A 144,179-nucleotide genomic window follows, 5' to 3' on the forward strand; every position below is an offset into this window, starting at 1 on the left:
CGTACCATGTCTGTGTCACTATCTCCCCTATTTCGCGATAATGCAAAACGAGCTGCCCTTCTTTGTACTTTTTCGATGTCATCCGTTAATCCTATCTCAAGCGCTTCCCACATCGCACAGCAATATTCCAGAATAGGGCGGACAAACGTGATATAACAGTCTCTTTAGTAGACCTGTTGCATCCTCTAAGTCATCTGCCAATGAATCGCAGTCTTTCGTTTGCTCTACCCACAACATTATCTAGGTGATCGATCCAATTTAGGTTACTTGTAATTGTAATCCCTAAGTATTTAGTAGAATTTACAGCCTTCAGGTCTGTGTGACTTATCGCGTAATCGAAATTTAGTGGATTTCTTTTAGTACTCGTGTGAATAACTTCACACTTTATTCAGGGTTAATTGCCACTTTTCGCACCATACAGATATTTTATCTAAATCATTTTGCAATTCGTTTTGGTCATCTGACGACTTTACAAGACGGTAAATGATAGCATCATCTGCAAATAATCTAAGACGGCTACTAAGATTGTCCCCTATATCGTTAATATAGACCAGAAACAATAGAGAGCCTATTACACTTCCTTGGGGAACGCCGGATATTACTTTTGTTTTACTCGATGACTTTCCTTCTATTACTACGAACTGTGACCTTTCTGACAGGAAATCACGAATACAAGTACACAACTGAGGAGATATACCATAGACGCGCAGTTGGATTAGAAGACGCTTGTGAGGAACGGTGTCGAAAGCCTTCAGGAAATAAAAAAAATATGGAATCAAATTGACATCCCCTGTCGATAGTACTTACTACCTCATGAGTATAAAGAGCTAGTTGTGTATCACAAGAACGATATTTTCTGAATCCGTGCTGACTATATGTCAATAAATCGTTTTCTTCGAGGTACTTCATAATGTTCGAATAGAGTATATGTTCTGAAACCCTACTGCAAATCGACGTTAGTGATCTAGGCCTGTAATTCAGCGGATTACTCATTCTTCCCTTTTTGGGTATTGGTGTGACTTGAACAATTTTCCAGTCTTTAGGTACGGATCTTCCTGTGAGCGAGTGGTTGTATATAATGGCTAAATATGGTGCTATTGTATCAGTATAATCTGAAATTTACATGACTGGTATACAACCTGACTGGTATACAATTATGTGATTTAAGCTGATTTGTAAAAATCAAGGATATCTACTTCTATGTTTCTCATCTTGGCAGTTGTTCTTGATTGGAATCCAGGAATATTTACTTCGTCTTCTTTGGTGAAGGAGTTTCGGAAAACCGTGTTTAATAACTCTGCTTTAGTGGCGCTGTCATTAGTGACTTCACCATTGTTATCGTGCAGTAAAAGTATTGACTGCGTCTTGCACTTGTGTGCTTTATGTATGACCAGAATATCTTTGATTTTCCTGTCAGATTCGAGACAGAGTTTCTTTATGGAAATGATCAAAAGCATTTCGCATTGAAGTACGCGATATATTTCGAACTTCTGTAAGATTTTGCCAGTCTTGGGGATTTTGGGTTCTTTTAAATTTGGCATGCGTTTTTCGCTGCTTCTGCAACAGCAATCTGACCCGTTTTGTGTACCATGGGGTATCAGTACCATCACTTATTAATTTATGTGGTATATATCTCTCAATTGCTGTCGATACTATCTCTTTGAAATCATTCCACAACTTTTCTACGCTTACATGATAAGATCGTAAGAAGTGAAGATTGTCTCTTAATACGGCGTAGAGAGCATTTTTATCAGCTTTTATAAAGACATATCCTTTTTGGTGGTTGTAGGGGTTACGGCATTCAGCCTAGCAGCAATTACCTTGTGGTCGCTAATCCCTGTATTCTTCACGATACTCCCTGTTTGTCCAGGATTATTTGTTGCTAAGAGGTCAAGTAAGCTTTCACAACCATTAGGCATCGAGTGGGCTCCATTAGGCAGGGAGTGGGCTCGTGTACTAATTGTTCAAAATTATTTTCTAAGAAGCATTCAGTACAGTTCCGAACGACGTTTTATGCCGGCCAGCGTCTTTAAACATATGATTTTTCCAGCATATCGAGGATAGATTGAAGTCATCACCAACTATACCTGTATGAGTGGGGTACCTACTTGAAACGAGACTCGAGTTTCTTTGAAATGTTCAGCAACTACATCTTCTGAGTCGGGGGGCTGGTAGAACGATCCAGTTAATAGTTTAGTCCGATTGTAATGTATAACCTCTACGCATACTATTTTGCAGGAACTATCTACTTAAATTTCACTACAAGGCAAACTACCTCTGACAGCAATAAATACTTCTCCACCAACCGTGTTTAATCTATCCTTCTGAACACTGTTAGATCGTTTGAAAAAATTTCGGCTGAACTTATTTCCGGCTTCAGGCAGCTTTCTGTAACTATTTGAGCTTCAGTGCTTTCTGTCAGGGCTTGGAGCTCTGGTTCTTTCTCAACACAGCTGCGACAATTGACAACTACAATAGCGATCGTTTCTACAACTAGCTTACTGTGTTTTACCTGTCCTCTTTTAGACAGACGCCCTTTCTGTGGTTCTCTGGGACCCTCCAACATAAAAAACCGCCCAGTCTCTTCCTCAGAGCCTCCGCTACCCGTGTAGCCGCTTCCTGTGTGTAGTAGACTCCTGACCTACTAAGCGGAACCCGGAGACCCACCACCCGATGGTGCAAGTCAAGGAATCTGCAGCTTACACGGTCACAGAACCGTCTGAGCCTCTGATTCAGACCCTCCACTCGGCTCTGCACCAAAGAACCACAGTCGGTTCTGTCGACGATGCTGCAGATGGTGAGCTCCGTCTTGATCTTGCAACCAAGACTGGTAGTCTCTAACATTTCCGCTAGCCGCCCGAAACCAGAGAGAATCTCCTCCGATCCAAAACGACACACATTATTGGTACCGACATGAGCCACCACCTGCAGTTGGCTGTATCTTGTACTCTTCATGGCATCTGCAAGCACCCTTTCCACATCCGGAATGACTCCCCCTGGTATGCACACGGAGTGCACACTGGCTTTCTTCCACTCCTTGGCAGCCATGTTCCTAAGGGGCCCCATTACGAGCCTAACGTTGGAGCTCCCTAGTACCAGCAAACCCACTTTCTGTGAATGTCAAGACCTTGCGGGCTGTCAAACGAACTGGGGAGGCCCTACGATCGGCCTCTCGGAAGGTTTTTCGCTGCCTGCCAGACTTTGGAATGATATCCCACTCGACCACGGGTATTGGTCAACCTCAGTGCAGGCAGTACCCGGGGCGGCCACAGCAGTAGATCGATCGGGTGACGTATGGGACGTGCTCGTCGTCCCTCGCATCCCTGTGTCCGACGCCCCACAGTCATGCCCCTTGGCAGCAGCCTCAAGCTGTGTGACGAAAGCCAACGCAGCCTGGAGCTGTGAGCAAAGGGTCGTCAACTCAGCTTGCATCTGTACACAACAATCACAGTTCCTATCCATTTGTGCAGTCGCCCCTGTTTGGAACTTGTAAAAATATGTAACAAACGAACAGAGTACTTGGCTTATTAGCAGCAGGAATTCGAAGTGCTCTCTCTCTAACGGTCTAAACGACACTGAGCTACCATAACCAAGACAAACAAAAGCCTATACGATACGAGGGTCGATAACAACGGCGGTACTGTACGCTACACTGATATTAAAATAAAAGCTTGTGCCTAGTAAACACTCGAACGAGTAAGAAATTACAAAAATAATATTGTAACTACACAGGTATCCGTAAATAAGTCACTCCTGTTGGAAGATCGTAAAAATATACAGCAAACTAACGGTGTACTCGCCTTATTAGCAGCAGGAATACGAGGTGCCCTGTCTCTGACGGTCTATCCGATACTGAGCTATACTAACCATTCTTGGGTTAACTACCTGCATTTACGGCAGATCTTAGATATTTACGCGAAAACCATTACATATTTGCCAAATTTCTTTAAAATAGAAGCTGGTGCATTGATATAATACATAAAATTTGTGTGGCCGCCTGTACGCCCAAGCCAAAGTTCACTAACGTTTACCTGGCCAAATGGTCTGAAATAAAGACGCGAATGTATTTTAAAACCTTATGCAAAAGAATGATAATCCAGGTTATGTCCTCTGATGTAAGTTCTTTCGTGTGGGGGCTAAGTGTTTCAATATTTGTCACTTGAGAAAAAGCCTCATTAAAAGCGACAGAGGTGCTCACGCTAATAGACAGGTTTCAGGATAGTGTATAAATGTGAGAAAGTGAAAGTACTAACCTAAATTGTTAAATATTTGGTGTTAGTGCTTCAGTTTTTCAAATTATAGTCAATGGACTCTCCTTTGAGTACAAATACGTTCCTTCGATACAGATATATATGTAGATACAAGCGCAAGAAACTAATCAGTTACTTACGTATTCGTGGTGGTGACAATCGGAAGTGCGAGTGTAATATCCACAGGAAATGCAAAAAATGGCTCTGAGCACTATGGGACTTAATATCTGAGGTCATCAGTCCCCTAGAACTTAGAAGTACTTAAACCTAACTAACCTAAGGACATCACACACATCCATGCCCGAGGTAGGATTCGAACCTGCGACCGTAGCGGTCGCGCGGTTCCAGACTGAAGAGCTAGAGCCGCTCGGCCACACCGGCCGGCCATGAAATGCAAAGAACCATCGATCATCTCAGCAAGCAATAGACGACGTAAAGTCTGTTGCGAGTAAAGAAGTTGGCAACATGCAAGGAATTCGGCTGCTGAAACTACGGCCGCGCAACGAAAACTGCGTCGGACTGCTGCTCAGGAATGCAGCAAGCATTACTCAACTGATGGAAACCAAATTACGTCATTCATGAAAGTTACAGGGCCGCTTAAAAAGTGCATGCTACCCGTGACTGATAGTGAGAGTGAATGGACTTGCAGACCAAGCATGAAAAGAGAATAACAGACTAAAGAACTAGACTAATGATAAATGAATTTGTTAACCAAAAGAAACACGATAACGTAAGATTAAACCTCTTTTTCACAGGGATATAAGACAAACCCTGTTTACAGAACTGATAATTGCCATGTAATATGTGATTTTACAGGAGGAGAAAATTTTGTTAGTGGAAATTATCAGTAAGAAAATTCCGATCCGATTTTTCATGTTTATCGAATGGTACGAGCTGATGCCTACCCTGGTGCTGGCCTCCGACTACGCCAGGTACCTTGCCGACGCTTGCAGCAGGCTGCAGCCACGAGATACATCGCGGGCATCGGAAGGCGTGACGTCACGCCTACGGCACTTATTCCTGGCGGCGCACTGCAATCCAGCTTCGCTACACGGTGGACAGTGGCAGACACAAAGTATGTAAACGACGGTCTTTGTAAAACTCTGAGAAATACTTTCTGATTGAGTCGTAATTCAAAACAAATTTTTTTTAATGGATAATGCATGTAAAATTTCACACGAAAACAACATATACGGATCCAAACTTATCAACCAAATACTGTCAGTAAACATGAAGAATAATGCAGTACAGCTCCGTCATGGTCTTTCAGCTCAGATTTTTCAATCAATCTTTGCCGCAATGGTGGAGCTGCATTTTAATGTATTCCTGAGCACAGTTAAAAACATTGTTTTTGACAGTATCTTTCAAGCAAAACTAATGTATAATTAGCAGCTCAATGACGTGTGCTACAAGAGGCATTTACTAATTATAATTTAAATAATATTATTATATCACGGAATACCTATGAGTATAATACTGACAAAAAACTTTAACAATGACTATAACTGTAATAGACTCTCGTGAAAATGATGATGCAGAAGGACAAGCGTAAGCAGTGTTGAGTGATTAATCCATAATTTTACGTAAATTCCATAAATAATAATCTGAAATGATCATATCGTTTGTAATGCGAATGAAAACCTAATGAATGAATTATGACTTTACTAACAAGTAGTGAGATATGAAATGACTGTGCCAATGCCACAGGAAATAATGAAAAGAGTAAATCCAAGATAATATTTTGAAAATAATCCTTTTACGAAAGAGTGAAATTAACATTTTTTTCAAAGATAATAGTAAGTATTGAATGCTGGAAGCAAAGTACCACAGGACACCTACTTTCACCGTTCGAGGGGCTTTGCGGCACCTCCTTAAGAACCACTTAGTATTTTGAGTGAGACTTTCCACTTTTTAAGGTAATATTAGGTATGCATAACAATCAGGCAAGTGTCTTACAGTGATATGATTTATGTACAGTTCCATGTTCGTCTTAGAGTATCACCACAGTAAAAAGCCAGCAGCCTTACATTTTTTATCATTTTTTGTATTACGTTGCCATGTACTACAATGAACCGTATTTGTTCGGAGTGAGATTGTGTCTGAAAGCACTTCTGTAACAAGGAATTTAGGTTTCTTTGTAGTAACTGCAGTATAGATAATATTAAAATTGGGTCAGCCATAGCTGAAACAGTTATACATGATTAATTCACAATTCATACAGCAGACAGTTATTTAAATACATGTGTTAAAACTATTAAATATGATACTGAATGAGGGTCCCAATAGTCTGCTGTAGTTGTATGTATTCAAGTCGATTATAGAACCACACAAGCAGTTTCGCAACTTTGAGGCTGCACCTTCTGGTGTTTATCTGTAAATACGAGTTATTCTGCACAGATATACACCAGAAGATGAAACTTAAAAGGTGCTAAACCGGTTGTGTGGCTCTATAATCGTCTTGAGTAGATATAGCTATAGGTGACTATTGCAATTTTCGTTCAATTTCATATTTAGTATTTACGCAACTGTCTTATTGCAGTAGTAATAGTTGAAAAGAGTTATTTAACTTGCTTTAAGTAATTTTCCATCTTTTTGTAATTCTCAAGAATTAATGTTAAATGTGGTCATTGCAGTTGTAGTAGTGGAAGCTAGTGTAGAGCTGCGTAATGCAGTTAAGTTATTTTCATTTTTAATAGCAGTTTCTTGTATGTACCGTTTATCAGAATCTGCGCATAGTTTACTTAGTTTGAAGTTAGTTGCTTTTATTAGGTCACAGAGTCTAGTCTAATTTTCAGTAAATAGATATTTCAAACGCAACCACGCCGACCGATGTTACTCACTAACTTTGGCTTGAGCATAAAATCAGTTTGTTTTAAGAAAAACGGAATTAAATAAAAATAAGAGTTAAAAAGAATTTCCTACATGCAGTCATTGCTAACAATTCAGCCCTTGATTCAGAGGTACTATTTGACTCGATAATCGTTTTCTCAGTTACAACGAATTTATAACTGACCATCACGAAGTATTACTGCAGTCTCACAAAATAAATATTTGACTACCCTCTTGTGGCAAGATAATGTCGAATATTAATAGAGGTCAGTTATGGCTTCCAGTACTGACAACTCACGGGCTCGTGCAACTCTTTCTGATCAACTGCTCTGGAATAAATTTCAAACGGAAGTAACACAGATTCTTGAATTCACTTTACAGAGACAGTCATCGTCAAATGTGGTACATATTTATAGCAAAGAATATGAGAATTAGTTAACGCGTTTGTGATACAACACAATGAGTAGAAGAAAAATGACATTAAAACATTTAGTAAACATTTGTGATCGTGTCTCATATTGCACAATGCATTTAAATATAGGTACAATTAGTATTATTAATCAATTAATCACCCGTTCACACAGACAACTCAACAGCGTTTCCTCAGGTAAATACACACAGTTTCAGGGCTGCTGAAGGCAGCAGCAATTTAAAACAGAACAGTCGACACAAAGTGTTCCGAACAGTAACGTCTTTTGACGATTAGCACTTAAGCGGTCGGCGGCCAACTTATCTGTGACTACTTGCTGTAGCTACTCTGTTGTCGGGGGAGGGGGGGGGGCATATCTACTAATTTGTTCAAACAATGGCTCTAAGCACTATGGGACTTAATATCTGTGGTCATCAGTCCCCTAGACGTAGAACTACTTAAACCTAACTAACCTAAGGACATCACACACATCAATGCCCGAGGCAGGATTCGAACCTGCGACCATAGCAGCAGCGCGGTTCCGGACTGAAGCGCCTAGAACCGATCGGCCACAGCGGCCGGCCACTAATTTGGGTAGATTGCCAATTAATAATATCGGTACATGTGAAGCTCGAGGTACCGCTACACAATGTCAGTATTGGCTCTCGAGCACAAATATTTCACGAACGCTGATCGATATCAACAGAATATTAAAAAGTATTTCATAATCTGAGACCTGCCATAAGCAGCAATACCTTTCAGCAGGACATTAATTGAAATTTCTTTCGGTAGCGAAGAACACGGGATGTTATTGGGCCCAAACGTCTTTTCAGCTGAAAGTTTGTATGTCTAGGTGACTGGAGCTAGTACAGTAGTAACGTGTATGAGATTTTTTACCAGTACTCAGAAGACAACACAAGTATGAAGATAGCGCGATTGCTGAGGAGATGTTTCACATTTGTAACACGGCTATTCTGGTTTCTAACGCTAGTCAACGTAAGCGTTTATTTTTTGTTTTGGACGTATTAAAACAAACCATGATGTTGTCCATGACACACTTATTACAGCGGAGAATAATTGTTATTAAATATGTAACAATTAATATTATACGCTTGATGAAAATATATCCGTCATGACTCTATGAACAAATTTTGTGCCAACAGTCGTGACTTTCCTTAGTTACGGCAGTTGTTACTGAAAAGAATCGTTTTCGTTCTGTTATTGTGATCAAAACGAATATCTGCTGTAGCATACAATATTTTATACGTCAATCGATGAGTGAAAAAAACTGCAACCTGCTCTCCAGTCAGTTTCTGAGAAAACCAGTGGGTCCCAAGCGCAGACTCAGATTCCTCGAAGAAATTCTCTACTCTCGGCACGTTCACAGCGCGGCAGAGAGAAACAAAGTGTTCCGGACAGCCACTTCCGTGCTTTCTCTGCAATTTCTTAAAATGGGGCAGCGGAAAAGAGGCGCCCATCATCTTTACCGGCGCAGAAGGAAACGTGGCTACTCGGCTTCGTTCTGTCCCGAAAGTAGCGTCGGAGAGCTGTCACGGCATTTTAAGTCTGAAGCAGTGTTACGATGATTACGTAGCAAAAAGATGGCAGATATTTCTTTTGCTAGTCTTCCTCCCAATTATTTACAATTTACTCCTTACCGCATGTTTTCCAAAAAAATTCTAACATTAGTTGCTAACAATAGGAATTTAAGTCTCAAATGAAAACTTGTAAAATCATTCACCTCCGCTGTCAGAATAAAAGTAAGCATTATTTCAGAATACCCTTTTAGTAGAAATACCAATCAGTTTGCATGTTATGAACATTAACGTTTCTGAAATTTGCATTGTAGAAGTGTACGTGTTTTTATCTCACGACAATCACTGTAAGACAGTTTTTCGAAAACTCATTGCTGTGGAAATTTCAGCACAGGACACTTTTTCACTGTGGTGCTAAAAACCCTTCCTAACATTTGATTCTGTAAGAATAACATGTAGGATTAGAGCTCAGCTTGGTTTTTTTTCTGATAATTCTGTCCTTTCTGTGAAGAACAACACACACTCAGAAAGTACAGACCTTCAGTATCGTTGTAGGTAATCAGACTCTCCGAGGAAAGAAAATTCAAGTATTGTGACCATTGAATGCTATTAGCGCTGTGTAAATGTATGACCCAAATGGCAAAGAACGCATGCAAGTGCTCGCATTGTGTGCACACTCACATACAGGCACAAAAAAACACTCTCACGCACATACAAAAACACAAAAAAGTCATTGATACTACATCCCGCATCTGTACTCCAGCTTTTCATCATCATATTCGCACGTATGCATGCAAGCACGTATGCACGCACGCACATTCACACACATGCACATACACACACACACACACACACACACACACACACACACACACACACAGACACACACGCACACTCTGTCTCTCAATGAGGTCACTTATGATTTTAAACTGCTGGGTCAAATGATGTCTGCAAGCTCATTAAGCACGTTATGGTACTCGGGAGGTAACGTGTTTGTGGTTAGTCCCATGTGGTTGCATAAAGGATGATTCAGTTGCCCCTACCTACGAATTTTATGCAACCTACAACGCCTTCAAAAACCACACGCCAAATTTTCATACACTCTCACTCGCTATGCGCGAACTGTTAGTCCAACAGAAAAATAATGAAGAAAATCTTTTTGCAGGAAATTTAATGTAGTTAACATTTGTATTGGGATATGCTTCCGATAGTAACCCTTGTCTTACGAATTACTCAAGAAAAACTTACAGAAGTAACAATCAAACACGTTTTTCTTGAATAACTCGAAAACTACGGCCTCCAGCGAATGCATATCCTAGTACATAATTTTACTACATTGAATTACCTACAGAAAGGTCCTCTTAACTGTTTTTCTGTTAGTAATATCTCGCATGTAGTCAACAAGAGAATATAAACATTTGACAAGTAGTTTTTGAAGGTGTCATGGGTTGCATAAAAATCATAGATAGGGGCAGCTGAATCACCATGTATGTGCTTTCTTAGCTACGTATGTATCATGTCTTCTAGTCAGATTTCCACTGACTGTATTGAGAGTGTAGTGATCTGTAACAAATCATTTCTATACCGGCATGAACCTATGTCGTCTGTAAAATTTCTGACTATTGAAAGTACAGCTTGCTTTTCAGCAAGACTGACTTTTGTCTTTTTTTATACTATAAGTTCCAAATGATTGTCGCTGATTGTAACAGGTCACATAATATATTTTGAGAGCAGCTTACAATGATAAAGATTTTTCGGTCATTCATGGTCACCAGATTCAGGACACTCTTACTTCCATCCAGTCCCCATTTTTAAAGATATCTTTGCCTGGAAAAAGTTTTGTGTCTGTCGAAGAGGTCATGACATCTCTTGGGTGATGTTTCCATAATTTTCAGAGGTCAACTTCAGAGTTGGAATGTTCTCACTGGAAAACTTTATATGACGTTGACTACATCTAAAAATCCAATACTTTACATAAGTAACATAAGTACTTTACATAAGTAACTGTAAAACAAACAGCGCTAGTTGGCATTTTAGTGGCTGGGGTCATAACTTTCGTCTGTTAAAATTCTTATTTGCAGTAACTATGACGTGGAATCACTATTTATTTATATTTAGTTACTGACTCATCATTTCGTTTGTTCTTGACGTGGTAGAGATTGTTGTCCCTTCCCTATTTTATGGGGTCCCGGAAATTGGAAATGATGGCAAAAGAATCAACTAAAGTCAATGGAATTGGGCTACGAGAGGTAATGAGAAAAAAACAAGGTACTAAAAATACACAGAGTAATCACAGCACAATCAGCCCTCTTTTCCTCTCGGAGACTGGATAAATCGAACAATTACACAGGGAATGCAATCATTAAAATAGATCAACGGACAGAGGAAACTTTTACGAGTATTATGAAGAAAGCTGGAGTACAGACGCGGGATGTTGTATCATTGACTGTTTTGGGGAAAACGGATCAGCTGAAGGGATACGTAGATGGACTAGTTGAGTGAAAGTATTTAATTTACCTAAAATCCATCTTTTCAACTACTAAGGAAACGTGTATTTTTATTACGATATCTGTTCGTTCCTTTTATAAAAAAATATCGTCAGTGGTCTGAAATGAAACGTATGTACGGTTTCAGTTTGCTTTCTAGATATAAAAACAGTTCTTTACAAAATATATTTATATGTAGATAGCGAACAAAAGTTCTAAATATGATTAATAGCAGACCACAGCCGATGTTTTAACACAGTAGGACGAAATCCGTTTGATAGTGTAAATAGGCATTTTTAGTTGTTGCAAAGACAGATATTAAATACCTTTAGTAACTGCAAAGCAACTCGGACGCTAAGGTCACACAAATCAAGAAATTAAATGAAATAGGGATTAGACGAGGGAAAAAATAACAAAGCTGAAGCTGTAACTGAGAGTATAAACGTTTTGAAGACTAGAGTGAGACATACTAGCCAAAATGATACGAAATCGAGGCAAAATAAGATGATCTGGAAAGAAACACACGTTTGAGAAGCAGAAGATAATACCTTAATTAGGTTGAAATGTTGATACACAAATACTATTCATATGCTGCGCTAGAACTTGAAACGGACTGTCATGTTTTCTTACAAGTGGTAAAGAATCGAAAAGCAATGATTTATGGAATTCTGCAACAAATGTGATTTTCAAATATCATTAGACCTAGTGAGAAAGAGATGGAGGTATTCATTAGTGTATACCATGGTAGGATAAGTCCTTTGGATTGGGAAAGAAACCCATTTGAATGAAGACATAATGGTGATGATAAGGAATAACAAAGTGAAGACGAGAGTGTGAGAACCGAATGTATTGTAGCGATGAAGGAAGATACTGAGCCTGCAGAACAACTACACGTGTAAGAAATCGAAATGATGAAAGCGGAAAAAACAAGAATATACAAGGTGTGAAATGAAGTAACCAGTTAATCTAGTTCAGAAACAAAAGATCAAAGAAGGGACGAATGCATAAAAAGAAAGCAAAATTGTCTGAGTGAAGTTAAATTTGGAAACATATTTTTATAGACAATAAAACGAAAATAATACTATGACATAGTAATATTGTATGACGATGGACTTTTGTTGGACAAGGAGAGAAACTACATTTTTACGGATTGCCTCAGACATATAACAAATTATTTTTTAATGTTAAAAACGCGAGTTCTTACTGAAGTTTGGGTGGGATTTTATCCACTTTCTACTTTGAATGGTTGGAGCTCACATTGCCAAGTTTGGTGTGCGAGTGAAAAGACGGGATGGCGCGGTGAGGAAGTGAAGTTAGCAGGTGTTGAGCAAGTTGGCTGATGGACGCCCATTTAGCCGGCACAAACTCCGGACTTGGGCGTACATTTCTCATATCCCACAGGAGGCGCTGTTTCCTGAGCGCTCGCGCCGCTTCTTGTGTCCCAAGTGTTGCGTTCTCAAAGGAGCCGCCGAGAGTTCCCGCCGCTGCAGCCAGGGAGACCGGCTGCAAGTTTCATGTTACACGTACAAGGCTGAGGCCGACTTTTAAGATTCGTGTAATATAACAGCCTCGGAGTTTAAGGGAAAAAAAAGACGCCCTCGGAATAGGAAACTCATTACTCTCTGTAAAATTGGGTATTTCCACTCTCTGGATTTCTGAAACTATCAGGGATAAAGTGCAGGGAACGGAAAATAATCAGCAACCTGTATTGACACCCGAATGCAATCGACGGACTGCAATGGAAACGGAAGAAGGGTTGCGGCATATCCCAACAGCTGTATGGTCAGTAAGCAGTAAAACAAAGTAAGTAGAAATTTGGAAGGGAAAATGTACTTCGGAGGAGAAGACAAAAAACCTTAAGATTTGTCAGTGATTTTGCCATTCTGTCAGATACGACAAAAAACGTAGAAGATGAGCTGAACGAAGAAAACAAATTCTTGATGACCATTAATAAACGTAAACCAAAGGTAATGACACATGGTCGATGCTGAGAAAACTGGACTAAGAACCAGAAACTACAAGTGTAAGAGAATTTTGATATTTTGCTGTTGCACAGAAAACTGACTATAGAACTAACCAGAGTATAAAATGAAATTGGCAGTCGCAAGGAAAGCGTTCCTTGAAAACATAAATTCAGTAAATCTTTTCTGAAAATGTGTGTCTCTAGAGTTGTACGCAAGTGACCCGCCAGGTTAGCTTCCTGGACTCGGAGCCCCAGATAGAATCCGCCTGGCAGATTCACGACGAGGACCGGTGTGCCAGCCAGCCTCGATGTGGTGTTTAGGCGGTTTTCCACATCCCCTTAGGTGAATACTGGGCTACTCCCAACGTTCCGCCTCAGTTACACGACTTGCAGACATCTGAAACACGTTTACCCTATTTCATGATTTCCACTACACTCAGACAGCTGGTGTACACAGATTCTGTCCCGGGGGGTAAGGGGTGGCCGCAGAAAGGGCATCCGGCCACCTCTTCAAATTAACCTTGCCCACTCCGTTGTAACCACGCCGACCGTGCGCTAACTGCACGATAAAGGTGTAAGCAAAAGAAGAAGAAGAAGTTATATGCAAGTGAATCGTGGACGATAATTACTACAAACAAGAAGGGGATAGAAGCTTTTGAAATGTGATACCACAGAAGAATGCAGAAGGTAATGTGTGAGATGGAAAGCGAAGTGGTTAGCCATTTCAGACCTATAGCAAATTATAGTATACTTAAATTTAAAACCAAATATATTGGATCCAAATTGAGAACAATTAGCGTACTCTGCAGATATTTTCTTGGCGAAATAATGGTATTTTTCTCTGTGTTATGAATTTTTTAGGCCGAATTATTGAATTTCAAGCCCAAAAACCAACTAAAATTTTGAATTCACAAACCTCCAAAAATAGATTACTGAGATTTCATATTTTATAGTGCCCAAAGGATTTGACTTTCTATTTCTAAAATACTTGTGTTTGGATGGGTGCAAGATTGTTCACAAATAGCTTTTTCTCCTGTTTTCTTCTTTGGTTCTGGAATAACTTGCTGATCAAGTTTTTCCTCAGGACCGCCATTGTCACTGAATTCAGTTTCTGGTTCTACTTCAGGACGTAGTATATTTTTCTATTCCTCATTGCAATAGGCGCTGAGGTTTTCGAAAGACAATCTTTTTGCTGTATTCTCATCCCTGCTGTTTTACCACGTCTGAAAACTCAATAGATCCATTTTCTTTGGGAAAGATGTGGTGCACAAATTCATTTCCATCAATGTTCATTACGGAATGTTGCATGGGGGCTTAATTATTTTATAAATGCAAATAATTTTAGTTTTCAGTAGCTGTATGTCCGGCTACGGAGTGTCGTAAACGGTTGACCCTGACTGGTATTAGTACGCAGTCTGACTGCTTAAAACAACAACAAAGAATGAAACGAAATTTCCGTTAACACAATTAATTAATTAAGTCCCCAGCAACTATGAAAGCTACGAAACAACAAGGCACAAGTGCCGCTGTTCTGTGTGTGGAAGTGTGATTCAACGGACACATCGGGCACGGTTCTTCCTCAATAAGACCAGATATTTTAAACACCATTTATACTGAAGCAATTAAAAAAAACCAGAAATACTATAATTGCACATAGAAACCAGAAATACAGTCTAACACGACAATAACACGAGCCAGATGCTTTGTTGACTGAACCTGTGACCAAGAGGCATTATTGTTTAAGACATTGAAATAATACAAAAAATGGATTTTTTACCTTCATATATATTGACGAAAAGCACACTCTGATCATTACAGCATCCCCAATCCAACAACATCTGGAGTCTAGCCCACCAAAACAATACTACAAGTTCTGAACAAGCACTCACTACCGCAACTTCTCAACTACGACTCACCACTGCTACATCTCAACAAGCACTCTCCACCACATCTTCTCGATAAGCACTGCCAGTGGAGGCGGCTGAATAATACTCTTTAGCGCAATCTCTGGCGCTGTGACTCAGTGTAGCCACCTTTCATATGCCCCTCCTCCACGGGCCAGAATTTGATGGTATTTTTGCCAGCATTGGTGGTGAAAATACCACCGAATTCGTCCAAAAAAAAAAAAAAAATACAGACAAAAATAAAAGATAATATTAATAGGTAAACATCACTTCACTAAATAAATTTTGGCTTTGCACTGACCATTCCATAACCTAATATATAAAATACAGTAAGGAATACAAATGCTTTCATACATGTGATTTTACATAATAGTTTACACAAGAACCATTCAATCAATGGCACCAGCAATGTCAAATAGGTGTAGGTAAGAGTCTCATAACATTTCACAAACAGTAAATACACAAAAAATCAGTTTATACAAATATTCACATAAAATGCTTTCCATAGTTCAATAAACAAGTAGTTGACAGTTCCAGCAATGGTCAAAAGGTGCAGACACCAACGAGTGACATTATTTCAGTAGAAACAATTCCATCAGTGGCGCCCAGCAATGTTAAACAGGTGCAGACAGCAAGAAGTAACATCATTTCAGTAGAAACAGTTCTAACAGTGGCACCCAGTAATGTTGAACAGGTGCAGACACCAACAAGTGACATCATTTCAGTGGAAGCAGTCCATCAGTGGCACCCAGTAATGTTGAGCAGGTGCAGACACCAACAAGTCAACAAGTGACATTATTTCAATAGATGCAGTCCATCAGTGGCACCCAGTAATGTTGAACAGGTGCAGACACCAACAAGTGACATCATTTCAGTAGAAGCAGTCCATCAGTGGCACCCAGTAATGTTGAGCAGGTGCAGACACCAACAAGTGACATCATTTCAGTAGAAGCAGTTCCATTAGTGACACCCAGTAATGTCGACAGGTGCAGACAGCAACAAGTGACATCTCATCACTGGTTGAGCAGTTCCAACAATGGCACCCAGCAATGTTGAGTAGGTGCAGCAGCAACAAGTGACATCATTTCAGTAGAAGCAGTCCATCAGTGGCACCCAGCAATGTTGAACAGGTGCAGACACCAACAAGTGACATCATTTCAGTAGAAGCAGTCCATCGGTGGCACTCAGTAACGTTGAACAGGTGCAAGCACGAACGACAGTTTGAAGGCACATACAATTGCTTTTACAAAATTATTATCAATGCTCTTACACTAAACATACAAATTATAATAAACACACAAATGATATCAGATAATTGTCATATTAAATATTACAATACACAAATATCAGAAAACCTATAATATTTATGGGTGTCAGTGCAAGCCACAACAAACAAGTAAAATAATATTTAGGAGATAGGTCGGTACCAATTATTTAGGATTAGGAAAGGAAAACACACAAAACAAACTCACTCATCTTTCATCCACATTAAGTACTACTGTGTAATTGAATAGTGTTAACTGTGTAAATGCAATTCTGTCAAAGAATTGATGTTCGACATGTGTATCAAGTAGTACTGGCAGCAGTGTATAACAGTCAATAATAGTTAGTCAACGTCGTAGTCATCATGTCAAGACCAATGTTTGCCAAGCCAAATCAAAATGTACGGTCTCTGAACGATTGTCAGTGTGCCAAGATATGCCCTCTCTCTAAAAAAAAAAGTATATACTGCTTAGTGATTTAACAAAGTGTGTGTGTAGACAATCTTCCTTCTACTTGAGTGTTCTAGTCTGCCATCTTCATCCTCCTTGTTCCATATAAACCAACAAAAAAAATATGCTCCTCACTTACTTTACCTCTTATCCACCAAAACTCCAATGATCATCTGCATCACATAAACTTGATACGTCAATAATACCTCTTACGTCTAAACATATAAACCTTATCATCAATATCATTTACCTTACCTCTTGTCCACCAAAACTCCGATAATCATCAACTTCACATAATCTCAATATCTCAATAATACCTCTTCAATACGTCGATACATATAAACCTTATTACCAAAATCATTTCACTTCCATAACAACTCTTTCCTCTAGTCAGTCTCCTCGAACAAGTACAGACAAAATCCTAGTGCAAACTTCAAGTCATCATCCCACGCAATCCGAAGACACAATGTCCACACACAACCTCTGTGTAATCCATCTGACCCAAATCTTCTACTCATTATGAATTATAAAATACATTTTGGTTACCTTGTCCATCATTAAACAAAAGAAATGCATACATGACCTCGAGCAGCCTTTAGCTCGAATAACTCTCAGTAAGTAAGTACGAGTATGGAGTGTGAATGGTCGTAATATTTCACAGTGTGTACACCACTTCAAGAATCATGGCAAAACAGAAGCAAACATGTGGAGTATTTCTTGTGTCAAGTGTCACTTGCTATTTCAATTGCTTACGAAGAATGCAGTGTAATAACTGTCAATGGTCTAAACCTAGTGTTGGTATGTCATGTCGTTAGCTTCCTTCCTATTAGCATAAACTTATATAGCTTTCATAAAACCTCCAGCTCATGTGACTTCAATGAAGTTTCTTGTACTAATGTCGTTCGTAGCATTATAGTAGTTCATTTTCTTATCTTAAAATATAAGGCACTGAGCGTAAGCAAAACATGCAATAGCGAGTAAATATACCAGTAGAGAACAGAATGTCAACAAGTGGATGCAGCACTATTCCTACAACGAGGCTCTGCCAAGCGAACAATCTATAATTAATACCACAATGTGACCTAAACTCTATGATCGCACACAGTATATCAGCATTTCTACATACCAAATTAAAGAGTAGTTATGAAAACAAACAGAAATGTGTAAATATGCAATCCATACGTAAAGCAGCAAATATGTATCTTACATAATAAACAGGTCATTAGCATCATTTCAGCATAAGCAAATAAATGTTCATATGTAATCTTAATAAGTAAACACGAAGGCGCAAGCAGATAAATCACAAAGTGTAACCTACATACATAACCACATCAGCACAATTAATCAGGTGACAATTATAATTTAAATAAATAAGCACAGCAGGCACATAATAAAAAAATATGACATCAGTGAAAAAGCAGTGCAGCCAAGCGATGCATAATATACATAAGTAACAACCCTGTTCATTAATCAATCATTGTCAAAATCAGTTAATGTACGCAAGCACGTCGCTTCCCAAGTAAATTCATAGAACATAAAATTTAGCACAAAGTATAAATCACGTAATCGCTAGCAGCAAATTACGTCTAAAGTACATACCTAAGTGGAAATATGTTACCTGAAAAATAAACTCAATTAATAGTTACCTTTTTAGTTTATTACTTTCTTCTTCGTAATTACATTCTTCCTGAAATTTTCTCGATAGCAAGTCCTCTTAACGTCGGACACACACAGAATTTACCTGAAGTTCTTAAATATTTTATACAACTGTATCCTGAAAAATACTGAACGTTAATAACATAATTTATCAAGTCACTATAGCTTTATACTGAATTTATTCGGAGAAATTACACTGTGTATTTGTTTACGGCTGTCAGTGCATTCGCACTGAGCGCTCGATCAGCTGTAGGTACGCGTGACGTAGGAAGTAATTGTTTGCGGCCAACGACTGCCTTGTGCGGCGCGCAGACTTGACTGTTGCTTTGAGTATGTGCCGCCGCCGGAACACTGCGCGGTATCCTTGTACTCTCCGTGTGTTTACGTATAACTGTTAGTCATAAAGTGGTAGTGGCAGCAGAAGACAACACAGCTGATGGACAGAAGCATTAGTTCGCGCAGACTTGACTGTTGCTTTGAGTATGTGCCGCCGCCGGAACACGGCGCGGTATCCTTGCATTCTCCGTGTGTTTACGTATAACTGTTAGTTTCTCAAAAGTATGTCACTCCACAAAAATTTTAACGTTAGATATATGATGTATTCCCTTAGAGCGTCGAGATTTAAGAGTTTCTACTTCAACAGTGTTATCATGAATAATTTTGCGAATTCTATATGGACCGTTATAAAGCAGAAAAAATTTGCGACACAAGCGCTTTCCTTTGTGAGACAAACGGTGAGACTTAATTAACACCTGACAAGGTTTTTAAACGACCAGGACGTGTAGCTGATTTCTCTCTTCTAGCAGCCACAGACGCAATATTTTGTAGAGCCAGGTTGACAACTTCAGAATGCCGCAGTTTCCATGTAGGCGGAAAAGGAACAATTTCAGAAATGCGATTTGTCGGTGCTTTATTTTTTAATATCAATATAGGCGGTAAAGAAGTTGAATCATTAGGGAGTTCATTCAGAATGTTTTGAAAAATATGAAGATACTGATCCCACGTTCTGTGATTCTGATGACAGTAAAGACGACACAATTTATTGATTTCCTTCATCCATCTCTCTGAAGCGCTAGACTGAGAGTGAAAAAGTGAAATGGAAATTGGTTTAATCTTACGACGCCGTAAAGTACGAAGTCAAATTTTAGAACGAAACTGTGATCCATTATCTGATATAACTTTATCAACATGACCCACTTCTTTAAGAAAATGTTTGATGAAAGCGTTAGATACTGAACGAGCTGTTGCTTTGCGTAAAGGTGTAAAACACACATATTTTGATGTCAATTCCACTGCTACCAAAACGTACGCAAAACCATTAGTAGAACGAACCACAGGACCGAACAAATCGACTGCAGCCATCTCCTTTAATTTCGCTGGAATGATAGGAAACAACGGTGCTCTGTGAGAAATAGTTGGCAGCTTAGCCTTTTGACATAATTTGCAGTGGAGCAGCAACTAAAGCATCACGAAGTTGTTCAAATTCTGATTGAGCTTCCTCATCCCAATACCAATTAGATTTCTTTCCAGACAGTTCACATAAACGAGGTGTGGCCAAATTGTCCAATTTAACAAAGCGTCTAAGAAAATTACAGACACCAAGGAAACTACGAACATCACGTTTTGTAGTAGGAACAGCATAATTACGAACAGCGTCTAGTTTCTCTGGATCAGGAAGAATACCTTTTGTAGAAATAATATGACCAAGAAATTTCACCTGAGAACGACCAAATTCAGATTTTTCCAAGTTCACTGTAATGCCAACTCTTCCAAAAATACGTAATAATGAATGCAAAATTTTGTTATGCTCACTCCAAGAACGTTTAGCAATAAGAATATCGTCAACATATAAAGTAATATTGTCACGAAGATAAACAGGTAAAATTTCGTTTTAACTACGAATGAATGCTGTAGAAAATATAGTAAGTCCAAACGGTAATTTCCGAAATCACTTTTCGGTAAAATAGTCATATCTGGTTATTCTTTACCGATTCTCTAGATAGATTGATAGTCGAAGAGTTGTTTTGATAGATACAAAGAATAGTAGAAGAGTAGGCAGCGGTGCAGAAAACTAAAAGGGAAATAGCACCATACAGCTCGGGGCCCTGTGCACGCTACGGCACATATTCACTTAGTGTAGTGAATCCCCTGAGGACCTTAATAGCCGCACATAAATTCCAGTTTGTGACTTAGTGGCAACTTTGGCGGAAGTGCGTACATAAATTGATCTAACCATGAACATGGATGTATGTCATTCTTAGAATTGCGAAAGATCTTAAATTTCCGAACAGTTAAAAAGTGTTTATAATCAAAGTTTTCGCCTCGTGGCAACAAAGACCTACTCCGTCTGTCCCAGTCCAAATGTCGATTATTGTCAAGTTCGCGCGCCTGGCGCTCTCTTGTTGTTCTCGTAAATGAAATAAATTACTTTCTTCAAACCCCTCTGCTATCTGTGATTCTAAACTTCTTCTACTGTCTTTTCCTACGATTTCACCTTCAATTTGTTTGACTTGCTTTCGTAATGCCTCAATTTCCCTTTTGACGTGTTCATTAAATTTTCCCTGATTTTCAACATGTTTATTAATGTTCTGGTACTCTTCAGTTTCTGCAAATGGCAATGGTGCTGCATCATCTGAATCTCTGTCCCCATTTAAACTAAGACTTGTCAGTTTATCTTAAATCTCCCCAACTCTTTCCGATGAGTCACCTATTTTTTCTTTCTGTTTATTTACGTCTTCCGTAAGTGTCGCGACTCGGGTTTCGATGTTGTCACATTTAGTAGTTAACTGTTCATACTGTTGCGTTAAGTTATTTATCCTGTCATTTGGTACGGATTCCTCGATTCTTTCAAGTATTTCTTCCTTATCGTGTGCACGTTGTATATTTAACTCTGAAAATATTTGTACTATCGCGCGATCTCTTTCTTCCTGTTCTCTATCCTGTTCCTTTTGTCTGATTACTGTTGAAATTAATCTATTATTGTGAGAATTCAAAATCAGTTGTACTTCTTCTCTAATTTCTTTCTTTGATTCATCATGCATGTTTTTGAAACATGTCCTTATTCGTGAGCTTAACTGTGTTGCCATTGCTTCCATCTCGGTTTTGATTGTTCCTATTTGTGATCCCACTGTTTTTAATTCAGATCTTAACTGTGTTTTCATTGTTCCCATATCAGTTTTAATTGTTCCTGTTTGTGAGTCTAACCGTGATCCCAAATTTAATATTGCACCCATCAACTGCTCCATATTAACTGGTTCGAAATTCTTTTCGCCCCTAACATTTCCCGCAAAACCAGCTTCCTTCGTCATAGCTGTAAAGCTATCTGTGTTCGATACTATTCCAGAATCTTCTGTCATTAATCTCGTATTCTGAAAATTTTTTGATTGTGAAAAATTTTGAACTGTTTCCGGACTATTTTCCCGACTTATTAAATTGTTTTCCACTTCATTATTCATCATCCTGTTCTTCTGTGTTGGCGAGTTCGCCATGTCAACAATTTCGTTATTCTGACTATCCATCATTTTTGCCTTTTTCATCGATCGCGTAATCATTTACAAAACATACAAAACTCGTCACTATACGAAAATTACACACAATGACACTTTATCACCAACAATATCATTCACACGAAATGCTTCCCTCAAACACGATTAACGAACAATTGAAATCTTCATAATTGCACAAAATTGTCAAACCCATGTACAAGACATCAAAAACTAAATTCTGCCAAAATACCATTAAAAGAATGACAAGACAACTACCAATGTTCTGTTACCAAATCTACACATGCAATATAGACTACAACTACTAAAATACAAATTACTTCAACAATACTACTGTCTGCTATTTTTACTATCAGAGGAATTCCAAGGGATGATCTGAAGCAGCGGTCGCCACGTGCATGGGGGCTTAATTATTTTATAAATGCAAATAATTTTAGTTTTCAGTAGCTGTATGTCCGGCTACGAAGTCTCGTAAACGGTTGGCCCTGACTGGTATTAGTACGCAATCTGACTGCTTAGAACAACAACAAAGAATGAAACGAAATTACCGTTAACACAATTAATTAATTAAGTCCCCAGCAACTATGAAAGCTACGAAACAACAAGGCACAAGTGTCGCTGTTCTGTGTGTGGAAGTGTGATTCAATCTGGCACGGTTCTTCCTCAGTAAGACCAGATATTTTAAACATCATTTATACTGAAGTAATTAAAAAAAACCAGAAATACTATAATTGCACATAGAAACCAGAAATACAGTCTAATACAATAACACGAGCCAGATGCTTTGTTGACTGAACCTGCGACCAAGAGGCATTATTGTTTTAGACATTGAAATAATACAAAAAAAGGAATTTTTTACCTTCATATATATTGACGAAAAGCACACTCTGATCATTACAGCATCCCCAATCCAACAACATCTGGAGTCTAGCCCATCAAAACAACACTACAAGTTCTGAACAAGCACTCACTACCGCAACTTCTCAACTATGACTCACCACTGCTACATCTCAACAAGCACTCTCCACCACGACTTCTCGATATGCACTGCCAGTGGAGGCGGCTGACTAATACTCTTTGGCGCAATCTCTGGCGCTGTGACTCGGTGTAGCCACCTTTCAATGTACACAACGTTATGTGAGGTACTTTCTTAGCATTCTTGTGCATCAAGACATTTAGCCAGTCATGCATATTCTCAGTAACTTCACCCCTTTTTCATTTTAAGAGCAACAGCAGAGTCAACATATGTTGCAGGTAAAGGGTTTTGTTGCTACAGTATCGTCAGCTGTCAGGTGGCATTTTGAGGGTGTCAACTGCAAACTGGTAACATATGTAGACATTTATAACCCTCATCTGTGTTGTTTGGCAATACTGCATTCAGCAAAAGGTTTTCTTTTACGCAAAGGTATTCTGAGCTCCTTAAAATGCCTGTAAAATTTGGGAGACTCTATTGTGTGAAGCATTGCATGCGCAGCTGGAGATTTAGAAAAGGGGCCTCTTGTGACACCATTGTTCAAAATGGCTCTGAGCACTATGGGACATAACATCTGAGGTCATCAGTCCTCTAGAACTTAGAACTACTTAAACCTGACTAACCTAAGGACATCACACACATCCATGCCCGAGGCAGGATTCGAACCTGCGACCACAGCGGTCGCGCGGTTCCAGACTGAAGCGCCTAGAACCGCTCGGCCACACCGGCCGGCGGACTCCATTGTTATTCCCTCATAACAACAAGAAGTTTCAGAAGACTGACCTGATTGATTTTAATGATGTTACTGGCTGCTGTTGGATTCAAACAATGCATGAAGTAAATTACTGCAATAAAGAAAAAAACCGAAAATAGATGTTTTAAACATTATTGATCATTTTTGCTTGTTCTGAAAATTTTACTTTTACTTTGTGTGTGCCATATTTGTATATTAGCCAGCTAATAACAGACAATGAATCAAATTTTGGAGAAAAGATTTTACTGTCACAACGTCACTAAAAGAAGAGATCGTTTGACAGGACACATCACGAAGCATCAAGGAATATTTAAGTTGATGACGGAGGAATCTGTTGGAGGACAAAGTGTACAGAGAGACCAAGGACTGAACGCAGTACGAGGTTTAAATGTTCTAGCTTGCAGGCGTTATGAATATATGAAAATACTTGCACAAGAAAGTGTAACGTGGGCAGCTACAGCCTGAGGAAGAATTACTGCAAAAGCAACAGCTACACTGGAAACTAAACAATTGGTCCTTCACATAATCGATTATAATGGATCGGTAATTAGAGAACGGTACACCCATCAACATAATCGCAAACAGAAATACTGCTGAAAATTATCTATGATGTAAGTCATCGTGTTTAGAAATGCGTGCGACTCAATATGATAGTATCACCGTTCGTGTGTAGTATTCCTCGTCGTTGTACTCCTGCTATAGGTGTTATTTCAGCCATTGACGCTCGGTTTAAAAGTGACTCAGTGTAAGCCGCAACCGTGGAAAGAAATGCTAAGCTGCCCGTCAGAGTGTAGACGAGTGCGTTTTCTTCCCAGGTGACTGGACTCCTTTTCAGGACGATCAAATCCCTTGCCGGCGCCTAGGTTTATATTTTCCGTGGTTTACTTGAATATCTTAAGATAAATATCGGGATGAATCCCTTGATAGTGCATGAACAATTTCTTTTTCGAACCTTTTCAATTACGAATTTGTTTTAGATAATGTTTTAACAAGAATGTGGATAGTGTCATGATTGTGTCGAAGTCGATTTAATCAGTCTTTTCCTTTTTCGAGGTGACATGCAGGGTGAACAGAATAACCGTAAATTAATTTATTCCTAGATACTGTTTTGTATGGAAATTCATACTTGAAAATATTTTGTAAGGACCTTGTAGATACGCTTGTGTACAGCCCTTCCGGAAATTCAGAACAGTCAATAACTGCAGCCTCAAAAATGTTCCTAATTGAAATGAGAAAACTTCCTAGGCCATCTTTACTCTTCTATTTGCTGCTGAGTATTCTATTGTTTTCAATTGTCATAAATACGAAATTTAGGCAAATTTTGTATTCTTGGTATGTGATTATTATATCTAGTATCCCGCATTGTAAAATATTTGGAAGAAATGTTTCAATATGTATAGACATTCATAGACAGTTTTTCGAGAAAGATAAGTAGCTGCTATAATAAAGATGTGCAGCTTCTGTTTACAAGCTGCGATTTTGAATGTTTAGCAAACAATATTGGATATAGCCACCAATTAATAGTTACGTGGTAATTTTGGTCTCACAGATTGAACTTAACTTTAGAAATCACAAACATTCGTCTAGTTTTATTTTTATTTTATTTAAAGGGAAAGAGATATCTTCTTTCCTTCTTTGGAGAACAAAAGATTTTCAATAAAAACTTGAAGCAGATGCAACATTTTCATTAAATAAAACTAGCAAACAGTAAAGATGTACTGTTATTCATTACTGCCCAAAAATTAAATGTATAAGACATCCTATGTTATGGAGGTCTTAGCAAATAATATCCCATCATGTTTACTGCTTTCACCTCCTTGAGAATGTTGTGACCAACCCATGGGTGGTACGCTTGACAGTACCTTGAAGTGTGGCAAATGAAGGGATTAATAGTAGCAAATCCAGCATTTCCATGACTTCTGTAAGCGGATGCCACTGGGTGGGCGTACAGACCAGTTCTAACTGTGACAGTGTTGATGTTCCTCTGTCTGTCTTAGTTACATTTACTTCACAAAATTCCCAGTCTGTTTATTACAATCATTATCGGGAAACGTAATAAATGGCTCTGAGCACTATGGGACTCAACTGCTGAGGTCATTAGTCCCCTAGAACTTAGAACTAGTTAAACCTAACTAACCTAAGGACATCACAAACATCCATGCCCGAGGCAGGATTCGAACCTGCGACCGTAGCGGTCTTGCGGTTCCAAACTGCAGCGCCTTTAAGCGCACGGCCACTTCGGCCGGCACGTAATAAATCATAAGTGTCCAACATTATATTAGCTGATATGTTTCTGTTGTTTTGTATCTTTAATCTCGGGTATGGTATTCATCGTTTCCTGCAGCCTTTGTACTGACAAGGTGCCTCGTTTACATGTATTTCGGCCGGACAGAATTTCTGTAAATGTTTTTGGTTATTCTCCTTTAATTTTTCAGCCGAGGTTCTACATTAACTTTTAGGCGTGTGTGTGTGTGTGTGTGTGTGTGTGTGTGCGCTAGGAATCAGCTAAAAATTAAAGTAGAATCTCCAAAAACACCTAAACACCTATAAAAATTCTATGAAGGCAAGATAATAAATTACATGACCGCTGAAGATGTACATGTAGTCCTGTACCAGTCTGACCAAAATAAAAGCAAATAAGCAACCTTGTATGACGTCATTCAGCGATTTGTTCTCAGGATCTGATTTCCTTCTAGTTGTGAAACACCGTGGAAAGGAAGATCCTGATGACTTGTAACAATACTTTAGTTAAAAGTCAATAAGACTCTCATCATCGTAACTCTAAGAAGCCAGCTACAGACACTTATGTGAGCCCAGTAGGCAGCTTTGTAGTAAAATATTTCTTTTTTCTGTTGTTTGTGCTACCACATGGTTTTATTTTATTTATTTTTTAATTTTTTATGCATCTCTAAAGTAATTTCTTATCAATATCCGGTGCAAGCAGTGCTTCATGGTTTTGAAGAAATTAAAAAAAATGGTATTGAGACAACCACAAGTTGCTAAAAAATAATCCATTTACCACTACGTTTTCATCTGTACTAATTAATTACCTTAATGAATGAAGAGAGAATGCCTTTTTGGAAGCACGCAGATCGTTGATTTATTTTAACACCCAAACACGTGTCACCACAGTTGTGGTTTGTGGCATCCTCAGAGCTTTTTCTTCTTTTATTTTGCTGAAATATGTACATACAGATTACGTTTCGGTTAGGAAATATGTTGCATTTGTATTTGTTGTTATTTAAATTGTATGCGGACTTCACGATTTATTTTACATTGTATGTGTCCTGTAGCTGCCAACCGACATCGGTCACATATATAAGAAAAGGTACACAGCCACAGGTCTAAATTAACAGTAATTTATTATCTTCTGATGAAGTTCAGTAAAATACCATCTGACTGAATTACGTCTAGATTCTGGTCACGTTACAACACTAAAATATGAACCCAGAACTCTGTTTCATGTTTTATTATGTTTTGTATTTGTAATCTTAATATCAGGTGATTAATCTCGTAGACAAACGGTGTCATAAAGTTCTTTTCGACCGACTGGTAATTAGTGCAGATCAACTGTCACAGTAGAAACATTTTTACATTGAAGGTGACAGTATTGAGAAATTCACACAGTTCCATTAATTACACGAAAGTTTCGGATGTTCTACGCTCACCGTCAATATCCTTTGCTCTTCATATCCAACACCAAAAAGACGCGCGAGTGAGAGGAGAATACTCGGGGGATCTGTTAATATTCTACCGACGACAATAGACGAGATTAATCTCTGCTGCTGTCGCAAGCGCTCAAGTGGAAACTTACTTGATATATGGTCCGGAAAATGTGAAGTGTGTTAGAACAAAGGTCTGCTTTGTTCATATTCACGTAACCATAATATTAGATGTTCCGCGCTGGTGAATCCGACTCTCATTACTTTCAAGTTATTATTTCATTTTACGCATTCACTGCGTATCTTTCAATGACGATCGCCGACATTCCTGCATTAGATTGTTTGGCATCCTGTACACACACATAATACCTGTTTAATTTTGATTTACAACATATTCTATTTTTACAGTATTATATGGCAACAGGAAGAAAAATGGAAGTTTAATTTTTAGGGCTGAGGAGGAGGTATAGAGTCAGGAGAAAATGTTATTTGGACCTCTTTTGTCATATATGCACTAAAACCTGAAAAGCCTGTCTCCTTTCCTACTTGGATAAAATGAGCCCAGACGCTAGTGACACAACTTACCAGTGACACCCTAGGCTTGCTGAGATGAAAGATTAGTAGTTAAGTATTTGGAACTTTAATTTACCAGTCTGCATTTTCTAAGGGCGTAATCCATCCGGCTGTTGAGCATGTCAGCAGCCCGCTCTTAGCCACTATGTAAATCGTGTCCCTTCCTGTCCCTCTATTTCCTCTTCCTCTTATCCCCCTCTCTCTCCTACTTCTACGTATCTCTTTCTCATCTACTCTCACTTTGCTCTCTTTTGACCGTACGTTCTCTCTCTGTGAGCCCTTTTTCTTTCTCATTTTCTGTTTGCAACTGTAAATTTCACAATTGTACCTCTGCACATCGTGGGTTGCTCGATCTCCCTCCTTCCATCTCTCTCTGTTTTGTGATTATTTCTTTCTTTCGATCTCCGTCTCTCTCTTGGTCCTCCTCTTTCTGTGTTTTGTTGCCGCTACTGATTCTTTTTCCTCGCCCTCTCTATATCCATTCTCACTGTCTCGCTTCTATCCCCCTCCCCGCCCTTTCTTTCTCATGTTCTTACGAGAACCCTCATTTTTTATCAGTTTATAAAATAAATAGCCCCCGGAATGTCATGCGAAAGTTCTCAATTTCTACCTATTGAACATACCAGTATAGTACCGGTACCTTAAATAATTTTCTCATCAGGGAATGATTATTAATGAACTGTTGAACTTCGCAGTCTCACTAAGACGATCGCGAATAAGTCTTCCAGAGTATCTTCTTTGATCTAGCAGCAGTCTGTTAAATTATGTATGTCGAGTTCTTATGACTTTCGTATCGCTAAAATTCAGCCTACTGCTACTTGATTTTTTATTTTATTTATATTTATTTATTACTGTTTTGTGTGGCGATGGTCCAAAGCGAAAAGAAGAAATGGGATACAGTTTTACCGAAAGAAATACTTTTCTATTTTGATTATATCTAAAAAGTGGTGCCGAAACCCATGAGTGCATAACGAGAAGAGGTCCACATGCTAACAGAGAGAGACATGGATCTAAGATTTCGCTGTGAAATGGTCACACTTTGTTACTGTTACCATTACTTCACCAAAAATGTAAAGTGTCATCGTGCCACCTCTGTTGTCGTCTTCCGTTCCATGACTGCTTTGATGCAGTTCTCCCTGCTAGTCTATACTGACGCAACTATCTTCACCTCTGCATGAGTGCACAACCTTCAACCATTAAAGCTTTGGTCTTTAAAATTTTTATTCTCCACACTTCCCCGTACTACAACTTAACAATTAGTTGATGACTCAGTACGTGTCCCATCAACAAATATCTTTTCTAGTCAAGTTGTGCCATAAAATTTTTTCTTTCTCGACTCAGTACCTCTTCATATGATATTTGATCTACCCATCTAATCTTCAGTGTTCTCCTGCAGCACCACATTTCAGAACCTTCTGTTCTCTGTTTGAGCTACTCATCGTCCACTTTTCACTTCCGTGCAAGACTACGCTGCAGACTGGTACCTCCAGAAAAGATTTCCTTCCACTTAAATGATGGCAACGAATTCCACCTTTTCAGAAATGGTTCCTTTGCTTTCGCCATTCCACGTTTTACCTTTTATTTATTTCGACCATAATCATTTGACTGCAGAAATGGCAAAATTCGTCTATTACTCTCAGTGCCTCATTTTCTAATCTAATTCCCTCAGAATCCTCTGATTTAATTCGTACCACATTCCAATAACCTTGGTTTTACTTTTGTTGTTGTTCACTTATCTCTCTACAAGACACTATCTACTTCATTCTTCCCAGTCGTTTGTCACTTGTGATAGAATTACAATCTCATCAGCAAACAAAGAATTTATATCTTCGTCCATAGCTTAAATTCCCTATCCATATTTCTTCTTGATTTCCTTCACAGCTTTCTCAGTATACAGGTTGTGTAACATCAGGGATAGGATACTATTCTGTCTTACTGTGTTCTCAACTACAGCTTCCCTTTCACGTCCGTTGACTCATGTGACTGCAATCTGATTTCTGTACCACTTGTAAATAACCTTTCTCTTCCTGTATTTAATCCCTGACATCTTCAAAATTTCAAAGTCCAGTCAACTCTGCCACAAGTTATCTCAAAATCGACAAATGCCATACACGTAGGTTTGCCCTGCTTTAATCGGTCTTCCAGGATAAGTTGTAGGGTCAGCATTGACTCACGTGTTCCGGTATTTCTCCAGAACCTTAAATGAATGTTCCTGACGTTTTCCATTCTCCTGTAATAATTGTTGCCAATATTTTGCAGAAATGTCATTAAAATGATGGTTCGGTAGTATTCTCATCTGCCACCACATTCCTTCTCTGGAAGTGGAATTATTACTTGTCTTATATATCTTGCTGAACAGATTGAACAATTTTGTCATGGCTGACTCTCATTTTCCTTCTTTGCTTTGAATTAGCTCGCCTTCTGTGTTCTTGATATTTATTCAACTACTACTCCTTTCCCCAAAATTTTCTTTAGCTTTCCATAGGTGGATTCTACGTTTCCTTACTTACGCAGGAGTCTACGGCCTTGCGTTTCTCATGTAGCCATTCCTGCTTAGCCATTTTGCACTGTCAGTCAGATTCATTGTTTAAACGATTATATTCCCTTTCGTCTACTCCATTTGCTACATTTTTATATTTACTCCGTTTTTCAATTAACTTCAATTCATTCTGTGTTATCCAGGGATTTCTACTAGGTATTTGTACCTATTGCGATTCTCTGTTGCTTTCCCCATTTTAGTTATGAAAGCTAGCCATCTTCCTCCGTTGTCTTCCTTTGCCTTGTTTCTCTAACGTTGCCTAATGCTCTTTTTGAACCTCTGAACAACCTCTGGTTTCTTCAATTCATTCAAGTCCCAGCATCTTAATTTCCCACCATTTATGTGACGCTGTACATGGTACGGAAACAACTGGTTCTCCTGTAGCACTCTCTATACAGTGACGTCGTCAACGTTACCTTGTAGGGCAGCAACTTCTCTGACGCTGACATTAGGGTTATCGTCAACTGCACGAAGAATTGCCTCGTCCATTGCAGGTGTACTCGTCGTTCTAGGTCTTCCCCAGTCGCGAGTCATAGGCTGGAATGTTCCGTGCTCCCTAAGACCCCGATCAATTGCTTCGAACGTCTTCCTGTCGGGACACCTTCGTTTTGGAAATCTGTCTCGATACAAACGTACCGCGCCACGGCTATTGCCCCGTGCTAATCCATACATCAAATGGGCATCTGCCAACTCCGCATTTGTAAACATTGCACTGACTGCAAAACCACGTTCGTGATGAACACTAACCTGTTGATGCTACGTACTGATGTGCTTAATGCTAGTACTGTAGAGCAATGAGTCGCATGTCAACACAAGCACCGAAGTCAACATTACCTTCCTTCAATTGGGCCAACTGGCGGTGAATCGAGGAAGTACAGTACATACTAACGAAACTCAAATGAGCTCTAACATGGAAATTAAGCGTTTTCGCACACATGTCCACATAACATCTTTTCTTTATTTGTGTGTGAGGAATGTTTCCCGAAAGTTTGGCTGTACCTTTTTGTAACACCCTATATATATATATATATATATATATATATATATATATATATATATATATATATATGTGTGTGTGTGTGTGTGTGTGTGTGTGTGTGTGCTCCTCAAGTTTTAAATGTTGTATTTCTTTGAGTTACAATTTCTCGGAAGCTGTACAAAACTATACATGTGTACACACACACACACACGCACACACACACACACACACACACACACATATATATATATATATATATATATATATATATATATATATATATATGTGTGTGTGTGTGTGTGTGTGTGTGTGCATGCGTGTTTTGTAATATAATAATAATCGTTGTTTTTGTGTTAGTGTTTGGTTGTATCAGTGTTTAGTACATGTATAGTTTTGTACAGCTTCCGAGAAATTGTAACTCAAAGCAATACAACATTTAAAATTTGAGGAGCACACTCTGACAATTATGTCAATGGAAGAATGGACTTAGCAATACTTCGGTTAGCACTACGATTGTGAGCACAGGTCTCCAGAGTACGGCTGTGTGAGCGTGTAAATGAAGGGTATGATGTTTGTTACCATTAAAGTGTTCTTAGAGGATGGCAGATGGCGGGGGGGGAGGGGGGGGGGGAGGGCGAGAGAGGGGGATTCTCACTTGGGCTCCATACCTGGACGTAGACGTAGACACTATGAGCGATCTAAATCTTGTAATACCGCCACGCCTAAGTCGCACGCAATAAGTTGCCGCGACGCTAGACTTGCTGGCTGCTTATTGATATTGTGAGAAGTGCGCCAGAGATAACTGCTCGTAACTTAGTAGTACATGCAGAGTTCCTGTTGGTGCGGAATACTGTCGAACCAGCGTAGTAGCACGGAAGCTAAACTTTTCTCACAGATCGCAAACATGAACTCAGCATGGTGACGTTTGCTAGATGGAACATCGCGCATTCTGCAGGTGAAATTAATGACTGCAGAACACACTGGTTTGTATACTCTACAAAGAAGCTAGCAGCTGGAACGCTCCCGCTGTAAGTGGCACATCGCTGATTCTTCCAAGATTAAAACGCTGACGAACCACACTACACTCGCATGCGACCCTGTTTTTCACCAAGTAAGTGTATTAGATATCACCTCGCCAAATTATTCAAGTAAATTTTCAAGATTTCTTACTAAATTTAAATACCTTCGGCGATCAAACACAGGGCAGGACTTGCTTGATAATACTTGTAAGTCTGTTAATTCCCTCTTAGCGAGAGCAGAGTCAGGTGATGTTTACGACACAGTTATACACATCTGGACACCAAAACCAAACCAAATTACGCATATAGCAGAAGTAAATTTGCAGACCATCGTATTGCAGCCATTTTATGGACTTAGTGATTCGCAGTCCAGATTTTATGCATAGTTTGCAGTTTCTGTCGTTAGCAGTAAAGAGTGTCAACGAGCTATAAACACCGTTCTGCGTGGTAATTTAGACGAGCAATATGAGAACTTACAGTATTGTGATCGTTGAATATACGTATGAACAGCCCAAATAAATTTTTATTATTTTTTTTTACTGAGAACAGAATAAAAGAGGCCCCATAAAAATAAACACGAAATTTTAAATAGGAATAAGGAAAAATAATAGATAATAGTATATTTCTCTTTATGGAAGAAGAAAAGTTTAAACTTAAAGTAATGAAGCCATGCTCGCAAAGAAGAGGAAAGCTCTATTCTTCCTGTTGCCCAAATTTTAATAGTAGATTGAAGATGGCCTATACATAACGCCGATATTTCAATATTAAGAACAATTGCGAATTTGAGGAAATTAAACGTATATTAATACCTCAAGGTGTACCACTAGCGTCATTGCATGTCACCAATTTCTGTGCATGTATTACGGTGAAAGAACGACAAAATCATCAAAAACAATCTCCTCAGATACAAAGTAGTATTAGAAGAAGCGATTGAACTAGTGGAAACGTTGCAACTGGTGTTATCATTCAGTTACTTCCCACTCAACAACAACCTTTATCAACAGAAAGATGGGTTGGCAGAAAGATGGGTTGTCAATGGGTAACATTTTAGCTGAAATCTTAGCCAACATTTTTATAAGTGACGAAAACCCTTATTTTATACAGAAAATAATATCTTACAGGAGATATGCAGGTGATTCGATTTGATTGTACGAGTATAAATCAGACGAAAAGAGCACTGAAAACATAGCACATAAAATGACTTCTCAGCCCCCGGATATTAAATTCACTATGGACTTTGACAAGGATAACAGCATAAACTACTTGGATTTAAGAATAATAAAAAACGACAAAGTAAATGAGTGTATTATATAAGAAAACACACATGAACAGATGCTGTAATTAATAAGCGTTCATGCCATCCAATACGATACAAGAGGACATAATGTAGTATTGTGAAGATTTACCCTAAGCCAACAGGACGTAGAAAAAGAACTGAGTGTTTTAAAGCAAGTGGCCTGGCGAATGGGTGCAGCAGTGAGGAGGTGATGAAGGTTAATACCAGTGCGTGCTGAAATTTTTTTATTCTGCTCTCAAGTAACTAACGTGCTGGTCCACCTCTTGCCCTCATGCTAGCAGTTATTCGACTTGGCATTAACTAGCAGAATTCTTGGATGTCTTCCTGATGAATATCGCACCGAATTCTGTCCAATTGAGACGTTAAATCGTCAAAATCCCAAGCTCGTTAGAGGGCCCTGCCCATAATGCTCCAAACGTTATCAATTGGGCAGAGATCCGGCGACCTTTCTGGCCTACGTAGGGTTTGGGAAGCACGAAAACATGCAGTAAAAGCTCTCGTCGTGTGCGGGTGGGCATTATCTGCTGAAATGTAGCTCCTGGGTGGCTTGCCGCGAAGGGAAACACATCAGGGCGTAGAATGCCGTCGACATGTCGCTGTGCTTTAGGTGTGGCGTGGATTACAACCAGAGGGGTCCTGCCATGAAAAGGAATGGCATCCCAGGATAACACCTGGCTGTCGGGCCGTATGGTGGGCAACAGTCAAATTGGTATGCCACTGCTGCTCGGGACGTCTCAGACACTTCCTCGCTGGTCATCGGAGCCCATTTCGAAGCGGGATTCATCACTGAAAGTAATTCCACTCCAGTCATTGACATTCCATACCGACGATGTGTCCAGAGACGCCTTCGACAGCGGTTGGATACCAACATGGGTGTCGTCCGCCTTATGGACAGACAACCAGGAGTAATCGTCTGGTGTGCCATTTCTTTTCATAGCAGGACCTCTTCGGTTGTCATCCGCAGCACTCTTACAGCACAGCGGTACGTCGACGATACTCTACACCTCGTCTTGTTACCCCTCATGACGAGCCGTTCTGGGTATACATGACAGCAAACGTATACATGTCAAATCCGCGCATGGTGAGTTACTGCTTGTCTTGGTGCTTGCCAAACGCTGCCTTGGCCAGCAAGGTCGCCGGATCTCTCCCCAATTGAGAACGTTTGTAACATAATGGACAGGACCTTCCAGCCAGCTAAGGATTTTGACGTTATAACACGGTAGTTGGACAGAGTGTGGCGCGATATCCCTCAGGAAGACATACAACGACTCTGTCAATCAGTTCCAAGCCGAATAACTGCTTGCACTTTTTTTTCTCTTAGAGTGTAGATTCCTGATTTAATTGCCCAGTTTTGTGATTCTTTCTTTGTGTGACTGACTAAATAGGTTGTAAAAGACCGAGCATGTCGGGAAGGCCCAAGGGGTATTTACCAGCCGTCAAGTCATTCTCTGCTGTATGGAGTGACATATGGTCAGCACACCGCTCTCCCGGCCGTTTCGCAGACTTTCCAGACCGTAGAGCCGCTACTATTCGATCAAGTAGCTCCTCAATTGGCATAACGAGCTGAGTGCACCCCGTACCAGTCCTCCACCAAGAGAGAAAGGTCATCATGTCCTCCGCGTGGCAGCTTTCTACGCTGACTACTCAGCTAAAGAGGCGGACGTAGATATGCTGTATGTACTACAAGCTAAATACATACTTTCATAGATCGTCATTTTCTTTAAAACACTACTGGAGTGTTGCTTTTAGTATTTTCATATAGAATGCTTATTTAATTGCCCAATTTTTTATGATACTTCCTTTACCTGGTGGACCACGTAGCTTTCGGGAAAGTTAAATGTGCAACACGCCAAACGGTGGTTTCCACAGCGTATCCTTCTCTCTTTTAATGCTACAGATGTGTTTTGCTTCCTATCCTGATGTAGTCTAGTGAATTATATGTTCAACACTTTCCTTGTGTGACGTGCAGCATGGGTTGTCGGTGGGTACGTTCTTAGTGTTTCCTTTTCCTTATAAAATGCTACCGCAACGGTTTGTTTGTCATTTTAATATAGCCTGGTAAATTCATTGTTCGATTTCGGAATGATTTTATGTATGATGAACGATGTGTCTGGAGTCAGTCAGAAGCGATTCACATTGAACGAATATTTCCATAACGTCTCTTTCTCCTCTCTGAATGTCACGTAAGGAGTTTTACCTGTTATTCTAGTGAAAATTTTGGGATTGATTGATCAATGTCGTGGTTAGGTTTTGTCTGAAAATCCACATGGATCGTACCGCCTGGTAGTTCAGGGATGATACTAAGGTCAACGATAGGCTACCTTGGCTCATATTGGATCGTCACTACCACTGCGTGATCAGCACCTCTCTTTGTACGTTTTACTTCCTTTATGTTAATGTTACGCATCATCTATCAACGTCGCGTAATTGAAAAGCTCTGCACTCTGCTCTGTACCCAACGTTTCCCAGCGCTTCTGGAACGTGTATCTTTACCGTATCTCCCTCTCCTCTCCTCACTGATTACGACTTGTAGGGCATGACTCTTTACACGACTGTGCCGCTATTTGAATTTATGGTGACAGTACCTTGTATCATTCAGAAAAGTGCGGAATGTTAGATTCCCGTACACTAAATACCACGTGTGAGGTCACGGTTGCTGCATCTCGACCATTTCGAGAACAAATACAATCTTGCGACGTACGACAACGTACGGTTAAGGATCTATGATCTCAACAAAGACATTTACGTTTACTTGTTTATGAGCGTGCATCACCAGCGAGGACTTGTTAAAGTCGTGTCTGCAGACATGTTCAGTCATGAACACTCGGTCGGACGAAGAATTCGAAAGAAAGCTAAGTAGTTAACCAAGTAGTTAATGAAATTTGACGGTAGCGTGTGGGAATAATATTGAACAGTAATTCGCAGTTAAGGAGTGTTGTCCAAGGCTGAAACATTCAAGAAAATTGAAGTTTTATTCGAATCTTATGGCATTAAATAACTGACAGTGATATCTCAATTCACTGTTGTTGTTGTGGTCTTCAGTCCTCAGACTGGTTTGATGCAGCTCTCCATGCTGCTCCATCCTGTGCAAGCTTCTTCATCTCCCAGTACCTACTGCAACCTACATCCTTCTGAACCTGTTTAGCGTATTCATCTCTTGCTCTACGATTTTTACTCTCCACGCTGCCCTCTAATACGAAATTGGTGATCCCTTCATGCCTCAGAACATGTCCTACCAACCTATCCCTTCTTCTAGTTAAGTTGTGCCACAAACTTCTCTTCTCCCCAGTCCTATTCAGTACCTCCTCATTAGTTATATGATCTACCCATCTAATCATCAGTATTCTTCTGTAGCACCACATTTCGAAAGCTTCTATTCTCTTCTTGTCCAAACTAGTTATCGATCATGTTTTGTAAGTAGGCTGTTTATGTTTTCTCTATGTAAGTAGGCTGTTTATGTTTTCTCTATGTAAGTAGGCTGTTTATGTGTTCTTATTGGCAACGTTACGTAGCGCTCAATATGAAAATCACTGGCTGTGCTGTGTGCAGTCTGTGGCTGCTTTGCATTGTTGTAATACTCGCCATTGTAGTGTTAGGCAGCTGGCTGTGAACAGCGCGTAGCGTTGCGCAGTTGGAGGTGAGCCGCCAGCAGTGGTGGATGTGGGGAGAGAGATGGCGGAGATTTGTAATTTGTCATGAACTGATATATATGTTATGACTTGTGATGATATCAAGGTAAATACATTGTTCGTTCTCTATTAATATCTTTCATTTGCTAACTATCCCTATCAGTAGTTAGTGCCTTCCATAGTTTGAATCTTTTATTTAGCTGGCAGTAGTGGCGCTCGCTGTATTGCAGTAGCTTGAGCAGCGAAGATTTTTGTGAGGTAAGTGATTTGTGAAAGGTATAGTTTAATGTTAGTCAGGGCCATTCTTTTGTAGGGAATTTTGAAAGTCAGATTGCGTTGCGCTAAAAATATTGTATGTCAGTTTAAGGACAGTCTTGTAAGAATTGTTCAAAGGGGACGTTTCATATGTCGACCCTGCCAGGATACCTCACTGGAATCTTCTGATCTTTTGTTGTAGTTTGTGTAATTAGTGTAGATTTTGTTTATTTCTAGCGTGTAATTGTAGAGAAAATCTCCTTTGTAGTTGCAGTCTTTCATTGTTGTACAGTAAAACAGTTGTGGCATGCATGTAGATTTGCACCAAGTATTTCGCAGCTGTGCTTGCAATTAACTAGATATTATTTTCAGTGTTATGTTAATGTGTTCTCTTATTTTTGCTCTTCAAATTGTGCTTTTCTGTGTTGTCGTGTGAAATACTGTGACAATAATGGCGCGTGAAAAACGTAATACTAGGCTCCAAAGTAAACTGAGAAATGACAGTGAAAATGAAAGCAGTGTGTTAGCGCCACCGAGTAATGAATTAACTGATGTTCAAAGTAGTAATTTGATAATTATGCATAGGGAAATGGAGCGGGCGGCAAACAATGGCGTGGACAGTGAAACAATTAGTGAAGAGGGAAGCGAAGCATTATCGATCGATCGGTCGGCAACAGCTCGCCTCAGGAATCCGAAATGACAGGACACAATTTCGCAAATACTGTAGATTCAGGTTTTGGGTCATCACCGTTTTCTCAAATAAGTCAAGACACATTTTCTGCTTGTCAAAATGTGAATGTTGTCGGTGCAAATGCACTGCCGAAAAGCATAGAGAAACAGATTCCAGACACTAATACATTATTATTGCAATTAATGCAACAAATGGAACAAAATCAGAGACAAACACAGCAAAAGCTTGAAAAGTTAGACACAATGGAACAACACCAGAGACAAACACAGCAACAGTTAGACACAGTGGAACAAAATCTCAAAAAGTTAGACACAGTGGAACAAAATCTCAAAAAGTTAGACACAATGGAACAAAATCTTCAAAAGTTAGACACCACACTTGAACAAACACGTGAAGATTTAACTAGTGAGTTACATAACATTGAATCGAAATGTCAAAAAGTCTGTAATGACGTAAAATCACAAATTTGTGAGCATTTCCAACCTATTTTTTCGCGGCATGAAAATGCATTACAGAATCATGAAGCAGCCATAAAAGAACTGCAAACTATTTTTCATGAAAATCACAACACCTTGCAAGCTAAAATTGACTCAGTTGCATCTACCGATTCGGTTACGCAACTTGCAAAAACTCAGGAAAACTTAAAGGTCACAGTAGACACGATTGCAACACAAATGGACACTCTGAAACTTGGTTCAGAAAAACATACAGAGGAAATGATTTCACTATCGGATAAAGTAGCCGAACTTTCAGATCAGTTCACTAACTTATCTACAAAGGTAGATGATGATCTGAATGACACAACACCTGTAGCCTTCACTGACACAGAAGAGTATGAACAAATTAGAAAATTCAAACAAAATCAAAATCAAATCAATACACAGTACAAAAGAGAAATCCGGGAAGTGCAAGATCAGTTGGCACAAGTAGTACAAGAATTACGTATTTCAGAGGACACTCGCGCCCCAATACGGGAAGAGGGACATACAAATACGGAACAGACACAAAATAACAACACAGGGCACTTCGGATATTGTGAAAGAAGTTGGCAAGGTACGCCGAATTTTGAGATGGAACCGCCGAAACGACGTAACTATGACCGAGATGCTACTCGCCGACACGATGATTTTGACTATAAGCTGTTCATTACTACACGTAAATTCAAAACGTTTAAGAATTCTGCCAACGACATTCATCCACAAGCATGGCTCCATCAATTCTCTCATTGTTTTCCTCCCAACTGGTCGTTGGAACACAGATTAGAATTTATGTGTGGCTACTTAGAGAATGAACCAGCTGTAAGAATGCGATCGGTAATTCACGAGTGCCACAGTGAAGGAGAGTTTTACCATGCCTTCCTCTCAGCATATTGGTCTCAAGCCACACAAGACCGTGTAAAACATAGCATCATAATGATGAAACGTTTCGAACAATCTGAATTTTCCAGTCTTATGAAATATTTTGAAGACATGTTGCATAAGAATCAGTATCTTTCAAACCCATACAGCCCCTCAGAACTCATCCGCATTTGCTTAATCAAACTGCCTGAACATTTACGACATATTATTTTGGCAGGACGTTGCAAAGACGACATTGAAGCTTTTCAGGGACTGTTACAAGAATTAGAAATCGACACAGACAGTCGCGGGATGCGAAAACAGGAAAACAATCACTACAGGTCACTACAGGTCACATTCCGTGACGACAGAAACAATAACTGGACACGACAAGTCTATTCTTACAACGCAAATCGTGACCAAAACAGACACCACCCATATGACAACCACTGGCAAGGTAATAATAGTTACAGAGAAAGATCGCATTTCCGTAGTAATGACTATCACAGAGACAATCAGAGAAACAGACAATATGGGAACCAAAACAATTATTATCAAGGGAGGCAGAATAACTTCAGACGCAACAGTTCGGCGCACAGTCACGTGTCAGGGAGAAATTCTCCACCACGTGACGGACAAGGAAGAAACTACGGAATCTACCGACATGACGACAGACGATATATTCGTAACGACAGACCTGAATTGCATCAGAACTGGCGGGATTCTAACAGAGCTGGGCCCTCTCGGCAAGGCGAATTTGTAGAAGTTAGGTCTCCTAATCCCAATAACGACGCGCGCCAACAAAGGAAGAGACAATGCCTCGCACCGCAGGCATCCGCGTGCGCCGGCTGGCTCAGAGAAAAATAACATAGACGCTAACCTTGAGAAAAATTTTAGCGCTCCTCACCGACGTATACCACATGATAATTGCGTTGAAGTTGAAACTCTGCGTACTAGGAAGAGTAAAGGTTTACACCACATTTCACATGTAAAACCGTTTATTGAAAGATAATCTGCTTTTTAACTTAGTCTTTGTCATAAAATTTTTCGCTTCACATTACTAATATGCATTGTCAGACTTAGAATCTGTTAACATACAACAATGTTTGAAGTTAAATATCCAATCAAGAACCAAGAGAACTTACTTAAACAGAAATGACGAATGCATTGTTATAGTGAACAGACGTCACAGTGTTATTGTGTGTGTACATTCTTGCTTGTTAGTTGCACGATTATGGAACGACTATAAGGCTTACATACTTAGAACATTTACCAGTACTGCTAATGAGATTTTAATGCAACATTTTGGTTTACTTGAAAATATATTCTGGATTTAAAGTACTTTCAGTGAGATACCAGATGGCACAGTGGTTAGTTTATGTGACAGCTACACGTTTTTATCACGACGCTACTAATGAGTGACAATTTACAATGTTGCTTTTGCAGTGTTTCTGTTTTATATCTGCACAGTTTTTCTGAATTCTTCTAGGAAGAAAAACATGTTTTAGTAGTAACTTTTGTGGTATAGCAACAATGAGACAGCCTTTTTCGTGGCATAACAATACGTTACTGTACAGTACGTTCATCATCACGCCAATAAGCATAATAACTACGATATCTATACGCAAAGCATTTCACTTTTGTTTATCATGAGGTAAGTACATTGACTTCTGCAGAACTTAGCTTTCGGAGGACGATAACTACGACACTTCCACAGAGATTATGTTACAAGACGCACAGTTTAGCGCTACAGTACACGTATTTGAGTGATCAATTTTATACTTAAAACATTTATTTTTAAAGATTTTTGAATTACAAAGAAAGTTTTCCGTGATATATTTCATTCCATTGGTGTAATCTGTAACACCTGAGGGTATAATTACATTAATCCTCAGGGGGGTACACGCCTACTTTGTGTACCATGTGTTTGGCAAGCACAAGGAACCCTAGCTAATATGGTATTTGCTTATACAACTTTACACATCGGTACCATATTTCTCTAACACACAAATTACACAGCTATCTGATCATTTAACTGAGAGATAAACATTTTTTTACACTACATCAGTGACACATGTTTACGCAATACACAGTTGGGTAACTTCACACTTATGAAACTGTATTTTGTCTGTACTTTGTAAACTGTTCATATTTTTCGGAATCATTGTGATACTATGAGAGCTTTGAATGATGTATTTGATATGGATTCATGATTTTTAAAGTACGTTTGAGGCAGATGACACTTTTGACATGAGCAGAGAATTTTTTAATTCTTGGAGGAAGCTACGACGATTTGAGATTTGACTGAGGTGTTATGATGTTATTTTTACGACGACGATGTGTATTATGCTGCTGAGGTATGTTTATGATTAATAGGCTGAGGCTATATGAGTTATTTGATTATAATGACGAAATATTGACGAGTGTCGATGGATACGTATATGTGTAATAAGGTAAGGAATAATGAGTAGTGTTTAGGGACTCTGATTTATGAAAAGGATGTTGGAAACCAAGAAACGTACTTTTAGAGTTATGAAATGTGTGACTGTATCACAATGCTGACGAATATTTTTTTTGGACACTGTTATATTTATAGGGTTTTGTTTCTACAGATTTGCAACGCTAATTCTTGACCTGTGAAATATTTTTATATGAGACTACCACGGTAGCAGAATCTCCTGTCGTAAATATTTCCGTACGAAAGTTAAGTGACCACCTGCACGTAATGCGTCGCAGGCACCCAGCTGTGTCAGACGCCTGGAGAAAAAGCCATTATTTCGAGCCCTTTTCAGGGGCACAGGTAGCACAAAAAAAAAAGGGGAGGCCATTATCCTTGGAAATATTCTTACATCTGCAAACCTGATAATGACAAGTGTCTTTCTACGAGAATTGAGAGCTACTGACTTACGAAATGCCACATAGCTATTGAATGATGTTTTTATGCTTTGGTTTGCGTAATTGCTTATTTCATTTGACATCTGTTTTCCAGCTGTGTTGCAGCATTGGTTTCATAAAATAAAATTAAATGCATTTGCTAATGTGAACACTTTCTGTCAACAGATCTATTAAATAATTATTTTATGATCCACATTCTTTAAAAAAGGAGCACTTGGAAAGGAAAGAACAATAAGAAGGAACTAGTAACTGCATTCATAATTTTCTTTTCAAGTAATTGGTAACTTTTTGGTAGAATAACTTCTTGTGGTGCACCACTTTAATTACATAGACATTAAGATGTGATTATACATTTCCCTTATCTGCACTGTTATCTTTAGTGTACTATTTTTTCTGCTTGAGCTATGTCATGTTTTGATATAAGTTATTACATTTGCTGCTGCTAGCTTTGCCAATCTGTATTTTTTGTCATTGCTGCTTGTGTTAATTGTTTTGTGCTGCTGCATTGCCTCGTTCCTTAATTTAGCATCTGAGCTCAGTAGATTTAAGTTAGCTTAAGAGGGGGTAGCCTCTAAGAGAATGAGTTGCGATGAATTGGAAGAAATGCATTGAGAAAACAGGTTTAGGTAGGATTTTCTTGGAAATAAATGATGAGGTAAGATAATGGAAAATAAAAATGAGGTAAGAAATGTGTGAACATATAAACACAGAAAGCATGCTTAGTTAGAATTTTTTTTGGTGGAAACAAAGGATGAAATAAGAGGAAAGATATATGAAGTTTTGGGTTGGACTGCAGTACCAAATGTTACACTGAAAACGAACCCTGTCCTTTCCTATTGGTGTTATCCCACTATGTGTTTGTGTACCCTTGTGTATTTGTTTTCTTCCTGTCTCTGTGTAGTTTCATAGAACTTTTTTCTCTTTTAATATTAAGCTACATTCACTATGATGAGGAATACTGTTATCCTCAAATATAATTGGCATTAATAATATGTTATTTACTTTGTAAAGATATTAGACATTATTCATTCTGTTTAAATGCTCATGTGTGAAGTTGATGTTTCAAAAGTTATTGTGATCTTTTATGTATGTACTCATGTCATAATTCCACTGATGTATATGTTATTTCGATTCTTTTGTAAAATTTGTTACTACAAATGTTATCTGTATTGTTATGTTTTTAATGACGTATTTTGTACCTTTGTAATTTCTATTCTTACGTCATAAAATTGTAATTGTCACCAGTTCATGATATTATTAACTTGTAAGTTACATTTCACTGCACACGTTTCTGTTGGTCATAGTATATGGACAATATGTGAGAAGTAGGGACTGATAGTGTTGGCACGTGTGTTAATAACTCAGCAAGGGACTGGATAACAGCATTGCTGGTTCTAAGGACAATTCCAAAAACGTTGTGAGTGCACAAGTGGTGGTTTATGGACTTGCTATATTCTCTGCAAGACTCTTCGATGGTGATTGTGCACCTGCACATTTGCAACAGATGGCTGCTGGCCGTCTCTACAAGGACTACAGTGGGTCTACATCTTTGATGGCCCACCAATACCGTAATCTCTACCAGGACTACAGTGGGTCTGCTCTGTGATGACCTACCTACCAATATTCATCAAAACTTCGACTGACTCTGCTGTGGGTTCGCTCTGTTGTGGACCAATACTTGTCTGCATGTCGAGAGTCAGCACTGTCTTTCCGTTGGAAGGACAACACTACTTCTTCAAGACTGCATGGAAATCCACTACTTCTGTGTGCATTTTCTTTTACTGCTCAGACTTTGAGAAAAACACTGCTATTCTCCTGTTATGTACGATTAGGACTGTCTTTATGGACTGTGAGAAAATTTGAGCTTTTGACCAACATAATATCAATAAGTGTGTGCATCTGATTTCTTTGTTATTGTAATTATGAAAAATTTTATCAAATCATTATTGGCCACTGCCCAAAAAAAAAATTTGTAAAATTTTTTGTGGGGAGCATGGGGGCTATGTAAGTAGGCTGTTTATGTTTTCTCTATGTAAGTAGGCTGTTTATGTTTTCTCTATGTAAGTAGGCTGTTTATGTTTTCTTATTGGCAACGTTACGTAGCGCTCAATATGAAAATCACTGGCTGTGCTGTGTGCAGTCTGTGGCTGCTTTGCATTGTTGTAATACTCGCCATTGTAGTGTTAGGCAGCTGGCTGTGAACAGCGCGTAGCGTTGCGCAGTTGGAGGTGAGCTGCCAGCAGTGGTGGATGTGGGGAGAGAGATGGCGGAGATTTGTAATTTGTCATGAACTGATATATATGTTATGACTTGTGATGATATCAAGGTAAATACATTGTTCGTTCTCTATTAATATCTTTCATTTGCTAACTATCCCTATCAGTAGTTAGTGCCTTCCATAGTTTGAATCTTTTATTTAGCTGGCAGTAGTGGCGCTCGCTGTATTGCAGTAGCTTGAGCAGCAAAGATTTTTGTGGGGTAAGTGATTTGTGAAAGGTATAGTTTAATGTTAGTCAGGGCCATTCTTTTGTAGGGAATTTTGAAAGTCAGATTGCGTTGCGCTAAAAATATTGTATGTCAGTTTAAGGACAGTCTTGTAAGAATTGTTCAAAGGGGACGTTTCAGTTTCACTTCCATACATGGCTACGCTCCATGCAAATACTTTCAGAAACGACTTCCTGACACTTAAATCAATACTCGATGTTAACAAATTTCTCTTCTTCAGAAACGCTTTCCTTGCCGTTACCAGTCTACATTTGATATCCTCTCTACTTCGACCATCATCAGTTATTTTGCTCCCCAAATAGCAAAACTCCTTTACTACTTTAAGTGTCTCATTTCCTAATCTAATTCCCTCAGCATCACCCGACTTAATTCGACTACATTCCATTATCCTTGTTTTGCTTTTGTTGATGTTCATCTTATACCCTCCTTTCATGATAGTGTCCATTCCGTTCAACTGCTCTTCCAAGTCCTTTGCTGTCTCTGACAGAATTACAATGTCCTCGGCGAACCTCAAAGTTTTTATTTCTTCTCCATGGATTTTAATACCTACTCCGAATTTTTCTTTTGTTTCCTTCACTGCTTGCTCAATGTACAGATTGAATAACATTGGGGATAGGCTACAATCTTGTCTCACTCCATTCCCAACCACTGCTTCCCTTTCGTGCCCCTCGACTCTTATAACTGCCATCTGGTTTCTGTATAAATTGTAAATAGCCTTTCGTTCCCTGTATTTTATCCCTGCCACCTTTAGAATTTGAAAGAGAGTATTCCCATCAACATTGTCAAAAGCTTTCTCTAAGTCTACAAATGCTAGAAACGCAGGTTTGCCTTTTCTAAATCTGGCCTCTAAGATAAGTAGTAGGGTCAGTATTGCCTCACGTGTTCCAATATTTCTACGGAATCCAAACTGATCTTCCCCGAGGTCAGCTTCTATCAGTTTTTCCATTCGTCTGTAAGGAATTCGTGTTAGTATTTTGCAGCTGTGGCTTATTAAACTGATAATTCGGTGATTTGCACATCTGTCAACACCTGCTTTCTTTGGGATTGGAATTATTATATTCTTCTTGAGATATGAGGGTATTTCGCCTGTCTCATGCATCTTGCTCACCAGATGGTAAATCTTTGTCAAGGCTGGCTCTTGCAAGGCTATCAGTAGTTCTAATGGAATGTTGTCTACTCCCGGGGCCTTGTTTCGACTTAGGTCTTTCTGTGCTCTGTCAAACTCTTCGCAGAGTATGATATCTCCTATTTCATTTTCATCTACATTCTCTTCCATTTCTATAATATTGTCCTCAAGAACGTCGCCCTTGTATAGACCCTCTATATACTCCTTCCACCTTTCTGTTTTCCCTTCTTTGCTTAGAACTGGGTTTCCATCTGAGCTCTTGATATTCATACAAGTGGTTCTCTTTCCTCCAAATGTCTCTTTAAATTTTCTGTAGGCAGTATCTATCTTACCCCTAGTGAGATAACTCTCCACATCCTTACATTTGTCCTCTAGGCATCGCTGATTAGCCATTTTACATTTCCTGTCGATCTCGTTTTTGAGACGTTTGTATTCCTTTTTGCCTGCTTCATTTACTGCAGTTTTGTATTTTCTCCTTTCATCAATTAAATTCAGTATTTCTTCTATTACTCAAGGATTTCTATTTGCCCTCTTCTTCTTACCTACTAGGTCCTCTGCTGCCATCACTACTTCATCTCTCAAAGCTACCCATTCTTCTTCTACTGTATTTCTTTCCCCCATTCCTGTCAATTGTTCCCTTATGCTCTCCCTGAAACTCTGTACAATCTCTGGTTTAGTCAGTTTATCCAGGTCCCATTTCCTTGAATTCCCACCTTCTTGCAGTTTCTCCAGTTTTAATCAACAGTTCATAACCAATACAATGTGATGAGAGTCCACATCCGCCCCTGGAAATGTCTTACAATTTAAAACCTGGTTCCTAAATCTCTGTCTTACCATTATGTAATCTATCTGAAACCTGTCAGTATCTCCAGGCTTCTTCCAAGTATACAACCTTCTTTTATGATTCTTGAACCACGTGTTAGCTTTGATTAAGTTGTGCTCTGTGCAAAATTCTATCAGGCGGCTTCATCTTTCATTTCTTATCCCCAATCCATATTCACCTACTACGTTTCCTTCTCTCCCTTTACCGAGCGAGGTGGCGCAGTGGTTAGACACTGGACTCGCATTCGGAAGGACGACGGTTCAATCCCGCGTCCGGCCATCCTGATTTAGGTTTTCCGTGATTTCCCTAAATCAGTCCAGGCAAATGCCGGGATGGTTCCTCTGAAAGGGCACGGCCGACTTCCTTCCCCATCCTTCCCTAATCCGACGAGACCGATGACCACGCTGTCTGGTCTCCTTCCCCAAACCAACCAACCAACCAATCTCTCCCTTTTCCTACTACCGAATTCCAGTCACCCATGAATATTAAATTTTCGTCTCCCTTCACTATCTGAATAATTTCTTTTATTTCATCATACATTTCTTCAATTTCTTCGTCATCTGCAGAGCTAGTTAGCATATAAACTTGTACTACTGTAGTAGGAGTGGGCTTCGTGTCTATCTTGGCCACAATAATGCGTTCACTATGCTGTTTGTAGTAGCTTACCCGCAGTCCTATTTTTCTATTCATTATTAAACCGACTCCTGCATTACCCCTATTTGATTTTGTATTTATAACCCTGTATTCACCTGACCAGAAGTCTTGTTCCTCCTGCCACCGAACTTCACTAATTCCCACTATATCTAACTTTAACCTATCCATTTCCCTTTTTAAATTTTCTAACCTACGTGACCGATTAAGGGATCTGACATTCCACGCTCCCATCCGTAGAACGCCAGTTTTCTTTCTCCTGATAACGACGTCCTCTTGAGTAGTCCCCGCCCGGAGATCCAAATGGGGGACTATTTTACCTCCGGAATATTTTACCCAAGAGGGCGCCATCATCATTTAATCATACAGTAAAGCTGCTTGCCCTCGGGAAAATTACGGCCGTAGTTTCCCCTTGCTTTCAGCCGTTCGGAGTACCAGCACAGCAAGGCTGTTTTGGTTAGTGTTACAAGGCCAGATCAGTCAATCATCCAGACTGTTGCCCCTGCAACTATTGAAAAGGCTGCTGCCCCTCTTCAGGAACCACACGTTTGTCTGGCCTCTCAACAGATACTCCTCCGTTGTGGTTGCACCTACAGTACGGCTATCTGTATCGCTGAGGCACGCAAGCCTCGCCACCAACGGCAAGGTCCATTCAGTGTGCTCAATGAAATCCACCCAACCAGTTATCAGATAATACTAATGATGAAACAACCCATCGCAGAAATGAGAGAAGTAATTATCAATGAAGTGAGGAACTAAGGGGACCCTCACAATTGGCGACGATGAGAGGACAGTAAGGAATGTGATGGGAATATCGTCACAAGTTCCAGAGGAGCAACAATTGTGAAACTTTCAACTGATCGCCAAAACGTACAACAAATTATGACGTGGTTTCACTTTGGAATTTGCAGGAAAACAGACATACGTTTCGATTGAGGCCCTTTCCGTATCTGAATGAATGCACACAGGGTCACCTATAGCAATACAAACTGATGACAGAGGACGCGACATTATGGAAGAATAATTAAGGCTTATTATGCAGTGTAGTAAGGACGCCGTTAAATCTACTGTTACAACAGAAGTAAGCCCTATTGATTTTGATACATTACTGCATTCTGGCGTAGAGGTGAGTAGAATAACACAAATTATTTCAAGAGCTCAATGTTCGCGAGAACATGCCTTCTTTTCCGGTAAAGGATCAAGACTTGTAACTGAAATTGTGAATCGAGGCAAGCCAATCAGACAACAAGTTCTGTTTGAATAGCGAACTATGCGAATATTTTTCGATCAGCTACTTTGTTTTGATAGTTGGGATAATGTTCGGCAGAGACTAAATGACAGAAAGATGTTGCCAGTTAGATTTTGTAGAAGTGCAGTAAGAAGAGATGAAGATTGTGAAGGCGGTGCAGAGGCGGATCCTCATTTTCTTAGCAAGAAACAAGAAACAGGAGCTGTGACTCCGCAGTTTCCAAAGAAAGATAACGACGTGGAGGCGCTGCAGATATTCAAGCAAAACTACGTAAGTTAACAAAACTTGCTGATTATCAAAACTGTATTGCGGTACCACGAAGATGTATCTCCGACCCATCCCGGACTAATGAAGGGGTGTGTTTGCAAATTAAAAGTAAAACCTCCTGAAGAATTTCGTGCGAAATACTATTCTGTGACACCGATCAAGAAGCCTGTCACTGGTCAAGAGATTCAGAGAAAGCGAGGTATGGAAATCATCGAGCGATCAGAGTAAGTGTAACAGTACAGTCCATGGTCCATGCAAAGATGGAGCAAAACGAAACTCTAAGGATTTATTGGATACCACGATCATTCTTCCACGGAGGGATCAACCCGAGGATTCAAGCAGCTATTACAGTGGTTTAAGTGTGTTAAGTGTTTGAGTTTTATTGCACCCTGAAAGTCGAAAATATAAAGCGTTTCTAATCACTTAACTTCTGACAACCACATTTGGCTTTCATGAATCGTCTGCTGCCTGGATGAGGGCACTTGATTAGATATTAGGACCAGAACTACATTAGTCCGTTTCTGCCTTTGTCGATTATACGTTAATTGGTTCATCATTATCGAACGAACATCTCGACAGTTTATAACGTGTCCTAGCGGTATTTAAGAAAGCTGGAGCCAATGTAAACTTGCCAAAGTCGCAGTTTCGAAAGAATCAAGAAACATTTTTCGGACATGTGATTACGCAAAAACAGAATGAATATGAAAATAATCGAATATGAAAATAATTGGGAACTTCTCTGTACCGATATTTTGAAAACAATTGACATTCTTGCTCGACCAACCCAGGATGATGCCTCATGGCCTCTTTCGGCCTAATCCATCTCTTCCTTGTGTAACGCCGCTACCCTTTGGACTGAAAAATGAAAAATATAAATCTAGTCCTCACACCCCAGTACAAGCCCCAAGCCCAGGATCCATATTTCATAAAAAGGAAAACAAAGTCCCTCTGTACTAACATTGCGTGAGTAGTAGCAAGTAGACTAAAAAGAAAGTAATATAAAAAGAAATAGAAAGGAATCTTGGTAGCAAAGTAACTTAATGTTTTGAGAAAGAATAAAAAAAGAAATAGAATCTATTAGTTTCAAGATAAAATAATAGTAAATCGCAAGGTGGTAGACTTGTAGGTCACGGAGTATAACAGGTGACCTCAAAGAATACTCCTTGTGAGTTCTCTTTGAGAACACTGCGAAATACAGAAGCTAAAGTTGTACATTGTTAATGTGCTTCTTGTCCTTGACTTGTCGTGTCGTAATTGAATTTGTGCGCTCGTACGTAATATTGGTAGACGATACGAGATGGTTTGTTACATTTTAAAGATTTGGGATCTGCTAGAAATGATTAAAAACTGAAAGAGGTAAATCAGCAACTATGAAAATATCTTTGAAGTAATTCAAGCCAGGAAAATAACAGAATGTATTGCCAACGAAAGACTGAACTTAGACCCAATGCGATAGACAGTTAATAGTTCAACTGATAGTAAGTGATGAATAGTGTAAACTGTGAAGAATATACCTAAACTGCGTTAAAGTAAATAGCGTGATGTGGATCTTGCTGTAAACTCTTTGGCTAAATTTACGTAACTATTTCCACCCATCTGAAAGATGTGCATACACTAGAATAAGCCAACATAAACTGAATATACAGTGCTTGACATTTTTTTCGACCCACTTAATGTTACGTGCTCATGAAACATTTATCTGTGCGACAACATAGATTATCGACGGAGCGCAGCAGTCATAAATATTCTTTGGCGCTCTAGATTTATCGTACTGATTCAGACTTTCTAGCTCACGCGAATTGTAAACTTTCATAGATAAAATCTAGATGTATATAGACTGCAGTCATGATTAGGGCAATAATCTCAATTTGTATGCATCTACGTGTATCTAGGCTCGTAAACGTCGGGGAGCAAATATTCATCTGAGTAAGCCGATACAACTAACACGCACTCGGATTAAATACAGTGCAGCAAGACAATTCTTTTTTATGAATTTCTTCGCAAACATTCTACCACGAGCTAGCCGGAGCCTGAGCATCATTCCTTAACAATCAATCAATATAAAAGGGGAAGTTACGCTTGGTCTTCCCATACTCTTTCTTCAAAAAGGATTATATTCCATTTATTGTCCAGGGATTCTCTCAAGTGCCATATGCAACACACAGTCTTTCAAATACTGTTTTCATTGGGTTACTTTTTTAGTTAATGGCTGTAACCCAAGTTCTTTCCTTATTTCTTCATTTCTTATGCTGTTTTCTCTTGCGGAGCCTTTCACTGAACTGAGGAACTTCATATACGATGTTTCAAGTTTTCATAGTTCTTTTGATCTTAATGTCCAACTTCTGCTTAGCATATTAATGTGAGTAGGGCCATGACTTAATAAAATTTCATTTGGATTTCTCTTCTCGTTTCACCCTTCAATCTTCTCCTTATTGTGCCACTTATATGCTGATAGGTGTCAATTTTCTTGTTTATGTGTTTCTCTTCTTCAAAAGTTGTGTCACATCCTAGAGACTGGAAATGGAACACCTGCTCTATCATTATATTGTTGATGGTTATGTTTGTCTTTACAAGATATTTTCCTAAAAGGAGACTGTTGTTGTTTTTGTTGTTGATATCTTTAAATTATAATTTTAGTCTTAAATTGTTTAAAATGTGTACCGCAATTAATAGTTTTGTCTTCACTGTCATGTATGATAACATGGTTATCAGCAAAAACTTCATATTTAGAAATTTTCCTGGCCCATTTCTTATACCTTCAGGTATTCCGTCCTTTACTTCATCCATTCCCTGATCAGTTCATCGCCGTAGATGTTGAACAGTGCAGCTGACACACCACAGCCTTGCTTTACTCCATGATTTCTCACTGTTTCTGGTACCACATCGTTGCCAGTGTCTATTCTTATTTCGGTGTTTTTGTATAAACCTTGGCGTACTTTCATCAGGTGTCTGTGGAAACCTCTTTTCTCCATTATTAACCATTCTGTGGATGCTGTCAAATGTCATAGAGTCGATAAACGTTAGGTGTGCCTCCAAACTGAATTCTCGTCTTTTTTGTATAATTTGTTTCAGAGTGGAAACATCGTCAGTAAAGATCATCCTTTACATAAGCCTGCTTATTGTTGTATTAAAATTGAACAAGAGATGTTATAAGCCTCTCATTAATTTCTTTAGTGTAGTTTCTATAAGAAGCATTCAAAAGACTGCTTTCCCCGTAATTACATCTGTTACTTCTATGCCCTTTTTTGAACAGTAAAATAGCTTTAGCGCATCTCCATTTGTCTGCTATTTCATCTGTATGCCAACATCTGTGTTGCAGATCGAGTATTCTGAATTCAAGAAGTGTTCCACCATATATTATCAACTCTGAGTTTGCTTTTTGATGTGTTTTCTTGAACGTCTATTTTAGCACTGAAAAATCTATTAGATCTGCCCCTTCCTCTGATTTCTCTTCCGTGTTATCTGCTGCTCCGGATTATATTATAACTTCATGTAGTGCTTTATCGAGTCTTCTAAAGGAATGATATTTATATTTGTAGTATCGCTGTTTGTTCATTTTAGTTGTCTGACAGAACGTGTCGTACTTAGCAGTAAACTGCTCATCGATATATATCAGTGTGCCATACAGCTTCCCCAACTCTCTTTGAATGAGATTCACCTTTGTACCTCACCGAACATTCTCAATTTTCTCTGTAACGTGGACATCATTGTGAGCTGCTGTTCCGGCATTAACACATATAGATCAATTTGTGGTTAAATTATACATACTGGTGGACAGTAACATCGATTCGACACCTCGGCGCTACATAGTCGCTGACTACCAGTCATGTGATCCCACGTCTGTTCGTGTTACATGACTGATCTACGAAGCAAAAGCATTATGTGGATGCAGCTAGAATCATATAGGTAGGCATACTCCTTTCGAATACGTGACGGAAAAAAAAATTCTAGGAAAGATGATGCATTTCTCCTGGAAACATTGGGGTGGATTATGGTAATACGGAAGTATACAAGCAATTTTTTATTCAATCAGCATGTGAGGTTGGGATGGATGGTATTCGATAATACTGGTGCGATGTACCTTCCACCATACATTGTACAGGCGCTTGCAGTGTATTTGTTTTAGATGTTGCATGTTCATGGGTGATGGAGTTGTCTGCAAGCAAGCGCGAAGACCTGTGATGGGGTTGGCAGTTGGCCTGTACATAGATAAATCTATTGCACCTTAACAGGAGCAGAAATCTATTACAGTTTCTGCGGAAGCATTAACTGCCGTAAAATGCCTAACAGTAAGCATCTGGATCGAGCTGAACTAGAAAGCATATGTTGGATTCGGAATCGTTTGCTGGAATCTTAGGGGAAGCAGTCCAAACACTAAGACCTGAGAAGTAGGGAACTAAACCAGAAGAATATGTCAGCCTCTAATTGATCCGCATGGATTTTTAAGGGTTGTGTTATATTCCCACTAAGTTGTGACAGCGTAGGAGGCAAGTGGCCGAAAATCCCGTCGGTGTGTCACGCAGTGGCTGTTGTGTTGCAATTGGGATCGAGGTGAAAGAGGTACTAAGATGATTGCTGATGCTAGAGGAAACATTGGCACTGATCTGGTCTGGCTTGAACTTGTTGGTAAATTGGCTCCCGATGTGCGATAGTTGGTTAAGCGAGTCAGTACTAGGTTTGCTCCTAAACAAATAACTAGCACTACGCATGTGCATATGGATATGGTCTGCTCTAGACGGATTACAGTATCGTGGTCGATCCATTGTCGAACATTGGTGGGGGTAAAAAATGAGGAATACTATGATTAATTCCCAAATCTCCCCCTAATCTTGCAATAGCTCTGAATTACATGTGGAGGAGAGAGGCTGTTGCACCGACGTAAATGATTCGATGGATAGTGTATTGAAAGCTCTGTGATACTGTTAGACTCGTGTTATGGAGGCACGCTCCATTTGAAAAAAAGTTATGTATGTCTCATGAAATGCTTTGCTATCAGTGAGGACTGCGACACCACTAAGCGAAGTAATCATAGGAATATGATGCAGGAGATTAGGACATGTACAAGGGGGGAGTTTATAGACAGTCATTCGATATCGATGAATTGTAGGTGTTACGCTCCTGAATTTCTTTTTGCAGTCCATTTGTACTAAGCTTGGTTGAGACTTTCCTCGTGTACGTTAATGTGCTAATTTTCTCTTTGTGATAACTCTCTACATAGTCACTGACGGGCAGAGGACTAGACAGCCTTCTAACTAGTGGAACAGTGGTGTCGAAACGTGATGGAATTTCGAGAAAATGAGAAGGGGTCTATGAATTCGTGGACTGTGACTCGTAGAAAAAAAAGGTAGATTAAAATGTTATATATTGAATATTGGAAAATTCGTGAGAAGATGTCAGACAAGCGATATTTTGACGGAAGGGGAGTGGAGGGATGAGTTATATACCGCTGTTGTCGGCAACCATATTACAACCTCTCACATACCTCTCGCGAAGTGACTACAGTCAGGAAATTAAGGGCTAATACGAAGACTTTTGCCGAGAGACAATCACCAATATGAGTTCCTCGATTTGTTTTCTCGATAAATAAGGAACAACATTCGTTCGTGAGTTTTGTGTGCCTACAAATGGATGGTCTGACATTCTAATAGACAGACTAAATTTATACCTACATCTATATTCATGCTTTGCAAGCCATCGTACGGTGTGTGACGAAGGGTACCCTGCACTACTACTAGTCATTTCCATTCCCATTCCACTCGCAAATAAAGCGATGAGAAAAAATATTATCTATATGCTTCCATATGAGCGTTACTGTCTCGCCTCTCATCTTCGTGGTCCTTAAGCGAAACGTATGTTTTAATCCTTCTGCAATCGGCTTCAAATGTCGGTTCTTAATCGAGTTTCTCGAAAATAACATCGCCTTCCCTCCAGGATTCCCATTTGAGTTCTCAAAGTATCCGACCACTAATTTGCCGGAAGCCAATGGGAACTTGTTACAAGGGTTGCATTCTGCGGGAAAGCCAGGTCCTCAGGCTCATACACGTTTGGGACTGGTTAGGTCAGCAGACAGGTATTTTGCCATTGTTCACTGGGTCAACATTTCCGGCATATGTCGAAGACATCTCAGAACGTTTCGGTTTGCATGTGGGAGAAGGGAAGTACATTGTTCAACATCTTGGTAATTAGCTCAGCAACATTTAAGCGCCCAACTTTCGCGAATCTAGAATCATTAACAGTTGTCCAGCACGCTGAGCGATGGCTTGTCGGGTGGGAGCAGCACATCCCCGACGTGCGGGCAGATGTTCGCAACTCGGTGGAGGTGGTGGCAGCTGCTCGCATGTGAGGGGCGAAGGTGTAGCGGCGGTGGAGTAGAGTGTGAAACATCCTACTGCCGCCATAGGCCAACCGGTCTCAGCAGGATTAGTTCGGGAGCATACCGGATGTCTAAGTATGTCTTCGGAGAGCAATCAACAGTCGAGCTTGCAATAACATTTTCTTATTGACCAATTTCGGCTAATGTCAAAACCATCCTCAGAATTTTTGGGTCCGCTATGGCTGGTGCTGGCGGATCCTCCGTTTTTCACGTGATACCACGATCGTAACCTGTGCAAAACTAATAGAGGAATCACGGAGACATCTGTGTCGGTTACGTGGGGTGTGTAATCCGACTGCGGGAAAAAAGCTAATTAACTAGTCAATCAATATAATGTCAGTGACGTGCCGCTGGATGGGTGGATGCGAGGACGGGGGTACCACACACATGATACACGAATTGGAGCGCTAATCGGGAGTTGTTTCATTGTGATGAGATCTTTTAGCGAGAGAGATGGCCATAGTAATAAGAACAGCTATATTACTGAACTCATAAAGTGATACGTAGTATTAACCATATTTACAACTTCTTTGTGTTGCTATTTGTGTACTTCAGGAGACTTCGTAGCTGACGAGGCAGCTGGCTACCTTAAGAGAGTTTGAAAGTGGGGAGGTAGAGCATGCTCTTAGCACTCTGTCATGAACCAGAATGGAGTTTAATATTCTAATCCTTTGAGTGAGGATGTAACAGATATTAAGAGGATAAGGACAGTTTTTTTTGCCTGATGACAGAATACTTACAGGAAATATAGGCTATGCCATACCGTTCTACAGGATTTTCGCAACAAGTAACGATACTGTCGTGATGTGAAAACACTAGTATACTTCGATTTCTTCTGTCTTTGCAAATAACTCGTATAAATGGAAGGAATCTACATATCACGTTAGAAATTCGAAACTTGTGGACAACATCCCTGTCTCGGATTGAGAAAAGTGGATTTTTTAAATGTGGGAGAGTCGTTGTCAGAGCTGGAATTGCAGTTAGAACTATACGTCCAAGCTGAGCCCGCTTGTCTCGCAGAGGAAAGTCCACTAGACCTGACGGGATACCAATTCGATTCTACACAGAGTAAGCGAAAGAACTTGCCCCCCTTCTAACTGCCGTGTACCGCAAGTCTCTAGAGGAACGGAAGGTTCCAAATGATTGGAAAAGAGCACAGGTAGCCCCAGTCTTCAAGAAGGGTCGTCGAGCAGATGCGCAAAACTATAGACCTATATCTCTGACGTCGATCTGTTGTAGAATTTTAGAACATGTTTTTTGGTCGAGTATCATATCGTTTTTGGAAACCCAGAATCTACTATGTAGGAATCAACATGGATTTCGGAAACAGCGGTCGTGTGGGACCCAACTCGCTTTATTTGTTCATGAGACCCAGAAAATATTAGATACAGGCTCCCAGGTAGATGCTATTTTTCTTGACTTCCGGAAAGCGTTCGATACAGTTCCGCACTGTCGCCTGATAAACAAAGTAAGAGCCTACGGAATATCAGACCAGCTGTGTGGCTGGTTTGAAGAGTTTTTAGCAAACAGAACACAGCATGTTGTTATCAATGGAGAGACGTCTACAGACGTTAAAGTAACCTCTGGCGTGCCACAGGGGAGTGATATGGGACCCTTGCTTTTCACAATATATATAAATGACCTAGTAGATAGTGTCGGAAGTCCCATGCGGCTTTTCGCGGATGATGCTGTAGTATACAGAGAAGTTGCAGCATTAGAAAATTGTAGCGAAATGCAGGAAGATCTGCAGCGGATAGGCACTTGGTGCAGGGAGTGGCAACTGACCCTTAACATAGACAAATGTAATGTATTGCAAATACATAGAAAGAAGGATCCTTTATTGTACGATTATATGATAGCGGAAGAAACACTGGTAGCAGTTACTTCTGTAAAATATCTGGGAGTATGCGTGCGGAACGATTTGAAGTGGAATGATCATCTAAAATTAATTGTTGGTAAGGCGGGTACCAGGTTGAGATTCATTGGGAGAGTGCTTAGAAAATGTAGTCCATCAACAAAGGAGGTGGCTTACAAAACACTCGTTCGACCTATACTTGAGTATTGCTCATCACTGTGGGATCCGTACCAGATCGGTTTGACGGAGGAGATAGAGAAGATCCAAAGAAGAGCGGCGCGTTTCGTCACAGGGTTATTTGGTAACCGTGATAGCGTTACGGAGATGTTTAACAAACTCAAGTGGCAGACTCTGCAAGAGAGGCGCTCTGCATCGCGGTGTAGCTTGCTCGCCAGGTTTCGAGAGGGCGCGTTTCTGGATGAGGTATCGAATATATTGCTTCCCCCTACTTATACCTCCCGAGGAGATCACGAATGTAAAATTAGAGAGATTAGAGCGCGCACGGAGGCGTTCAGACAGTCGTTCTTCCCGCGAACCATACGCGACTGGAACAGGAAAGGGAGGTAATGACAGTGGCACGTAAAGTGCCCTCCGCCACACACCGTTGGGTGGCTTGCTGAGTATAAATGTAGATGTAGATGATGTAGATGTAGTGTGCCGCAGTCAGCAACAGTGGTGGTGACGGTCACCGGAAGCTGCGGCTTTGCCTGTGCCGACTGGTTGAAAAAGAAAGGCTTTTGCCAGTTGGTTATAGCCCGCAGCCATGTGGACAAGTCCCAGCAACAGCGTTCGCGGCGCCCTATGGGTGGCTGAGTAGTAAACTAACCAGTATGCTGGTTGACCAGCGACTGAAGAGGACGCGTGTGTTGTCTGTATTCTCTGATTTTCACATGAAAATTTGAGAAGCTTCAATATGACGAATACTTGTTCTGGACGATTATTCTTGCCATGTAAATTGACTAATTGGGTGGGCAGTCACAGTAACAGTCTTCTGGCCTCTGAGCGTCTGATACGATTCACGTGTGGATACCGAGATGTGACCGCGCAAATGTCAGTCTGGCCGACGCCGGTGCGGGTCTCGAGTCCTCCCTCACGCCAGCACGGCGGTAGCTAAAATGGCTCTGAGCACTATGGGACTTAACATCTGAGGTCATCAGTCCCCTAGAACTTAGAACTACTTAAATCTAACTAAACTAAGGACATCACACACATCCATGCCCGAGGCAGGATTCGAACCTGCGACCGTAGCAGCAGCGCGGTTCCGGTCTGAAGCGCCTAGAACCGCTCGGCCACAGCGGCCGGTGCGGCGGTAGCTTCCAGCACTCTTGCAGTCGGCAGACTGTGTACACTTCGCCATTGCGTGTGTGTGTGTTTTTCGCCAGATATGTTTACTGATAACGTTGTGGTGCAGGAGTGTGCTTGTATTCCCTAACGTAGGTGTATGCAAGAACTCGGATATATTTAGTGCTACAATGTTCAGTCTGAAACCGCGCGATCGCTACGGTCGCAGGTTCGAATCCTGCCTCCGGCATGGATGTATGTAATGTACTTATGTTAGTTAGGTTTAAGTAGTTCTAAGTTCTAGGGGACTGATGACCTCAGATGTTATGTCCCATACTGCTCAGAGCCATTTGGACCATTTTTTGCTACAATGAGTTGGCGGCAGAAATTTAATTACTTGTGAAACCTCAAGATACTGGCTGAGATAGGAAAAGAATCACATAGAAGGGTGGATCCACAATTCTTGCATGATTCGCCCTTTGAACGATCACGCTTATTTACGCTGCACATGATAGCACAAAGTAAAATAAAGTAATCACCAAATTTCTCTGAATATAACAGATTGTTAAACGAAAATAAGCCTTTTTAAATTTTAACCACTGATTGACATGACGAAACTTTCAATTCTTGCTACCCTAAGGAATCAGGGCCAGCATCAAATAAAAAATAAATCGTTATAAAACCTCACTTAGACAATAAATAAATAAATGGTTATTGTTATTACGAAGTGTTAATTTCGAATAAACACACAAGCACTGCATTCTTTCTTACACTATTGCTTTGAGAGTGCTGCGCGACTTTTGGTCAAGTTGATGAAACTGAGGACAGAAGTTGATTAAACACTATAGCTCACATAGCAAACTGCCATACAGACTAGGCGAAGGTTAAATTTCACTAGCAAACCACTGTACAGTTTATGGCCTTGGTAATCCACAGCAAGTAAAGGGTGCCAGTGGTACACTTTGTTGCCAACACAGAGACAGTCGCTAATTTACACCAAAAATTTCCACCAATGAAATAATTGCAAAGGTACAACCCAGTTGTGGCCAAGATTAATATAACAAATTAAAATTTTCCAGTGATCCATAAGGCACCAACAGCAGAGGCACTGATATCGGACACCAAAATTTTGCAGTAATAGTCCTTGTATACCTGGAAACGATAACCCTTACGCTGTGCCCCTCCTACCTGTTCTCACCTCCAACCGACCGCCGGCCTATTTCAAACTCTCTGAGCCAGCGACACCTACGAAAACTGCAAGTTAAATTCGCGCCACCGATCGAGGTGCCACTGAAAGAAAGCACCGGGAAGACGAAAATAAAATGAACTGGAATCGCCACGGCACAACTTGATTTGAAAAATGTTTGTGTGTGATTCTCAAACATTGAAAATATGTTACATTATTAAGAAGAACCATCATGAGATGGTGGTGAGTTTTTTAGGCGATCTGTAAGGTGTCAGGCAAGTGCAACACCTTCCATGAAAACCCTGACTTGATAAGCAAATCCAGTAGTATGTCACATAGCTCCGAATAAATCGTGACATTAAATTAACCAAAGTAATACGAGTAACGAGTGAGCAAATGGAATACCACAGACTAACACAAGAATGCCTAAATGCATGTCATACCTTCCCACCGTGAGACAGACGCAGTTCGGAGGGAAGAAACGAGAACAGAAGCCGAGAGCAGAACCGTGTTAAGCTAGAAGGCCCTGCGGTAAGGGACGGACACCCACGTTGCCAGCTAACCGACAGGACCACCCCCAGCCCATTTTAAAAGATAGAGCCATCCAGAAGAACAGTACAGATCTTACGATAACACTACGTTGCAAACTTTAAAAACATTGCCCCACCGCGAAAAGTATAACGTTTCTCAGTGGATAGACAGAATTTTTGTAGGCGGAGCTTAAGGTTAACATTGAGACCCTGATTGGTCAGATGAAAACACAGCCAGATAGTTTTTTTTTTAACCAACTTCGGTAAATTGTAGTAACGAGAAGTTAGGAAGGAGTTGCTTCCGTGACGGCGAAGGTGGAGCTGCGCCGCCCGCTGCCCCCCTGAAGCTGCCTAACCAACGACAAGGTAATGAACGCACGCGATGCCGCATAACAGCGCATAATGTTTCTCTCAGAACTGCAGAAGTCTCATCTGTTACATCCCCTTTTTACGTAATACTAGTGTCGATCGTCAATTGAAGCTCATGGTATTCACATTTGCTACGTAAGTTAAAATCTGAAACGCGATGATTTTTCCGTTATATAATTATTGAGAAGCCACATCAGCCACTGTAATTTACGACAAGTTAGATAAGTAATTAAAGATAATTGACGGTCACTGTAGGCCATTTTGATAGTTTTCTCTTTTGTGAAACTTAATTTTAACCTAGATTATAGATGTGATATGGCATAGGTCATCCTTCGATCCATTGTAGAACTTGGAAACCCATTCAGGGAATATTCGTTCACACTTTTGTTGAACGCAGCTGGTTTTTATCATCCTGTATTAAAACATTTCCTTTTATCAATAGTGCAATTTATAAACAATGTTTTGTGAGTAGAATAAAATTTCCAATGGTAAACTTAACTGCTTTTTCGACGTTATTTTACCAGCTAACTAAAAATAGGAAAGCCTTGAACCCCTTCCACTAAATTTAGTTAGTATTAAGATTCTTTTACAGGGAGTACAGTCGAGCTGACGCTGAAATCATTAAGTATTTGGTTACATCATCGCTAGTCTCACTGAACTCTTCTGAACTCTATATGTCATGTGTGGTCTGGCGTCTCCTTACCAGCAATAGGTCCCAGGTTCAAACTAGTCAATTCCCTAAAAAACACGCTCAGGGCGTCGTTGCGCGAAAGTGGTAGGGAGACACGACTTAGAACAAACAGACACCACGCAGAATGTTAGAGATCTATTAGACTTACACTATCCAGAGCTTTTTTCCCACCTTCTCTCCTGTAAACCGTTAAGGAATTAATTTGATAGGGTAGTGCAAATGGACTATTTCCCGCCAATTTTTATATTGCAGTTGTGACATTGTAATAGTGGCTATTTTTTCTGGTCAAAGTCCAGCATTTCCCACCAGTTGATTCAGTTAATTAATGTTTAAATAAATAAGCAGTATAACGCTCGTATTTACCTCACATTTCGTGTAATGAGATCCTCCCAGTCCGGCATCTCTGCAGAGACAGAGTGTTTTTTCCGCCAATTTCAAGATGTGGGATGGGAGGGGGGAAGTCAGTGAAGGAAGGGGAGAAGTTCTGTCTCCCACAGACAGATTGAATAAAGACTTTTCAAATTGAATGGAAGACTATATTATTATGTCAATTGATATTGGTTTCAATTTCGTTTCGTGTCATCCTTCCACACCAACAGCTCAACGAACAGAAGGGAGGAAGTAGGGAAGGGGAGGAAGGGGCTGAAGGATTTTCCAGGAAGAGGAAAAGTGATGTGGAACTGAACTGCAGGAAGGTGAAAAAAATAACCCCTTTTCCCAGACAAGTGGGGTAGTGGGAGGGGTGATGGTTTCTCAGAAGGGAAGATTATACCCAGGAAGTCATAAATCAATCCCAGGGGGTCATAAAACACTTACTAGAACATTAGCATAATGAGAGGGGAACGGGGTTGGGGTTGTTTAATTGACAATTTAATGAATTAGCGTATCAATTAAATATCAAAAGTGTACCAGGCCGGCTTTTTCCCTCTGCTTATGGGATTTGCAAACCTTTTCATCAACTTGTTCAAAAACAGGGAAAACATTACACAAAATCTGCATCAGTGTATGCTTAAATTTGGTTATCACGATTGTACTGCAGTTCTGTAGCTTAACCTCACTGAGAAGTGGTCATTCTGTGTGGTATTGTTCTTGGACAAAATGTGCTGCTGAATGTACATCTCACCACACTTATACGTCCAGAATTTGCGTAAAATGTACTTATGACCAACGAACGCTCCAATGTTTGTGCTTCCATTCTGAAATGTAAGGTGAGACGTCTATGAGTGAGGTATATGCTTTTCAGAGCTACAATACGATAATAAGGTGAACCATTTATGGCACACAGTTAAACCGCAGCAGACAAATTCTTTTCAGCACCTGTTTTACGCCACCCTGTATGCAGTGTCAGCTACATATAGTACTGCTGTAATCCATAATGTGGACATTGATTCCCTTTATCAAGATAGTATTTAACTGAGTTTCTGAGTATCTTGCATATTATCTTTGCTTGCTTGAATTTCTCCCTTTTTTATTTATAAAATACACAGGCTACTTGCAAGTTTTCTTTCAAACCTTGAAAAACTTTTGGACATATTCCGTTCGCTATAAACCGGTGAAACGCAAAAAAATTATAACTATTTGTCTCAGTTTATGCTTCTGAAACAATCACATACACTTTGGCTACTGAAAAAAAAAATAAAAACGCTATTCAAACTGTTCCACAAACCAAGTGGAAATTTTACTTGCTATGTTACGGTACATGTGCCAACACAATAAAAATTCATTTGTATGAAGGGCGACAGCTTTTCACGTTACCTTCATCATAAATGAAAAAGGTAGCAGCAATGACTGTCAAATATTTATAGCAGAGAAACGGCATCTAGATCTGTACTGTATGACCGAGCGAGGTGGGCCAGTGGTTAGCACACTGGACTCTCATTGGGGAGGACGACGGTTCAATCCCGCGTGCGGCCATCCTGAGTTAGGTTTTCCGTGATTTCCCTAAATCGCTCCAAGCAAATGCCGGGATGGTTCCTCTGAAAGGGCACGGCCGGCTTCCTTCCCCGTCCTTCCCTAATCCGATGAGACCTATGACCTCGCAGTTTGGTCTCTTCCCCCAAACAACCTCAACCCAACCCCAACTGTATGAATAACTATGCAGTGGGCATTCAGCTGTGCAGCACGAAGTTTTGTCGCTAGCATATCTTACGTCGAAAAGACACGTGTCCTTGTGGTGCTTACAAGAAGGTTGAAATAAAGGGGAGATGACGGTATCTATGCCGAGCACATAGGTCCGTTGAAGCCCATCCGCCATTTTGATGTGTCTTGGAAGTCTCTTTCTCTGTTAAGTCTTTGTGTTAAAACTACAGACTTAGCATTAATTCGTTGAATCGAGTGTCAGTTCTGAGTGTGTACTTGGAAACAATATGCACTAATGGAAAAAAAATTCACAGCAGCAAGAAGGAGTTATGCGAGATAAACGAAAGTTGGTAGGCGTGTTTCTACATCTGCGCCACTATGAGGATGCAAATCAGGTTTGCTTTAAATACGGTCGTGGGCGATGTGTTACCTTTGGGATTCAATGTACTGAGCTGATGTTTGTCAAGAAAGCCTTGAAGACACCGAGGACGCCATTATCAACAGCTCATTAAGTTTGAACGAGATCATGTAATAGGACTACGAGAAGCTGGATGTTCCTTCCGCGATATTGCAGAATGATGTAATTTGTACAACTACCAGATGGCAGTTATAAGAATCGATGGGCATGAAAGGGAAGCAGCGGTTGGGATGGTAGTGAGACAAGGTTGTCGCCTATCACCGACGTTATTCAATATGTATATTGCGTAAGAAGTAAAGGAAACAAAAGAAAAATTTGGAGCAGGAATTAAAATCCATGGAGAAGAAATAAAAACTTTGAGGTTTGCCGAAGATGTTGTAATTCTGTTACAGACATCAAAGGACCTGGAAGAGCAGTAGAACGGAATGGACAGTGTCTTGAAAGGAGGATGCAATATGAACATCAACAAAAGCAAAACGAGGATAATGGAATATAGTCTAATTAAATCAGGGACGCTAAGGGAATTAGATTAGGAAATGAGACAATTAAAGCAGTAGATGAGTTCTGCTATTTGGTGAGCAAAATAACTGATGGTGGCCGAAATAGAGAGGATATAAAATGTAGACTGGCAATGACAAGAAAAGCGTTTCTGAAGAAGAGAAATTTGTTAACATTGAGTATAGATTTAAGTGTCAGGAAGTCTTTTGAAAGTATTTGTATGGAGTGTATGGATGTGAAACATGGACGATTAATAGTTTAGACAAGAAGAGAATAGAAGCTTTCGAAATGTGGTGCTGCAGAAGAATGCTGAAGATTAGATGGGTAGATCATGTAACTAATGCGGAGGTTCTGAACAGAATCGGAGAGAAGAGGAATTTGTGGCACAACTTGACTAGCAGAAGGGATCGGTTAGTAGGACACGTTCTACGGCATCAAGGGATCACCAGTTTAGAGGGAGAGCAAAAGATGAATACACTAAGCAGATTCAGAAGGATGTAGGTTGTAGTAGTTACTCGGAGATGAAGAAGCTTGCACAGGATAGAGTAGCATGGAGAGCTGCATCAAACCAGTCTCTGGACTGAAGACCACAACAACAACAACATGGCAGGAATGTAGCCACTGTACGGGATTGCTGACTGCAGTGGTCAAGGAAAGGTATGGTCGCAGAAGACTGGGCTCAGGACAGCCATATGGCACTACCGAGAGGGAAGACCGTCATGTTTTTCATATGGCTGTGACACATGGCACTGTATCTGCAGCTGCAATTCGAGCAGCAGTTGGTATCACAGAGATACAATGAACTACTGAAATGAAATGTTGTGTGGCTAGGGCCTCCCGACGGGTATGCCTGTCACCTGGTGCAAGTCTTTTGAGTTGACGCCACTTCAGCAACTTCCTGATGATAATGATTAGGACAACAAAACAACCAGTCTCTGAGTGGAGAAAATCTCCGACGCAGCCGGAAATCGAACCCGGGCCCCTTCGCATGACAATCTGTTGTGCTGTCCGCTCAGCTTGTAAGGCATCAGGATTTTACAAAAAAAGGTTCAAAATTGGCTCTGAGCACTATGGGACTTAACATCTGTGTTTGGTCATCAGTCCCCTAGAACTTAGAACTACTTAAACCTAACTAACCTAAGGACATCACACACATCCATGCCCGAGGCAGGATTCGAACCTGCGACCGTAGCGGTCACGCGGTTCCAGACTGAAGCGCCTAGAACCGAACGGCCACACCGGCCGGCACCGGATTTTACGGACCTTACATGAGCTTGATCAGTAATGACAGGACATTACAGTATGAGATCCTCAGAAAAATAATTACATTATATCAACAAAAGACAATTGCAGTTAGTCTCATGTACCGAAAACTAACAAAACGATCTCTACCAATATGGAGTGGCATGAGCAAACAAGTTAAAGTGAAACGAATTTTGGAGACGAACCGAGCAGGTGGTTAATGATATCGTAAAACTCCATGTAGCAAGGGAACGGCGAGCTTCAGCACAGAAAGGGATCAGGCCAGAACAATACATTATTCCTTTTAATGTAAATAAGGCTGGGACCGAGGGTAAGTGGCTGCATGGTTTTGGCTGTGACCCAGCAAAAAAAAAAAAAAAAAAAACGTATTCACCTCTAGCGAGACGGTGATTGGCTGAAACCATACTTGGCGACCCAGACGTGACACAGTCGGGAATCTCCATTATACAGGGTGTAAATTTTAAGTTGACAGAGCAGAATAACTCGAAAAATAAGCTTCAGACGAAAAAATGTGTAGAATCCAAAGTTGATTATTTTCGAGGGGGACATCTGCTGGTGCTAAAATTAGCCCACCACCCCAGCCCCATGGGGGTGAGGTGAGAGACAACTTGAAAATTTCAAATGGGAACCCCCATTTTTTATTGCAGAATCAGATTCTACATAAAAAACGAAGTACATTTAGTCTTAAACATTCGTTTTGATTCTTGGTAGTTGGTGCCGCAATTCAAGAAAATCCATGTGAGACCTGAGTTTCTCCTGGCATATACAACTTTCAAATAACTTCCGGGAATTCAACCAAGCAACACTTTCAACGACCGCCGATATTTCGGCGGGAGAACACCCTGCCGAAATATCGGCGGTCGTTGAAAGTGTTGCCTGCCCGAATTCCCAGAAGTTATTTGGAAGAAAATCCATGTTGACAATTGTGTGCAGAAAATAGTTACGGACAAATAAAAAATTATTCTTTACTTCATAAATTTTGATTTGCTAAAACTAAAACTCTCCCTCTCTCCCCATAGGGTGCAGTTTGGGAGACAGGAATTAGAGTTAACAAATGTGGGGTGCCGGGCTAATTTTAGCACCATCAGAGGTCCCCCTCGAAAATAATCAACTTTGGATTCTACACATGTTTTCGAATGAAGCTTATTTTTCGGGTTATTCTGGTTTGTCAACTTAAAATTTACACCCGGTATAAAAGCATTTTGAGACCTAAAATTCCTCTCTCTCTCTCTCCCTCTCTCTCTCTCTCACTCATCTCAAGGCAGATGACACTAGTGTGTGGAAATAAGTGAGGGCATTGAGAGCTTTGCTTTATGTGTAGTGAGGATGAAACAGTTCACGTATCCTGGTGACAGATAGCAAAGTAGTAGTTAATTATTCCTGCGGGAATTTTTGTGGGCAAAGAAATTGTGCACATCGCTCCAACCCATAGTGAGTGTGCAATAGCCACTATATCATTATTAGGAAAAGATTAACATTCTACAGAATGCAGGAAAGCTGCGACTAGGTGAATTCAGTGAAGGCCAGAGTAGGGAATTAGTATTTCAGATCCAGCACGAAGACAACGCCGTTACAGATACCGCTTGGTAAAGCACCATAGCGCATTAGGCCACAGTAAATGTTGAGTACATGAGAGCTTTTTTCATTGGTTCAAAAAGCAAATTTATCCTCCTCCAACTCAGTGCATTGACCAGCTATGACAACATAGATTTAAGTGAGCTGATAAGCATTTTTAATAATCATTCTTTCCCATGAAAAATTATCATGTGTAGAGATAACGATTTTAATAATCGACATTTCAATATCTCCAAGACTTAAATAGTTTGTTATTGAGTGTCAAAAGTAACTGAACATGAGTATTGTTTATCACTTTACCCCTGAAAGTAACAGCTGATAAATTATATGAAGAATAAGAAAGGGAATGGCCGGCCGGAGTGGCCGTGCGGTTCTAGGCGCTACACTCTGGAGCCGAGCGACCGCTACGGTCGCAGGTTCGAATCCTGCCTCGGGCATGGATGTGTGTGATGTCCTTAGGTTAGTTAGGTTTAATTAGTTCTAAATTCTAGGCGACTAATGACCTCAGAAGTTAAGTCACATAGTGCTCAGAGCCATTTGAACCATTTTTTAAAAAAAGGGAATAGCTGTTTTGTCTTTCACTTTTATTAATTCATGGATTCTAGGTACGTGACAGCAGAATTTCTAATGTCTTTTGTTACAATCCGCACCTGATATTAGCTGCCTTACAGCGCCAGGGGCATATTTATTTAGAATGTCTGTTTGACACAGTAGGCTTGAGAAAACAGTTCACATGTTTTGTCCATTTGCGCGCTAAGTGGTAAGCTAAGTACACATTAGTACACTTACTTTGCAGATACAAAGGTCGGACGTACGACAAGCTATCGGGGTGGAGCAGTGAACTTTTACAGATTAGTTACTTCAAGGACAGCTACGAGCCAGACGCCCTGTAGTGTGCATTCCACTGACCCCAAATCACCGTCATTTGCAGCTACAGTGGTGTCAAGCGAGAGCTTACTGGAAAGCAGGGTGGATGTGTGTTGTGTTTTCTGATAATAGCTGGTTGTATATCGGTGCCAGTGATGGCCGTGTGTTGATGAGAAGGAGACCAATTGAGAACCAGCAACAAACATGTCTGCGTGCTAGACGCACTGGAGATAGACCTGGAATTATGGTCTAATGTGTGATTTTGTATGACAGCAGTACCACTCACGTGGTCATTCCAAGCACCCTGACAGCTAATTTGTATGTCAGTCTCGTGAGCTGACCTGTTGTGCTGCCATTCACGAACAGTATTCCAAGGGGTGTTTCCCAAGAGGATAAAGGTCACCCACATACCGCCGTTGCCACCCAACATGATCTATAGAGTGTCGGCATGTTACCTTCTCCTGTTTAATTACCAAATCTGTCTCTTAACGAGCATGTATGGGATGACATAGCTCCAACATCATCCACGACCGACATTAACTGTCTACGTATTGATCGACCAAGTGCGACAGTCATGGAGCTCCATCCCACAAACTGACATTCGGCACCTGTACCAAGCATTACATGCTTGTGTTCAACATTGTGGTGGTTACGCTGGTTGTTAATGTACCAGCACGTCACATTTGTAACGGGTGTCCTCGTGCATGTATTAACCTGTGAACTTGCAAAGTTAATCACTGAAATATATTACCAAGACCAGGGCTTCCCACGGCTCTTTCTAGGGGGTCCGGGGCCACCCTTCACCAAACCGTGTAAAATAATGAGTAAAATTATTGAATAAAAATGTGAAAATCAAATTCATCACTATTTTTTTCGTGTGAAAAAATATGTACTTTTACTTCAGGTCGTATTCCCAAGCAGCCTTTGCGGTTCCTAAGTGAGAACGCATACACAGTTTAGTGCCGGAGAATGCGGCTTCTCTGATCGACTGTTTCGCAACAATACGGGGGTCGTTTGTGCGCCGGCTCACGGCGGTAGATGCGCTGAAACCTTTTACGCATGCGCTGAGCGAGCCTTGTCGACCAGTCACAGCACTCGCTGGCACGTATGCAGCCCCAGGCACCATTAAATGTTAAACTTGCTTTGTCAGTGCATTACCTATTTCATAAGTCGATTTTTGACCTTCAAGTTGTTTTCATTCATCTCTAAACCAAAGACTATTGGTACTTCGGGGGGGGGGGGGGGGGGTATCATTGGGAACAGACTAGGGGGCCGCCATCAATTTTCGACTGAAGAAGGGGTCCACCAGCTGAAAAGGTTGGGAAGCCCTGACCTAGACAAATGTATTCCCTTGTTGAAAACTTACTCTTTTAATGCCAATTCTTAATCATCGAGCGTTGTGGACATCGCAGAAAAACAGTCGCACGATTTATTCCTGTTTTAAATGAAGTCGAAGAGCGGTGCTGCAATACAGTCATTTCGCCAAGACTCAGCAGTATGGGGGAGGCATGGCCCATTTTTACGGCGTAAGGGTGTCTTCCCATATTCCAACCTCCTTGGGTACATACTCATGACAAATAACTATTCCTTCTATCGCATGTTTCGATTTGCATTCGTAGTAGCCACAGCTATTGACGATTGCTTTTACTAATAAATAAATTTCCAAAAACACTTCAAGTACTCCGCACAGATTCGATATTAGCGCAAAATGTAAACAACTAGCGCTCTGTCAGATGCTGTGTGACGCTTGTCGTTCCTTGTTGGCGACACGCAATACGCTCTGTTCGCTCCAGACGTATTCCTAATCTGTGTGCGGAACGGCCGTCAGGCGCTTTGTCGTTCTCATGAAGCCTAGTACAGTTCTAACAAATCGAATTCGGGTGCGCTAAACAACCGCGCAATTCACCTGCATTTTGGGGGAGCCGTCAATTAGGCGTGTGGCGGCGCTAATTAAGGCAAATCGCAGTCATTGTCTTTCCGGCAGCCACCAGCCACCGGTTACGTAATTGGCGTCGTGCACCCCCTCCCCCCTCTCCCATCACTCCTGTTGCTGCTGGCTCTGTGCGGTCGGGTTCCCCTCCGCCTACCTCCCCCCCGCCCCCCTGCACCATTAGCAGACGGTTTACTATTTTCGGCTGTCACGCCGTGTCGCTGGTAATTACCGCACTGGCGAGGCTGCACTTTAACGAACGCAGCTGACTGCTGGCGCCCGCTGTGATGGACAGCAACGACTGTTTACGTCTGGCGGTGTCAGAGACTGCAGCCCAATATTCACAATGTATCTGCGGCAAGCAAATGAGCTGTGTGCTGCGAGGGAATGAGTGGCAGTGTCATAATTCTGTTGAATTCTCGACTCTGTTTCCTCAGTCTGTATGATAGATTGCAAGGCGGATGGTTCAGTGTTCATCATAACGTAAATTTTGCCTGATGAGAACTGATTCTGTTGCAACATAACAGACATTTGTTATTCACAGCGACGCAATAGGTTTGTGGGATGTCGTCCATCAACTAATGTCATCAAACGTTTTGAAACTTACTTTAAAAAAATGTTTTCTAGAAAGCTTGAGGTACATATAGTACCTCGGTGTGGTGTGCCTACTGTAAGACCTTCGGTACACACACCATCAGATTATTTGACTTGTCGCTCTAACGAAGTAGGCGAGTGTCAGCAATATGTCTCGTGGTCTTATCGTGGCGTGTTTATCTTCTGCCGTTAGGTCAGACGATAGAAATGCCACTTGCACGCTTAGAGTAGCAGATTGACGGTGACCAACTTTAAACAGAACTTGATTAATTTTCATACACATTTATTAAAATAATAAAGATCATAGATATTACGTAACTTGATTCTGGATGCTGTTTACAATTGACAATCTGAAGTTCCTTTGGTCTTGGTACGTTAATCTTATTCTCACATATCTCTGATAATTGACAATGTGTCTATTCATTCATCTTCATGGCTATGTACAGGAATATGATAATCTTATTAGGCGCAGACTGAAACTTGACTACAGACTAATGCAGACCGATGCAGACTGACTAATCGGAGGTCTGTACACTCGTTATAATACTTCGCACGTTCATGTATCACTGCGCGAGTGTGATTCGCGAGGAGAAAAGGTTCTACGTTAGCAGCAATCTCATTGGCTGCGTTACATATTAATACGCGTATCGGCGGAAGCAGAATTTGGTCGTCTCTAAGACAGCGCCATCTCGTAATGCGGAGACGGACGAGCGCTGCGCCTGCGCTGCTGTGCTTAGCGGGGCGCGCTCTATTGGGAAAGTTGTGTACGCTCTGACTACGCGGAACTATGTACACAACACTCGGTAAAGGTAAAATTATTAATCTAAGCGGCAACGGTTTACTAACTGTTAAAATACAGCATGATCATAATTAAGGTTGAACTTTCAAAATGCTGTAGAAATAACACCACTTGTCAGAATGACGTTAAATTGCGACGGAATATTATTGGAGAAGGGGGAAAACGTATTGCAGAAGAAAAAGAAATAGTGTGAAAACTGTTCAATATATGGCGCTGTATGTGTCAGAATACGTAAATGAAAATACCTGTCATGCGCACGACCTACTCAAGTTGGTATAAACACGACGGCCCGTTTCTCCTCCTTTCGCGTCTGCGACGGTCGCCATGGCTGTCTCAATGCAGGATCGCGCTCTGCTTGTGAAGCTGTATTACAGGAATGATGACTGTGCACACGTCGCTCTGCAGAAGTTCCGGACACTGAAGGATTTGAAAAACGGCGTTAGTCCAATGACTGTTGTGGGTCTGGAGAAAATGATTCGGAAATTCGAAAAGACTGGTTCTTTTGGTATGCAACCTGGTAGAGGGAGGAAACGAATTGATTCGACATCAGTGGATGCAGTGGCCACAGCAGTACAGGAGGAGACGAGTGGTGGTGTGCAAACGTCTAGTGCATGGAGAATTGTCCGGATATTGGGCATACCCATGAGCACGTGCATCTTAGGCATTGTTGTATGAATCATTTGTCCTTTGTCATCGACCACTATTAAATTATGATGCTTACAGCGCCATCTACTGCTACATTTGGTAACTATTTATTTTTCTTCTGCCGTACGTTATCCCTGTTCTACGATAATAGTCCGTTCCAGTTCGAAGTCATTCTTCTGCCGTACGTTATCCCTGTTCTACGATAATATCCCGTTCCAGTTTGAAGTCATTCTTCTGCCGTACGTTATCCCTATTCTACGATAATATTCCGTTCCAGTTTGAAGTCATTCTGACCAGTGGTGTTATTTCCACAGCGGTTTGAAAGTTTAGCTTTGATTATGACCACCACGTGTATGCTGACAAACTACTTTCCAAATATCCCCACAAGCACTAATCTAAAGGGGTAAGGTCCACGAACCTTGAGGGGCAAGGAACGTAACCATTTGCTGCCGATCCCCCTTCTGAAGAATGTCAGGTTTAGATTATGTGTCACCTGACGACTATCAGTACCACGAAAAACCAGTCCGAAGTTGCAAATTTTACTTTTTTTATTCAGTCGATGAATAGTTGTGTCTCGGTCCGAAACTAGTCGTGGAGTGAATAAAAGAAGGTAAAATTTTCAACTTTGGACTGGTTTTTCGTTGCACTGATAAACAGAAGTTCACCCACTCCAGCTTTCTGGAAGTTCGTACTCATTCGACGGTAACTTCAAGGTCGCCATCATTCTGGAAGAAGATATCCATCATTGTAGCCAGAGGAACCTTTCCCAGTAATGTTAGAAGCTCGCTTTCAAGAATGTCTGGAACGGGGACTTTGTACGCCGATGCCTCCTCAAAGGCAATCCCAATAATTGTAGGAGCTCGATTTCAAGAAAGCCTAGAAAACGGAATCTGTAAGAAGATGCGGTAACTCTACAAGCCCGATCAACTGAATTCTCTGTCATACCGCATCACACACACCAAGGAAAGTAGTTTTGTCGGTCCACTGATCTGATACGACTGTTATTGATACTGCCACGAGCGAAACTGATTTCATCAGTAATGGGATTACTCAGCAATTTGCAATTAGGCTACAACGTAATTTTCAACTTTGCCTTCATCTTATTCTCTAAGGTGTTAAATGCGATGTAAACGATGAGGATAGAGGGAGTGCAAATACAATATCCGCCATTTTCTTGTAAGTGGAACACCGGTATGTTTAGGAACTCCCCGGGTGCTTGTTGAAGGAATACTTCCTACCAAGTGAATAGTGTCTTCTACTTCATCCCCACACTGACCATCTCTTTCTCTTTAAGTCCTTATTATATAAAACTTTATGTTTTTCTTCTTCTGTTTATCCATACGTATTTCGATATATATGTGTCATCTTGTATGTGTCTCGATTTATTTCTGTAAAATATCACACAAAGTTTATGGTAGTTTTTGTGTTTTAGGCCTAAAAATTCTAGCACGTGCGTTTTGTTTAATTTCTTTCGGTTGCTCTCTTGGAATTACGCTCCAAGTGAAAAAAAAAAAAAAAAAAAAAAAAAAAGACGCACCACAAAGCAAAGGAATTATCCGAATGGGAAAGAAATCGGTAGATATGAACTACATGTATAGACAAACAGATGATTACAATTTAAGAAAAATTTGATGATTTAATCAAGAGAAAGAGCTTCACAAATAACGCGATGGTCCGAATCACACCTACCAATTTCCATCCCATTCGGATAATTCCTTCACAGTGCGTCTATTAGTCGTGAAAATTGCTTGCTTTTATGTATTTTCATCGCTTCGACAGCATATAATACGAAAAATAATCGTCAAGATATTTGTTTATTTTTGAAATACTTTTTCGTGAGTAGTTTTTGCGTATATCACTATACTTACGTTTTTCGCGCAGTTGTGCAAATCTGTTGAGTTTTCTTTTTCTACTGAAATTGATACAACGTTTCCACCACATTTTTCGTGTTTCACTCTTACCTGTTCCCAGACATATTTTTTTTTCGCAAAACTAGATGTGCGCCAAGCACTCAAGTCAGTGTACTCACAGAGAAGCGCGATGCTATCGTCGGCGCTCACTTGTTCATGGTATTCTTTCTCTTCAATGTAGCGCTAATTTTGAACGTTTAGAGTAAACTATTGTAGTGTTCTGCTATAGCAGAAGTTGTGTGGTGGGTGTGGAGAGAGAGAGAGAGAGAGAGAGAGAGAGAGATAGAAAAAAGTTTTGGAGGGGACTGAAGAACAGTGGTCTTTGCGTATTCAAGAACGTTGCAGTACGGTGATTTTATGGGGAGTGTACTGTCACTTTTTGAGGCTCTAAGGTGCTCAGAATAGTTTTATAATTGCTGCATTTTTGGCCTATGTAAACCGATTGGCATGAATTTCAGGTTGACAGATTCCTGCTTCGGAAAACTTGTCTGTGGAGATGTTCTTAGTTTTTAGATTTTTGTATACAAAGTTGTTTGTTTGGGATGATGTTTCTACTCCTTGCTTCTTCAGAATGTTCCCTACCTTGTGGACGTTTTCGTTGCTGTATGTTACTGAGTACCATGCTGTGGTCTCTTTAAGTGTACCTGGATGCTTGTGTTCTGTGTTTGTGACACATTTGTTCTGTTTCACCTTGCTTTCTTATTTTGTTGTTCTGTTTTTTAGTATTATTTCTGTGTTGTACCCATTCCTTTGGGCTGTTTGGTATACTGTGTTTATTTCCTATGTATAGACAAGTTTGGCCAGTGGAGTTCTGTTGAAAGATAAACCTGTGGGGCTGATACAAAATGGTTGTATGCAAAATTTAGTTCACTAACAACATTTATTTTCCAAAAACAGACATAGTATATGCTAAAAAGTTATTGACTGAAAACCGTAAACAACTAACAGTTGGTTTAAGAGTACAGTTGACAAGTATCCTGGGTGGCAGAAGTGAGTCAAATACTCTGGCCCTAAAAACGTGGATAACACAATCTGAAGTGATCTGACCCTGAGCAGACTTTGATTAAATCTACTGTGGTTTCACTACATAGGTGCAGCTGAGGGCAAAATAGCGATTGACATCTGTACGCCCTGACAAAGCCGGAGCAGCAGTATTTTACCCTGTTCGCTCCGTGCGGCGATGTAACTTGCAGCTGGCGAGATGGGCGAGGCGGAGGTGAGACGTGAGACGGCACCTGTGAGTCGATCGCAGCCACGAAAGAAATGCAAAAAATCACCGGCTAGCGATCAGGCAGACCGATCGCAATTTACTCTCTAACAGAGCCCTGAAATCGCGGTAGATTTCAGTGTGTGACACACCCATTCACTAGTTGTACCAAGGACAAATTTGGGCTCACTTATACGACAGTGCGCACAAGGATACCAAACGCAAAGACTGGTAAACCAAAAACGAATACGTGTGCCCTCAGCAAACGAGTAGTCCAGAACGTTTAAAGTCACACAGTCGGGACAGTAAAAACTTCACTACAGTCTCTCCAGTGTAACTACTCGCAAGTGAATTCAGTCGCAGGACAGGTCCCAAGTACCAACCACACTTGGCAGAGCTTCGACCAGAAGTCCTCTTATCAGACCAAAGTACAGCACCCGAGTGCTTCGCACTTCTGCAGAAAAAAAAAAAAAATCCTCCAATGTGAACGAACGACACTGCCTTCACGCCGACTTGAGCCAACCGTAGGGCTCTAGAGGTGCTAAAGCTTCCCTCCCACATGACAGCACAAACTCATGTCGAACCACGGCAAAAGTTACGAAACCTGCAACTCTCGAAAAAAGGAAACCGCTAATTACTGGCTTTTTAAGTTTTCACGGAGAGGGAAGATATTTTTCTCCGAAGTTGCATCGCTTCCCATGGCAACAAGCGAACAGATACAATCTTAAAAATCTTTATCTAACTCGCGTATGCCTTGGAGCTTGCTAGTCCTAGCTATGAGGTGTAATAAAGATTCTATCTCTAAACGTTTCTCAGACCCTGTAGTTTCTTATACAACTGAGGCGGCCAATGGACGTGGGTCACACGCTTATTTGCAGTATCGGCGAACACGAAAACTTGTGAACTTTTATTATGTGTGGCTCTGCGCTCAATGCCCGGTTTACAAATCTATAGTGTAGATGCGTCCCTTCAGTCCATCACCACCAGCCCAGCCTTTGGATGGCGCCAATGCAGGTATCGCGGCATCGTTGTGCCGGAGACCTGTCTCAACAAGGGGCTGCTTTGTCTGCACTGTATGGCTGTGGACCTGACCAACTAGATTTACTGATGGATGGATTCGCCGCCAGTTGCTTTCAACTCCAAACATGCCGTTTCTACAAGCTGAGAGCCATAAAAATACCTCATGCTTTTAGCGCCCTACTAGGCTCCATCAATGTCTGCTCAGGCTGGTAACTTTCTTTAGTCTCCCTCAAGGTGTGTCAAGTTGTAATAAAATCTTTAACAATTTTCTGTATACGAAAATGGGTGAGAGAGTAACTTGTCCTCTCTCATTGTTAAGGCTTTGTAGCATGTTTCTGTAACGTAAATGTTTGTGTGTCGGTGGGTGAGTTGAATAGTTGTTATTGGTTGTATTTGCACCTTTAGTTTTTCTTAATATTCCAAAATTATGTTTGTTGCTGATATTCAGACTAGGGTTCCATCTTGATGTCCCGAGCATGCATTACCACTTATGGCAGATGCTCAACCGATTGGTTGTTTTCTCTCCCTGTTTCTAGTTCTATAAGTCTTTTCCATGATTATTACAAAGTATAGCATCTAGAAGAGAGGACAGAGGCAATGGATGGCTCTGTTTCGACTGTAACTGTAGCTCTACAACGGATTACGTAATTCTGGGTTACCAGGTTCATAGAGTAATTGGAAATATCTCGGCCATGCAGCGACTCCTCGAACTCTCTTGTACACAAGACTGAAATTCTTCGACTTAACCAGAACATGACTGGAACATGACTAGAACATGACTTCAAAATCTAATCAATTTCGCAAGTGTGCCTAACCTGGGGTAGCAGAGTCGTAAGAGAATTTTGGATCTCATGGAAAGTTTCATGCAGGTACCAAATAATTTTATAGTAATATCACTATTAGAAGTACTGTGATTATACTGTTTTTATTTTATTTATATGTTTACGTAATCCATTCACTGATTTCTTTGTACATTTAAAGCGTGGCACGCTAGCTTGTGAGAGAGGGACGTGAGCCAGGCCTGGATTAATTTCAGTGGTACATCAGCCATCCTGAGTGAGGTTTTTAGGCGGTTTTACCCGAACATTTAAGGAAATTCTGGACTAGTTGCCAGTTTATCCGACATAAAATACGATTCACAAGGAGTTGAAAGTAAGATAACATACAGATGTACAGAAAGAAGTCATGAATTTCACATATTCCATACACGACTTCCCTCCTTGACGTAAACCGGTGATAGCAACGGCATACGACCGCAGCTTTAAAATAAAACAAACTTGCCACGATAATCGGTAGACTTCATACGAAGGAATAAACAGAACGCAGAAAGATGCCAAGGGGGATTTCATTTTTTTTAACTTGTAAAAAGAACTCAAAATAGTAATCAAATAAAAACTATACACAAAGCTAGGTTAGCTAAAACTGAGTATCATATGTAAAATCAATTACTAATTTTGACTTTCAACAGAAGATTTTAGATTTCAGACCTAACGTGAAACACTGCCAAAGAGATTCAAGTGTAGGTGAGTTTGTACAAGTAAATCGTTTCCAACTCAGTTCCCATGTGACTGAAGACCTGTATTTTAATGTTACCACTCTTGATACCTATAGCTTCCGTAGAGACTACATATCTGCCGGTGAAATTCAGAAATCGGATTATAACAGCAGTATTTAAAATGTTTCCCATTTCGAAACTAAACTGGTTGAAAAAGCGAAGGATAGTGAAAAACAATCATAGTGAATAAAAATTTACGATTGCAGTTTTCACAACTTCGTGGTTACCGCCAATCTGGTATTGTCAGCATAAGGTGTCAGACAGGACAGTTTGTACTTATTTAGTACATGACGTACCACTGGTGATCCCATAATTGTAATTAACCTGTGCATAAACTATATATTACGATTTTCTTTGAATTATATGTGGAGTAGTAAAATTTACGACAGTTTAGTTTCAATGTAATATTGTTGTTGTGGTCTTCAGTCCAGAGACTGGTTTGATGCAGCTCTCCATGCTACTCTATCCTGTGCAAGCTTCTTCATCTCCTAGTCCCTACTGCAAACTCCATCCTTCTGAATCTGTTTACTGTTTTCATCTCTTCGTGTCCCTCTACGAGTTTTACCCTCCACGCTGCCCTCCAATACAAAATTGGGGAACCCTTGTTGCCTCAGAACATGTCCTACCAACCGATCCCTTCTTCTAGTCAAGTTGTGCCACAAACTTCTCTTCTCCCCAATCCTATTCGATACTTCCTCGTTAGTTATGTGATCTACCCATCTAATATTCAGCATTCTTCTGTAGCACCAAATTTCGAAAGCTTCTATTCTCTTCTTGTGCAAACTATTTATCGTCCATGTTTCACTTCCATAGATGGCTACACTCCATACAAATACTTCTATTCTCTTCTTGTGCAAACTATTTATCGTCCATGTTTCACTTCCATAGATGGCTACACTCCATACAAATACTTTCAGAAACGACTTACTGACACTTAAACCTATACTCGATGTTAACAAATTTCTCTTCTTCAGAAATGCTTTCCTTGCCATCGTCAGTTTAGTATTGGAGGGCAGCGTGGAGGGTAAAAATCGTAGAGGGAGACCAAGAGATGAATACACTAAGCAGATTCAGAAGGATGTAGGTTGCAGTAGGTACTGGGAGATGAAGAAGCTGGCACAGGATAGACTAGCATGGAGAGCTGCATCAAACGAGTCTCAGGACTGAAGATCACAACCACAACAACATTCCATTATGCTCGTTTTGCTTTTATTGATGTTCATATTCTCCTTTCAAGACACTGTCCATTCCGTTCAGCTGCTCTTCCAGGTCCTTTGCTGTCTTTGAGAGAATTCCAAAATCAAAGTTTTTATTTCTTCTCCCTGGATTTTAATTTCTACTCCGAATTTTTCTTTTCTTACCTTTACTGCTTGCTCAATATACAGATTGATTAACAGCGGGGATAGGCTACAACCCTGTCTCACTCCCTTCCCTACCACTGCTTCCCTTTCATACCCCTCGACTCTTATATCTTCCATCTAGTTTCTGTACAAATTGTAAATAGCCTTTCGCTCCCTGTATTTTACCCCTGACACCTTCAGAAATTGAAAGAGAGTATTCCAGTCAACACTGCCAAAAGCTTTCTCTAAGTCTACTAATGCTAGGAACGTAGGTTTACCTTTCCTTAATCTATTTTCTAAGATAAGTCGTAGTGTTGCAATATTTTTACGGAATTCAAACTGATCTTCCCCGAGGTCAGCTTCTACCAGTTTTTCCATTCGTCTGTAAAGAATTCGTGTTAGTATTTTGCAGCCGTGGCTTATTAAACTGATAATTCGGTGATTTGCACATCTGTCAACACCTGCTTTCTTTGGGATTGGAATTATTATATTCTTCTTGAGATATGAGGGTATTTCGCCTGTCTCATGCATCTTGCTCACCAGATGGTACATCTTTGTCAGGGCTGGCTCTTGCAAGGCTATCAGTAGTTCTAATGGAATGTTGTCTACTCCCGGAGCCTTGTTTCGACTTAGGTCTTTCAGTGCTCTGTCGAACTCTTCGCGGAGTATCATATCTCCTATTTCATTTTCATCTACATTCTCTTCCATTTCTATAATATTGTCCTCAAGAACGTCGCCCTTGTGTAGGCCCTCTATATACTCCTTCTACATTTCTGCTTTCCCTTCTTTGCTTAGAACAGGGTTTCCATCTGAGCTCTTGATATTCATACAAGTGGTTCTCTTTTCTCCAAAGGTCTCTTTAATTTTCCTGTAGGCAGTATCTATCTTACCCCTAGTGAGATAAGCCTCTACATCCTTACATTTGTCCTCTAGCCATCCCTGCTTAGCCATTTTGCACTTCCTGTCGATCTCATTTTTGAGACGTGTGTATTCCTTTTTCCCTGCTTCATTTACTGAATTTTTGTGTTTTCTCCTTTCATCAATTAGTGTTTTATCCCTTTTGGTGTTCTGGAATTAGAGACGACCTCAGACGGCAACCGAAAGAACTAACAGCTTCATTTTCATGTATTTATCGTACTGTGTTGACACAGAGCTAACAAATGAAGAACACTATACCTTTAGAGGAGAAAAGGAGGGAAGGAGTCGTTAGAAAACGACTTTCCTTCGCTGTTAAAATGACTCCGGTGACTTCGCGGAGGCGGTGCCGCCGCTGCACAGAAAGGGAGACGAATGTCGCAGCAGGTCTCAGTGAGAATGGGTGTACATTACTCGGCTGATTTGTAACGGGGAAAGAAACGAGCTTTCGCGAGGAAATGGGAGCAAATGGGACGGCCGCCCGCCTGGCCGGTGTGTGTGCGGCGCGGCGCGGGCGGACGGATGGCTGCCATCCGTCCTTTGGTTGGGAAGGGGGGTGGGGGTTGTCTTGCACCTGCCGCCTGCTGCCTGCTGGTGGGCCTAAAGGCGTGAGGGGTCACGCAATGCGGGTCGGACTCACAACGCCGTGTGAGGGCTGTCGTTAATGTTATGTTGTACTGAAGGCTGCGGGTAAAGCGTAATACAAGAATTTTGCTACACATAAATTACTCGAGACTAGAGATGTAAAACTGCTGAGTCGTAGCATAAGTAAGGGTAGACTAGATACTTTTCCTAGCAGCTTTACTCAGGTTATATCATATCCACATTACCTGCATGTTAGGTGTGTTGCATACCTGTCGGGCATTACCGAATTTCGTTCGCTTTGTTTGTGTATGTCATCATTGTCTTACTATATTCCCCCAGAAACTAGAAGTTGTACCGAAACGTGGTACAAAATATTAAATCGTGCGACTATAAATCAGACACGTAACAAAGTAAAATGTTGTTGTTGTTGTTGTGGTCTTCAGTCCTGAGACTGGTTTGATGCAGCTCTCCATGCTGCTCCATCCTGTGCAAGCTTCTTCATCTCCCAGTACCTACTGCAGCCTACATCCTTCTGAATCTGCTTAGTGTATTCATCTCTTGGTCTCCCTCTACGATTTTTACCCTCCACGCTGCCCTCCAGTACCAAATTGGTGATCCCTTGATGTCTCAGAACATGTCCTACCAACCGATCCCTTCTTCTAGTCAAGTTTTGCCACAAACTCCTCTTCTCCCCAATTCTATTCAATACCTCCTCATTAGTTATGTGATTTACCCATCTAATCTTCAGCATTCTTCTGTAGCACCACATTTCGAAAGCTTCTATTCTCTTCTTGTCTAAACTATTTATCGTCCATGTTTCAGTTCCATTCATAGCTACACTCCATACAAATGCTTTCAGAAACGACTTCCTGATACTAAAATCTATACTCGATGTTAAGAAATTTCGTTTATTCAGAAACGCTTTCCTTGCCATTGCCAGTTTACATTTTATATCCTCTCTACTTCGACCATCAGTTATTTTGCTCCCCAAATAGCAAAACTCCTTTACTACTTTAAGTGTCTCATTTCCTAATCTAATTCCCGCAGCATCACCCGATTTAATTCCACTACATTCCATTATCCTCATTTTCCTTTTGTTGATGTTCGTCTTATACCAAAATGGTGGCTCTGAGCACCATGCGACTTAACTTCTGAGGTCATCAGTCCCCTAGAACTTAGAACTACTTAAACCTAACCAACCTAAGGACATCACACACATCCATACCCGATACAGGATTCGAACCTGAGACCGTAGCGGTCGCTCGGCTCCAGACTGTAGCGCCTAGAACCGCACGGCCACTCATCTTATACCCTCCTTTCAAGCCACTGTCCATTCCGTTCAACTGCTCTTCCAGGTCCTTTGCCGTCTCTGACAGAATTACAATGTCGTCGTCAAACCGCAACGTCTTTATTTCTTCTCCATGGATTTTAATACCTACTCCGAAAAATGAAAATTGTAAAACTCTGAAAATGCGCGTGTAATTAACTGTCAGAACGGTAATTCGTAATGAAACGAATTGATAACGAAGCAAAAGACTCTATAAGGTAACTGTATAGAATCTATGTAGGGAATGTAATTGTTGTTTTACTCGCTTGTCCAACAAACCAAAAAGACCAGCGTTGTTACACTCACTCTCTGTTCTAGCCATGGAGAAAACGCACGCTTTGGCGGCCATCTCACATTGTAAGTTGTGAATTTTAAATAATATACGGTAATTTATGCTGACAGTGCATTTTTCTTTCATGTGGATAGTGACCTTCATGCAGAAGTAAAAGTTATTATTTGTAAGGTATCCAGCACGCTGTATAACGAACAAGAACGGCCGAACAATCGACCAATCTTGGCAGACATCTTGCGTAGGAATAATTTCATTATAACTTCATTGCGTTCCGTCATCAACGGACGCTTTAAAAGATTCGCATCGTAATTGGTAAAGAAAAGAAAGTGCATAAATTAATTTATTACGTATTAAAATAAAAACTATAAACTTTCAGTTCAGTATAGGCATTGGCCGCTTCTCGGCAAAACAAAGATTATTTCTTGAGCACTTTCAACACTGCAGCGCGTCAGAAATCGTGAATTATTTAATGATTATAAAGAATTCGCCTCGATTGCAATTTGAGATTTGCAATCGAGGCGGATTCTTTATAATCATTAAAGATTATTTCGTTTAAAAAGTAAATACTTTCTTTAATTCAAAGGTTTCTTTTAATTAATTTCGCTACGGTAAAAATATGCTGCAGCAATATTTTAATGTGATAACACGAAACACAATCCCTGAGATTACGTTTACGTTTTTGTCTCTATAAACGCTCCACGTAGACATCAATTTAAACAGATTCTAAAAGTGCCTCACGCAGTCCTTTATTAACAAGGCGGTGAGTCGCGTGCTGTTAGATACTAAGAGAACTATTTTAGGAAAGTATAGATTCCGGTCCCCCATATTATCATTATTCCTTCTTGTGTCCGCTCCGCCAAGTAAGTGCTCTATTCACACTCTTGCCGGGCGTAAATATCAATAAAGTTAGGCGTTAAGTCTTTCGTCACATTCGTTGAGTACACCGTAAATACACTTGAGACGGTGTCCGGGCCTGGACGTTAGCGGTACAAAGTGCTGAACCGCCTACAAACTTCATGAGGATATATAAATGGCCGCGCAACCTACGAAACATTTTAATTCTACAGTTATCGACCTGTCTATTACTTAAAAATAAGCAGTACTTATACCAATAATGAAAGTGTAAATGTTATACTCAGGTTTCATTCAAAAATTGTTGATCTGCAACGCGAAATAGAGGGAGTTATCATGTAGCGCTAGGAAACTCAATGTCTTCAAAAAAGGTAAAGTGTAAGACGATCCAAAACAAAAATATATCAAACACCGCATCAATATTATTCGAGCTCTTATAAAACAAATTTTTCTGGACATGTCGCCATCGTCAGGTGCGCTGACGAACTGCCCGTTGGACACTATGAACCGGCAGTATACCCGTGGACTGTTCGAGCAACAAATTTTTCTAATTCACAAATAGCTTCCGCACTTATCAGTAAGAACAGGATCGTCTTGCCACTGATCACGATAGATAGTATTCTGTTTAGCAGAAAATAAAAACAATAATTATATAGCTTTTCATGTATGTGTATGTAAATTGCACTTGCCTCGGAAATAAATTACTTTGGTTACATGTAAGTTCAGAAGTTACGCGATCAGCTACTTCTTATTAACTGTAAAATTCAATTTAGTTTTTTGTAAGGATATAAAATACGCAGTGAAGTAACACTGAACGATGTACGGTTCTAATTATGTGTGAAACAAACAAACAAATTCGTCTACTGGCAGTTTCTCCGTCACACATTCATTTCTGCTTCTTTTCATAGCAGCGGTACCACTACTACCTGTAATCCTACAATTTACTACATCATTTATGTACTGTAACAGAAGTACCGAACTATAGCTTTGATGGATCGCAACTCTACTCGTGACGAAAATGGAAAACTGATTCTTGTTATGTGGTATTAGGCCATTGTATGAGGCATATTTTTGCAGCTAACATTTCGTCACCTAATGCTGCAGACATTATCGCAGGCTTAAAGAAGAAAAGACCAGTTGTCTGGGCACCACAGATAAATCCGAAGTAGCAGATTCATGCACTTGGACTGGGGAACCATTAAATTCTTTTCTCCAGTACTGTAGCTCTATCATTGTGCAATTACCACTATGCTAGGGCATACAGGGGAAAGACAAAAGCATGGAAACAAAAAAACCACATCAAATTATCACGCAGGATAGCAGTTGGCATCCAAATCAGCTTCCAGTCGTCGCGAAATGGATGAACACGGGTCCTGTAGAGTTCTAAAGACAATCTTATACCATTCATCTTGCTAAATAGCCGCAAGTGCAGGTAATGACGATGGAGATGAATAGGGATCATGCGTCCTTCCTCCAAAGCAGACCACAAAGGCTCAATAATATTGTGATCCGCTAACTGTAATGGCCAGGGGAGACACAACAACTCATCCTCGTGCGTACGAAACCAGTCCTGAACGATGCGAGCTGTGTGAACAGTGGCCCTGTTGTCTTGGGGCATAACATCACCATCGAGGAATAAACATTATAGGCTATCAAGGGAAGGACCTGATCTGGCAACAATAGTCACATAACATTTGGCAGTAATGCGATCATGGGGTCCATCGAATGCTACGATATGCTTCTCAAAATCATCACCGAACACCCGCCATATTTCATTCTTGGGACTTAAACTCGCTCAGAAGTTGGAAACAGTGTGAAACGAGACTCATACGACCAAATGACTTCTTCATATCGCTCCATAGTCCAAGTGTTGTAGCTTCGGCGCCGTGATTTCCTGTGACAGGCATTTGCGTCACTGACGAGTGGTTTTGGAAGCCCAGTTCCCCCTGAAGTTCCCTGTTTATGGGGATACCTTCATATTGTTTTGGCAATGACAGGGTTCGTGGGTGCAGAATTCAGTTCTGCAACGACTTTTGCTGCTGTCGTCCTCTTATTTTATGTCGCAGTCCTCTTCAATGACCGTCCGTCATCACCACTCAACACACACTGTCGTCCGCATTGTGACTTACCGAATGATGTTCTCCCGTTTTTCTTGTATGTGGAATAAATCTTCAATACGATACCTCTTGAAACACCAAACACTTCGGCTGCCTTGGTTACGGAAGCTGCCACTATATATCTACTATCTGCCCACATTCTAATTGACTTAGCTGCGACATAATGCACTCAGAGCAACACAGAACACAGTTCTGACCACAATTGACACAGTGTGGTGAGGACATTACACAGATTCCGTTCATGGTCAAATGCAAGAGCACAACCTAAAGGCTTGGCTAGCATCTGTATTGGCGTCCAGGCACGTATTTCTGGCGGTATTTCCATACTTTTGTCCACCCCTGTACCATAAAAAATATAAAAATCCTAAAGCAGAGAATAATCTTAACAGAAAGAGGGAATTATAGAAATTAAACAAGATGGGGACCTTAGTGCTGAATAAAGCAAACAGCGTCAAATATTCCGCTGCAGGAGCTCCAAACACTCGAAGGCTCGACGCGCGATCTTAGCAAGTGGTCTGATGACGTCACGACCAGACAGTAGGCGTGGATACGTATAAACAGCTCCGCTCGCTGAGCTTGTTTAAGTTTGACATTATAGCCTCTGATCACGTCTTCAATATTAGGAGACGGACAATTAGGCACCGAAACGTTAAAAAAGTCATCAAGGACGCAGATACGGCAATGAGAGCTTGCAGTGTTTGGTCCAATGAAAAATAAATATCTCGACGGGACACAGTGTCAAAGCTCATCAGAAACAGTGCTAGAAAGCGCTGTACACTCGATGGCGTATGAATCACGCAGTAAACAAGAAAACGAGAGATCCGGAATACTAAGCATCACTGGGGGAGCTGTACTCTGCTATTGGGCAGATGGGGGATAGCCGATTACTAGGTAGTTCAAATGGCTCTGAGCACTATGCGACTTAACTTCTGAGGTCATCAGTCGCCTAGAACTTAGAACTAATTAAACCTAACTAACCTAAGGACATCACACACATCCATGCCCGAGGCAAGATTCGAACCTGCGACCGTAGCAGTCGCTCGGCTCCAGACTGTAGTGCCTAGAACGACACGGCCACTCCGGCCGGCTTGCTAGGTAGTATTTGCACTAATAGTAGCTACGAATATCATCTGGTAAAGGAAAATAGTATTTTCCGATGGAAATATTATTTATGCATACGGAAGCTGATGACCCGGCATGGTAGCTGAGAGCGCTAAAGTGCAGCTTCCTGGACTCGGGTAGGCACGCCGGCCCCCGACCGAATCCTTCTGGCGGATTAATGACGAGCACCGGTATGCCGGCCAGCCTGGATGTGGTTTTTAGGTGGTTTTTCACATCCAGATAGGTGAATACTGGGCTGGTCCCCACGATCCGCCTCAGTTACACTACTCATAGACATTTGAAAACGTTCGCACTATTTCATGGCTTACACTAGATACAGGAAGCTGGGGTACACTACTTACATCCCAAGGAGTTTGGGGTGGTGGCATCTGGCCACCCTCTGCAACTAACACTGCCAAATCAGTAATAACACGTTCAACCCCGTGTTGAAGTGGGACGAAGGCCGAAAGGAAGAAAGAAATGTATTTGGAAGCTGATGTTACATGTTTGTATTTCGTACAGTTGTACATCGTGAGATCGTAGTTCTGAGTGCTGTGGACTGATTATGGGAACAAGAAACTTTCTAGAGATAAAACAGTCTGTTGGTGGTCACACTATTAAATGCAACAATAGCTATTATGTGGAACAATTAAGCATGTAAATAAATACAAAATTCGATATGAAACTTCCTGGAAGATTAAAACTGTGTGCCCGACCGAGACTCGAACTCGGGACCTTTGCCTTTCGCGGGCAAGTGCTCTACCATCTGAGCTACCGAAGCACGACTCACGTCCGGTACTCACAGCTTTACTTCTGCCAGTATCTCGTCTCCTACCTTCCAAACTTTACAGAAGCTCTCCTGCTGTTTTGCAGCAAGGTTCGCAGGAGAGCTTCTGTAAAGTTTGGAAGGTAGGAGACGAGATACTGGCAGAAGTAAAGCTGTGAGTACCGGACGTGAGTCGTGCTTCGGTAGCTCAGATGGTAGAGCACTTGCCCGCGAAAGGCAAAGGTCCCGAGTTCGAGTCTCGGTCGGGCACACAGTTTTAATCTGCCAGGAAGTTTCATATCAGCGCACACTCCACTGCAGAGTGAAAATCTCATTCTGGAGACAAAATTCGATGATTGCCTATCTAGTGTGGACTGAATTACAATTCTTCATTCTTGTACCAACAGAAAAATTTGAAATTTCACGGTAGTATAAACTGTGTGCCAGATCGAACCTCGAACCTTGCCTTTCTCTGGAAATGCTCTTATTGGCTGAGCTATCTAGGCACGACTCAACCACTCTCCACACCTCCACCCCTCCCTCCCCTCAAGGGCTTCACTTCTGCCAGAAACTTTCTGCTACTTTCTAAACTTCACAGAATCCTGTAGAGCGAAAATTTACTTCTAACAATAAAATGTCTCTTGATCTTTCCTCGTTAATGTCCACATTTACTCCATGCATGAACACTTTCCTTCCTCTTCTAAATACGAGATAGCATTCACGCACTAAATGGTATGATTAGTTCTTGAACTGTCTCATACTCTTGTTCTGAATATTTTAAAAGCAGTGTGCAGATAACTGCGCAGTACACCACATTCGTTGTCAGATACCTTGTTGAGCTGTGCTGCGGCTCGCGTTGGTGGTGTTTGTAGGTTTCCTCCCTCTGTTGGAGGCCAGACGGTATCGTTTAGTTGGCATGGTTGCGGTTGTTTGTCTTCTTCGCGTGTTGACTGGCGCCACTCGTCTCGCAAGCGTTGTCTGCCCGCTAGTGGCAGCAGCGGCGGTTAGCGATGTGTACTAACTGTTGCCCTATCTTTGGGGCGACGTCGTTGTTTTCACGGGTCGTGTGAGTGGCTGGGGACTCATGAGGAGCCAGGTCTGTGCAGTGCCAGCACATGCCGGGACTGCTGGTGGCACGCATGGACTGCTAGATGGAAGGGCAGTGGTCACGAGAGTGCACGACCCCATCGTAAACAGGATCCAGCAAGCTTTAAGATGAGTGCATTTTAAACCGAGTAGAGTGGAGTCAGTCACCTGTGTGGGCCCTGTAGCAGTATGTGATGTTGTGAGAGATTATCATCGCGCCGTCATGTGCAGTTTGGTGGGTCTGCGTACCGCTTAGTACTTGAAGACCCTACCGTGTTAAAAGCACTTGGCTCAGTGCTTAGGCGACGTAGTTACTCAACTGTGAATTAATAAAGCAATGAAGAGACTTGCTTCATCCTTCCAACCGTCGTCAGAGTAGTCACAGTGAGTTCAGTGTGCGTACGTGTGCCTAATGAATTTGATGTCACGCATTTGGTACTTGGTTTTGGCTCGCTTTGCGACTGTTTCCGCAATGACGTGTGGTTGCTGACTCTGGTTGGTTACATTTCGGTCTTGCCTCGCTCGAAAATAGAGTGGGGTTTTAGTTACTATTAGTTTGTCTGGTGTTCTGTACTGTGACTTGCTTGTTCAGATTTTCGGGTTTGTGGAATCGGACGGAAATCTTGTAGTGGTTCTTTTCTCGTTTCGGGCGCTCTAAACACAGTATTCTGCGGACGCAGCGCAGACCGCAGGTTCCGGCTGTGGCGTATTGTTCCATCGTTGCATTTGGTTTATCGGAAGTCAGGTAGCTTCAGTAAGATTATCATTAGTCATTTATTAGACTGGCACTAGTCTGAGTTACCATCTTCTGAAGCGAGTGCACTCCTGGCTGCCTATCTCATCGCTCGCGAGTGTTTGTTGCCGGACCTTCTCAGAGGTCGATTCCTGGAGCACCGACTGGATCAGTTGCTTGTTTTTTCAAGTTAACTTTTGCTTTTGTATTTGCTGTTTTGCAGCAGGTTTCAAATTTTTTAAAAATATTATTACCGTTCCTGGCGTGTAAGGCCATCAGCCGTGATTGTGGTAATTTGCTTTAAAACCCTATTTGGTATTTGTATTTTAGCAGTAAGCCATTCCTGGCGTCTGATGCCTTCTGCGGTGTTTGTGGCGACTTCCCTTCAATATTTCAATATCTGTAATTTATTGCCATCGTGGCGCGTAAGACCTTCTGCCCAGATCACAGTGGCTTGCTTCTAAAACATTATCTGTTGCATCTGCGTTTAATTGTGCTTTGCTGAATTGTAACTCATTGATAACACTATTACTTACACTTCTTTATTACTTCATTAATAACGTGTGGTGCATTTTTAAATTTATTGTTGAGTCTGGAATTACTGATTTAAAATAAATTGTGTGTAACTGTAAAAGACAACCAATAGTAACTGATTATGGCCTCGTCCACAATTTAACCGAAACCTGCCTGCCCTTGACCACCAGGTTTCACTTTTCTTCTATTGACAACGTAATTCCCCCTCATAGTCAAGCTGAGACATCTTTCCAGGCATCTGTTCAGAGTGATACTGTCTTGAAAATGTGGCTTGTCACATAATAATGATAACGTCGCTGATAAGGGTAATGACGTCATTAGGTCAAGGTCGAAGTTCATTGATAACAACATTGCTCCTGATGTGTAGGCAAACTAAAGGCCAAAGGTCTTTTTAGTCCAGAATGCCCATAGCGTTCCTGCTTAAGGAACAACTAAGCTCAATTCAGAAGTGAAACAAAGTGCGGACAACAATACAGGGTTATTACAAATGATTGAAGCGATTTCACAGCTCTACAATAAATTTATTATTTGAGATATTTTCACAATGCTTTGCACACACATACAAAAACTCAAAAAGTTTTTTTAGGCATTCACAAATGTTCGATATGTGGCCCTTTAGTGATTCGGCAGACATCAAGCTGATAATCAAGTTCCTCCCACACTCGGCGCAGCATGTCCCCATCAATGAGTTCGAAAGCATCGTTGATGCGAGCTCGCAGTTCTGGCACATTGTGTCTGTTCACTTCACCATTAAGAAAAAATGTTGCTTCATCACTGAAAACAAGTTTCGCACTGAACGCATCCTCTTCCATGAGCTGTTGCAACCGGGCCGAAAATTCAAAGCGTTTGACTTTGTCATCGGGTGTCAGGGCTTGTAGCAATTGTAAACGGTAAGGCTTCTGCTTTAGCCTTTTCCGTAAGATTTTCCAAACCGTCGGCTGTGGTACGTTTAGCTCCCTGCTTGCTTTATTCGTCGACTTCCGCGGGCTACGCGTGAAACTTGCCCGCACGCGTTCAACCGTTTCTTCGCTCACTGCAGGCCGACCCGTCGATTTCCCCTTACAGAGGCATCCAGAAGCTTTAAACTGCGCATAACATCGCCGAATGGAGTTAGCAGTTGGTGGATCTTTGTTGAACTTCGTCCTGAAGTGTCGTTGCACTGTTATGACTGACTGATGTGAGTGCATTTCAAGCACGACATACGCTTTCTCGGCTCCTGTCGCCATTGTCTCGCTGCGCTCTCGAGCGTTCTGGCGGCAGAAACCTGAAGTGCGGCTTCAGCCGAACAAAACTTTATGAGTTTTTTCTACGTATCTGTAGTGCGTCGTGACCATATGTCAATGAATGGAGCTACAGTGAATTTATGAAATCGCTTCAATCATTTGTAATAGCCCTGTACATTATGTGCACAAATTAAAGCATTATAGGTTTCATCCAAACATCAGTTTCATTCTTTTTTTTACCTTTAAACCCAGAACTCAGGGCGGACTATTAGAGATACTATCAACTCTTGAGGTCTTTTTACCTTCTTGAGGTTTTACAGCGTCCTGGGAACCTGACAAAGGAATACCCTCTTGGGAATATTTGGAAGGAGATTTCCGGTTCCGTCTTTCGTCTTAAAACGAAGCAAAATCTCACACTTATGTTGAGCCACAATCCAAGCAGTTATGTAACACGGAACTGCTACTATCCACTGTTACAACTTTTGTTGCAATGCTGAATTTCATGGCTCGGAGTACTATGGGACTTAACGTCTGAAGTCATCAGTCCCCTAGAACTTATAACTACCTAAACCTAACTAACCTAAGGACATCACACCCACCCATGCCCGAGGCAGGATTCGAACCTGCGACCTTAGCGGTCGCGCGGTTCCAGACTGTAGCGCCTAGATCCGCTCGGCCACTGCGGCCAGTGTTGAATTTTATGTTTCAGTTTTTAGGAGAAGGTCTCTAAAATGTTTCTGGAGTTTCATTTATCGTGTAAACTTTTACGAAGTCCGTTTCCAGAAAGATGCGAATATGATGGTGTTTACTGCTCGCCTATTTCGCAGTGAATGATTTTGAACAGTCTCCGCAAAATGGAATGCTTCGAGGAAAGTATCACTATTGCATTAATGCGGAAATGGAGTCAGTAATATAGTACGTAACCAATATGAAACTGCCTCTCATCAAATTACAAAGTGGTTCGCTACATCCGCTGTTGTGGCCGATAAATGATCGTCCAATACCCGTAATGCTACAGCGATAATAAACAAACGATAGCCAACGCACTAAGCTGTAATTTGAAAGTAGATTCCACTATATGTGTGTGTGTGTTTGTGTGTGCGTGTGTGTTTGTGTGTGTGTGTGTGTGTGTGTGTGTGTGTGTGTGTGTGTGTGTGTGTGTGAGAGAGAGAGAGAGAGAGAGAGAGAGAAAGTGAGAGAGTGAGGGGGGAAGGTAGTGGGAGATAACTTTGATATGCTCCTAAAATACTAACAACAACTGTACGAGAAGACTCAGGAAAAATCACAGAAATTAGTGAGTGGATGCTAGTATATATTTAGAAGAGCAAAGAAACAACACTCGTGCGTGAGGTAATTGTGGATATCAGCGAGGAGAAATCATACGAAATTTTATTTTAGAATCAAATTTTCACTCTACGGATTTCGTTAACTGCGGCAACTTCATAACTTATACTGAGTCAATATTGTATGAAATCATATATTGGAAACTTTGAGAAAAGGAGTTTGAGGTAAAAGGAGAGGACAGTTCTTTGGGAGAAGATAATAACTGCGTGTGGCTCAACAGCCGTCTGTTAAGAAAAACAAAGAAACAATGAGATATGGATAGGATGTATACAAGGTCGTGAACTGTGTCCCTGGAGGACATTACTCGTCGTCCAGATAAAAGGTAGCAAACGGAAAAAACTTAACAAGAAATTAAACTGAAAGACGCATACCACAAAGTTGCTGAAATACTTAAGCAAATTCTTACTTGCAGAACGATCATACGGCGTATCAAGCAAAATGTGTGCCTGAGGATCTCTTGGTAATGAGAAATAGCATGTTATCTTGAACGGAGAATCGCGACAAATGTAGAAGTAGCTTCAGGTACGCTCTGAGGCAACGCTAATCCTACAAGTTTCGAAGGAGAACGTCTATGAAGTATGAAATGTAGGAAATGACGTACTGGCGGAAGTAATGCTCTGATAACGGGTTTTAAATCGTGCTTGGGTAGCTAAGTTGGTAGAACACTTGGCCCCGAAAGGGAAAGGTCCCAAGTTCGAGCCTCGGTCCGGCACATACTTTTAATCTTCGAGGAATTTTGAATATTTTCTATTTGACACTCCTCTCACACGATGCTATTGCTTCATTGGTCCACCCCGTTCTTAACATTGCTACCTATGCTATACCTGATCCCCGGGAGTATCGTTCTTATAACCGGCCGATCCGTCAGACACGCTGATGTGTTGTGTTACGGTACTTCAGCTGCAACTGCAAAACTATGGGTTTAGAGACGTATAATGAAATTAATTAATGGAAATACAGGAAAATTTTGTGTTCTTTTTCTGCATTTGTGATAAAGAACCTTTTACACCGTAGTTATGATCCCTTCAAGTCGGTAGAAGCTAGAAATCTTATGTGGGTTCCATTTACTGCAAGTGTTTGCTATGTAAGAGTCCTGTAATTCTGTTACAAAAGGATTAATTTGGCATTAGAATATGAATGTCTCTATAATGGGATTTCACAAAATCCTTTTGTGCGCAATTTCTACCATAGATCGGACTGGCTTCCCGCGGAACTCAGTCATGTCAATTCCAAGGAATTTCTCAAAAATTTGGATTATGACTATGATGATATCGTATATTTTGCAGAAGTAAGGTGGCTCAGTCTAGGCCAGATGCTAAAAAGATGTTATAGAATAATTAATTAAGTCAAATCGTTCATTATATCAAAAGCAAAATGTGTATTAGAACTTGTCGATGACACTGGATAGCAGATTTATCATTTTTTTGGATTTGATTGCTCTTTAGGTGACTTAAACAGGTGTCTTCATGATAGGACCCTTATTTTCAGTAGAATGCTTCAAACACATTCCAAATGACTAAAATAATTCAAGCACAAGTAAATGCAAACGATTTCTTTCATGTCAACACTTTGGGGCCAAGCAGAGTCCTAAATACAGGATGAAATACTTTTCGATCTGATGCAAGAATTTGAAAATCGATTTTGGGATTTTGGAGGAGGAGATCAGTTTTTAACGTCCTGTTGACAACGAGGTCATCAGAGACAGAGCACAAGCTCGGATTAGGAATGGATAGGTAATGAGATCGGCCGTGACATCTCTCAAAGTAACCATCCTGGCATTTGCCTGAAGCGACTTAGAGGAATCACGGAAAGACTAAATCAGGATGGCCGGATCCGGGTTTGAACCGTCGTCCTCCCGAATGGGAATCCTGTGTGCTAACCACTGCGCCACCTCACTCGGTGGAGATTTTCGAAAAAATAATCAATTTATATTTATGGACACTTTTTAAAAATAAGACACTAGATATGCCGTCAGAAGATTTTCAGATGAAATGCACACATTTGCAGTCTGCCATGCAACTTAAAGAAAAATCATAATCATGTACCTTGTTGGACTTTTACAAAACACACTTGCCCAGAGACGAACAACCCTTGCTGCATAGTCATGTACTATACATGTCATATTTGGAGCCCGTATCTTTGTGAAGTTATTTTAAAGAGCAAAGCATTCAAAAAATAAAAATAGAACCAAAATCTTAGATGAACACATCGAGAAACGCGAGAATTGCCGTCACTTCGATCTAACTGGATGTTGATACGTCACTTTCTCAAATACAAAGTCAAGTAAGGCCTTAACCGTTTCACTGTTACAGATGAGCTCTTTACATTCCGTGCTGAGGCTGCTTTTGTTACGGCGGTACAGATGGGCTAATCCTGGTGCCTATGCTGTGATACGGCGTTACGGCTGATATGAAATACTTATCATCCAATTTCTCGGAAACTACTGCGTGAAGGAATTTTATTTTGCACATGTTATACTCTAATACCTTCACGCGGCGAGGAACTTTTTTTTAACCATCGTACTTACAGTGCTACATCAAATTAAGCAAAAAGTTGCACGAAGTTTTAAAGAGTTCTCATAGACTAAAACGCATTGCGTAAACTTTGCGAATGGTTAATTTTAGCTCATACTTTTCAGTATAGGTAAGATATGGAAATTTTATTTAAAACCGACAGTAGAAGGATATCTCATTTCGTTCTCGAGCTACTGGGTTTTATATCCGAAGACAGTTGCGCGCTATGCGCACATTCACGTCCTTGCGCATCGCGAATCATGTGGCCATAACGGTCGCCATAGTTCATAAACGACTGAAGGTATCGAAATGAGGTTTTCTGCAAATGACAGCATGCAGTGAGGCACATATGTTGTATGATACTCGAAACTTCTTTATTCACCTTGGTATGGAAGTAACTCGTCCGCAGCTGTGAGAGGTCGGCAGTTCAGGATGCATTAGGTCGTCCACAGCACTCTAGAAGAAAACCAAGCGCCGCCCTTATACACGTCTACAACATCTTGGGAACGGCTTAGCTGGACGTGTATACACACCCAAAGCAGTGAAAGGGTTAAATATTTGATTTATAATTACTTGTATATAAAATTATTAATGGAATCTTATATGTCAAATTAATTCTATCTTGCTATTTTAGTATAAAGAACGATAAATTAATAAATCCAAATTACTTAAATATGTTAACTAGATACCTCCGACTATAACTTCGTTTTGTTTCTGTTCAGTGGTTATTACTAGTGTTAAATATATCATGTGTGGCCCAAATTTAGACATCTTATTCCAATTTGTGCCGGTAAGCTAAACGGTTAGATATCCCATGTATGTACAGAGTATAGATATCGGTGTAGATGTGGGTGAAAGTAGTAAGACAGAGTCACATCGTATGAAAAGCTACCTTATTGTGGTTATAGTAATTCTACGACGTTGGGGAACAGTTATTGTGTCTGGAGGTAATTCATCAAACCAGGATATATTTTTCAGCTTACAAGAATTCAGCATACAAATTATTTGTGGAACAGCTACTGCACATGGTACTTGGATTAAGCAGGAGTGTCTCGATGTAATGGCAGTAGTAGTTTTATTCATCCGTAGATCGCTTTTACAAAGATGCATGGAATGGGCTGTCATAGATGCATGGAATGGGCTGTCATTTTGATGTCGGATACGGAATCGCTCAAAGAAATATTTTGAAGCACAGGTGTGATAAACCTGATTGCATCTTCTGTTGTGGAGAGGGGAACTACGGGGTTGTTAAGGTGGAGAAAAGTGTCAATGGACTGGATACAGGGAGTCATTCTAACTTTTGTGGAGGGTTGATTTTTGCCTTGCACATATAGCAGATTAGATTAGATTAGATTATATTTACTTTCATTCCAATTGATCCGCAGTGAGGAGGTCCTCCGGGATGTAGAACATGTCAGAAATACAACAATACATGACAAATATTTACAACTCAAACAAATAAGCTAATGTACCATTCCATAGGTTCCAAGTGGAATGATCGTCATTTTTTAATGAACACTATATGAAAAAATCATTTTACAAATGCTGATTCACTGAATTTAAAATAAAAAAGTTTTGTATTTATTTATATGCTAATAAACGTGTAATACAGCTACTATAATAGTTATTTACAATGAACACATTACTGCACTGAGATAGTGCAGAAGTTAGATTGTACTTACACACACACACACGCTCACACACGCACACACGCACGCATGCACACACACACCACACACACACACACACACACACACACACACACACACACACACACACACACACTTGTTTACAATGAACACATTACTGTACTGTAATTGTGCAGAAGTTATATATATCAGTTGGTTCTACTGAGGAATGCGTGACTGGAGTAGAAGGAGTTGGCAACCAATAAAGCCTTTAGGCTTCTCTTAATCTGAAGTTCATTGGTTGTTAAGCTTTTTATGGCTGCTGGCAAGTTATTGAAAATGTGTGTTCCTGAATAAGGCACACTTTTTTGTACAAGACTATGTGACTTTAAATCCTCTGCGAAGATTATTCTCATTTCTAGTATTGATTGCATGAATTGAGCTGTTGGTTTGAAAAAGTAATATATTTTTAATGACAAATTTCATTAAGGAATAAATACTTTGGGAAGCAGTAGTTAGTATCCCTAGTTCCCTAAACAGGCTTCTGCAGGATGTTCTTGAGTTCACACTACATATAACTCTTACTGCACGTTTTTGTGTCCGGAAAACTTTCGCTTGGTTTGATGAATTACCCCAAAAAATAATCCCATATGACATTATGGAATGAAAGTAAGCATAGTATGTCAGATTTTTCATTTTTATATCCCCTATGTCTGTCACAATTCGCATTGCAAATAGAGGTTTGTTAAGACGCTTGAGCAGTTCTGTGGTGTGCTCCTCCCAGTTGAATTTATTATCAAGCTGTAATCCCAAGAATTTAACACTGTCCATTATAGCAGTAGATCAATGGAATACATTACAGTTGTTACACTGAAGTGAGGACTGAAGGTTAGTGCATTGTTTTAGAGGGTGACTGGATATAAAATGGAGACAGATTAGGGAGTCTTAAGATCTTTAGTTAGGTAAGGAAGTTTTGGCGGCGGTATATTTAGACCTGGGGTCTGCAGCGTTTTGTTTGGTTCTACAGTAGTAAATGAGAGTACCACTGATAGCTAGGTACTCAATGGTTGATGGAAATTAAAAAATATATAGGAGTAATAAAATAGGGGCCAGTATTGTTGCGGATGTTTTACAGATTTGGGATTCAGGATGGGACTTCATTTCAATTTCCTCGTCCCTGATATAAAGCTGTATCCTCTGCATCGTAGTAGAAATGTCTGGCAGGTGATGTGGAGGTGAGAGCTGCCTGGAACATCAGGACCCAAGAAGGAACAACAACGCAATGGTGAATGAAGTGATGGTGTCCATGTAACATAGTACTGTGAAAGTCAGGAACTGTGGATCTAATTACAGAATATTTCTGGCACAAGTTAGGTACCGATCATGCTACGGAGATACATTTTGATTCTGAGTTATGTGATCTTGGGGTTAAGAAGTTTTGAGAGAAGTTGGGACGGGAGAAATGAATGCCTTGCAGTAGGAATTTGGGCCGTGATGGTTTTGTGTCGGTGAGTTAATGTGAGCTGTTTTGGCTTCTGGGGTGGGTCAGGTATTGGAACAGTGTCTTCTATTGGAATATTTGCGCAATGTCCGCGGCTCGTGGTCTTGCGGTAGCGTTCTCGCTTCCCGCTCACGGGGTCCCGGATTCGATTCCCGGCGGGGTCAGGGATTTTCTCTGCCTCGAGATGACTGGGTATTGTGTGTCTTTCATCATCATTTCATCCTCATTAAGTCGCCGTAGTGGCGTTAAAAAACTTGTGGAGCGGCGGCCGAACCGCCCCGTGAGGGGTCTCCCGGCCACCAATGCCATACGCTCATTATTATTTGCAAAGTTGGAGATGATAACGTAGATGCTGGGAATGCTACCAGAGCTTCGGTTGGTGTTGGTACTGGTGGAGATAGAAAAGCTGATGGCAGAAAGTGGATAACAAACTGGAGATATTGAAGTGGGGACGTAACATTGTAGCTACGTTGGGTCACAATGCTGCAGCTCAGAAAAAATCTGGACACATCAGTATGCATTTGAATATCACAAATGGCAATCTTTGCCAGGTGACCACAAAACTGTGAAGTAACTTAATTTGACAGGATTCTCGTACGCTCAGTGAACACTGTAGTGCATACAGAACGTTGCGCTACCGCATCATGATTAGAAATGACTCCAGGGGCAGCTAAATGCGTTTAGCACTTGCCTATTGGGTTAAAGGTCTCATCAAAATTAAAGCTAGGTGGGCCGTGGCGGCTCGGTTTGCTGGCCTAACTACCTCTGGCACCGGTATCAATAGTCACCTCCCATGTGGCTGATCTTTGGTTTTTCTGGTTGAGGTGTGGAGCCATATCCAAATTGTGAGTAATTGTGGGGCCGGGTCGTGAGTCGTGCTTGGATAGCTCAGTTGTAGAGCAGTTAACCCGCGAAAAGCAAAGCTCCGGCACACAGTTTTAATCTGCCGGGAAGTTTCAGATCAGCGCACACTCCGCTGCAGAGTGGAAATTTCATTCTGGAATGTGCATTTGTTTGGCCAATGATTGTTAGTGCGTCATCTTTGAAGCCATGCGATTCTGTTAACTGGTAAACCGCTTGTGTGCACCCGCTTGTGGTGCAGTGTTATGGATTGGAGAGGTAACATCGGCGAGTGACTTGTACCCGGTGGCAATGTCAATGGTACTGGGTATGAATTTGAAATCTAATTGTGATTTAGTAAAGGGTAGTTATTCTAACGTATGTTGACAAGTTTTAGTCATAATTGAATTACGTAGGGCTACAACTGAGTGAAGTTTTCTGCCTTGCTTAAGGGTTTAACTGCAACTGCTCTTGTCGTACGTGCACCTTGTCATTTACATGTACACAGTTATCATCTTACCAAGACAGAGGCGTATGTAATTATTGTGTTCGTCCAACATCCATTCTAATTACCTCTCTCAATCTTAGCTAGTTTCCCCTGATCTGATTAAAAGCCGTGCGAAGGCGTGTATAATATTAGTTTATTTATTTAAGTTTGGCTTTAACTAGTTGTTTATCTACAGTTACGAGTTGTATTTGCTTTGCTAAAGAGTATCTCATTATTTGTGAGTGTATATTCTGTTGTTGTTTGAAGGTGCTGCCTCGCGTGTGATTTATGTTCACAGTTGATTGCAAAACACGCGAGTCTACCTTGATGTTTGCAACCGTGACTTCCGGTCCGCTACCTTGGCGGCATCCCGCCCAACGCCCAAGGTCTAAGTTATTGAGGCGGGAGCGCTTTGCGCGTTGTCTGCCATACCTAGCCAAAGTTGAGTGGTTGTGTTGTTCCTTGGATCTATACCTGGGTTGGGCGGCTGCCGCCATGGTTGTAGGCCGTGGAGTTTGGCGTGATTAATTCATGAACTTTGTAAATTGCGATTCAAATTTCATTTTTACTGTTATAAACTTGGACGCTTTGTGTTTATTGAAAACCGTTTCCTTTTGCTTATATTAATAAATCTCAGTAGTTTGGAACTATATGTGTCACTATAAATCTGATGGTTTTCAAGTTGTTAATCTGGAATTTAATTGATCAGTATGTTTTTCTCAAATAAATGTTAATTTGGTGAAAACGACGAACTATCTGATGGGTCTCCCTTCTATGTGTTGATGTTTGATCGTTTCCTATCCTGAACTTGTTGCCTGGGTTTCACTAGGCTGATATTTCCATTGATAACAAACGTCATGTTAATAGGTAGTCTTTCAACCGATGCTGAAGCCGCTGTATTAAAGCTGGAAAAGTTTATTTTACTTTTGTTCTGTTGTGTGAAATTTTGATTTCTCCTTGTTGCTACCATTCACTGTTTTGTTGTTCTCATGTATTGTTCTCAGCAGGGGTTAACTTGTGTTGGTGTATTTTAGTGCCGATTTTCGTTTTGCTGTTAATTGCTTCTTTAGTGCTAGTTAAGGTGTCGGCTTTTGGTTGGTTATATTTTAAGGTTTTGTATTATGCCTTAAGATTCTTTATTGTCTGTTCTTTTGTTCTCCTTTTACCGCTTTGTTACTATTTTGGTATACATTTCTGGCACCTTTTACTGTAAAGTTTGTGATATTCAAAGGTGCATATTATTTTATCCTGTGTTATATTGCGTTACGTATTAAGCTTTGTATTGTGATAACTGAAGGCTGAACTCTTTACTTGTTTCATCTTGAGTATATGTTTGGAGTTCCTGAAATTGATTAATAAATACATTTAAATATTGTTAAGAATTTACAACCACACCATCCCACCCACTTTTCGCTACTAGTTTCCTACGTTACAATACTTAGGTTTGTTATTGACCTAAACAAGCTATACACTACAGTGCCAACAAGCTCAAAGTGACAACTGCCAGTCTCAACGTATTCATTTCAAAATTGACTGAGATGAATACCATGTTCAAATTCATTTGGCCCCAGTTGTTTGCACACGTTGTTTCTACGATATGACAGGAACTGATGCTGTATCGGTAATCTCCACGCTGTACTCTTTGATGTGCGAATATAACAGGATGTACACAGATGGTTATTGATGAATTGTGTCCTACACGATCCAACTATTCCAAATGTACCTATGGCGGTGTTAGTGACATTCTAATCAAGTGATATGGTTGGAATCAGCATTTCGTGATAATTGAAAATCATTGAGCCGTGCGCGGCTCGCGTTTATCCCATTTATTGTTTGCCATCTTCTACTACGGTACTGCCGTCTCATTTTCTTATTCGATTTACTGGCGTCACTAACTTCCTGCCTTACTTGCCCGTGAGCGGCAGCAGCAGCGCGTATCGGCAAGTGCACTGTCGTACCATCTCTGGAGCGACCGATAGTATTTCCGGGTCGTCGTGTGTCTGGCAGTCAGTTCGGGATGGACCAGGAGTGCAATCAGGACGCAGCAGCAGTAAAGTCGGGGACGGAGCGCTGGTGAGGCGCCGACAGCCAGTGTTCGCAGACGACTGGCGACACACATGCACTGTCCGACGGAGGGAAATTGGAGCAGGACGGCCGTTGGTTGGTCGTTCGGCCGGCGTCTCATCGACCGACGTATATTTGGTCCTTCACCGTGTCCGGGCCTGCGCAGTTGATCTGTTGGCGTGGAGCAGCGAGGAAATCTCCGTGGCACGTAGTTTAGCTGGGCCCGCTGGCGGCCTCTATGCGGTGTCAGAGAGTGTGGTGCTGTTCCCATTGCTACGAGGTTCGTGGTTCACCGATCCTGGACATGAAAGTTAATCTTCCAGCAAGTCACGACTGTTCACATTATGCCGTTTGGAGTTTGTTGTCGGCTGTTGGGATATTCCCGCGAGCAACAACGTGTGTTTTCAAGTTGGCAAATTTTAGCCACCCTCCGGTGGAGTTTAACTGTACTTGGTTATTTGAATTGAAGTGCAGCAGCGGAATCTTCTGCCTTGTGGCCGTTAACGTTCCGGTTCCTGCCATGGCAGTTGACATAAATTCAGGCAGTGTATTTTCCTCATCGTGTTGTCGCTGTCCAGCATGGTGTGTCGTTTGACAGCTCAATGTATAATTGGTTGTGGGCGCCAATACCTTCTGCGTTGTTCCATTGAACGTCCTGTTGCGTGCTGGTCAGGTGAAGCGGAAGTTATCTTGTTGGTGGGCCCATTGACTGTCCGTCGGTTGGGTTGTCGTCGGATCGACAGTGGTTGAGCCGACTATCTGTCTCACCTAAGCGAGCGTTAGTGTTTGAATTCCAGGCCGACCCTTGGAACTTCTGAGCGCCATTGGGTGTACTGCCTTTTCTTGTTTGTTCTTGTTGTTTGTATTTGTATTGCTTCTAGCCGATTTTTAGATTAAGGCTGTTTTGCCCTTAATGCGTCAGATGGTTTGGGCCTTATGCCTTTGGCATTTTTAAAATTAATGCTATTGAGTCTTAAGTGTTGGGCCTTCAGCCGATTTTGAATTTAAGTTGTTTTGCTCTTAAAGTTTCAGATTCTTTGGGCCTTCAGCCTAATCAACAAACTGTTTTAAGATAAGGCTTTGCCTTTTAAATTTCTGAATTTTGGTCGAGCTTTAAGTTATTGGCTTTCAGCCCTTTTTAAATTAAAGTGGTCTTGTCCTTAAGGCATGAGATTGTACGGCGTATTCAGCCGCTAATTAAGTTCCAAAACTAAAGCTATGTACTTTTTAAAAAAAGTTTTTCTTGGCTCGTGTAATGTTTGATCAGATAAAAGGTTGTATGTTCGAGTCTAAATGACAGCCGTTTGTTTTGGCCCCTTTCACAACGTAGTGTGTCCGCATCTCGTGGCTTCGCGGTAGCGTTCTCGCTTCCCGAGCACGGGGTCCTGGGTTCGATTCCCGGCGGGGTAAGGGATTTTCACCTGCCTTGAGATGACTGGGTGTTGTGTCGTCTTCATCATCATCATCATTCATCCCCATTACGGTCGGAGGAAGGCAATGGAAAACCTCCACTAGGACCTTACGTAGTACGGCGGTGCATGTCTCCCGCTTCGTTCCCCTACGCTCTGTCACGGAGTATGAGACTTTATCATCAAACTACTTGTGCTGTGCTGTGGGTTTAGCAGGGCGTTCCAATAACAATGCCGATTCTACCATCTATGCACGAATGTGTCTTGCAGTTTATTGTAAGAAGGTCTCGTGGTAGTTATAGCAGTAGTAGAATCACAATCATTTCCTGACCATTCCATATGTGCTTCGTTTGTTTGGTACTGTAATGGCCTCGAATAGTTTTAGGTGACGTATAATGGGTTCTTGTTAGGTATGAATATGAAGGGCTAGTCTTTCCCTAATTCTCCTAAAGGGGAGGTGGTCGGAGCCGAATAGGCTGATTTTAAGGGCGAGTAATTTCTCCATGATGGGTGTTGATTTCCAATGTTGGAACACTTCAAAATGTCGTGCCAGGGAGCAACTTCGAATGGAAGCGCTGTTAGTGGGAGCTGGGAAAATGGCTACGATGTGCTACTGACAACGAATGGCTGGAGAGCCTACATGTTACATAATTTCGTGGAGCTATAGTGTACAGCGAAATTGAGGAGTCAGCCGTAAAAGTTGTGTGCTCCCTGGGGCGGAGGTGTTTCGTAGTGCATTTCAGAAGTCGGAGGGAGGTGATCCTTTGTGGTTAACTGAGTTTTTTATTGCTGTCTGTAAAAACTAAATCCGAACGTGCTTTTTCATGGGGCAATGTGAATTTCCGGTTTTCTACAAATTTGGTTGCGGAACCAAGTACCTACCCTGCCGAGATTTTTTATTGAAGCCAATAAATTATATTCGTTTCTGTGGTTTTTTACGTAACTCTTTCTCTATTGATTTTTCACTGTTACCTGTTTTGTAGTTGAGATTATCGGCAGGATTTGGTAAGAGCCAGTTGGAGGCAATGTCTTAATTGTCAGCTGTGTTCCTATTCCAATTCTCTTGTCAGATCTGGGAGAGAGTGAGATAGCTAAGGAGCCCTTACTTATTGACTGGAGTGATGAGAATTTTAAACCTGTCTCCCGTTTCAAAACGAGGGTAGCGGCCTTTATTTGGACTAATTTGCAAAGCATAGAATAAATCCGGGTCCGTCGATAAACGTTCCCGATTAAATCCGCGGTGCAGTGGGGCTCGTAATGTGTCCCGCGCGGCGCACATCGCATAGTGTGTGTGGGCACTGGGGACAGCCACGAGACTGGCACTACAACCGACGCCGCTGAAGCTCCGAGGCTCGGACGAAAGGGATGTCTCAATGTTTCTGTAGTAGTAGTAGTTTGTGGATTCTTTTTACAATGATACTGGCCATATCGTGGTATTACAGTTTAAGAAAAAAATCATATTTACAGGCATTTCCTTGTGCCACCGGATCACAGGCTGGGCTGCATGGGAAAGCAGCCATGCAATACGCCAGCTCTGCTGCCATCATTTCATAGCTTTTTATATTGGTATAATTGCCAGCCAGCTCTCCACAAGGATGAATCGCCACTGGCAAACTGTAATCAAGAGCAAAGTGGACCGCCCTGTGGTACAACATGAAGGTCAACTATCATGCTTGATTTCAATGGCTGCTTCACAGATCGGGCCATGTGGATCATCCTCGCCACAACCAGCTTCTTTGAACTGTACAAATGAGAGTTATCCTCCAATCGCAAAATCATATTGCTCTCAAACTATGGTTACCTACCACCCCCACATCCACCACCCAACACTTTCTACCCCCTCTGTCCTATCACCTCCTCCTAGTTCACGTCCCCTGTCCATCATTGTGTGCCATTCTCTGCCAACGCACCCACCGGGCTTTTCCCTTACTTTGCTCCTCTCCTTTTCCACTCTGATCCCTCACCACCCCCACAGCCACCTGACACTGCACCTGGCAGCCTTATCTAGCCACATCTGGACCCTGCAATCTCCGCCAGGCAGTGCTGACTTTTCTCTTCTCACCTGTGCCATGCTGTACCTGCTCCTTCCCCACCACACACCTGATTGCTGCTTCCATTCGATGCCATACAATTCCAGTCTAGCTGGCGCAGCAGGACATAGGGACCATGTGTGCTTGACATGTGCTTGCCTTTGTGAGAGTGTGTATATTTTCTTCTCTGCAGAAGGCTTTGACCGAAAGCGCAAATACACTATGTGATCAAAAGTATCTGGACACCCTCAAAACATACGTTTCTCATATTAGGTGCACTGTGCGGGTACTCCATATCAGCGACCTCATTAGTCATTAGACATCGTGAGAGAGCAGACTGGGGCGCTCCGCGGAACTCACGGACTTCGAACGTGGTCTGGTGTTTGGGTGTCACTTGTGTCATACGTCTTTATGCGAGATTTCCACACTCCTAAACATCCCTAAGTCCACTGTTTCCGGTGTGATAGTGAAATGAAAACGCGAAGGAACACGTACAGCACAAAAGCATACAGGCCGACCTCTTCTGTTGACTGACAGAGACCGCCGACAGTTGAAGAGGATGGTAATGTGTAATAGGCAGACATCTATCCAGACAATCAAACAGGAATTCCAAACTGCATCAGGATCCACTGCAAGTACTATGACAGAAGGGAGGTTCATTGTCGAGCGGCTGCTCATAAGTCACACATCACTCCGGTGAATGCCAAAGTACGCCCCGCTTGGGGTAAGGAGCGTAAACAATGGACGATTGAACAGTGGAAAACTTTGTGTGGAGTGTCGAATCACGGTTCACAATATGGCGATCCTATGGCGGGGTGTGGGTATAGCGAATGCCCCGTGAACGTCATCTGCCAGCATGTGTGGTGCCAACAGTAAATTTCGGAGGCGGTGGAGTTATGGTGTGGTTGTGTTTGCATCCCTTGTTGTTTAGCGTGGCACTATCACAGCAGAGGCCTACATTGATGTTTTAAGCACCTTTTTGCTTTCCACTGTAGAGCTATTCGGGTACGGCGATTGCCGGCCGGTGTGGCCGAGCGGTTCTAGGCGCTTCAGTCTGGAACCACGCGACCGCTACGGTCGCAGGTTCGAATCCTGCCTCGGGCATGGATGTGTGTGATGTCCTTAGGTTAGTTAGGTTTGAGTAGTTCTAAGTTCTAGGGGACTGATGACCTCCAATGTTAAGTCCTATAGTGCTCAGAGCCATTTGAACGATTTGGGTACGGCGACTGCATCTTTCAACACGGTCGAGCACCTGTTCATAATGCACGGCCTGTGGTGGAGTGGGTTATACGACAATAACATCCTTTTAATGGACTGGCCTGCACAGAGTCCTGATCTGAATCCTATAGAACACCTTTGGGATGTTTCGAAACGCCGGCCTCGTGCTGGGCCCCACCCACTGACATCGAACCTCTCCTCAGTGCAGCACTCCGTGAAGAATGGACTGCCATTCCCAAAGAAACGTTCCATCACCTGATTGAACTTATGCCTGCGAGGGTGGAAGCTGTCATCAAAGCTAAGGGGGGGGGGGGGGGCAAAACCCTACTGAATTCCAGCATTACTGATGGAGGGCGCCACGAACTTGTAAGTCATTTTCAGCCAGGTGTCCGGATACTTCTGATCACATAATTTATGTAACCATGTAACCGTTCTGCAAATCGACGTGGCATCTTCACGGTACTGCAGTGCCTGTGTTGTTCAGAAATACGGTGCAATTGATGTACGTCTGAATAAAAACTGCATCGTATTTATGAACAACACAGACTCTGCAATATCGTATTTATGCGCCGACACTTGGCAAACGACTTTTGATTAAAAATATCTCCCCTGTATAGGAATATATACAATGGATATACAAGAGTAGGTTGTAGACACTTGCTTGACGACATATGGAAGTTTGGGTCTGGCTGTGAGTCTGTTCAGATAGCCTAGTGACAAGGCAACCGCCCACGATAAGCAGGAAACCGAGGGTCGAATCCCGGTCCAGCACATATTATCATTGTACTCATTCCATAATATAGGTATGGTTGTCCATACTGAGTACGCAGTTCATGTACGTCATCTTTTGATAAACCTGTTGTTAAGATACTTATTATTTCGAAGCGTAGTTCGACTAGGATGGGGCAAGTATTATGCTGTCGCCTTACAGTATAAGTCATCCTGACATTTTCGTGATGTAATTTTAGGAAACAAAGGGAAACGCAAATAAGAATTGCCAGGTGGGTATTAGATCGTCCATGTTCCAGAAAGCCAGGCCAGTCTAATTTCTGAAATTTTCCCGGCGTATTTCATCTAATAATTTTAGGGGCCTCAGCCGTATCCCGTCGACATACTGCCTCATTACTTCGGCCCAGAAACGTGAGTAGACAAGTACTAAAGAGCCCAGGTGCATTCACGAAATTTATGCCGAAACTCGCTCTTGCGAAATGTGCTGGCATTTCGGCGCGTGCGTCAAGAGATGATATGGGCGGGACAGCCAAGTTGTGCGTGCTCCCCTCGGTGGTGGAAGTGAGAGATGCGCTAATCACGAAGTATCGATTGACCCCGTCGATTCCGCTGTGAGTGGATAATTTTAATTATAGGATTCCAATTTTTGTCCAATTGAAAGCTGTTGTCACGATTTATAAGATTATCGGCACGACGTATTTTCAACGATTGCCTGATTACCGAATCCCAAAATGTGGAAGGTGGAGCTAAAATTTTTGTTCCTACTGTAGTCCATTGAGCGTCCGATGGAAATACAGTGTTCTGCTACGGCTGATTTAAACGGTTGCCGGAGACGGGTGTATCTTTCGCGTTCTGTACACCTCTGCTGGACAGTTTGTGTCTCTGGGCTATATATGTAGCAGCAAACTTGCAGAGAATTTTGTAAACGCCCTCTTTTTGCAGTTGGAAGTCGTCTTTAACGGATACAGCCAAGGCCAAGCTCTTCACTACTGGACGGAAGTTAAGCTTGATTTTGTTTTTCCTAAGCAATCTATTTTAGAATACACATTCCCGGCCTATGGAAGGAACGCAGTTGACTTACAGTCATCAGGGTCCTCAGTGCTTCTCGTTATTATAGCTGTGTATGGCGATTCTTATTTGTTTTGAAGTGTAGCCATTATCTTCCAGAACCTGCTCCAATCGTTTTAATTCTGCGTGAAGCTTTTCATAGTCCTCTATTACGTGCGGCCGACGTATTATTCAGTGCTGACCTGACGGCCTCTTTTGGACATACTCCCACCTCAACGTACTTGTTATTTAATAATGAATTCTTTGAATAAACAGAGGGCGTCGACATTGCGAGCTCGGTGTCCCCAGTGGCGGCTAATATTTTTATGGAGGACTTGAGGAGAAAGCACTTGAGTATGCCGTATTAAAGCCCACGGTTTTCTGTCGTTGTGCATTTGATACTTTTGTTGTATGGCCTCACGGCAGACAAGAACTGGAGAAATTCCTTTGTTACTTAAACCCATTACGTAAGAACGTCAAGTTTACGATGGAGACTGAACAAGATGGGACTTTACCATCTCTAGACGTGCTAGTGCGTCGTAAGAATGATGCGTCATTGTGACATTCTGTCTACAACAAACCCATGCACACAGATCTCTATCACCAGGAGTCTAGTTGCCATCACCCCGCACAAACCGCTGGTTTTCTTAGTACCTTAACACATCGGGCGCACGTAATGTCGGGCTGTGGGTATTACAATTACGAACAATTTAGGTTGAACGGGACACACAGAAAATGTTGTGGGGAAGGCCAACCAAAGATTGCGTTTTATTGGCAGGACACTTAGAAAATGTAACAGACATAGTATGGAGACTGCCTACACTATGCTTGTCCGTCCTCTTTTAGAATACTGCTGCGCGGTGTGGGGTCCTTACCAGATAGGACTGACGGAGTACATCGAAAAAGTTCAAAGAAAGGCAGCACGTTTTGTATTATCGCGAAATATGGGAGAGATTGTCACAGACATGATACATGATTTGGGCTGGAAATCATTAAAAGAAAGGCGTTTTTCGTTGCAACGGAATCTTCTCACGGAATTCCAATCACCAACTTTCTCCTCCGAACGCGAAAATATTTTGTTGACACCGACCTACATAGGGAGGAACGATCACCACGATAAAATAACTCAGAGCTCGTACGGAAAGATACAGGTGTTCATTCTTTCCGCACGCTATACGAGATTGGAATAATAGAGAATTGTGAAGGTGGTTCGATGAACCCCCTGCCAGGCACTTGAATGTGATTTTCAGACTATACATGTAGATGTAGATGTATGGGAACCTCCATACAGAATTAGGACACTTGGAGAAGGTTTTTAGAAAGATTAGCAACGATTCACACCAAACAAGGAAGGCCAAGAACAGCTATAATAAAGAGAAGTAATGCACTGAGGACACTGATGACAATTATAAATAAACTTCCTTCCACATGCCGGGGAAATAGGCAGATTGCGTAGGAAAGATAAAATGAAAGTTTCGTGCCGTCCACCAGGATCTTGTGGTGTTCACGACTTATGTTTAGTCTTCTTTGACGAGGCAATCTAGTCTAACTGAAAACCCAGTCCTTACGTGAACCCTCACAGCCAAATAGAAGTTGGGGCAGCCCTCAGGCCGCTGGTGGGCAGGAAGTCCGCTGCCCCCCGCATGAGCCGCCTGGGGCGACGCTCGTTATTACGTAACGGCCGGAATAACTCGCGTGAGTTCGCGGTAGGAGCCGTAATGGCCGAACTGATTCGTTGGCGAAATTGAATCTTTTTCTCACCCATAACGTTTCAAACTTTGCGCAGTTGCAGTGCTGGATAGAAAATCTCGTCTCGGGCTTGATGATATCGAGGAAAAGCTTCGCTTGATGTGCTCAAGCAGCGATAACTCAAAAGTTCTCTCTTTTACTCCTGATATACTGTTTTTTATTTGAATCATCATATGGTAACTTTTGCATAAAATGAAACGTGGTTGGCACAAAACCAGCTTTCATTTAAAATTAGGGACAACTGTCGTATTTTTTACGTCAAATGTTGACGTAATTAAGATGTAAACATGCTATGACAAATTTTTTTTAGATAAATCTTGTTTTGGACAAAGTGATCATTCTTTCTCGCTGAACAATTCATTAATATGGGGTAAACTTAATTTTTTTTAAAATGTGAACAACACTATTTTTGCATGTTAACTTTCTATCCCATGAGCATATTAGATGGCGTTGTAATCGGAGAAAACAGCGTAAATTTACGTTCTCATATTAACCCCTATTTTCCCGGGATTTGCCGATTCAAGATAAAAAATAAATTCATAAAAACAAATCGACGGAATTAGTTTCGCGCTATGTGCACCACGAGGAAGTTTCATTGATAAGCCGGCGGGGGTGGCCGAGCGGTTCTAGGCGCTACAGTCTGGAACCGCGCGACAGCTACGGTCGCAGGTTCAAATCCTGCCTCGGGCATGGATGTGTGTTTCGTCCTTAGGTTAGTTAGGTTTAAGTAGTTTAAGTTCAAGGGGACTGATGACCTCAGCAGTTAAGTCCCATAGTGCTCAGAGGCATTTTTTGGCATTGATAAGCGTAAATTACTCCTGACTACGACGGGGCCGGCCGCTGTGGCCGAGCGGTTCTAGGCACTTCAGTTCGGAACCGCGCGACTGTTACGGTCGCAGGTTCCAATCCTGCCTCGGGTATGGATGTGTGTGATGTCCTTAGGTTAGTTGGGTTTAGGGGACTGATGACCTCAGATATTAAATCCCATATTGCTCAAAGCCATTTGAACCATTTTGAAATACGACGGACAGCGGCTGCTCGGTAACGTTTCAAACGTGTTCCAAATTTCTACAGTTCTGATGACTAAAACTTGTAATCATTCTGTGGGAGTTCGTCACGATCACTTGCAACAGTGCAGGTGTTACTACAGTGCGAGCTGCTTCACATCATCGCATGCTGTAGTATGCAAGCGAAGGCTCAAGTAGTAAAAAACAAACGCCCTTCATCAAAACCACATGACGTGCAGTGTCCTCTTTACCTTTCATCGGGTAAAGATATTTCCGATGGAACTGACTTTTAGTAAAGGACAGTTCCACAAATATTTGCTTTTACAGATATATTGTTTTTACTTAAAATTTTCGCGTGCAATTACTATATTAAAAAACTGTTTTCACTAATTATAGCATCATATAGTAGGGTAATTGTAAGTTCTTTCCAAGAGATAATTGGTTTTAGTACAGAGTCATACTGTACCCGAAAACTTAGAGAAAAAGGATTGTATCTCTCTTTTTCATTGAATGCAGAAATTAGTATGGTCATCTTGTGGCTCGCCTTCGTCCGCAACACGTTTCATCTGAAATATTTTTCTCAAGATTCTTGTCCAAAATTTGAAGTGTGGCAGACAGCATAGAATGTCTACAGTCAACTCTAGAGAATAATTATTACAAGCACTCCAATCCTAGGCAGTGCTGTTGAGCGGAGGTAAGATGTAAGTAGACAAAACAATGTGACAATGAAATGATACAAAATCATTACTATCGAAAGCAGTGGCCGTGTGCGTATTGTTGTAATACGTTTCACGTGGGACCTGGCACCACCAACAGATTACAACATGCAAGCGCATAAGAAAATTAAATCCTTGTCGCTAAATAATGAATTGAAAAACAACTGGTACCAGAAATGAAACAGTTTTCATGTAGATATAAATATAAAAACACTTTACTGAAATGTGCAAGATAATACATAACATAACTTATTATAAAAGTTGGCCATATGCGGATAGGACTCAGGCACGTATTATTATTATTGTATGCACCAATTACAGTAATACACATTTAGCAAAACAAAGAAATACAGATACAAATGAACATGTGAAATTATATACAGTACAGAAGTTTTAAAACGGCTCAGACTACACTCGGATGTTGATGGACTCGATCCAGCGGAGTGCCTCGTGGGATGCTTGATGGAGCTTCTCAATGCCACCAGGGAAGCGTCTGATTGGACAGTCATTCACAATGTGGCTCATTCTTTGGGTGTCACCACAGTCACACACACTGACACTTGAAAAGCCCTACTTGTGCATGTTGTATTTGCACCAGCCTCTTCAGTCCGATATCTGTTTAACTGCACCCATACCTCCCTTGGTTGGTGGAAGTCTGGAACTGGAACTGTTGGAGTGTCTACAAGTTCGTGGTTTCGGGTTCTTGTAGATTGCCACTCACGTTTCCACTCTGCGTCCTGGTCGAATCCTGTGGATAGCATTTGGACTCCCATTTCATATGCTGGTCTTCTAGATTTGAGGCGTTTCCTGGGCAGTGATAGCAAATCATCATGAAGAGGGAGCGAGTTGTTTTCAGCAACTTGCTGACAGAGGTTGTAAAGAGCAGTCTTTCGGCGGAGGTCTGGTGGACAGATGTTTGAAAGCAATGGTAGCCAGCAAGCAGGTGTAGGCCGGACAGTACCACTAATTACTCTCATAACTGAGTTCAGTAGGACGTCTGCTTTCACTACGTGGGCGCTTCGGAGACAAACTGGTGCACAGTATTCTGCTGCAAAGTATACCAATGAAAGGGATGCTCCTCGGAGGACTGATGTGGTTGCTCCCCAGGTAGTGCCTGCCAGCTTTCTCACAAGGTTCACTCGTGTTTGTATCTTCTTGGCCAAGTTGGAAAGGTGTTTTTTGTATGTTAAAGTTCTGTCCAGAGTGACTCCCAGGTATTTTAGGCTTTCGTTGTATCTGACTGTGCCAAGAGGGTCGAACTGTGGACTGATCTTTGCTGATGAAAGGCGATTAGAGAGGCGGGACAGGCTTACCTCAGTTTTAGAAACATTTGGTCCAAGTCGCCATGTCTCAAACTACTCATAAAGTTTAGTGTGGCTGTTCGTTAGGTGTTCTTCACATTCAGAAAGGTCTTCACTCTGATATGAAATTGCCAGGTTATCTTCATATTGAAATTTTCGGCAGGTCAAATTCGGCAAGTCAGCTGTGTAGAGTTTGAATAACACTGGAGCAAGAACAGTGTCCTGAGGTAATCCGTCATTGTGTACATGCCATCGGGTTTTCTCTTCTCCTTGATGTACTTTAAACCGGCTATTGCTTAACATGTTACTGAGGGTTTAGAAAAACTTAATTATATGTAGTTCATCCATCCTGGGAATCGAGAATCTCAGCGATGTTTCCCTGTTTTCGATATAGAAACTAGCAAGATATCGGTCACTGGAATTTCAAAAAAAATGGCTCTGGGCACTATGGGACTCAACTGCTGTGGTCATCAGTCCCCTAGAACTTAGAACTACTTAAACCTAACTAACCTAAGGACATCACACACATCCATGCCCGAGGCAGGATTCGAACCTGCGACCGTAGCAGTCGCACGGTTCCGGACTTCGCGCCTAGAACTGCGAGACCACCGCGGCCGGCACTGGAATTTCAAGACCTACCAAAATTTCTACAGCAGTTCCTCAGATTAGCCCAATGAAGAAGCGAGTACGGGAATTCAGCCTATGTAGATATAGGAGATTTAATAATACATTATCTGCTTACTCACTAAAACAAGACTACAACTTACATTTTATGTTTGTATGCGGTAATGTTCATCCATTATGCTTCTGACAAATGATGAATTCAGTGATTGTTCTAACGGCAGAAAGATATTTTTTCGTGTTATATAATTACAAATTAACAATCTTCAGAGTTTTCTGCTTTACTTGTACCATGAGATCTTGCTTCTTGCCAAATTTCACGTTCCTACGTCAACGGAAAGTGTCTCCAGCTTTTGATCGGTGGGCTTGTGAGTTGTGGGTTTGTGAGTTTCAAAATATGAGACATAAAAAGACGAATCTTTTGACTGAATCGACTTAGAGGCTTAACTGTTTAACAACGCCAAGCGTTCGCAGACTTTAGTGTGTACATAAATTTTAACTCGATACACCAATCTATTCCAGAGAAAAGGTGGCCCTAACAAACAGACGGACAGATCGATAAAAAAATATAATAAAATATTCTTTTCGAGTGATAAATTACAAATTAACGCTTTCTGTTGTTTCCTTTAGTTGTAGTGTGAAACTGTTTCTTTGCAAATGTCATGTTTCTAGGTGAACGGGAAGTACCCAATAGGTTTGCCTACCGGCTAGCTACGCGGTCTAACGCGCTGCTTCCCAAGCGGGAAGACGTGCCGGTCCGGTGTGCCGGCCAGCCTGTGGATGGATTTTAAGCCAGTTTTCCATCTGCCTCGGCGAATGCGGGCTGATTCCCCTTATTCCGTCTCAGTTACACTATGTCGGCGATTGCTGGACAAACACTGTCTCCACATACGCGTACGCCATAATTACTCTTCCACGCAAGCAAACATCTGGGGTTACACTCTCCTGGCATGAGACATTCCCGGTGAGGGGGGAGGGGGGGGGGGGAGGCGGCACAGGGAGCCGAACCGTACAATAATGCTGGGTTCGGTGTGGGGCGGAAATGGACTGCTGTGGGGTTGTGAACCACTGAGGACTACGGTTCAATACACACACACACACACACACACACACACACACACACACACACACACACACACACACACACCCTATAGGTTTGATGAGTGAGTTTCCCAGTATCAAAATACGTGGCATAAATTGCCATATATTTTGACTGTGTTGCCCTAGAAGCTTAAAATTTTTACACTACCAAGGGAGCGTAAAGCCTACATGTGACATAAATTTGAACTTGCTGCGGCTTCCCATTCCTGAGAAAACTGGATTTTACCAGTCGGAAGACGAAGAGAAAGATAGAGAACAAATCGATCCTTAAGGGTTCCATTATTACAAATTGAGGCCCATAAACCTAATAACATCCATATATTACTTAGATAAAATAATACTGCTAGGCCAAGATAAACTATACAATGGGCTCTAAATAAAGATGAAAACTTGGTTAAGCAAGTGATTAACTTCAGTAGTTTGTGTAACAGACACACATAACGACTCACTGTAACGGTTACATTCTACTACTATCACCCTTCACCATATGTCAGACCAGTTACAAAACGCACACAACTATACAGATTTAACTAATACAGAGATTAGAAAAAGCTGTACAACACACAATAACTCGTCACCACGGCATTGTTGTGCAATTCTGCAATTCCTTTGACAATATTCTTTGCAGCCTCGCAGTGTTTCTGTACAACCACGACAGTCGCAAGTCGACGTCACCTCTCTAGGCGTACACCGTCATACTGTAACGTAATCAGCCAAATACTCTCAATGCTTGCTCACGGAAGCACACGCCACTTAGTGTTCTGCACTAGCTTTCCGTCACCAATTTCTCCGCCACTGCTCCTCACTGGCTGTGAGTTGCCGTCTCCTCCTGAACACCGGCAAGAAAACACCGACCACTACGAAGCTCAACAATGTCTGTTGTGCACAGTTGGCCAAGCCCCAAGCTGACCGTTGTAAACCGCTGCTGTGCGACGCTGCTCGGTTTCACAGCGCGCTCCTTTAAACAATGTTTTGTCCGGTCACCGTCAGCCAACTCTCTCTCGTTCTCCGGCTGATAATTGGGGCTACGCTTTGGCCAATTGCGTCGAATCTGAAGACGAGCACGGCTGTCGCTCCATGCAGGCCTGGCGCTGAGCCCAGCTGATTGCCGACATCGCGCAAGCTGAAGAGGCCGCCTCCACACCGTCTCACTGCCTAGTTTCTCCACCACACTCCTTGAGTCTTGAGCAGCCACGTCTGAGTGGTGCCGCCCTCCCCTTCCCCCCCTCCCCCCATTTGCAATACGCCGCCCAATGCAGCCTCTGGCACTGCACCAAGTCGATGTTATCGCTGGCGCTCCAAGTTGAAGTCTCCTTTTTTTCCGTGTCCCGCTGCCACAACTCTGATCACAATGACACCGAACGAACTTTCAAATGGTTCAAATCGCCTGAGCACTATGGGACTTAACACCTGCGGTCATCAGTCCCCTAGAACTCACATCTACTTAAACCTAACTAACCTAAGGACATCACACACAGCCATGCCCGAGGCAGGATTCGAACCTGCGACCGTAGCTGTCACGCGGTTCCAGGTTGAAGCGCCTAGAACCGCTCTGCCACAACGGCCGGCGAACGAACTTTCCCCCACCGATCCGATTCGTATCGGCAGGACGTGTAGAGTACGACAAGGACTTGAACTTGTGTAAACAAGGACACTATTCTCAACCATTTTCGAGACAATCGTTTCGAATATTTCAAGCATGCTTATACAGGGTGGTCCATTGATCGTGACTGGGCCAAATAACTCACGAAATAAGGGTCAAACGAAAGAACTACAAAGAACGAAACTTGTCTAGCTAGAAGGGGGAAACCAGACGGCACTATGGTTGGCCCGCTAGATGGCGCTGCCATAGGTCAAATGGATACCAACTGCGTTTTTTTTAAAAATAGGAACAACCATTTTTTATTACGTATTCGTATAGTACGTAAAGAAATATGAATGTTTTAGTTGGACCACTTTTTTCGCATTGTGATAGATGGCGCTGTAATAGTCACAATTTTAGATGAACAGTTGGTAACACGTAGGGTTTTTAAATTAAAATACATAACGTAGGCGGGCCGCGGTGGTCTAGCGGTTCTAGGCGCGCAGACCGGAACCGCGCGACTGCTACGGTCGCAGGTTCGAATCCTGCCTCGGGCATGGATGTGTGTGATGTCCTTAGGTTAGTTAGGTTTAAGTAGTTCTAAGTTCTAGGGGACTGATGACCACAGTAGTTAAGTCCCATAGTGCTCAGAGCCATTTCAACCAGCCATAACGTAGGTGCGTTTGAACATTTTATTTCGGTGATGTACCTGTGTGAACTTACGATTTCTGAGAACGCATGCTATTACAGGGTGATTACCTGTAAATACCACATTAATGCAATAAATGCTCAAAATGATGTCCGTCAACCTAAATGCATTTGGCAATACATGTGACGACATTCCACTCAACAGCGAGTAGTTCGCCTTCCGTAATGTTCGCACATGCATTGACAATGCGCTGACGCATGTTGTCAGGCGTTGTCGATGGATCACGACAGCAAATATCCTTCAACTTTCCCACAGAAAGAAATCCGGGGACGTCAGATCCGGTGAACGTGCGGGCTATGGTACGGCGATTCGACGACAAATCCACCTGTCATGAAATGTGCTATTCAATACCGCTACAATAGCACGCGAGCTATGTGCCGGACATCCATCATGTTGTAAGTACATCGCCATTCTGTCATGCAGTGAAACATCTTGTAGTAACATCGGTAGAACATTACGTGCATACATTTGCACCATTTAGATTGCCATCGATAAAATGGGGGCCAATTATCCTTGCTCCCATAATGCCGCACAATACATTAACCCGCCAAGGTTGCTGATGTTCCACTTGTCGCAGCCATCGTGGATTTTCCGTTGCCCAATAATGCATATTATGCCGGTATACGTTACCGCTGTTGGTGAATGACGCTTCGTCGCTAAATCCGTGCAAAAAATCCGTCATCGTCCCGTAATTTCTCTTGTGGCCAGTGGCAGAACTGTACATGACGTTCAAAGTCGTCGCCATGCAATTCCTGGTGCATAGAAATGTGGTACGGTTGCAATCGATGTTGATGTAGCATTCTCAACACCGACGTTCTTGAGATTCCTGATTCTCGCGCAATTTGTGTGCTACTGATGTGCGGATTAGCCGCGACAGCAGCGGAAACACCTACTTGGGCATCATCATTTGTTGCAGGTCGTGGTTGACGTTTCACATGTGGCTGAACGCTTCCTGTTTCCTTAAATAACGTAACTATCCGGCGACCGGTCCGGACACTTGGATGATGTCGTCCAGGATACCGAGCAGCATACATAGCACACGCCCGTTGGGCATTTTGATCCCAACAGCTATACATCAACACGATATCGACCTTTTACGCAATTGGTAAATGGTCCATTTTAACACGGGTAATGTATCACGAAGCATATACCGTCCGCATTGGCGGAATGTTACGTGATACCACGTAGTTATACGTTTGTGACTATTGCAGCGCCATCTATCACAAAGCGAAAAAAGTGGTCCAACTAAACATTACTATTTCTTTACGTACTAAACGAATATGTAATAAAAATGGTGGTTCCTATTAAAAAAAAAAAAAAAAACCGCATTCGATATCCGTTTGACCTATGGCAGCGCCATCTAGCGGACCAACCATAGCGCCATCTGGTTTCCCCCTTCAAGCTAGACGAGTTTAGTTCTTTGTAGTTTTTTCGTTGATGCATATTTCGTGAAATATTTGGCGCGGTCACTATCAATGGACCACCCTGTATAATTTTCTTATATACTTTTTGTGGTCACTAGCACTGAAGTAGTTTGCAGCCGATATGCCGGGACAGTAGCTCTGCGTGTACGGTCAGTGGTCCGACTGGCCTGTGTATTCGGAAATGAACTTGAAGTGGGTATCAAGTGATGTCCACCTAGTACAAATGATGAGAACAGTGACGAACAAAATGAAGGGAAAAAAAAGCTGGGAAGCAAGTTGTTCTGTAAGTGAGAGGTCTGTGTATCGAAACTCACTGCCGGTATTTCCTTTTTCCTTTCCTACGTAAATACAAAAAAGGTTTTTGGTTTTAATGATCTTTATCCTGAAAAAAATGAGAAAAAGTTTTTGTTAAGGGGATTGGAAATAAAAAGACCGCTCACAAGATCTTTTAACCGAATCAGTACAATCATTTGATTTGTATTCCTAAAAGTGTATGCCAAGGTTATCCTGACCCTGGAGTTTTTTGTTTGTTTCTGTGCTTGAGCTACTGCACATACACAGCCATGTGCCACAAACGTAAATTCAGCATTGAGTGAGATCTATTAGGGGACGGACGTTCGATGTTGCGAGGCACTGTTGTTTAAATAATTTGACAGGAATATTTTTGGAGGGTCACTGTGGTCCTGGAGTACAACATCGTGTAACTATTCTGTCTGCGGGTGTGAAGAACATTTATGTGAAAATTACATTTTATTAATGAACAATGGCATATGGGAAACATTGCTGGATGAACTCAATCGTGAAAGTGACGTACATGACTCTGCTGATGACAGTGATGTTTCTGCAGCAGTTACGGGGAACGGTGAAACTGATCTGTCTGCCGATTTTCAGACAACGATAAAGAAAATAGTCGTCCATGGTATGAATGGTCATTGTTGGTCTACAGCTGTCCGTAATGGAATAACCCTGCCGGTGGCGTATAACATTGTAATCCACATTCCAAGAGTGTAGATATAATGAAAGAATGATTTATGAATGATTGAAAACACCTCAAAATATTTGTGTAGTATGTGCAGTTCATTAAATGAATTCGATCTTTATCTAAGTAAGCTCAAAAGAATTCTTTAGATACAGATCACTTACAAATTTCATCATAGAATAGCATTCATAGCATTTAGTTAGTCTCGAACTTTGGTTGTATTAATACTAATATTGATTGAAAAAGCCTATGGCAGGGGCGAAGTAAAATGTGTTTACTATATGAGAGTCCAGTTTCATGATAAAATTTTCTATATTCAGGTAATTCCTCCAGCAAATAATTGAGGGCCACTGTGACCCTGATGAGGAGTTCATGTGAAAATTTCAGAGGTCTACAGTATCTACATCTACTTCTAATCTACGCAGCAATACACGAATCAGGATGATACTGGTCGTGAAAACATGGAAAACAATACTTACTGTGACTTACAGTGCACGTAATGAACGTTGAATTTTTGCATGTGTATGGTTCTTCCTATGTGTCTGTTGCAAAACAAACTTGATTTACCACCATAAACGATTCTCTGTCAAGACACAATTTCGTGGCGTTCCACACACATCTCTTGTTAGAACTACGTGGGAAATATCCGCAGCGATATTTGGTGCAGGGACCTCACGCTTATGAAGCTATGCACTTGTTCGTTCGGCTGTGAACTCTTTGAGTGGTAGTGAGCCTACAAAGTGTATAAACACGCCTACAACTTCCAAACTCGATTTTCGCGAAAACGGTTGAGAGTTACGTCTTCCTGGTTACGCATGTTGAAGTCCTACTCGTGCCTTCACAACCTGTCAACGCTAACGAATTCGGTGTGGGGGAGTTCGTCGGCCCCCTTGTCAGGGGGGCGCTGACTTCCCGACTGGTCAACCCACGAGCCTTCTGGTGAGAATTCAGCTCGTCACTCATGCAGGCGAGACTGCGTAGGAGGGCAGGAGGAGAAATATGCCGCGAAATTTCGATTTCACGGAAGACATGGCAGAAAAACGGCGATTAATGGCGTCAGGCATTGTATCAAAACATTAGAACCTACTTCTCAATAACTGTATTCTGCGAGTAGGTTTTTTGAGTTCTGTTCCGTCTGGTCATTGCCCGATCGAGCAGATCTTCCTTGCCTTGCTGTAGATTAAGTTTGATAAGTGTATCAGTACTACTTTTGCTGTGTTCATGACAGCATATGAATCTATGTGCAGTTCGGAAGTCACCTATCGTTCTTGTTATTTAACAAAAAGCGACGTTAAATACCTAGTGTATTCAACAGGATATAGACGTGCGCAACCTAGAATTTCAAATATAGTGAAGTGTATTATTCTGGGATCAGATTCAACAGCACCACCTATAGCCATTCCTAATTAAGCACGAATGTCCGTTAAATATAGAGTTTCACGCGATTGGTGACATTTGTGCATGGCTGAACTTGAAAATAGCACGTGATGGAAGTTTTCGTTGCTGATCGAGACTCGAGCGCAGCACCTATCATCATGGCTAGGCAAATGAGCCGTGGCGACTGGCACTAGTTATGCTCCACTTGCGTCGTTGATTTCGACACTCGTCTGGTCTTGTATCTCTGACTGTTCCGCCTTTGGTTTTCCGGCTCGGTGTGTGGCCGAGTTCTCTCTCCCCGGTCGGTGTTCAACGAGGCAACAAATTTTGAAGGCAGGCCCTCGTCTCGATCCGCTGTGCCTCGGCCTCGCCGTCCTCGTCGTCCTTTCCATTTCGCCGTGCGCCGGGTGGACGGTGCTGATTAGTCTGCGCGTTTCCGTGCGAAATGGTGGCGGGTCCGTCATCTCACGCTGGACATCTTCTCATTGCGTAAAAGGGAGCATTAAGTTACGTATGATTCGTATTCTGTTGTTAACCTGTGAAGATTTGTGAAACTTATGGTGACATGTTATATCTACCGGAGATCCGTTAAGGATGGTTCTGAATAAGAGAGTATTATACGGAAACTACGAAGTCTAAGGCTTCGAAGTGTTGTTTTCGCGGAGCGGAGTCTGATTACAGTTTTACTGCTTGTTTTAAAATTTCCTTGCAGTGTTAATTTAATGTAGTATGTTAATTACTGTGCTCTTCGCCCAGTTTTGGTTTTAGACTTTCTTTGATATGAAGGGCAGAACTTTTGTTAAGTCAGTTTCATTGTGACCACTGATAAGCTTTAAAAGGACTTTTGTGGGATTAAACATCGTCACTTGAGTGTGCCCGTCTTACTATCACGTCCTCTTTGGGTCCTGCACTAATGTAGTATTCCTTTGTGTGCATTTGGTCTGTCGTTTATTCTAACATTAGTTTTAGTTTTTTTGTAGATTTCGGAAGCGGTCTTTCTGGTCTGGCCGGTTGTCAGTTTACTTTTCCGCGCGGACCCTTGGTGTTGGCGTCCTACCTGACAGCACTCTCACTGTGGGCCCATGCGAAGCCTTGGCCAACTAAGCGATTCGCTTAAACATTTTATTATTGCTGTAGTTCAGTTGATTTTGTTAACCTTTCTCGTAAATAGGTTTACAAGGCAACTTCATCCAGTCGTTTTGCACCCGCTCCTTGGACAATGATTATACTTCACAACGTTTCACTGGAGACAGGGTTTGTGGCTCACTGTCCGACAAGGATGATGAACTACATGCCTCGAAATCTCTTCCAATTTTACTATCACTTGCTAAGCGCGTATCGTCATAGCTAGCAACTGATTTAAATCAAAGTTTTTAAGATTCTGAATTTGTTTCTTTTTACATTTGTTAAATTCATTAGCTTAACGGGTGTAAATAATTTAGAATTTTAAGTAGAAGCTTCTGCAATTTGTGAAAGCCAGTTGTATATTTTCTTAAGAGGACAAAGGTGCGAATTGTTATTCTGAAATTTGTTCTTTAGTTGAAATTGAAATGATGTACCAGCCACAAGTTTGTCCTTCAGCAAAGATCCATAGCTTCTTAGGAGCTTTGAGTAGCTGTGGTTAGCAGTACCACAGCTCAGCAAATATCTAATATTTCGTTTGTATTAAAATATTAGTAAAATGACCTTAGAATTACACGACGAGAGTCTTAGTGTTCGAAAGGTTTTATCAAATACCTATCGTCCTTGTTAACTAGGCACACTGAAATGTTAAGTACAGTTTTACTCGCAAGTTACAGTGTGTACACATGTTTAATCTTGAAATGACGTGACATAATATTTTATGGAAAACGGGGAATCGAACCCAGAAACTAACCACATTGTCAACTAAGCATTGTAAGTTGTTAAATAGGAATTTTCACAAGATGTGAATAGTTTGAGGGTTTAATTAGGTACTTGGGCGGCCCTCCTCTTCTATACTTGTCATTATTACTTTCGTTCTCCAGTATTTATCTTAGTGTAACTGAAAAACGCATGGATTCTGCATTTATAATAACATTAATTACAAAATAAATTAATGGAATGCTAATATTTTGAAGGTCATAAAAGACCTTTTTCATGTCTAGAAACATAAAGTGCCGATGAATGACTTCCACTTAAACGCAAAATCCACGTTAAATGTGTAAGTCCTCTTTGACTGGTTACATTAGAGCCTGTTTAGATCAGGAACGTAGAGAGACTGACACCACGGAGCTTTTAAATTCTACCATCAGTAAGCATTCACAATGAATCACTAGTATTGGTTATACCGTCCAGTAAGCAAATAACCTATTTCCCAACGAGAACGAGCATTGACTACCACAGTTTGGACTAAATCACGATACTGAACGTAGCAACTAACTTACTGAGTCGGGTGTGAGGTTCACATCTGTGCGGTATTTTTCTAGAGCATTAATAAGGAAACTAGTTCCATAAAATAGATGTATTTTCAGTAATTCGAATCAACGCAGAGATTTCTTTCAGTTAGTGTGAGATTGGTGAATGTTTTTCTCCTCCGAATTTTTGATAATGAGCCGTGTGGAAAGCTACAATTTGAGTCTATAGGAAAGAACTCCAATTGAACAGAGGCCAAACCGAAGAAAGACGAAAGTAATGAGGCGCAGCAGAAATGAGAAAAACGAAAAACTTACCAAGTCTGGTGACAGAAGTAGACGAAATAAAGGAATTTTGCTACCATGACGGACGAACTAGGATAATATAAAAAGCAGGTTTACACAAGCAAAGAGGTCGTTCTTGGCCAAAAGAAACCTACTGGTTGTTGTTGTTGTTGTTGTTATTATTGTGGTCTTCAGTCCTGAGACTGGTTTGATGCAGCTCTCCATGCTACTCTATCCTGTGCAAGCTTCTTCATCTCCCAGAAACTACGGCAACCTAAATCCTTCTGAATCTGCTTAGTATATTCATCTCTTGGTCTCCCTCTACGATTTTTACCCTCCACGCTGCTCTCCAATAGTAAATTGGTGATCCCTCGATGTCTCAGAACATGTCCTACCAACCGATCCCTTCTTCTAGTCAAGTTGTGCCACAAGCTCCTCTTCTCCCCAATTCTATTCAATACCTCCTCATTAGTTATGTGATCTTCCCATCTAATCTTCAGCATTCTTCTGTAGCACTACATTTCGAAAGCTTCTATTCTCTTCTTGTCCGAACTATTTATCGTCCATGTTTCACTTCCATACATGGCTACACTCCATACAAATACTTTCAGAAAAGACTTCCTGACTTCCTGACTTCCTGACTCGATATTAACAAATTTCTCTTCTTCAGAAACGCTTTCCTTGCCATTGCCAGTCTACATTTTATGTCCTCTACTTAGACCATCATCAGTTATTTTCCTCCCCAAATAGCAAAACTCCTTTACTACTTCAAGTGTCTCATTTCCTAATCTAATTCCCTCAGCATCACCCGAGTTAACTCGACTACATACCATTATCCTCGTTTTGCTTTTGTTGATCATTTTATATCCTCCTTTCAAGACACTATCCATTCCATTCAACTGCTTTGCTGTCTCTGACAGAATTACGATGTCATCGGCAAACCTCAAAGTTTTAATTTCTTCTCCGTGGATTTTAATACCTACTCCGAATTTTTCTTTTGTTTCCTTCACTGCTTGCTCAATATACAGATTGAGTAACATCGGGGAGAGGCTACAACCCTGTCTCACTCCTTTCCCAACCACTGCTTCCCTTTCATGCCCCTCGACTCTTTATAACTGCCATCTGGTTTCTGTACAAATTGTAAATAGCCTTTCGCTCCCTGTATTTTACCCCTGTCACCTTCAGAATTTGAAAGCGAGTATTCCAGTCAACATTGTCAAAAGCTTTCTCTAAGTCTACAAATGCTAGAAACGTAGGTTTGCCTTTCCTTAAACTAGCTTCTAAGATAAGTCGTAGGGTCAGTATTGACTCACGTGTTCCAATATTTCTACGGAATCCATACTGATCTTCCCCGAGGTCGGCTTCAACTAGTTTTTCCATTCGTCTGTAAAGAATTCGCGTTGGTATTTTGCAGCCGTCACTTATTAAACTGATAGTTCGGTAATTTTCACATCTGTCAATACCTGCTTGCTTTGGGATTGAAATTATTATATTCTTCTTGAAGTCTGAGGGTATTTGGCCTGTCTCATATATCTTGCTCACCAGATGGTAGATTTTTGTCAGGACTGGCTGTCCAAAGGCTGTCAGTAGTTCTAATGGAATGTTGTCTACTCCCGGGGCCTTGTTTCGACTCAGATGTTTCTGTGCTCTGTCATACTCTTCACGCAGAATCGTATCTCCCATTTCATCTTCATCTACATCGTCTTCCATTTCCATAATATTGTCCTAAAGTACATCGCCCTTGTATTGACCCTGTATATACTCCTTCCACCTTTCTGCTTTCCCTTCTTTGCTTAGAACTGGGTTTCCATCTGAGCTCTTGATATTTATACAGGTCGTTCTCTTTTCTCCAAAGGTCTCTTTAATTTTCCTGTAGGCAGTATCTACCTTACCCCTGGCGAGACAATCCTCTACATACTTAAATTTGTCCTCTAGCCACCCTTGCTTAGCCATTTTTTACTTCCTGTCGATCTCATTTTTGAGAAGTTTGTATTCCCTTTTGTCTGCTTCATTTACTGCATTTTTATATTTTCTCCTTTCATCAATTAAGTTAAATATTTCTTCTGTTACCCAAGGATTTCTAGCAACCCTCGTCTTTTTACCTACTTTATCCTCTGCTGCCTTTACTGCTTCATCCCTCAAAGCTACTCATTCTTCTTCTACAGTATTTCTTTCCCCCATTCCTGTCAATTGTTCCCTTATGCTCTCCTTGAAACTCTGTACAACCTCTGGTTCTTTCAGTTTATCCAGGTCCCATCTCCCAAAATTCCCCCCTTTTTGCAGTTCCTTCAGTTTTAATCTACAGTTCATAATCAATAGATTGTGGTCAAAGTCCACATCTGCCCCTGGAAATGTCTTACAATTTAAAACCTGGTTCCTAAATCTCTGCCTTAACATTATATAATCTATCTGATACCTTTTAGTATCTCCAGGGTTCTTCCATGTATACAACCTTCTTTTATGATTCTTGAACCAAGTTAAGTTGTGCTCTGTGCAAAATTCTACCAGGCGGTTTCCTCTTTCAATTCTTCCCCCCAATCTATATTCACCTACTACGTTTCCTTCTCTCCCTTTTCCTACTACCGAATTCGTCACCCATTACTTTTAAATTTTCGTCTCCCTTCACTATCTGAATAATTTCTTTTATTTCATCATACATTTCTTCAATTTCTTCGTCATCTGCAGAGCTAGTTGGCATATAAACTTGTACTACTGTGGTAGGCGTGGGCTTCGTATCTATCTTGGCCACAATAATGCGTTCACTATGCTGTTTGTAGTAGCTTACCCGCATTCCTATTTTCCTATTCATTATTAAATCTACTCCTGCATTACCCCTATTTGATTTTGTATTTATAACCCTGTATTCGCCTGACCAAAAGTCTTGTTCCTCCGGCCACCGAACTTCACTAATTCCCAATATATCTAACTTTAACCTATCCATTTCCCTTTTCAAATTTTCTAACCTACCTGCCCGATTAAGGGATCTGACATTCCACGCTCCGATCCGTAGAACGCCAGTTTTCTTTCTCCTGATAACGACGTACTCCTGAGTAGTCCCCACCCGGAGATCCGAATGGGGGACTATTTTACCTCCGGAATATTTTACCCAAGAGGACGCCATCATCGTTTAAGCATACAGTAAAGCTGCATGCCCTCGGAAAAAATTACGGCCGTAGTTTCCCCTTGCTTTCAGCCGTTCGCAGTACCAGCACAGCAAGGCCGTTTTGGTTAGTGGTACAAGGCCAGATCAGTCAATCATCCAGACTGTTGCTCCTGCAAGGCTGCTGCCCTCTTCAGGAACCACACGTTTGTCTGGCCTCTCAACAGATACCCCTCCGTTGTGGTTGCACCTACGGTACGGCTATCTGTATCGCTGAGCCACGCAAGCCTCCCCACCAGCGGCAAGGTCCATGGTTCATGGTATCAAACTACTGGTATCAAACATGTAATGAAAAAATTCCTGAGAAAGTAAGTTTGAAACGCAACATTGTATGATAATGGGAAAACCAGAAGAGAATCGAAGCATTTGAGATCCGTTGCAACAAAAGGATATTGAAAAGTAGATGAACAGGTACGATAATGAATGAGGTGGAATATATCCAAAAGATAATTGTGGACGTTGTATAGAAACGCGAGTATGAAATGAGGGGTTTGGCACAGGATTGAAATCATAACAAGTTACATCTAACCCGTGAGTAGGCTGACGACCACAGAAAGAAAAATAAACGAGGAAAAGAAATAAGTTTTTGCAGTCTTTTCCTTCAGACATTACTGCAAATAGATGACGTGAACATTTTGAACAACTTGTCTGGAAACATTTAACGGAGGACAATACATATTTTGCGATTTGGCATGGCATTTACTGAGAGTTTCATCGTTTCCAAGTGTCGGTACTAAGAGCAAGTAAATAAATTAATTCAGCTCAATTTTTATTATACAGTAATTTCTTGATCAATGAATTTAGTTTTTATGAATGTAGCTAAATACTGGAAATACATAAAATTTATAAGTGTTCCCTAAGTAACGAAGTAACTCAAAATTACGCATTTTGAAAGTGACAAAAAGGCCTAAATAATTTCAGGAAGAACGTCACTAGCTGGAACTGAATAAACAAAATAGTGATAATAGAAATGAAATACTCAAATTATCTTGTAACTCCATACTTTTCAGTGGAATTTCTCTAAGCGTGAACTTTGTTCATAAAGTAACTTCGCATGGAAAAGCGGGGTGAGTGACGATGCTGTCGAACAAGGGTACAATACATCCAGGCAGTGAAATGCCTAGGGCAACGGCCTCGGCGCAGTGGCTACACCGATTCTCGTGAGATCACCGAAGTTAAACGCTGTCGGGCGTCGTCGGCACTTGGATGGGTGACCTTTCCAGGCTGCCATGCGCTGTAACCATTTTTCGGGGTGCACTCAGCCTCGTGATGCCAATTGAGGAGCTACTCGACCGGGTAGTAGCGGCTTCGGTCAAGAATACCATCATAATGACCGGGAGAGCGGTGTGCTGACCACACGCCACTCCTATCAGCATCCACGACTGAGGATGACGCGGCGGTCGGATGGTCCCGATGGACCAGTTGTGGCCTGTAGACGGAGTGGTTTCAGTGAAATGCATCGAAGAGGCAGGAATCCATCTTCGGGGAGGCATGGGACTTTATTACTATGTTTAAGTTTTGAAATCGGTTTTCTCCTCATGCGATCATTTTTAGCAGACAAGAGAGCCAAATGAACAGCGGCAGGTTGCACGTTAAACTTGGTGTTTCCCGATACTGAATTGGGCAGAGGAAATAGTTGCGGAAATCAGAAACTTTGTGAAAACTAAGCGTAGGTTGAAAGTGAAACTATATTTTGTTTTCTGAACTAATTGTCATATATATATATTTTATTTCGAATGAACATTTTTATTATGTATGAACACACGATATCGATATTTTTGATGCCTGAATGGGATCTTCCCATTCACGTGATTTGCCTCTTCTGAGACGATACAGTTCCAATATTTTGTTGTTTTTACCAAGATTCCCAACTCATGAAGCTCTGTCTGGTTGGTACATAAGTTTCCATATGTTATTTTAAGCTCTAGCATTCGTACCATCAACTACTAGTGAATATGAATTCTCTCTCTCTCTCTCTCTCTTTACCTCCCTCCATCTCTCACTCACTCCCTCTCTTTCCCCTGATGGACTGGCAGCTCATATTAGGTCGAAGATTGGCATGTTATATAAATTCTTCAAGGCTTTTACTGTTTTACTGCAATTGACACTATATTAACTCGTTGTACTTACATCGGGACGAGCTTGTTTCGGCAATTTGTTCCATTTTCAAGTGCTCGTCTATATTAGTAGCTGTTTCCTTTACGTCTCAATGGGACGATATACGTTACAATATTGCATCACTTAGCGTCTTTTTTATTGCCTCCCGTGTTTTGTGCTGTTGGTAATTTTTGTATGTGGTTACACTTATTAACACTTTTATCTGTTTATGATCACGTTTATAAGTGTCAGTATTATCATGATCGCAAACGGATATAATTGCTATTAAAATATCATCTCATTTAAAACCTGAGAGGTAATCAGAAATGTCCTCCAGGATGAAATCTATACTAATAATAAAAAAAATAAAACCGGCATCTCTGTCTCTTTGAACACGGTAACCTCTAAAACCACTAGACGAATTTTCACGTTGTATTCACAGGTAACTCGAGCGTAGCTTTGGGCAATATATAGGCTTTATTTCATCAATCGAATCACGGAAAAAAACATATCGTTATTTAAAGTTCTATCTAAAACCATCATGTCCTTCTGTATATCTGTTTGAACACGCTAATCTCCAAAACTACTAGACGAATTTTCATACTATTTTATAGGTAACTTGATCTAGTTTGGGGTAAGTATAGGCTGTAATCTACCAAAATCGGATCCCGGAAAAAAGAGATTTAGTAACTGAAAGTTTTATCTAAAACCGTCCTGCCTGTTTCTTTGAATACATTAATCACCAAAACTACTGGACGAATTTTCAGTGTTATCACAGGTAACTTAAGCATAGCTTGGGACAACATACACGCTTCATTTCATCAAAATCGAAACACGAAAAAAAAAACATAATTTAAAGTTTTAGCTAAGCCATCTGCTCAGTTTACTATTTTGGATGTTTAATCATCACGGCATAGTGCAACATAGAACCAACAGATAGCAGTGCCAGTTTCGTAGTACACCGAATCAATAGAAGCCGCTATTAGCTTTTTACCTCAGTGACAGACGTGCTTTCGGAAGTTTACGTCAGTGACAGAGTTAAGCGCTGCAATCTTATCTGTACGAATAAAAATTACTTGGTTAAAATATACGGATTTATTGATTTAACTTAATGAGATAGCTTAACATCTTTCGATAGGTTTTATTCATTTCCTTTGTTAGGAAAAACCAGTTTATAAATTTTGCTTTGTAACTTATTTATGAATAAAAATGTCTAGAAAATGGTCGAGTCTTTCAAAACACACCGGAACGGCTAAAATACTGAGGAATAAGCTGTCTCAAGAACCCAATGAAGATCGCGAGACGAGACTTGCTATGCGTCGAGAACATTAGGCTTTAACTCGCTCGTTAGAAACTATTCCAAAAGCTAGGCGCGACGAAACTCTGATCGAGAAAGCCATGCAATATCTCGCTCCTCAGACCATCCACTAAAAGACGCTTAAAGTTACGTCGATTCAATGTAACATCGTAGAACGGCAAATTTTGATGGCAAGTGGCCAGCGATTTTTATACCCTGATGCTTACTTCTAACAACATACCATTTCGCTTTAAACATGTACAATTCCGGGTGAGCTTATGTTGTGACATGACCACAAACAAAGCACAATGCCACACACTGTGTGTTGCAGACGTGAACCTTAGTGCCCACTGATTTTCGCATGTCCAGTTCTACGTGATTTTCTCCTGTGTCATTGAAGCAAACAAGCTCCACATGCATGTCCCAAATCATATTACTTCAAACGTCGTGTACAAAGAAGCTCTATAAGTAAAAAATGAATTCTACATGTGCAGTCATGCTCAAAAGTATCCGAACGACCTGAATTGCATTTCTCCTGATTCGCATGCAACCCACATAACGCAGCTGTCTAGCAGGTCCTCTAATCGCACCTTGGTACAGTCGTTTGACTATTGAAAATGAATTCAACAAGTCACCCCTAGAAAAAACTGCTCTGTATCGCAATAACTCAAGATGTATAGTAATACCACGATTCTACAAATATCAGGGATCGCCTTATCACGGATAAGACTGTCCTTAAGGCTTGTAAGCTCAAATTTATTGCAATAAATGACATACCTGAAATGTTACCACTCCCATTATTACGTCAGTTAGGTAATGCACGTAGTAAGTTCATCGTATTCATGATTTCCTCTTCAAAGTAACGTACTGTACTTGTTATTTAACACAAAATGACATTAAAAATTTACGTTATTCAAGAGAAAATAGTTGAAAATATGTATGAACTTCAAATGACACGACAAACCGTCTCGTTCTGCATGTGGATTCAAACCCAGGCCATGCAGACTAAGACATCATGACTGATGGAAACTAACAGTCATTCCTGACTAGGCATACAGAGAGTGATATACCTCGATTTAGACAGTATCAGTTAGCAAATATCAACTTTAAATTTCATAAGGTAAACATTTTTAACGGATGCGAATTCCTACCCGCCATCTACTGTTCCTGTTAACGAACTGCGAGAGATGTTAAATATTGCTTCTTCACAAGTAACTTATTTGAAATGCCGTGAGGTCAAGCTTTGTGTTGGACAGGGATTCGAATCCAGAACCTAATAGGATTGTTATCGAATCACAGTCAACTGTGACATATCGGATTTTCTCGGCAGTAGCTAGATGATTTAACTGAAATGACGAGACGAGACATTAATTTTTTCCTTCCCAGGACTCCAACCCGACACCTATCATTGTTATTTTCTAGAGAAAACGAACGTTAAATATTGGTTTGTTACACCAGCAGTGACATTTGAGCATGTTAGAACTAGAAATAATATGACTAAGAGTTCAGTGCTGACTGGGAATCAAGCCCCACACATATCATTGTTGACTACACACAAAGAGACGTCAGCTACCGAATTTTTCTTCACCAGCAGCTCGGAATAACATTTTTGAAATTAGACTGATCTCTCAAATAGTTCTGTGATCAATGGGAGTCAAAAATGTCGGATATCGTCAGTGTTGATAACGAATGAAAATGCATTAAAATTCAAAATTATTATCCACCAGCAGATAGGTGTTCTCATGCTAGAGCTTGATAATACATAATGAAAGCTTTAGTGCTGGGTCAGGATTCGAACCATTTCACGTCCAATATGTGGAGATGTTGAATAATCTGCAGTTTTGAACAACCAACAAATAGTAGTCCAGCTGTATTGTCACGAAGGGATCAAATTCCGCGTTAAGGGAGGTCTGAGTTGCATTCCCAGTTCAGCACCAATTTTACCGACATACAGAAGCTCAAGTAAATGATGGAATAAGTGTCCTGTGACCCTACATAGCGTTTGTTTTGTCATTAGAAATCAATGACTAGTATAAGAAAGGTTACCGGTGATAGTTTCTACATGTCGCCACTTTTGACTTTATTGAGGTTCAACCTAACGTCTACTTGGTATAGAAGGAATATGTTTAATGTGAATTTGAGACCGCCAGCCGGGGTGGCCGTGCGGTTCTAGGCGCTACAGTCTGGAACCGCGTGACCGCTACGGTCGCAGGTTCCAATCCTGCCTCGGGCATGGATGTGTGTGATGTCCTTAAGTTAGTTAGGTTTAAGCAGTTCTGAGTTCCAGGGGACTGATGACCGTAGAAGTTAAGTCCCTCAGAGCCATTTTGAAATTGAGACCACAATGCCATTATACCTTCTTCCCTTGGCGTAGCCAGAACAGAATAGAATCTGTCTCTCCCTATTAAAAACCATTGGCTGAATTTGGAATCGAACCCAGACGATCATCATAGGAACATGTCATCAATCCAACAGCCCAATTCCTCTGCTCTGAGACTCATTTTTCTATCATAAAGCTGTTGCAGCACACTCGGTGAGAATTCTGACACACAGGCTCCCTGTAGTGGTTTGCAACATTTTCAGTGCATTCATTTACTTGGTTGACCGAATCACCATGAACTAGCTGTCTCGGCTACCCAGTGCATACATTCGACTCTATTTTGTAATCACAACAACAAAATCACGTAACTGGCACCTGCACAGAACTGCCAACAGTGTAGGATGCAGAAATTTAAATAGGAAGTGTTCCTTTCCATTTGAGCTACTCTACTGCGCTATCTGTTTGTTGAAAAACTGTAACTGTCTGTCTCTAAGAAGTCTATATCCAGCCATATGCATTATGTCACAGCACTGAGGAATGCGGAAGTTCTGGAGGAACTGTTGTTGACTTCTGGAGTTGCTGTAGTTACATGAAAGCTAGTACCGTAACGGTAAACATCGCGCACCGTAGATAAAACGTCGCGAGTTCTGTTACATTTGCTGCTACATTTTTTAAAACGCAATTCTGCTGTCTGCGGAAGTTATCAATTCAATGGAACTTTGAACATAATTCCCTTCACTTCTCAACCGAAAATAGCCGCATGTGGAAAAAGGGCTAACATTCTGCGACATTTTGTTCTTTTCAGGTTTAGTAGACGGCTAGGCAGCAGATGCATCTCGAAGCTTTTGTATTATGTATGGGGAGAGTGCATCATGCCAAAATAGTCAGAAAAGTATTTTCTACATTAGCTGTCGTCTGGGAGTGGAATTTTATTCTTCTTCAAACCTTGTTTGACAGCTTTAACTCAGAACAAGTTTTCTACATGCATGTAATCAATAAACTGCATGTGCATTGTCAGACTGCTATAGATAACATCAGATAATTCGCATATATCGTTGATGATTAATTTCTCTCTCATGTTTAATGTTGTTTTAACAACACTAAAAGAAACCTCACGAAAATTGTGCGCTGTATTATAAGAAATGTAAGAAAACTACCCACGATAACCTTACGACGAAAGTCTGTTTTAATGAAACTGAGTATCTGTACATAAGCGTGCCTCTATCGGCACGAATTAGTAAAATACTACTCACTTGGATTTCGATTGGGTCTGTGATTAGTTGGTATGCTGTGTCATACTCAACAGGTATGCAAAGGTGACATTTCATAAATAAATTTATGTAAATTTATGTATTTCTGGAAACTCAGTTTGCTTGGCAGTAGCGGAAAGAGGCTTTACCTGTTGTGCAGCATTGTAAGTTTTTCACCATTGCACTATGAGCTGAAAGTATTTTCTTGCGATTTCCTTATCGATGTTTGGTCTGAATGCTTGTAGCTCTTTCGCAGAAAGGATAAAAACGTTACAGTCTGCGAGACTGGAACCGAAAATTGAAACATACGAATTTTCACGGGTCAGCACGTCACCACAGAGCTGTCAAAGAGGTACGTATTGTGCCTTACTCTTACGAGGCCAATAGTGGCTAGAACTCGTAAGCCGCTATTTAAAGGACGAGATTAGTTGCGATTTCTAGGTGCAACGACTTTCCTGTGCTGAGAACCGTAAATTTACAATGTTTTGTTGCACCTCAAGGGATAATAAGTCAGATTATTCAATGGAAATGATAGGGAAAACCAAGTGAACTTTGAGGCTTAATACCGTGCACACCAGGAAGTAACTCGTCGATCACAGAGTTGCCAAATATACCTTGCCTTGTTGCCAAATCTCAGTTACAGTACCAGCAGGAAGAAGACGAACCGATGTGATCCTACAGTGGGCTGGGAAGTGACCATAGCTGGCGTCTCAAAGACGCAGCTGCTACGGCTTGGTATACATAATGCATCTGATTCGCATTTCTGTAACTGGGTTTAGTTACTAATAATTCCTCAGAACTGACTGCAAACTAAGCATCATAAATCATTAACTCTCATAGTTGTTTTTATATTTCTTTCTTAACTGTTCTCAATACTAGGAAACTAATTCACAGGCGTTTTCGTGCCTTGCCAATAGTCGTGCTCACCAAACAAATAAAATAAAGTGTGTGTGTGTGTGTGTGTGTGTGTGTGTGTGTGCGAGAGAGAGAGAGAGAGAGAGAGAGAGAGAGAGGGTAAAAAATTGTTGTAAATAAATTGATTATCGGTTTGTAAAGAAATCTTTCAATAAAATGACACGTTCCGCATCACTATGAAATGTCATATACATGAACAAGTATTAATCTAATCTAATCATAGCATATTGGTTACTAGCCGTGATTAGTTATGAAATACTGAAATTTTCTCTAATATCAGTAACCAAATCTAAACTTGAAAATAGCAGATGACTGTTTTTTTAATAAACTGGGACTCCTATGAAGACCCTTTCATCCCTGTTAACCAACCACGAATGATATATGATGTATCTCCATTCAGAAATAACAAATTGTTGTAAGTAGGCTGTTTATGTTTTCTCTATGTAAGTAGGCTGTTTGTTTTCTCTATGTAAGTAGGCTGTTTATGTTTTCTTATTGGCAACGTTACGTAGCGCTCAATATGAAAATCACTGGCTGTGCTGTGTGCAGTCTGTGGCTGCTTTGCATTGTTGTAATACTCGCCATTGTAGTGTTAGGCAGCTGGCTGTGAACAGCGCGTAGCATTGCGCAGTTGGAGGTGAGCCGCCAGCAGTGGTGGATGTGGGGGGAGAGATGGCGGAGATTTGTAATTTGTCATGAACTGCTATATTTATGTATGATGATATCAAGGTAAATACATTGTTTGTTCTCTATTAATATCTTTCATTTGCTAACTATCCCTATCAGTAGTTAGTGCCTTCCATAGTTTGAATCTTTTATTTAGCTGGCAGTAGTGGCGCTCGCTGTATTGCAGTAGCTTGAGCAGCGAAGATTTTTGTGAGGTAAGTGATTTGTGAAAGGTATAGTTTAATGTTAGTCAGGGCCATTCTTTTGTAGGGAATTTTGAAAGTCAGATTGCGTTGCGCTAACAAAATATTGTGTGTCAGTTTAAGCACAGTCATGTACAATTGTTCAAAAGGGGACGTTTCATATGTCGACCCTTAGCCTAGGATACCTCACTGGAATCTTCTGATTTTTTCTTGTAGTTTGTGTATTTAGTGTAGCTTTTGTTTATTGCTAGCGCGTAATTGTAGAGAGAATCTCCTTTGTAGTTGTAGCCTTTCATTGTTGTACAGTAAAACAGTTGTGGCATGCATATAGATTTGCACCAAGTATTTCGCAGCTGCGCTTGCAATTAACTAAATATTATTTTCAGTGCTATGTTAATGTGTTCTCTTATTTTTGATCTTCAAATTGTGTTTTTCTGTGTTGTCGTGTGAAATACTGTGACAATAATGGCGTGTGAAAAACGTAATACTAGGCTCCAAATTAAACTGAGAAATGACAGTGAAAATGAAAGCAGTGTGTTAGCGCCACCGAGTAATGAATTAACTGATGTTCAAAGAAGTAATTTGGTAATTGTGCATAGGGAAATGGAGCGGGCGGCAAACAATGGCGTGGACAGTGAAACAATTAGTGAAGAGGGAAGCATTATCGATCGATCGGTCGGCAACAGCTCGCCTCAGGAATCCGAAATGACAGGACACAATTTTGCAAATACTGTAAATTCAGGTTTTGCGTCCTCACCATTTTCCCAAATGAGTCAAGACACGTTTTCCGCTTGTCAAAATGTGAATGTTGCCGGTGCAAATTCACTGCCGAAAAGCACTGAGGAACATGTTTCAGACACCAGTGCATTGTTATTACAGCTAATGCAACAAATGGGACAAAAACTACAGAAGTTAGACACAACACTTGAACAAAATCAGAAACAAATGGGACAAAATCTTCAAAAGTTAGACACAATGGAACAAAATCAGAGACAAACACAGCAAAAGCTTCAAAAGTTAGACACCACACTAGAAAAAACACGTGAAGATTTAACTACTGAGTTACATAACATGGAATCGAAATGTCAAAAAGTCTGTAATGACGTAAAAACACAAATTTGTGAGCATTTCCAACTTATTTTTTCGCGTCATGAAAATGCATTACAGAATCATGAAGCAGCCATAAAAGAACTGCAAACTATTGTTCATGAAAATCACAACACCTTGCAAGCTAAAATTGACTCAGTTGCATCTACCGATTCGGTTATGCAACTTGCAAAAACTCAAGAAAACTTAAAGGACACAGTAGATACGATTTCAACACAAATGGACACTCTGAAACTTGGTTCAGAAAAACATACAGAGGAAATGATTTCACTATCGGATAAAGTAGCCGAACTTTCAGATCAGTTCACTAACTTATCTACAAAGGTAGATGATGATCTGAATAACACAACACCTGTAGCCTTCACTGACACAGAAGAGTATGAACAAATAAGAAAATTCAAACAAAATCAAAATCAAATCAATACACAGTACAAAAGAGAAATCCGGGAAGTACAAGATCAGTTGACGCAGGTAATACAAGAATTACGTATTTCAGAGGACACTCACGCTCCAATACGGGAAGAGGGACATAGAAATACGGAACAACCACAAAATAATAACACAGGACACTTCGGAAATTATGAAAGAAATTGGCAAGGCGCATTGGATTTTGAGATGGAACCGCCGAAACGAAGTAACAATGACCGACATGCGACTCGCCGACATGACGATTTTGACTATAAACTGTTCATTACTACACATAAATTCAAAACATTTAAGAATTCTGGCAACGACATTCATCCACAAGGATGGCTCCATCAATTCTCTCATTGTTTTCCTCCGAACTGGTCGTTAGAACACAGATTAGAATTTATGTGTGGCTACTTGGAGAATGAACCAGCTGTAAGAATGCGATCGGTAATTCACGATTGCCACAGTGAAGGAGAGTTTTACCATGCCTTCCTCTCAGCAAATTGTTCTCAAGCCACACAAGACCGAGTAAAACATAGCATCATAATGATGAAACGTTTCGAACAATCTGAATTTTCCAGTCTTATGAAATATTTTAAGACATGTTGGATAAGAATCAATATCTTTCAAACCCATACAGCCCCTCAGAAGTCATCCACATTTGCTTAGTCAAACTACCTGAACATTTACGACATATTATTTTGGCAGGACGTTGCAAAGACGACATTGAAGCTTTTCAGGGACTGTTACAAGAACTGGAAATTGACACTGACAATCGCGGAACGCGAAACCAGGAACACAACAATTACAGGTCACATCCGTCGCAATTCCGCGATGAAAGAAGTAATAACTTGACACGACAAGGCTATTCTCACAACACAAATCGTGACCAAAACAGACACCACCCGTATGCCCACCGTTGGCAGAGTAGTAATAGTTACGGAGAAAGATCACCTCTCCGTGGTAATGACTATCACAGAGACAATAAGAGAAACAGACAATTTGGGAACCAAAATAATTATTATCAAGGGAGACAGAATAACTTTAGACGCAACGGTCCAGTGCGCAGTTACGATTCAGGGAGAAATTCTCCACCACTTAACCGACAAGAAAGAAATTACAGGAACTGCCGATATGACGACAGACGATGTGATCGTAACGACAGACCTGAATTGCATCAGAACTGGCGGGATTCAAACAGAGCAGGGCCCTCTCGAGGACGTGAATTTGTAGAAGTTAGGTCTCCAAATCCCAATAACGACGCGCGCCAACAAAGGAACAGACAATGACTCGCACCGCAGGCAGCCGCGTGCGGCCGCTGGCTCCGAGAAAAATAACATAAGACGCTAGCCTTGAGAAAAATTTTAGCATTCTTTACCGATGTATACAACATGACAATTGCTTTGAAGTTGAAACTCTGTGCACTAGGAAGAGTAAAGGTTTACACCACATTTCACATGTAAAACCGTTTATTGAAAGATAATCTGCTTTTTAACTTTGTCATTGCCATAAAACTTTTCACTTTACATTACTAGTATGCTGTGTCAGACTTAAGAAACTGTTAACATACAACTATGTTTGAAGTTAAATATCCAGTCTAGAACCTAGGGAACATTTTTAAACAGAAATTACGAATGCATTGTTGTAGTGAACAGACGACACAGTGTTGTATTTGTACATTCTTGCTTGTTAGTTGCACGATTACGTAACGACTATAAGGCTCACATACTTAGAACATTTACCAGTACTGCTAATGAGATTTTAATGCAACATTTTGGTTTACTTGAAAATACATTCTGGGTTTAAAGTACTTTCTGTGAGATACCAGACGACACAGTGGTTAGTTTATGTGACAACTACACGGTTTTATCACGACGCTACTAATGAGTGAAAATTTACAATGTTGCTTTTGCAGTGTTTCTGTTTTATATCTGCACAGTTTTCTGTTTTATTCTGGAAAGTAAAACAGGTTTTAGTAGTAACTTTTGTAGTATAGCTACAATGAGACTGCCTTTTCCGTAGCACAACAATACGTTACAGTACAGTACTTTCTTCATCACGGCAATAAGCGTAATAACTAAGACATTTATACGCAAAGCATTTCACTTTTGTGTATTATGAGGTAAGTACATTGACTTCTGCAGAACTTAGCTTTCGGAGGACGATAACTACGACACTTCCACACAGATTATGTTGCAACAAGACGCACATTTAGCGCTACAGGACACGCGTTTGAGTGATCAATTTTGTACTTGAACCATTTATTTTTCAAGATTTTTGAATTACAAAGAAAGTTTTCTGTAATACATTTCATTCCATTGTTGTAATCTGTAACACCTGAGGGTATAATTACATTAATCCTCAGGGGGGTACACACTTACTTTGTGTACCATGTGTGTGGCAACCACAAGGAGCCCTAGCTAACATGGTATTTGCTTATACAACTTTACACATCGGTACCATATTTCTCTAACACACAAATTACACAGCTATCTGATCATTTAACTGAGAGAGACAAACATTTATTTTACTATATCAGTGACAGATGTTTACGTAATTACACAGTTGGATAACTTCACACTTATGAAACTGTATTTTGTCTGTACTTTGTAAACTGTTCATATTTTTTCGGAATCATTGTGATACTATGAGAGCTTTGAATGATGTATTTGGTATGAGATCATGATTTTTAAAGTACGTTTGAGGCAGCTGACACTTTTGACATGAGCAGAGAATTTTTTTAGGCTTCGAAATTATTGGAGGAAGTTACGACGTTTTTGAGATTTGACTGAGGTGTTATGATGTTACTATTACGACGATGATGTGTACTATGCTGTTGAGATATGTTTATGATCAATAAGATGATGCTACCGTATATGAGGAATAAGAAGTATGTTGGAAACCAAGAATCGTACCTTAAGAGTTATGAAATGTGCGTAAATGCGTGACTGTATCACAATGCTGACGAATATTTTATTTGGACACTTATATTTATAGGATTTTCTTTCTACAGATTTGCAATGCTAATTCTTGACCTGTGAAATATTTTTATGTGAGACTGTCACTGTAGCGGAAACTGGTGTCGTAAATATTTCCGTAAGAAAGTTAAGTGACCACCTGCACGTAATGCGTTGCGGGCACGCAGCTGTGTCAAACACCTGGAGAACAAGCCATTAGGGTGTGCCTTTCCGGAAGCACAGGTAAAAAAAAAAAAAAAAAAAAAAAAATAGGCAGGCCTTTATCCTCGCCATTGACATTCCTTTAGAGAAAATATTGCAAATGCGACACCCTCATTACTTCCATTAACCTTGCTATTGACATTCCTTTGTAGAAAGCATCGCAAATATTACACGCTCATTACCTGAAAACATATGATTACTCGTACTTTGTGCTAATTACTGCAATGCTTATGAATTGATGGGAAATATTCATACATCTGCACACCTGATTATGACAAGTGTCTTTCTATGAGAGTTGAGAGCTACTGACTTACGAAATGCCACATGACCATTGAATGAAGTTTTTATGCTTTGGTTTGTGTAATTGCTTATTTCATTTGACATCTGTTTTTCAGCTGTGTTGCAGCATTGGTTTCATAAAATAAAATTAAATGCATTTGCTAATGTGAACACTTTCTGTCAACAGATCTATTAAATAATAATTTTGTGATCCACATTCTTCAAAAAAGGAGCACTTGGAAAGGAAAGAACAATAAGAAGGAACTAGTAACAGTAACATATAATTTTCTTTTCAAGTACATGGTAATATTCCTTTTACAATAAGTTGTTGTGGTGCACCACTTTAATTACATAGACATTAAGATGTGAATATACATTTCCCGTATCTGCATTGTTGTTTTTACTGTAATATTTTTTCTGCTTGAGCTATGTCATGTTTAGGTATAAGTTACTGCTGTTTGCCAGGCATAGTGCTGCTAAATTTAACTTTGTATTACTCTGTTAAGCTTTTCTTGTTGCTGCACATTGGCTCATATTAGTTGTAATTTTGCATTTTTTTTGTTAATTTAGATTTACTGTAGCTTGCTTTGCAATTTTCCATTTTTTTGGTCATTGCTGTTTGTGTTACTTGTTTTGTGCTGCTGCATTGCCTCGTCCCTTAGTTTAGCATCTGAGCTCAGTAGATTTAAGTTAGCTTAAGAGGGGGTAGACTATATAAGAAACTAATTATGATGAATTTATAAGAAATGCATTGAGAAGCTATCAGAAAATGGTCTGGCAAAAAAAAGATACTGTACAGTGGAGAAAAACTATTTTTGACAGAGGATGTGAACAGAATACAGAAAGCAGGCTTAGATAGGACTTTTTGGGAATAATGATGAAAGAAGGGAGATCTCCATGCAAAATACTGCAGTAAAACAATCCCTGTCCTTTCCTTTGGTGTCATCCCTCTATATGTTTGTGTACTCTTGTGTATTTCTGTTTTTCCTGTCTTTATGTGTTTATCTGATAAGAATTGTAGAATTTTTCTAGTACTACGCTACATTCACCATGATGAGGAATACTGTTATCCTCAAATATAATTGGCATTAATAATATGTTATTTACCTTATCAATATGCTTACACATTATTTACTCTGTTTTGTTTTAATGCTCATGTGTGAAGTTGATGTTTCGAAAGTGATTCTGATCTTTTATTTTTGTACTCATGTCGTAATTCCTGTAACACTGATGTATATGTCTATTTCTATTCTTTTGTAACGCCTGTTTTACTACAAATGTTGTCTGTATTGTTATGTTCTTTAATGATGTATTTTGTGCCTTTGTAATTGTATTCTTATGTTATAAAATTGCAATTGTTACCAGTTCATGATATTATTAACTTGTTACATTTCACTGCACACGTTTCTGTTGGTCATAGTATATGGACAATATGTGAGAAGTTGGGACTGTTAGTGTTTGCACGTGTGTTAATAATTCAGCAAGGGACTGGATAACAGCATTGCTGGTTCTAAGGACAGTTCCGAAAACTTTGTGAGTGCACAAGTGGTGGTTATGGACTAGCTATATTATCCGCAAGACTCTTCAATGGTGATAATGCACCTGCACAGTCACAACAGATGGCTGCTGGCTATCTCTACAAGGTCTACAGTGGGTCTGCATCTTTGATGACCCACCAGTACCATTATCTCTACAAGGACTACAGTGGGTCTACATCTTTGATGATCCATCAATATCATTATTTCTACAAGGACTGCAGTGGGTCTGCACCTCTGGTGGCCCACCAATACCGTAATCTCTACAGGACTACAGTGGGTCTGCTCTGTGATGACCTACCTACCAATACTCTTCAAAATTACGACTGACTCTGCTGTGGGTTTGCTCCATTGTGGCGCATTACCTGTCTGCATGTCAAGAGTCAGCACTGTCTTTCCATTGGAAGGACAACACTACTTCTTCAAGACAGCATGGAAATCCACTACTTCTGTGTGCATTTTCTTTTACTGTTCAGACTTTGAAAAAAAAGGAAAAACACTGTAATTTTACTGTGATGAATCAGGACTGTCTTTATAGACTGTGAGAAAATTTTAGCTTTTGACCAACATTGTATCAATAAGTGTGTGCATTTGATTTCTTTGTTATTGTAATTATGAAAAATTTTATCAAATCATTATTGGCCACTGCCCAAAAAAAAAAAATTTGTAAAATTTTTTGTGGGGAGCATGGGGGCTATGTGAGTAGGCTGTTTATGTTTTCTCTATGTAAGTAGGCTGTTTATGTTTTCTTATTGGCAACGTTACGTAGCGCTCAATATGAAAATCACTGGCTGTGCTGTGTGCAGTCTGTGGCTGCTTTGCATTGTTGTAATACTCGCCATTGTAGTGTTAGGCAGCTGGCTGTGAACAGCGCGTAGCATTGCGCAGTTGGAGGTGAGCCGCCAGCAGTGGTGGATGTGGGGAGAGAGATGGCGGAGATTTGTAATTTGTCATGAACTGCTATATTTATATATGATGATATCAAGGTAAATACATTGTTTGTTCTCTATTAATATCTTTCATTTGCTAACTATCCCTATCAGTAGTTAGTGCCTTCCATAGTTTGAATCTTTTATTTAGCTGGCAGTAGTGGCGCTCGCTGTATTGCAGTAGCTTGAGCAGCGAAGATTTTTGTGAGGTAAGTGATTTGTGAACGGTATAGTTTAATGTTAGTCAGGGCCATTCTTTTGTAGGGAATTTTGAGTCAAATTGCGTTGCGCTAACAAAATATTGTGTGTCAGTTTAAGCACAGTCATGTACAATTGTTCAAAAGGGGACGTTTCATAATAAACTGGGACTCCTATGAAGACCCTTTCATCCCTGTTAACCAACCACGAATGATATATGATGTATCTCCATTCAGAAATAACAAATTGTATATGCTTTAAAGATGAAGTGCATGATGTGAATTTCTGTGATGGAGATACAAACCCAACACGTAATATGATTGTTAACTAAGTAAAATCAAATGTTACGTATCGGTTTTTCTTATCAGCTGCTAGGTGTTTGAATCTAAAATAAGGATACAAATTCCTGTGGTTGAGTGACAATCCAACCACACTCCTATCGTTCTTCTTTATCGTCCATGAATATAGCTTAAGTATCAATTACTTACTCACCAACAGTAAGATGTTGGGTGTTTGACTAGAAATTGTTGGCAACACATGAACAGACATTAAAAATGCCCGTTAATTTTCATTAGCAGGCCGGTGTGCACGCGATTGGGCTTGAAATGGAATTATGAATATTTTTCTACTAGATCAGGATTTGGACCCACATACTTACCTTTGGAGGAGACCTTGAGAGGATTGCAGTCCTGGAGAAAGGAACGTAATGATTGAACTATACTGTTCCGCGAGACTCAGATCCTTGAAAGAGGAGCTACGAATTCGAGTCACAGTCCAGCAGCAAATTTTTCAACGTCTCTAATTCAATCAAGTACAAGTAAAATAAGAGCCCTGTTCCTTTAAATGGCTATCGGTTCATCAAATACAATAAAATTTTCTAATGTAAGTAAGTTTACTGGCGACAGTATTACTGTTTACCATGACCTCCACCTATGTCATTTCCCAAAGTAAACCGGCTCTGTCCAGTTGGAAATGAAGGAACGTGATGTTTAATGTGGATTCTGGATTCTAACGTCTTTCTCTTGAGGTTACCAGAGGTAAAGGAAATCTATTTGTGCCTCTTAAAGGTAAATGCCTGAACCCACGAATTGCACTTGTGATAGTTCGTTCCACCACACCATTGTGGCCACATTTCCCAGCCCCAGGAGTGTGCTGTAACCGATGATGTGCTTAGCTTACAAAATTAGTCACGGTGGAAAAATGCGAGTCTATAAAATGGTTAAGTAGAAGCAAGCTTCTGATGCGGAGTTTGCGCTGTTCTCAAGTCAGCAGGATGTATAGAATCTTCTAGGCATCATAGCCTCGATGTGAAGCCATTTTGGCCGGCCACTGGTGGCGGAGGGGTTCTAGGCGCTTCAGTCCGGAACCGCGCGATCACTGCGGTCGCCGGTACGAATCCTGCCTTGGGAATGGATGTGTGTGATGTCCTTAGGTCAGTTAGGTTTAAGTCGTTCTAAGTTATAGGTGATTGGTGACCTGAGATGTTAAGTCCCATAGTGCTCAGAGCCATTTTTTAAGCAATTTTGAAATTTTCATTAATTCAGGAAATTTCTTAGTTCGAGAAAATCCACTGTGAAGAGTGAAGTTACCGGATAATTCGATTATTACCATCA

Source organism: Schistocerca piceifrons, chromosome 1 (genome assembly GCF_021461385.2).
Source record: "Schistocerca piceifrons isolate TAMUIC-IGC-003096 chromosome 1, iqSchPice1.1, whole genome shotgun sequence".
NCBI classification, from domain to species: domain Eukaryota; kingdom Metazoa; phylum Arthropoda; class Insecta; order Orthoptera; family Acrididae; genus Schistocerca; species Schistocerca piceifrons.